At 47.5% G+C, this 143,241-nt stretch overlaps 5 protein-coding genes across 7 annotated transcripts; 3 read left to right on the forward strand and 2 right to left on the reverse strand.

The window, feature by feature from the left end:
* Window positions 1–10,358: 10,358 nt before the first annotated feature.
* On the forward strand, window positions 10,359–14,335 carry LOC144160101 (arylsulfatase I-like). Its single transcript, XM_077691707.1, has 3 exons — window positions 10,359–10,371; window positions 11,153–11,667; window positions 14,011–14,335. Exons 1-3 carry the CDS (start codon window positions 10,359–10,361, stop codon window positions 14,173–14,175), a joined length of 693 nt encoding a protein of 230 aa, XP_077547833.1. The 3' UTR covers window positions 14,176–14,335.
* Window positions 14,336–14,754: 419 nt separating this feature from the next.
* Window positions 14,755–20,106, reverse strand: Dcps (Decapping enzyme, scavenger). The gene is made up of 4 exons (XM_077690738.1): window positions 19,727–20,106; window positions 19,520–19,665; window positions 16,749–16,973; window positions 14,755–15,514 (listed from the first exon to the last, which is right to left on the reverse strand). The coding sequence occupies exons 1-4, from the start codon at window positions 20,079–20,081 to the stop codon at window positions 15,245–15,247; spliced, it is 996 nt and encodes a 331-aa protein (XP_077546864.1). The 5' UTR covers window positions 20,082–20,106; the 3' UTR covers window positions 14,755–15,244.
* Window positions 20,107–20,483: 377 nt separating this feature from the next.
* LOC144159328 (CCA tRNA nucleotidyltransferase 1, mitochondrial) lies at window positions 20,484–22,304 on the forward strand. The gene has a single exon (XM_077690741.1). The coding sequence runs from the start codon at window positions 20,668–20,670 to the stop codon at window positions 22,036–22,038; it is 1,371 nt and encodes a 456-aa protein (XP_077546867.1). The 5' UTR covers window positions 20,484–20,667; the 3' UTR covers window positions 22,039–22,304.
* LOC144159329 (E3 ubiquitin-protein ligase makorin-1-like) lies at window positions 22,084–39,117 on the reverse strand. 2 transcript variants are annotated; one of them, XM_077690742.1, is made up of 9 exons: window positions 38,981–39,117; window positions 34,492–34,620; window positions 33,291–33,484; window positions 32,183–32,296; window positions 30,189–30,442; window positions 28,740–28,954; window positions 26,082–26,192; window positions 24,611–24,770; window positions 22,084–23,554 (listed from the first exon to the last, which is right to left on the reverse strand). In XM_077690742.1, exons 1-9 carry the CDS (start codon window positions 39,013–39,015, stop codon window positions 23,414–23,416), a joined length of 1,353 nt encoding a protein of 450 aa, XP_077546868.1. In that variant the 5' UTR covers window positions 39,016–39,117; the 3' UTR covers window positions 22,084–23,413. The 2 variants fall into 2 exon arrangements, with proteins under 2 accessions (XP_077546868.1, XP_077546869.1); XM_077690743.1 differs by lacking the exon at window positions 32,183–32,296.
* A 157-nt stretch (window positions 39,118–39,274) lies between these two features.
* Window positions 39,275–83,899, forward strand: LOC144159327 (ATP-dependent RNA helicase DHX30-like). 2 transcript variants are annotated; one of them, XM_077690739.1, is made up of 18 exons: window positions 39,275–39,483; window positions 39,591–39,691; window positions 39,904–40,034; window positions 41,151–41,283; window positions 42,180–42,362; window positions 45,326–45,615; window positions 48,052–48,293; window positions 51,794–52,004; window positions 53,692–53,919; window positions 57,316–57,474; window positions 60,770–60,995; window positions 62,042–62,346; window positions 67,974–68,182; window positions 69,928–70,024; window positions 71,095–71,245; window positions 74,677–74,917; window positions 78,886–79,078; window positions 82,760–83,899. In XM_077690739.1, the coding sequence occupies exons 1-18, from the start codon at window positions 39,353–39,355 to the stop codon at window positions 83,072–83,074; spliced, it is 3,546 nt and encodes a 1,181-aa protein (XP_077546865.1). In that variant the 5' UTR covers window positions 39,275–39,352; the 3' UTR covers window positions 83,075–83,899. The 2 variants fall into 2 exon arrangements, with proteins under 2 accessions (XP_077546865.1, XP_077546866.1); XM_077690740.1 differs by having other exon boundaries at window positions 39,275–39,691.
* The last annotated feature ends 59,342 nt before the right edge of the window (window positions 83,900–143,241 follow it).

Below are 143,241 nucleotides of genomic sequence, written 5' to 3' on the forward strand. Positions count from 1 at the left end.
GCCGCCGCTGCTCCCACCATGAGCTGTGTGGCATTTTCAACTTTTCGTCAGTGAATTCAATACGAATTGTAAAACGACTGAAAATTGAATAAAATATTTTTGAATACGAATACTAACAACTGGCTGAGAATTGAGTATTTTCATGTCAGCCTATCTTTGTTTTCGTCTGTATACAATTTGTAAAACATGAGTACATAAAAAAGACAGCTTAGGCAATCAGGTCTCCGAAAAACGGATGTGTGGAGGACGGCTGACAATCGTCCGCTACGCTTCCACCGCGGCGAAGCGGACCACGTGTACCGCAGCTGCTCCCACCATGAGCTGTGTGGCATTTTCAACTTTTCGTCAGTGAATTCAATACGAATTGTAAAACGACTGAAAATTGAATAAAATATTTTTGAATACGAATACTAACAACTGGCTGAGAATTGAGTATTTTCATGTCAGCCTATCTTTGTTTTCGTCTGTATACAATTTGTAAAACATAACTACATAAAAAAGACAGCTTAGGCAATCAGGTCCCCGAAAAACGCATGTGTGGAGGACGCTTGACAATCGCCCGCTCTGCTTCCACTGTGGCGAAGCGGACCACATGTACCGCCGCTGCGCCTACCATTAACTGTGTGTGATTTAGAACTTATCGTCTGTGAATTCAATAAAAAAATGTGTTTGATCCGTTTTCTATAGGAACCGGTAAAACACGAAAGGGATATGTGCCTTCACTGGAGCAGTTGAATGTTTATTGTGCATCGATATGATCTTGCACATCGCTTTCAAGTGCAGAACACTTTAGGCGCTCGCCTTGTCGTCCTAGCTCGCTCGCTCGACCCAAGTATAGAAAAATTACGCCGTTCCACTCAATGTGAAAGCTGTCGGAAGGTCAGAGCAGTGATTCGCCATAATGGGCTGTACCGCCGTTATCCGCTTACTGCTTACCCCGGCGTTACCCCAGTGTTACCCCGGGACGCCGCCTTGGTGCTCCTATATACTTGGGTCGAGCGAGCGAGCTAGAACGACAAGGCGAGTGCCTAAAGTGTTCTGCCCTTAACAGAGCACCAAGGCGGCGTCCCGGGGTAACGCTGTTGTTCGCGGCCTACTCCAGAAGCTTCGAAAGCCAAGCTGTTTATAAAGTCATAAATAAGCGTTAGAAAACTCGTGAAGCGCTGGCGCCACTTGCCATACATCTCCCCGTTGTTTAGCGCAAAAAAAATATAGGTACATTTGATGGAAAATGTACCTCATGTACCTCAATGTACAAAATGTACCTCATTAACCATTAACTTTAGTTAAGGATGCCCGTTGGGTTGGTTTTTACGATAGTAATCGCAAATTGTGGCAGTGCAACGCCGGCACGTGCGGGGAGAAAAGCACAAAGAGTACAGAACTCCCGCTGGTGCAGTTTCTGAGAGGGGACGAGCGAGCAGTGCGAAAGCGGGAAATTTGATTTGCATGAGGTTGTAGCAGTAAGCGTATAACGGCGGTACATTCCATTATGACGAATCACAGCTCAGCACTTCCGACAGCTTTCACATTGAGTGAAACGGCTTTAAGTTTTTTTATATTTCGTCGGTATGGCGCCGTTATACACATCAGTGTTACACACTGGATTACGCGTGCTGGAGCATTGAGTAAATTCGACTGAAACCACAGGCGCTCCCAAACCGTCCGTGCGAAAGAAACCAAACGGGTTGTCAGCGAATCGTTCGGTGAACACAAGGTCCGCAGCCGCGAAAGGAGCAGCGGACCGTTCCACGAGCGCGACATTCGCCACTCGGCGTCGATCTTACACCGCGGTCGTTGCCTGGGCTTCTCCGCAGGTTACGATGCGTGTCCCCGTATACGTAGGCGCTGGCATCTAGTTTCCAACTGTTGATGCTCATTAGCATCATGATGAACTACTTCGCTTCGCCCCTCCTAGACGGCAGCACCATCTGAAGGAAAGGATATAAGGTGCCTTTGTCGCCCTGCCTACGCGTCCGTTCACACCACAGTCGCGAGCGCGTTTTGTACCTCCCGTTGCGGCAAAAGAGTTCATGGTTCAAATCCCGGCACAGCCACGTCAATAAAGTTTTTCTGGCGATGTCATTTACGTGACGGATATAACGCCAGTCAGATCTTGGTGGACCCCGGCATAAAGCACTTTCGTTTTAAAATTGTAAAACTTGAAAAACTTGACTTCGAATTGAATACAATATTTTAGAATATGAATAGTAAGAACTAGTTGAGAACTGAATATTTGCAAATCAGACTATCTTTGTTCTTGTGTGTATAGAGGGTATAAAACATGACTATATAAAACACAGCTTAGACAGTCAGAACTAGACACATCCATGTTCAGGTATTAGCGCTTGATGTGCAAAAAATTTAATGCAGCAAATAAAATATTAGTCAAGACGGGGCAAGCAGTGAAAGAAAAATTTTGCATGCATTGCGGTGGAGAAATACGAGTTCCTCAAAATGCTGTGAATGCAGTAAGTATTTTATGGTATATTTAATATGAGTGGAAGCAGTCCTCCCAATCACTGAAGCTAGGCTGGGCATGCTAGTCGCTGGAAAAACTTCACCAGTAAGCCAGCAATAACGCTTGATTTCTCACTCACGGCATACAATTCACAGGACGCCTATTTTCAGGTTATAAGTTTTACTCTAGTAGCGTTGCACTTGAGCTAACAGACACCACAGTTAGTGAACACTTTAGTGGTGCAAGTCTTTACGTGAAGCTTTTGGCACGGCTTCGGTGTCATGTGAAAAAACGAACCTGTAAGGTCTTCCCCTGGAGTGAAGCTTGAAAATTTCGAAGTCTTGAGGCAGAGCACACATTTGTTGTTCTATTACTTGTAAATTTCAAATATTTGAAACAGCGCTGCAAATCGAATGCGAAGAAGTACTCGCGAAGTATTCAAAGTTGCGAGTGTTCAAGTACCCTCAAACATAGTCTGGTCACTTCAGTATAAGCGTATCAAATTTATAAAAATAATTTCCGTAATGAAAGTTAAAAATTGTTTAAGGTGTTTGTTAGAGAAGTTTGATGCGTTGATTTAAAATCGTTGATAAGCGTTGGGTCGAGGATATTGGATGGTTAACCTCCCTGCCTTCTTTGTACTATCTCCTTCCTCCCTTTACGGGATGCGTATTCGAAGTGGCCCGCGTTTGGTGATGTGTTCTGTCGTGTTGTAGTATGGGTGTGTTTGTACACATCTGTACAACAGCTTGGGACTAAAAAGTGGGTGAGCGAATCCGCTGGGTCTTTGCTTTCTAGGAGATCCTGGGAAGTAAATTTGTTGGCAGCGGTGCGTGCCGGCTCATTCCCTTGTAGTTTAGTATGGCGTGATGTCCAGATGCTGTAGATGATCGGTAGCATCTGTGTGTATCGTAGTGTATTCGAGGTGTGATACACCCTTTTTGACAGCGGCGACATGCTTGCAAGCAGTCAGTGGTGGTTTTTTTGTTTTTTCTCAAACCTGTGCGACTTATTATCTCCAATTACGGTATTATAACGATTACAGGTGAAACTGTCCCGAAATATTCCTTATTGTGGAAATGCAGGGTGCCATTTTCCGTAATTATTTATGTTGTTCTTATTTTTGCAGTTTTTCAAAATTTTGTTCGAACGATTACCTCAATTAAGCTTTTATAACGATTACAGGTGGAACTTTTGCGAAATCTGCATCATTGTGGAAATGGCATGCAGTATACGTTTTGACATTTTCCGTATTTGTAAAATATCTTTCTTATTTTTTTTAGTTTTTCAAAATTTCGACCGATCGATTATCTCTATTTACGTCATTACAACCATTACATTTGAACTTACGCGAAATCTGCATTATTGTGGAAATGCAAGACGTTACACGTTTCGCCATATTCCTTTATTTTTATATATTTTTGTTATTTTTTAGTGTTTCATAATTTGGGACGACCCGTTATTTCTATTTACGCCGTTTAGCGATTAGAGGTGCAACTTCCGCGGTATCTGTCATTTTGGGGAAATGCAGGGTGTTACGCAGTTCTGCCTGTGTGCACCTGCCGCGGTGGCTCAGGTGCTAAGGCGTTGTGCTGCTGATCACGAGGTTGCGGCTTCGATTCCGGGTCGCGGCGGCCGCTTTTCTGTTGGAGGCGAAAGGCAAAACGCCCGTGCGTACCCGATTTCGGCGCACGTTAAAGATCCCCAGCTGGTCAAATTAATTCGGAGCCATCCACTACGGCGTGCTTTATTGCATGCGTTGCGTTGGCGCGTTAAACCCTACAATCAATCAATCCTGGCTGAGGGGGTCCTCGGCAAAGAATGCTACGCATTAAAAGCTAGCAGCTTACCATCATCCTCATCACCATCATCACCATCAAAATAAACAGCGTATGTAGGCCACTGCATGACGAAGGCCTCTCCCACTGCCCTCCACCCGCATATGACCTGGGCTGACAGAATGGGTTCTTTGCCTCCGAATTTCCTTATTTTGTCCCTCCATCGACTAATTGGCCTTTCCCTTCTAGTCCTGTGCCTCGGCATCCAGCTACTCTCGTATTCCTCCTGCTGTCTGTCTGCCTGACTACATGGCCAGCCCAAGTTCATTTCTTAATTATACCTATATCTTCTATTAGAGTTTGCTCCATGATCCAGGATGCTTGTTTCCTATCCTTAAGTGTTACTCTTACCATTATTTGCTCCATGGCTCGTTGCGTTGACCTCAGTTTGCGTTCCAGTGCTTCAGTAAGGTACCAAGTTTCAGCTCCGTATGTCATCACCAGTAGAACGAAACTAAAAAAGAGATACACACGGGTTTCAGGAATAATGCTAAAAAAAAATGGGCCCATCTCCCCACGAGGGGGGGACTCGAGTAAATGCGTCGCGTAGGGGGTGGGTGCATTGCGTTAACGTTAGTGTTTGGGGGGTGGTGGTGGTGGGGTGGTAGTGAATGTGTTAACTATTATTGCTTATTACTATTAATTATTATTATTTCTTTCATATATTATTTATTACTTTCGTGATTTTGCGACTCGAGTCCTCCCTCGTGGAGAGATGGGCCCAATTTTTCTTTTTTTTTTTGTGACGCAAGAAGTGAAGGCAAGGAGTAGGTTGTTGTAAGTCGTTATTTATTTATTTGTTGCTGTTGTTGTTGTATTGGACGCTGAGAACGACGGCTTCGTGGTCGCTAAAGTGTACTGTTAAGGGGTCTTTAAGCAGTGGTCGTGCGTTGCAGCAACTGGTGAAGACGAGATCGATGCAACTGCTGCCGTGTATCAGCAGCTTCTTGACGTAGTTTGAATGAGTCAAGGATATACACCATTTTCCATAAGCAGCCGGGAAAGGAGGAAAATACTCTCAAACCAGTTCTCTCGGCGGCCGACCAGTGTTGCCTGTGCGCGCTGGGCTGTTAACATCGCTCGGCGCGGGATGCTCCGCTGCGTATACAGGGGGTATTTCGCATCGCGTGCTTAGTTTTTGCGGAACTTTCAACTGTTTTAGCCAATGCTGCGATGCCGTTCAAGGCGCAAACGTCACTTGGTCAGCACTGCGCGGTGGTGGGTTATTGAACAACCAGAGAAAGCGAGAAACAGTCGCTGACAGCACGCATGTGCACGACACTGCCTGGAGAAAATGCAGTGCGGTTGCGGCGTGTTTTTGCTGCATCGCTTCCCAACACACACCGAGTTGAGATATTGGTGGATGCCGCTGATAAATCGCAACGACTTTGTACCAACGAGCAACTCCAGGGTTTGTTGGGTGCGACGGCAAGCAGGCGGAGCAAAATCCATTTATCACACGCAAAGCTGCGACAGGGAACGGAACCCCCTGAAATGTTAGAAGCAACTTTATCCTTTACCATACAGCATTGATTGATTAATTAATTGATTCATTATGGTGTTTAACGCCCCGACGCTTCTGGGTGATGAGGCGCGCCGTAGTGGAGGGCTCCGGGTTAATTTTGACCACCTGGGGATTTTTCACGAGCGCCGATACAATACAACATTACAATAACTTCTGGTCCCTTGTAGTCAATTTAAAATACCATATATTGTTTGGTCATTACAGCCGATTGGCATTAAACAATACCCTTTTCATCTCAGGGCCGTACCCAGAAATTTTTTTCGGGGGGGGTATTGTTTTTTGTGCTGCCTGGAAAAGATTTTGGGAGGGGTTTGAACCCCCAAACCCCCCCCTCTAGGTACGGCCCTGTTTCATCTAATCTAAAATCACGGCGTTTTGTTTACTTTTTTTTTTTGAGGCCAACGCATTACACTGCCAAACGATATGAAAGGATAACTTTTTTCATCGCACACTGCTGGTCGATAGCAGGATAAGCAGGCAGCCAAATGTGGAAACGCAGCTCGAGATACGCGTGAACGCTGCATTTGGAAAATAGCTCAACCTGTTCACAACGCGGTCAAAGGAAAAGCTTCTAATCCTTTTGCGTTGCCACGGAATCTAAAGTATTACAATTACAAAACAGTTACTGCTGGTCGCGTAAAGCATTCGCGGTGCAAGCAGCGGTTTCACAAAGGTGGGCTCCGAGCGACAGGCCACATGCGCTGCGCAGAGTTAGGTAAATCATGATCACGATCATGATCAACCAATATTAATTCGCCCGAACGTCGACCCTTCTGCTCAACCTTCGAATAGTAATTTTGTGCGGTCGTGTTATTTTTCCGCCCAGGTAATTTCGTTTCGTCAGTAACCGTCATAAGTCTAGTTAAGAAAGATTATATTGCATTGCAATGTCAACAGCGTAGCAATCGCCTCGTCGGAAGTCCATCGCGAGCACGGATCACCGTGACCCACATATGCTGTGCGCGCACCGAATTCGACGTCCACGCTTCCGTAGACATGACTAATCGGTGAACATAACAAGCACGGTGGCATTGAAAACACGTATTTACTCCCCGATATCGATTTCTATGTCAGTCGGTGCCATACCGGTACGTTTGCATCGCGGAACTGCGGAGCACCACCGGCACCACCACCACACTGCTACTGCTGCTCGCAACAGCCGGGGTCGGAATTCCCGCTCTGGCAGCAAATTAGGACCTAAAATCCGCCCGCATATGATGAAAACAAAACAGGACACACACACACAAGCACTGCAACCGCTAACTTAACGCCAAACCACTACGGTTCACTTGGTAATGCACGGGTACCGAGCAGACGCACGGAAAGAACGGAGCACTTAACAGCCCAGCGCGGAAGTTTCGGCGGTCGCTTCATAGACGGCGCTAGCGTCTGGTCAGAAAAAGCAAATGGCGGCGCCCATCTCTAGCAAGGAAAATGGTGTATAAGGCGCGTTCGTACCCTTCGATTCTGTGTCGCTTTTGTGGTGCAGTGGGAAGAGCACCATGAACCTTGCGTTCCGCCCGTAGGGTCGTGGGATCGAAACCAGGCGCCGGTAATTATTATTTTTTTATATAGTGTAGGGGGAGGGGTGCGGACCTGTTGTTGAGAGCGAGGAGGGTAGCGTGATGCGGGAGAGGAGGAGTGGGGGAGAGGGCGCGCCTGCGCGCTGAGCTGTTGCGGACGCACGGCGGACGCTACATGTGAGTTAAACAAATGCTCTGCATTTAAAAAATTCGGCTCTCACGAACGGGCCTGCGCGGACCGGTGGATGATGCGAACGAGCCGGCGAGGCGCCCGACTGCCGAACGAGCAAGCGACGGCGACGTACGGGCTTTTTCTCCCATCTGTGTCGCTCTTTCTCCAGGAACGGCCGGGCTGTTGTTTTCTGCTCGCGAAAACGCGCCGCGCACTCCACAGGCGCGCTAACGCCGCCGCGAAACCACCCGAACGCTGCGCCGCTGCGCGGCAGGCCGCGGCAACCAGGCGGCAGCTTCGGTCACGAAGTGGTGCGGTGCGCTCGAACCACCGCTTCTAACCGCTATTTAAAATGCCGCTCAAAGCGCACACGAAGTTTCTTGGGCGGTAAATGAGCTAATAATGTGGGCGAAAACGGTGTGCTCCCTCCCGTAGGGAGCATATACAGGAACTCTACATTGGCGCAAATTGTCAGGCGCGTCGCGCGTCATTTTCAGACCGAAGCACAGGCGACCGCGGGCGCGGAATCGCCGACGCGGGCGTGATACCGGGTAGGTACCATCCTTTAATGCTATTGGCCCGTCTGGGAAGGTGAAAATTCGTTCCGGTGGGGGGAATAGTTCCGCCGGCCGGCCTTCGCCATGCCCGCGCCTTCTCTCCACTGAGGGGCAACCTCCTCGCCCTCCCCGCGCGCGCATGCGCGGTCGGGTCCCGGTAACCCGCCACCTTAGCGTGAGCCTCCGCTAGCCGCTATCCGCGCGCAACGCCGACGCGCACGAATCGCGTGCAAAAAATCTCCTGTAGTGAGCTTGGGCACCGCGAGTGAGGATACGAAAGTCCAGAAATTACTGCTCGGCGACATGGAGGTTAAAAGTAAACAGAAAAACATCACGGATTTCTTCACGCGGAAGTAAAAGAAATAAACGAAAACTTTTTTTAGAGCTCAATTTTTTGGTCTGTGTTGTTTCATACGAATTTCGGATGATACGAATATTTTTAGCAGTCCCGCGAGATTCGTATCATCGAGATTTTACTGTAGAACTTTTTTATGAAGGTCCCGCCAGGACCGGAAGCTCAGTGTCTCAGTGACAGGAAGCCCAGTAACACATGATACCTATTCTAATTCGCTTCGAAAGTATTCGACCCCAAGGACTATTCGCTTCGAACTAAAATATTACGTATTCGCACAAGCCTACCGGTGTGTATGAGCACGGGCAGCGGCGTGTGCCACCTCGCTCCCTTCGAGGAACTGGTGGCCTGGTGACTGGATGATATGAAGTTTTGGTAATCTTTCTACTTGTCGAAGAAGGCACAGTGCAGGTTGAGAGATGCGGCCAATTAAAAAGTTTCTGCAGGCAGTCTGGGAATCAGTGATGATAAGGGTTTCCTGGCCCATTGTGGCAGCAAGAGCAATGGCAGCTTTGTTGGCATTGTCGATAGAAGTGGTGAGAATGGTCGCTGCTGCCAGTTCTGTGCCTTGCGTGTTAACGGCACACGCTGCATGTGCTTACTGATGGGCGTATCGAGTACATGCAGGATGAGTGCACGCAGTGATGTCAGCTAGTGATAGCATCACAAGTCTTGGTGCACTTTTCAGGGGTGGAACAGGGTCAGAGCAGCTCTGGGAGCAGGCAAAAGTGCCTTTTGTAGCAGGCTTGGAGCTGCCACAAAGGCATTTTAAACGGTTTCTTAGTCGCACGATGTCCCTCGACCGTCGGCGGCGGCGTCCACACGCTCACTGCGCATGCGCGTCGCGGCGAGGCGCAGGTGCGCGTCTCTCCCTCGTACCCTCCTCACTCTCAACAACAGGTGCAACGTTGTTGTCTGCCTGCACCCCTCCCCCTACATTATAAAAAAAAATAGTTATCGGCGCCTGGTTTCGATCCCACGACCCTGTGGGTGGAACGCGAGGTACATGGTGCTCTTCCCACTGCGCCACAAAAGCGACACAGAATCAAAGGCTACGAACGCGCCTTATATCCTTGACTCATTCAAACTACGTCAAGAAGCTGCTGATACACGGCAGCAGTTGCATCGATCTAGTCTTTGCTGCAACGCACGACCAGTTGCTGCAACGTACGACCACTGCTTAAAGACCCCTTAACAGTACACTTTAGCGACCACAAAGCCGTCGTTCTCAGCGTCCAATACAACGACAACAGCAAGAAATAAATAAATAACGACTTACAACCTACTCCTTTCCTTCACTTCTTGTGTCACAAAAAAAAAAAGAAAAATTGGGCCCATCTCTCCACGAGGGGGGACTCGAGTTGCAAAATCACGAAAGTAATAATTAATATATGAAAGAAATAATAATAATTAATAGTAATAAGCAATAATCGTTAACACATTCACTACCACCCCACCACCACCACCCCCCAAACACTAACGTTAACGCAATACACCCACCCCCTACGCGACGCATTTACGCGACACCGGCAAACACAACCGTGCAAATGCAACACACAGAAATTCAAACAGATGGCAGGTAGTGCCTGTGGCCTTACAGCTAACCAAAAGCCACGTTCCATAGCCGCTCATAGCATTATGAAACCGAAAACACCATAGAGATAATACGATGTTTCAGCCAAGTTTTCGGGCACTGGGCACCATGGCGGTCGTACCTCGCGCCTAACCTTTTCTTTCCTCCATGTCGCGCCTGAATTGCACTACAATTCAGGCTCTCCGGCGTAGGACGGCGCTGCTAAACAAGTTTGGCGCAACGGGGGCAGTTCGGCGCAGGATGGCGCAGGTAAATAAGTTTGGCGCTCAATGGTGCAAAAGGCACAGCTGTTCCACCCATGACTTTTGTACATATATGAAAATATATAAGGTCAATATGAACAACGCCAGTAAGCAGTGGAAATGGCGCCAGAACTGCATCAGCTAAATTAGGCAAACTATTCAACACATAAATTTGGGCCAGTTCATGAATTGACTTTGATATGGTAAAAAGTGCGATAAGACAAGGACACAAAAAGGGACACTCACACAGGATTAGCGCTAGACATTCTGTCGACACCTACGCAGGACCACCGCTCGTCCTGTGTAAGCGACCTTTGTGTCCCCATCTTGGGACGTGTTTTAAAAAACCATGTCGAAATTAGGCAATTATGTGAGTGAAAACATCCAGGCTTCTCCTGAAATTTGTTTGTGTGAATGTAGAACCGAAACTTTCATAGCTGATGCATGTTGAAATGGCGGTGGAATAGGTCATTTAAAATGAACAAAAGCACTAGACACAAGATGTCCAATGGCAGTACGAAGGGGCGTTTAAAAAAATAGGTGAAACATTCATTTACGTGTTCACTAATTGTTCACCAACTGCATGCACCACACAAAAAAGGACAATGACCTTTGCTTGACACTCACAAAATCATTCGCTCGTAAGAATGCACCCTGATTGGTTAGCATCTTTCCTGTCAACATGTTTGTTTTTTTATTGGCTGCCTTTTCACCGCCCAAGGCTTCGGCCAATGGTGAACCAGACTTGCTAAGTCCCAGGAACTTCGCAAGTCTCCCCTTGAACGGCGTACAATCACTTCCAGTTAAACTGATAAGCTATGCAAAATCTTCATTACTTATATTCACGAACATGTGGCACTCATCCTAATCAATTTCCTTCGCAACCAGGCGGCAATGTATCTCACTTGGGCACCATCGACGGCTTGGACCTGTGGCCCGCTCTGTCTGCACCCAAGCACAGCAGCCCAACGCCATGGCCCCGCAACGAGCTTCTAGTAAACGCCGACACCGTGACCGGTGTGTCAGCCTACCGATACGGTGACTACAAGCTTGTCTCGATCGACGAGAACGCTCAGAGCGCAGCCAAAGGGGCGCTCAGAAACCCTGATCTCCAAGGTCACATCCCAATACCAGGTGGGACGATGCCGGTTGGAAGCGCCACTGAAACTGTCGACCGCCTCGATACCCTGATGACAGCATCACTAGCCTGGAAGGTCCTGGAGAAGCTCAACGGAGGTGAACTTGCTGTACCTACGAGCTGGCGCCAGCGTGCTGCTGTGGAATGCAGGCTTGAGATCTCATCCCCTGTCCCGGGGCTTGCAGAACTACGTGGAGGCTACTACCTGTTCGACCTTTCCAGCGACCCATGCGAGCTGAACAACTTGGCGCAGAATCAACCGTTGGTGAGGAAACACGTTGAAAGAATGCGGGAAGAAATTTGTAGGCAACTATGGTATTGTGGAGAGTGGCGACGCCGCAAGATTTGCCAAAACGGTGCCAGTGTAGCATTGCAAAATGCATTGACTGCATGTCTGGGGCAATGTTTTTTGTCTGGGCGGTGGCTATAAGCCAATACTTACTTTTGTACACACGTAGACGCAGTGACCAGCTTGTCTAGGTCCCGATTGAGAATTCAGAGTGCAATTTATGGCAACAACAGGCCGTCATCTCGTTGGTTACAAACGTTAGAAATGATATTTCTTTGTACATGATTCCAGACAGAGGTTCAGCTTGAAACTGAGCATGCATTTGCTGCTATTTAAGCACAATAACATTTGGTTGGCTCGACCCATCCACCCCATATTCTTTAGTGAATTGGACACTACTGTGCATGAGGTTCAGAAGCAGTGCCATGTGATCTTTCCTTTATAGGGGCCATGTAGACAAAATACGTGTTTTATATGAATTATTTGTTGTTTTAAAGTGCCCGCAGCACTTGTCCGGCAGCGAGCGAAGGAATTATTCAATTTAAGTTCAAATTTTGATTCTCCCTCCAAATTGTCTGTTTCATGACGTTTTCAATGACGCAACACGAACAACTCTTCAAGCGAACGTTAGTACAGCGTTTAGTCTGCAGCGAACTAGGAACGTCTTGTTTACTACCAGTCCTCCTAGATGGCACCACCATACTGTGCGGGACTGCTGTCCGCCCTTGCTTTGTTTTTGCCGTATTTACACCTGCCTTGTTTTTGTTATGGTTGGAAGTAATCATTTCGCGAAACATTGGGTACACTCGATAAATGGGGTCACATAAGACAATGTCGCATGTGCTAATCGGCCAGTGTTGTGTGAGGCAACCCCGAACCACCGGACTAATATGCAGCTATAACATAGTGCATGCAGTACCAACAGCTGTACGCTCTAGTACTTCTATCTTTAAGTGTAGTTTCGTACCTTACGTTCTTTACCCCACCATACTAACTACTATAAAATGAATATGCATTGCATTTAACCGCAAATAGCTTCTTTGGCGAGCTTACAAGCCCTGCCTAACTTGCGTTTGCCAGTCTCAGCCAATCGAGCAGCTGGGCATATGACATCATAGGTTCTGTTGTGGGAAATGAGCTAGTGAGTCGCATGACCATTCCCTTTTTTTTCTAATTATATGGCTTATTTGAGCAAAGTTTACGTTTAAAGTGGTGTCAGTACGATTCTAACGAGGCAATCTTTCGAATTACCCAAACTTGTGTTTTGTCGGCATAGCCCCTTCAATCCCACTACTGAGAGACAGAATCATGTATGTCTCAATGCTGATCAAACTGCTAATGAGCAACATAACATGGGTGCCACCCCTCACGAACTCAACAGCTGCCATCCTTTTCATTTACAAAGAAAACGCCGGTAGCAAATGCTTGCTAAATGGCCATGGCGTGAAATATTATACGTGCCGTACTCAAGAACAGAAATTTGGTAGCACATGAATTAGAAAATCAATGCATGGTGTATGTAAGGTATATAGGGGTGAAATAAGAACGTTTGCAGGCAAGCAATATAAATGTGGCGGGTAGTGTGGAAAAGGAGCCCTTGCTAGGCGATGAAGGCCTCTGTGCTGTATTAGCTACTGCGGCCGACCATGACAACTGTAGAGAACTGCAATGATTTTAATTTGAAATAAACACGACCCTGAGTGCAATGCATTAGTATCTGCCCTGCCAATATTGCTGCAAAACTTTTAAAAAATTTGCCGTTTTTGTTGTCTGTAAAAAATCCCGGGCCATCACCACTAACGTGAAACATGGGCAGGGGTGAAGCATGTAGTGTATAAGTGTATTCTTGGTGACTCGGTGTTTTTGCCGACAGAGATAAAACTGTTGGGGGGTAAAGGTATACAGCTTTGCTGTAAAAGTTGTGCGTCTTCAAGCACAAACCGCTCCAGCGTGAGGTGTAAACGAGTGTCCCAGTGTTTTCTCAGTACACGTTACATTCTAGCGTGAGGTGTAAACCAGTGTCCCGGTGTTTTAGTACCTTGACTACATGAGACGACAGTTACGATGACGACGTTAGACACCAACAGCCTGAGCCACTAAGGGGTTTCGCCCCTAAAACTCAACAGGTTGTAGTAATCCCAATAATTTATTTCCATCCATATAAGTGATGGGGAAGAGGCAATAAAAGCGTAGATTGCTTGATGAGGCTTCCGCCTCTTGTACAGGAGGCAATGCCCTAAGGTGTAAAGGTCACGCACGTAGTCAGAAAAAAAAAAAAGGTACGTATTTAAGTCTCTGATGCAAATCTGTGCTTTTCAGGTGGTCGCTGAGATTTCGAGGAAGCTGGAATTCTACGAGGCTGCCGCACAACCTGCAGTGAAGCACCAAACCGACCCGAGAGGTCTGCCACAAGTCAACGATTGTGTTTGGGCGCGCTGGGAAGACACGGTGCAGACAGATGAACGTGTCTGTCTCTGTCCATGATGTCACCTACTGCTGCCGGGATTGTTGCATTTGCAATATATGGCATTGCTGAAGTTAGCAGAAAAGCTTATGTGCAGCCCAGTTGAGGTTTGCAGAAAAAAAACAACGAAAAGCCATACCTCAAGGGGAAGACGAGACAATGCGTGATAAAACGGGTGATTGAGCAACTGCGATTCACCAATCAATTTTAATTTAATAAACATTTATACAGATAGTTTGCACTGTATGTAAATATTACAGCTTGCATATGCCTTCTATATTACAGAGAGATACCTTGAATTAAAAAACAACAATATGCACAGCTAATGCCAGTCGTGGCCAGATCGATTGAGACCGCTGAGATTGAGCCAGTGCATGTTCAAGTGCTTTTTCATTTTATAGCTGAGCTTAAAAGCATTGCAGTAAAGCGCAAACTCTAGCTTTCAAACTTACACACTGTACCCTCTTTTAAATACATAAAAAAAAAACTTGGATGATGGCTTTTTTATACAAACATTATTACACACAAACTAAACAACTCCTGACAGGTATATGTCCCCCACATGAAAGGCTTACAAGAAACTGTGATACCATGAATAGGAACAATTTTTATATTTTTGCAGGACATAAAACTTTAAATCTACTAAGAGCATAAAAATTTTCGTTGTTTTTTCGTAAACTTAGAAGCTTGCCGACTTTCATAATCTTTGTCACATTTATTAACTCAGTACAGCTTAACATTCATCATAACACTCATCACAATACTTTGGCGGCACAGGGATATTCCTGCACAAAAGCAATGTAATGCAGGCTGCATACAGCAGCAGTGATAAAAATGACGAAAACTGGATTAAAAAATGAGTCAGCACGAAACTTACACCGAACTGCTCAGAGCAGGCACAGAGCAGTCTGAACAAATGTGAGCGTTGTTGAAAAAACGCTGCGTCAAAAAAGCAAAACCGAAAACAGAAGGGGAGTCTTGGCTCCCTAGTCAAAACAGCTGGCCTCCTTGTGCTTCGTGCAGAGGCCGTTGCCGCAACCATTAAGAAAAGAGAAGAAAGAAAGCCGAAAGAAGGGGAACTTATGCTCCCTAGTCAAAGTAGCCGGCTTCCTTGTACTTGGTGTAGAGACCGTCACCTTCCTTGACGGTGTACCCGACGGTCGCCCTCTGGTAGTAGTCCGGGTAGGCTTCCAGGTTTGAGATGACCGTCGAGAGGAGGTGTGCTCTCTCCACCTGGGTGCCGGGTGCCTCGAAGCCCAGCACTGAAAAATGCACGTGCAGGTGGTAGTACGAGGGCTGGTAGTGCAGGTATCCCCGGAGCCGGTGGGAGGGCGTGCCAAACTGGAGCGCCAGCGCCGCCTGATGTTGAAAGGGAGAAACGGCGGCGTTACCACTGTAGCAAGAGCTGTGCACTTGATGATACTTCGTTTGCGAGAATTACAGCGCCTGTAATGGCAGCGCCGAGTACCGAACTCTTATCTATGGTGACATTGTTTGGCTCATAAATGTAAATGCAAGTTTAGTTCATAAAAAAGGCTGTCTTGTCCACACAACAACAATGCCACTTTTATCAACATCAAACTAATAATCAAGATATCAAAGAAGCCTCCCCAGCCCCTTTCCCGCAATCTTTCATGAAGTCAGAGAATTTCATTTGCGATTAGTGGTGCGATTGTGGTGGGGCCTCTAGTTCCAATTGATCATGTCACTTGGATACCAATGTACATTGATAAATATGTTTTAGAGCTTGTCCACAATACGTCACAGCAGCCAGATTATGTCGTTGTGGCGCAAAATTTGAAGGTTTTAATCGTTTCTTGCGCTTTTGCAGCCAAAAAAACGTCTTTCGTGGCTGGATTGAAGCTGAGTGAGTTATCAAAGGCTAGTTTGTTTACATTGAACGGATTTGTATTTTGTCTTCATGACACCTTTATCCATTTTTTTTAATACATAGCAGAAGTCTATAAGCCTTGGTTTACATGTAGAGCTTTAAGCAAGGAAAACAACGGACAACCTTCACAGCCATGGCACAAACTACCACCAATGCCTGACAATGCTTCACAATGGGGTTTCACAACGCCCTAGTCCAATTGTCATGGTAAAAGTTTTAATTTTCACCAACTTGACAGTCAACAATGAATTTTCGCTGCCTTAATCAGAGTTTGTATGAAGTAAATGTGCCCAAAGCCTGCCAAATTTTACCCTGCAGACTTGCAAGTGTGTTGGCATAGCTGATGTTATCGAATTGGCAATGTAGGTGGTGTAAGGAAAACGGAACACTTTTCTTGAGAAAAAAATTATCGTACACTGGCCAAAAAAGCTCAGGACACAGCCAACAAGATTTAATTTCATGGAGTAAATAAGCTATGTCTACAACCCCCTTCGGTGTCTTATTAAACCTTGCTCCCCAACTTTCTCCTCTGAGACATCTTGACTTCAGCCACTGTACTGAAGAGAATGACCGATAAATTTGATGATGTGTCTTTGATGTTTGTTTTCTACCCTTAACACACAGTCGATGCACTGAAATAGATGCGAACCAACCAGCCCAAACTTTTCGTTCACGCCCAATCAAGAACCACGTGACACTTACGTTCACTTTCTCGTTGATGTTTCTGAGGAGGGGGAGGTGTTCCGACGTCAAGTCCCGGAGGGACCTCAGTCCGTGCTTGTGACAGATGGCAAGCACATACAGGTTTTCCGTCTGCTTGGTGTCCCACTTCATGTCTGGGAGCAGGATGAACCCAGTTTCGGGGTCAGGGTCTTCGTACAAAATGCGTTCCGACTCTTTCTTGTGCTCAAGGATGTTGTACACCCACTGGTAAAACAATGGAACAAACTGGTTTTACACACCAAAACTACAGCTTAGTGACGAGGCATGCCATAGTGCAGGGTTATATTTGCTGACATGCAGGCACACGTATTTAAACTCCTTAAAGGGGCCATGCAGACGAAACACAAGTTTGGTTCACTGGAAAGATTGCCTCGTTAGAATCATACTGACACCACTTTTAACACAAACTTCGCTCAAATAAGCAATACAATTAGGAAAAAAAAAAGAATAAACATGTGACCCACTAGCTCATTTCCGGCAACAGAACCTATGATGCCATATGTGCCCAGCTGTGCGATTGGCTGAGGCCGGCAAAAGCAAACGCAAATTAGGCAGGGCTTACGAGCTTGCCGAACGAGCTATTTGCGCTTAAATGTAATGCATATTCATTTTACAGCAGTAAGAATGGCGGGGCAAAGAATAAAAGTTGCGAAAACACATGTAAACATAGAAGACCGATGCACACTGCTATTGGTACTGGGCACACTATGCTTGTTTTATAGCTGCACAGCAGGGGCCGAATTCTCTAAAACGACGGGGCGTCGCTTTGAAACGACGGGGTAGCGCCATTGAAATGCATGTGTTCTGGGGTTGCGGCCGTTGCTTTGAGGAGTGTGCACCCACCAAAAAGCACTGTGGCAAGGGCGCGCAGCGACACCCGCTGCCCCCCATCGTTTCACTGTGTCGCTTCACGCCCTTGCCACAGTGCTTTTCGCTGGGTGCACACTTCTCAAAGCGACGGCCCCAACCCCAGAACACATGCATTTCAATGGCGCTACCCCGTCGTTTCAAAGCGACGCCCCGTCGTTTTAGAGAATTCGACCCCAGTACACCACCTTGGAGTTGTCTTACACGTGGCCGATTTCCGGAAGTGACGTTGCCTTACGTCACCCTGTTCCTTGAGCATACGCCATGTTTAACGAAACAATTACTTTCTAGCGTAACAAAAACAAGCCAGGTGCAAATACAGTCAAAAACAAAGCAACGGCGGACAACGGTATAACACACGATTTGGTGGGAGAATCAAAATTTTAACCTTAAATTGATTGATTTCTTGCATCGTTTGCTGCCCGACAAACCCTGGGGGCACTATAAAACACGAAATCTTCCGAATAAAACAAACTTGTATTTTGTCTGCATGGCCCCTTTAAGCGGCGCAAGGACCTCTTAAGGATGGCACAGCCTCTCTTGATCCATCTCAGAAGCGACAGGGACGTTTGTTTCATGGAAGAGGCAGGATGGCATGGCATGTCATTGAACTACAACCTAATTATCCAGCACCATCTCTTGCAATAAGTGGAATCCCATTTCAGCATGTCGTTACTGATGAGCGCACAGAATCCCTCACAAATATTTACAACGCAAGTCTTGGGCTAATGCAACACTGGGAGTAGAATTGAGCTGTAATGCAGGTCACAGCAACCACTCTTGTCACAAATTTTCATGCTAGTGGCGTAAGAAAGATTTGTTACATATAGAATGGATGGCAATATCGCGCCGATCAATCCCCATCAAAATGAATCTCGATGATGATGCAGGCATGCATCATGTTCCAAAATGAATTATTCGTCCCAAAGACTGCACATACTCATAGTATCAGCAAGATTTGCGAGGTGCTAGAGCAGCAGTGTAAGACATCAACGGTCTTTAATGTTTATTGGCTATCGCTGGTACACCACCACAAAGTGGAATGAAGCTATGGTGGTAAGACTCGGCCATGTGCAACGAAGCAGTATCATCAGGCATGTGTTATAAGCGCCTATGAAAACGATTGCGGGATGTGTTATTGTTGCATACTACTGTGGCCATGAAACTGTTCGATTGACCTTCCTGTTGGTGCATTCTTCATATTCAATGTTTCATCCTTTGACCGCTGCCTGCCTGGCCGCAGAGACTTCCAGTTTCAGCAACAAAGCTACTGATAACCGCATGGTAGAAATAATGTTACACAGCTTTAAGACAAGCACAAAACACAACTGTACACTGGGGACGGCTATACGGTTCACAATGCATTCGCGAAGAAATGAGTAATAACTTAGTGAGATTCTTATTGGAGCCCCTTCAAGGGTGCATGAATGCGTGTGTACCCAGTGGAAAAAGTATTGTACTTTACAGTGCATGCGCCGAAAAAAGGGATAAATTGAAACCGCTCCAATACACACTGTTAATGGGCAGTAGCTGTCAAAAAATTCACACGCGTTGGCAACCCGATAAAAAAATTGCGCAGCTAACTATGCCGCACTTCACAGAAATGAGAAGAAAAAATATATAGTCGTCAGTTCAGAGCAGTTCCGTTCGATTGGCGTGCACTAGTTCAGGCGGTTGGTTCAGAACTATGCCATTCGTTTCAGCAAAAAAAGCTACCCAGTTTTTGCTGTCCGTTATACTCACTGCCGAGGAGAGCAGACGAATTCCGTCGTTTCTGCCACACGGCGGCTCCAACACAAAGCTGCTGTGAACTAGTTGACAAGCAGCAGGCTCAGCCGAACGGACCTTAGCAATACCACCAATACTGGCCGACTGTGACAAACCTGCAAAGACAGCTGCTGGGAAGCGATGTACGGCTCCGTAACCTCCTTGTACAGCGTGGGAGTTTCGGTAATCATGTGCTGGGCCTTGTAGACATATTTGTCCACGTGTTTTTGGGTCGCCGGACATATCACGGTAGCCGTAAGACCTAGGAACGACGAAAGAGAGAATAAATAAACCGTCTCCCTACCAAGCGCGGGACTACGAACCGTTTAGTGCAGCCGGCAGTCTGCCGCCGTAAGAAGTGTACACGTCATTGTGGAATGTCTCCTTAAGCTTCGTGTCGGCGGTAAAGACGGATTCCAAGTTCTCCTTGCTGAAAGGCGTCTTTTCCAGGACTACGACAGCGGTCTCAGGAAAGTCAGCGAAGGCGCCTTCAACCGCTGTGAACTTCGTTCGCGCGTCCTCACTGAGTATTCGGCGAAGCTTGAAATCGTGGAAAGAAGACAGGTGCTGAAATTTATCGACGCTATCTAGCTTTGCTTTCTTCGTTTCGTCTTCATTTTCCAAATTACTAGCAACTCGCTTAATTGCTTTTACCGCGTCCGCGACGCATTCCGCCATGATCACCGTGAGAATGATGATGACAATTTGATGGCTGTTCCTCTGTTCCTTTGTAACGGGTACAATCCAGGGCGTCCTAACCACTAACCTCCTTGGTCCTAACGGTTCATTTATGGTTTTATTACAGCTTTTATTTTGCCGAAGCGCATATAGCACAGCCTTTTCTCATTTTAACGAGCGCGTCTTCGCCATGCCTTCAGTCCTTCAGTCTACGCTTCGTAATGTCAACCAAAGAAGATTAGGAGGCGCTAAAATACCCCTAAGAGCGAGCCCATTTGACGAAATTGCGTAAATTAGGACAAATAATTTTTTTATTGCAACCATTAAAATAAAGAAGAAAACATTTAAGAACTTTATCAATTCCCAAGTATTTGTCATTTACTTTCGTAGCCAAGGCAATCCAATTTAACAGAATCCGGCTTCGACGTGCAACAAGAACCGCGTGCTTTCCGAGTGTTGTTACCTGTGGTCCCGTGTAAATTTCTTACGTGCGGAGTCTTGCTGTTACGTCCTTCCTTAGTTAAAGATGCATCACTGTATTCTGTGAAAGAAGCCCTGCCGAGACTACCACGAGCAGCACAATCCCATGTTCCAGGCCTGGCACCGCAAGATCGTCGGTGCTGTTTTGCGGCGGTGCTGGGACTGTCGCGTGAACTTTCGCGGCTCCGCGTCGTCAGCTGGCGGCAGTTCTTCGCTGCGCACCATGAAGCTCGACAGCCCGCAGTTCCGCGCGCTGTTCACGCCCGAAGTGAAGGAACTCGTCGAAATCTTCAAGCGTCACGGCCATGAACTGCGCATCGCCGGCGGCGCGGTGAGGGACCTTCTGATGCACCTTCAGCCGCACGATCTAGACTTCGCGACAACCGCGACTCCGACAGAGATGAAAGAAATGTTCGACAACGAAAACGTGCGCATGATCAACGCCAGAGGAGAGAAGCACGGCACCATCACGGCGCGCATCAACGACAAGACAAACTTCGAAGTCACCACCCTGCGCGTCGACGTCGTGACGGATGGCCGTCACGCCGAGGTCGAGTTCACCACGGACTGGGAGACAGACGCTAACAGGCGGGACCTGACGATAAACGCTTTGTTTCTCGGCTTAGACGGGACGGTGTACGACTACTTCCACGGCATCGAAGACCTAGAGAAGCGACGGGTCGCCTTCGTCGGAGACCCCGCGCAACGGATTCAAGAGGACTACCTCAGAATCTTGCGCTACTTCCGCTTCTACGGACGGATCGCCGTCGAGCCGGACAGTCACGAACCGGAGATACTGTCGGCGATCCGTGAAAACGTGGGCGGACTTGCTCGCATCTCCGGCGAGCGAATTTGGACGGAACTGAAGAAAATCCTCGTCGGCAATTTTAACAAGGAGCTGATGTGTCGGATCGTCGACGTGGGCGCGGCCCCGTTCCTGGGCTTACCCGAGTCCCCCGACCTGCACGAGTTCTCCAAGGTCTGCGACGCTTCTAGGCCTCTCTCGCCGCAGCCAGTGACGCTGCTCGCGGCACTGACGCTGAACGAATCGGACGTGATGAACTTGCACGCGAGGCTAAAGTTGTCCGCGTACGAGCGCGACCTCGCGCTCTTTGTTGTCAAACACAGAGAGAATCAAAAGTCAATTGACGACAGGCTAAAGCCATATCAAGCTCTTCTGTTTACGACTAAGGGCAAAGTCGGTGATGTCCAAGAGTGGATTTGCGAGGTGCTCAAGTACAATGCGGAAGCGGAGCTCTTGGAACGCTTTAGGTGTTGGGACGTGCCCAAGTTTCCCGTCAACGGCAACATGCTTCTCGAACGAGGGCTTCGAAGTGGGCCGCGGTTTGCCACAGTTCTGGGCAAACTGAAAGAAATTTGGTTTGACAGCAATTTCCAGATGACGTCCGAAGAGCTTCTCAAGAAGCTCCCAGACATCCTGTCGGAGGTTAAAGGAAGCAAGGCAAAAAAAGCGTGACAACAGGCGAGTGCTTTAGTAAACGTACACAAGACGAAGGAAAAGGGCTGTTGGAGACGCTTTATTCGATGCCAGTTCACGAACACAACAGAACACATTCCTTCAAAAAGCAGCCAGATGTTGGTGCGTGCACTCTGGTTGTTGACCCAAAAACTTGCAAGTGAAGCAGCTACTCGCTGTGCTTTTTGTTTTCAACCCCCAAACAAAGAGATGCCGCTCACTAGTCCCAACAACAAACCATTTCAATAAACTATAGATTCCATAAACTCTGGTCGTTTGTCGATCACCCAGTCTGTACAAGCCAAGCCATATCCGCACATCTCCCAACAGCAGTCCCTGCCGACCCCGCCCACCCATTTCCGTGAAACATGGCGGTTAAATAAGCACGATTTTGCAACACTGCAACAACTCTCTCGTAAAGATAGGCACGCTATGTATTGTACTTCGAGATGGGGGAGGAAGAGTGGTTTCGCAAGCACACACACACACCAGAACTCGCGTGAGAACACCCATGGGGGAACATTATTATATCTGCACTGCAAGAGAGGTGCGCAGAATACTGCATGGTGCTGTGGTGAGGGGAAAGGAGGCAGGTGGGGTCTGGTAGGAACAAAACATGGTTTAGTGCTTATTGTCTCTCTCAATCGTGTTATAAATTTTTTTTCTTCAAAATCTAGTTTATCTTACTCTAGTACACTCTTTGCTGCCTTTGATGCAACTAAGCGAGGAAGGAAACAAATTACTCAACTCTGCTGGTAATAATGAATGATAATAATGACAAGGAAAAAAAAACCAACGCCCTGTAATGCATGACTTCAAGGCGAAGGAGACAAAACGAGATGACACTGACAAGTCAAACATTTACTAACTGGAAAGTAGCAAGAAAGCATAACTTTTTTTTTCCACAATAAGCTCTCTCTGACAATAAACTCTCAAACGACAAGAAAATGCAATAAACAAAAACCCACCCGAACTACAATTTTTTTTTCTTCTTCCGTTCTTCGCCGCTCTTGTGCAAAAAAAAAAGGAATAGCCGAGGGGGGTAAGGAAAGTGCCTCGGGGTTTTTTAACCGAGATGGAGTGTTCCACAATTTGCTCTAGCACGCCTAGAACGAGTGACAAAGCAAAAAAATCACAGTAGAGTTTCCGAACAAGGCCAGCTCTTGCGCGCTCGATTTTGACACCTGCCTTTTTACTCGCCCGATTTGAAGCTTAGTGAGAACTCAAAAGGGGGAGAGGAAAAGCATGAAGGAATTCTCGCTCGAAGAGCGCTTCTTCCTTTCCTTTTTCCTGGGTGGATGGGAAGAAGAGGGCGCAAGCATCAACAGGTAGATGCGTCGGCGGCTGGGAGGAGAAGACGTTCTGGAGCCGCTCTTCAGTTCAACAGGATGTCGATGTCGCTCCAGTCGGAGTCAGACTCCTCGGTCTCGGAGAGGATCTCGAACACGTCTTCCAGGTTGAACGGCGCGAACATGCGACCGTCGGCGACATCGAGGAAGTCCCAAAGGTACAGGCGCTGGAAAAGATAAACAAGTAAAAAATCAGTTCAATTCTTTTCTCTGAAGATTTGGTAAAGCCTGAAGAGATGCGACAGCATGATTGTAACGTGCGCGTTTGAAGAGAAAATGCGAGTTGAATTTTGCATGCATGTTACAATTGGATTCAAGAACAAACCAACTAGGAAACCTTGGTGCAACATTACCAGTTGCAGTGAGGGGAGTTCGTCAAATTGTCTTTTGGAAAGGCACCCACAGTGTATACAAGCATTAAAAAAGCAACAACGTAAAACCACAAAAGTACTACACGCAGTTTTGGCCTGATCGAAATGCCCTTATACGGCATTTGGCCATGTCATTCAGTATTCTCATGTAGTGCCGAACTAGTGGCATTCACACCTAATGTCATTAGATTTGCCACATGATGGGGGTATAAGGGGGGAAGACTAGGCACTAACTCTGAACATGAAGTTTAAACCAGATATTTTAAATTGTGGATAAAGCGTACTAATAAATGGCCCCAGATTTATATTCGAACTCTCGGTGCTTGCGACTGCTGCAAGAACAAGCCGGCTTTCTTCAATTTCGGCGGCACGCTTTCTCGCTACACATCAATGGAAAAATAAGGTTGTCTCAACGTGTCTTAGCACTTGGGGAATGTGGGAAAAGCCTTGAAAGGTTTCTTTCTTCCTCTTAAGCTTTGGGCCAATGCAACTCATTCCTCTCGGCATTTGCAGTTAGCTGACACGAATTTTTTCTCTGGGGAATTAATAGCAAAAAAACCAAACTCTCATGGAAAGCAACGGCATAAAGGAAAGGCAGTACGCGTCTCTCCAACATTTTGCACTTTGAAAGCTAACGCATCTGCAGTTGGCCCCGGTGTAACACGCACACACACACACACTCGTGCTTCGCGCAGAAAGAGTCTCGCATGCAACAAACAAACGGCAAAATACTTGCTGCTGAGTACCTCAGGCTGTAATCATGGAGAATGCAACAGTAGTGAATCACAAAATGGCTTTCACCCAGCACCGAAACGGGAGCAATCTCAGGAGCAGCCGCATCCGCAGCCTCACCTCCATGATCTCGAGCTCGCCGTTGAGGTTCACCCGGCGGCGCGGCCGCGGGGGCGGCATGACCGCCCGCCTGCCGTCGGGGTACATGTGCTTGTAGAAGCAGGCGCCCGCAAACGGGCACTTCCCCCGGCCCTCCTGGAAGTACCGGCACGGCTTCGCACTGCACAAAGTTGCAACAGCAACGGGCATACAATCACAAAATGCACCAGGGCCACGAACACAAGACACCAGCTTGTTCGATTTGAGAAAACGACTTGCATGTAACCCAGCTACTGTATTTACATGATTGTAACATGCCCCCGATTGTAACGAGCAGGTAAATTTGTTTGGGAAAATTCCATAAAGTAATTGACACGTATTTTACCAATCAGATGTCATGAATCAATGTAAATGTCACGAAACCAGGTACCTGGCAAAAGATATTTGACGCATGCAGCGGTAGCAGCAAAAATCTCTTGTGCAAAAAACTTGATTGATTGATTGATTGTAGGGTGAAGGAAAGTTTGACATCCACCTACTAAATGCAGCCATACGGCTACAAAGGAAAGCTAGCTTTCCTTTCCTTTGTAGCCGTATGGCTGCATTTAGGTGGATGTCAAACTTTCCTTCACAGAAACTTACTCCACCTTGGGGATTTCCCCTAAATCTGGTTGATTGATTGTAGGGTTTAACGTGCCAATGCAACGCAGGCGATGAGGTGCACCGTAGTGGAGGGCTCCGGATTAATTTTGACCACCTGGGGACTTTTAATGTGTGCCGAAATCTCATACACATGGGTGTTCTTGCTTTTCGCCGGCCGGGAATCGAACCCGGGTCTTCGTGCTCAGCAGCACAATGCCTTAGCCGTTGAGCCACCGCGGCAGTTCAAGTAATTTGACGCCTACTTTACCAATCACGTGTAAATGTCACGAAACCAGGTACCCAGAGGAAGATACTTTACTTGACGCACGCAGCTGTGGCAGCAAAAACCTCTTGTGCAAAAGTCCAGGTCTTTCTGTAGACGGGAACATTGAAAGCCTTTGCTATTTTAAGCACCTTCACCTTCATTATCCCCACTGAGGAACAAGCAGAATGGGTAGGCAAAAATTTACGCTTGTGATGTACACCGATTGTTTTAGACTGAACTGAGTTGGATTTTGGGATAGTGCCAGCCGCTTTGAAGTTGATTTCGGTTTTGAACCCTCTTGCAACGCGCACGCAAAGTTGAAGGCTAGTTTTAGTGAAAAAGGTGCACACTAGAATCGGGCAAATAAGGTACAGTCCAGCCACAAAAGATGATGTTTTTAACCAACAAAAGAAAAATGAAACGTCGATCAGTTGCTGAAACTTTGCAATAAAATTGGTATCACTCCTATGGGCACAAAGCGGTCTTTTCGATGATCTAAAGTGACTAACTTGTATTTCGTCCTCCACTATTATATCCCGCAGAGACGTCTACTCCCAGTCCCGGGAGACCAACCTCGCTCCTCACCTCATGGCCGTCTTGTAGTCCGCAATGAGCTTGTCCTTCTCAGTGCCCATGTCCACCCAGAATTTGCTCGGCGTGACAAAGTCCGACGGAACTCGACATTCGGGGCACGACCTGTGAGGGCAAACAAGAATGCGGGATGGTAAGGCTCTCAGAATCCTGTGAACGGGGAAACCTCTCAAGTAGGGACAGTGGGTTTATTTTGAACGGGAAAACAGCGGGTGCAAAAAAACGAGGACATCTTTTTTATTTGTGCGGTTTTCGTGTCCAGGCAAGATCTCCATGACATGAATACTTCAGTGCTGTAAAAAATACAAAACTGAAAATTTGCGTCACCAAGATGTCAAACACACATTTTTAAAAAAATGTCATCAAGTACGCCCACGTTCTGAGTTGTTCCCCCCGGATCTATTTTACACCGTACATTTCTCAGTCCAGTGAATATTTTATATCCTTACATTGATTTTGTTTTTTATGTGAATTATTTACTGCAGTTTGAGTGCATCAACCTTTTCTCGTTTTGCGTTATCCAACTGTGCTCATCGCTCTGCGATGCAAGTATTGTACCATGGGTTTTCACAAGCATTATTGCATTTTTTAGTGTACGTGTAACATTGATACTACAGTAGAATCTCGATGATACGATTCTGGGTGATACGAATTTCTGAAAAGTCCCGGCAAAATTGCATTGTTTGCAATGGGAAAAATTTCGGCTGTTACGAACGGACCTGCGCGGCCCGGCGGATGATACGAACGAGCTGGCAAGGTGCCCGACTGTCGAACAAGCGACGGCTCTCTCCCCCATTTGTCACTCTTCTTTCTCCAGAAACGGCCGGGCTGTTGTTTTCTGCTCGCGAAAACGCGCCCCGCACGCCCCATGCGCGCCACGAAACCTCTCGCACGCTGCGCGCGCCGCGGCCGGCGGCGGCAACATGGCGGCGGCTTCGGCCGCGAAGTGGCACGGCCGCTTGAGCGACTGCTTCTAGCCGCTCTTTAAAATGCCGCTCAAGGCAGACACGAAGTTTCTTGTGCAGTAAAGGAGCTGATAACGTTGGCGAAAACGGTACTATAAAACACCATCCGCACCGCTAGTGAAAGCGCCCATAAAATATCTGCCAGAGTGCTAAGCCTAAACATCTCGGGCGGAGCCAGCGGGCTGTCTCGAGCATTTCGCAAGTCGTCAGCGTCTTTTTCTGACCGAGGTAGGAGATACCGCGGGTGCGAAATCGTCAATGCGGCCTTGAAAATACAGCGCGCGCTAAGCCGAGGCGTGCGAATCGCGTGCAAAAACGCACAATGCGGTTCACGCTTGACTGTTGCGGCGTGTAGCGAGCTTGGACACCGGGAGTGAGGAGACAAGCGCGAAGCTAGGCGAAGCGTTACGCGCTCCAGAAAGGACTGCTTTGTGACGTGGGGGTTTTAAAAAAGCAGAAAAAATCATGGATTTGTTCACGCGAAAATAAGAAAAGAAATAAACGAAAACTTTTTTCAGCGCTCAATTTTTTGGTCTGTGTTGGTTCATATGAATTTCGGATGATACGAATATTTTTCACGGTCCCGCGAGATTCGTATCATCGAGATTCTACTGTATTGTCACGTGCACTTTGCCCTTTCTTTGTGCCCTGTAAGCACCCCCCCCCCCCCCCACCCCTGTTAATGCAGTATGCCCTGAAGATTAAATAAACGTATGCATAGCCAGTTATTGTTTCTACCATTCCCTGAACAAGTCCACTACCTGTATGAACTTGAGGTCACAAAGCATACATTTTGGAAGCTGCGAAAACCACGCATCTCTGCCTTCACTTTCCGTATTAGCCACACACTGATGCAGCTTGTTCTGCAAGATAGGTCTTCCCTTGCTCAGTTTTTGTGTTCCCAGCGTTGACTTCGCGCTCGCCCGCCCGAGTGCCGGGACTCGGTATTATGGCTGGCTGCAAACACTGTACTGCATAAAGACAGCAAAACAGTGCGAAGGATGAGACAAGGAAGAACAACAGGACGAAGTGCTGACTAACAACCAAATGCGTTATTTCTGTGAACGGTAAAGTTTGCAAGCTGCTGTTTGTGTCTCCCCCCCCCCCCCCCCCCCCCCCCCCCCACTCTTCATGCCTGTATAAACCGTTCACGGATATGAAGCATTTAGTTGTCAGTCACCGCTTCGTCCTGTAGTTTTTCCTTGTCACATCCTTTGTGCTGCTTTGCTGTCTTTGAATATGTACCAACCAGCCCAAATTTTTACCGTGTTGCTGTACAGTTGTCACATAAATGTCACTAACATACCAGGGATCTGTTGTGGGCGTGACAAAATGGGTGCAATAATAAGTTTATATGGTTATCTTCAAATGAGAAGATTTGACGACACAGTCAGAAGTTAGCACAGTGCAACTTTGTGGCTTTACAGTCTTTTCCTAGCAGACAAAACCTGCTGTAATGTTTTTAAAAGAAATTTGCATTGCACCCCGTTTGACAACCACTTCCTTGAAACCCTTCATCAGAGATCCATGACAATATTAGTCGTGTAATGTCACAAGTCTCCAAAGCTTCAATTTCCATCTTTGCAAACGATTGCGATAAAACTCGGCACGTCGGCAGAGCCTTCTTAGTACTCAGGTGCGACAAAGTGGGCTTCGAGGCATGGAAGGAGGACGGGGAGCGACTGACCGCACTATCTTGCTGTCAAGCTGCTTGGTGTTGCGCCACTTGCGGATGCACTTGAGGCAGAAGACGTGGCTGCACTTCTCGAGGATTCCAAAGCGCCGGTCAGACGGGGGTTCCTTGTCCATCACTATGTCCATGCAGATGCCGCAACTCTTGCCCGAACTGCGCTGCACCGCGAAGGACAGCTCCATGTCCTGCTCGTGCCGAAGGACACACTCCTGCAGCAAGGACACCACCACAGCGGGGGGCTCTGTTTAGACAAGGGCCGTGGAAGAATGGCTGCCTTGCACTGCCCCGTCATCACCATCATCCTGTTTGTGTCCTTTGCAGGACAATGGCCTCTCCCGAAAATTTCTGGCTGCCTCTGTCGTTAGGTTGTCACGCCTGTCTGTCTGGGTCAAGTCGTCTGTCGTTAGTTTGTCATGTCCATTCTTTGCGTCTGGATTTTCTTGGTTCAGCCCTCCATCAAATCTCTGGACTTCCCATATTTTGTTTTCCATCTCTTGGTAACCAAACCGTTAGGCGGTTGATTCACTTACTGTCCCTAAAACTGCATTACGTGACCTGCCCGATACCACTTCTTTCGCTTAATCGTAACCAGAATTTCTTCTACACGAGTTCGTTCATTCATGCACACCGTTGTTTTCCCATCTCATTTTCCACGGCTCATTGGGCCAATCTAAGCTTGCTTTCAAGGCGCTTACTGAGACCCCACGTTTCCGTCCTAAAGAGAAGATGCGATACTCTTTAGGACGTGAAGAACAGCGCAAGAAACAGGTCAATGGCAAAATAGGCACAGGCAAAGCGCTTGACAACCAACCATGCCTTTGTCTCCCTGCCACAAGAAACAACACCAAGAACCAAATTGCAAACATGCGGCGGGAGTTGTTTGCCAACGAGTGGAAACGTTGTTTTATTTCTGAAGCGGCATCAGATAACGAGGCATGCGCCACCTTTTCCATTTGCACCAAGCACTTTGCATTCACGGGTGCATTGTCAATTTTCCGGCATTTAATAGGACTAGAAAAGTGCTTCACACCGATAATGGGTGCCATGCTGATCGCACGGCTTCACGAGATCTGGAAAGTGATAAACGCCGAGTAGGAGACCCCTTCTACAGAACTTCGCTACCCGTAATTGACGATTTAACAAATGGAACTCGCAGCAGTTGACCTTAGATTGACATTTACATTAGCTAAACCGGCACACAAGAAAGAAAAGAGTCCCCCCCACATTTACAGCGAAAGCAGTAAGACGAATTGCCCGCTTTCTTGGTCCTCGAATTTCGTTATTTGCACATCATACCCGCACACTACGTTGATCCCAATCGTAACATTACATGTGGTAGTGCGGAAAACAGCAGGACACACGAACTAACCAGAAATTCGTTGCCCCTTTACCAACAAGTCTAAGTGAGCCTTATTCGCTCCCTTCGAAAGGACAGCCACCGACCTCCCGGTGCTGCATGCGCTGTGCCTCGTTGAAAGGGTGCAGGCAGGGCTTCTCGCAGAGATCGCACAGCTCCCCGTGCAGGTAGGTGCAGCAGTCCGCCATGGGGCAGCCGTTGTTGGACACCTCGTACGGGCACAGGGGCAGCAGGGCCTCCGCGCTGCTGCTGCCGCCGTCCGCCGTCCGCTCTCCGGCCTCGCCCTCCGGCCGCACGATGGCCGCGTACGACTTGGCTGAGGCCTTCACGGCTCCATTGCCTACAAAAATAGAGTGGGAGGAAGAAAAGGGCAAGCGACCATTGCTATCAGCAGTGAGGAAATGCAGACGTTGGCAGTCAGTTGCAGTGTAGTTGCGTCAAGACGCATTGATGCAGTCCTTACCATTGCCGGCATTCTTTTCCTCAAACTGCAATATCGACTCTGTTGTTCCCTCACTCACACGAAGATAATTTTGCAAACAGGATTCTTTTTTTTTTTTTTGTGAAATCCATCTAGTACTATACAAATTTATCGTTATATTACGCAAATTTTATTATCTCTTTTACATGGCAAGCTGCAAACTTAAACGACGTCGGTTCTTGACTCCTGTTCTTGTTGCGTCTAACAGCAACATAATCGCAACCCCCGGTGCGATTAACGGCAACATACAAGAAAGCTAACTCTGCCACACAGTCGTGCACTGATGTTCAAAGCACACGCACTTCACACTGGCTCGGGCGCGCAACACCTCAGTGTCGCTGAAAGATGTTGCAAATGTGCTTCCACAAATCTAATGCTTCAACACTCGCTCAAAACACCTGCCAGACTCTTGCAAAACAAGAAAACACCAACCAACCTTAAAACTTTTTAACTCAAAACAGAACAGGCTACCATGCATAGACTCACGAGAGGTGGAGTTCATAAAGCTCACTTGACACTGTAAATCCGCCTTGAAAATAATTTTCTGCGAAGTGAAAATCTTCCAATCTGACACAAATATCTACTTGCCATTATTGCCCTTTTGGAAGAGATGGACATTTTCAAAGTGGCGAAGTCTGATCCTGACAGCTCCCCCCCATAAAATAGAGTGACACTTAAAACTTGGAAGCTTGTTTCACTTTCACTGCGTCTAGAATGCCAACAGAATAAAAGACACATGTTGTGGTAAAAAGGAAACAACACAGAAAAAAGAACCTTATTTCGAGCGGCCGAAAGAGCTGACTTATCTTTGACAAAACCATGCATGACGTATCTTTATGAGCCCTCTAAAATCTGCGCTAGAACACAAAACATGACATGCAATGCGCGCGGTTAGGGCCAGCAAGCAAATCGCAGCTTCTGTGCGGGAGCATAATATACACTAGGAAAACAAGTGAAGAAGATAACGCAATGGCAATCCATCGCGTAACCCGAACAGAACCTGACCCCTCACCACCACCACAATGATAAGGGCTCAGAAGAAGTATCTACAGTATGTACTGATTAAAGAGGTAGTAGCGACACAAAATAGCGGATGCCAACCAGGCTGGTTGGTGGTTTGTTTCAGGCAGGCGCGATTGCCACCTCGTCGTCGTCTTCACTTGTCATCCCACTGCAAACCGTCGCAAAACCCAAAGGGAGTCTTCATAGTCTAATTTGCTCCGCGACACTTCCAACACCCTTTTCACAAGAACGCACGGCTAATTTTCATGCAGCCACCTACTGCAGTGCAAACATGCAAGACATGCATCAGGACCAGGTTACAGTCAGTTTTGTTTATAAACGAACCATGCAACGTATAGCTGAACCGAACGGCAAATCTTCACCCAAGCTTGTCTAGCCTCACCACACACTACGCCAGAGAACTGAACCCTTCCAACCCCGCGGGCTTCAACCAAACGAATCATCACAAACACCTATCCTTGGCGGAACTTTTTTTTCTGATGGGGGTGCACAAGCCCTAGGATGACATGCATGCAACTGAGGAGCGGAAAGCGGAGGAAGGGGACGAGGGCAAAAGAAGAAGCGAAGGGCACATACTTTTCGGGACAAACTCTGGCGCGTCGGCCCAACTCGAAGCACAGTTCGTCTTGCAAGTTGGATCGCCGTTCCAGGAAGACGCATTGCCGCTCTTTTTAAGAACCGTCAATGGCCCTTGGAAGGGGAGGGGAGAGGAGGAAAACAAACGCTCGGTGACGTGAGCCGACCACACCGCCACCCCAGCAGTGGCAGCAAAACAGTGCTAGAGTGAAGACCGGCGACCGCGGTGCGAGAAAAAAAAGAAAAGGAAACACGTAAAGGAAAGAGCGGCGACAATGTTATGAATTGTAAAAACAAACGCAAAAAAAAAAACACGTAAAAGAAAGAGCGGCGACAATTTTAGTAAGTGTAAAAACAAAACGCGTAAAGGAAAGAGCGGCAACAATGTTATTAAGTGTAAAAACAAACGCATAAAGGAAAGAGCGGCGACAATGTTATTAAGTGTGAGAGAGACCAACGCCCGCATGCCCCACAGACGCCGAGTGAGAATACGCAACGGGAGCTCGCGCAAATGACAATCGCGCAGCCCCATATGTGAACAACATTTCGCACGTGAAATGAAGTGGTAGAAAAGTCTGCTCTACTAAAAAAAAAAAGGTTGATGGGGCAAAATCTTTCACCAAATACGTGTGCAACCAGTGCAAACAAGCAGATCCATCCACCCTTGGTTCCGTTCGCCCGATGATTCCGTAGAATCACCACTACAGTGAAGCAAAAAGCTTTGCCCCATTACTGAAGGCGAACAAATGTAGAAGCATTATTTGACCAGTTTAGGGGAAAACCCTCCCGGGTAGAGCAGGTTTATGGTGGAAGTAAGCTCTGCCGAAGTATTAGTAGGAATGGGAAATGTTAATATGTACGCATACAAGGCCGTTTAAAATCCTCCTCACAATCCACCACCATAGTGCCGACAACTTTAGGCCAAATGCAAACACGGGAAATCATCAAACGAAGCGAACGAAAGGTAAAAAAGAGAGCTGTCAATAAGGGAGTCATTCCAAGCACCGTGGCCACGCGATGCTGAAAGCATTGCGCGAGCTTGATAAGGTGCGACAGTTCAAACGCAAAGACGCAACGCCACCACAAGTGGGAAACCAAGTCAATTCACCTGTCTGCTGCGTTGTGGCGGCGCGGCTCGCAGTCGAAGAGGACGACCCCGAACCTGCCGTGCTAGCGCCGCCGCCGTTGGTGGCGCCCTCCGCCGCACTGTTCGACCGGTTCTGACACAATCCTCGAAACCTGCTGCCGCCGCCCAACCGCACGGTGCCGTCGGCCCGGGGCTTCGTCCGCACATGGTCGTACCTAGCAGAGAAGGCAAGAGGCTATATTGCGTACTAGAAGAGTGAGGTGTGTCATCGTCCGGGGCAGGTTGGGGAAGTACATTTTGCGATGAAAATTTTTGCTGAAAAATTCTTACTACGAGTAGCACCCCTAGTGGCCGCTACTCTTATGTTTGATTTACAAGTTTTGCCTGTTGCAATCTAGCTCCCCTATAGCCGTAATTAGCCTTATTCCTCAAGTTCATAAAGCAATACTATTTTATAAAAAAACTTGAAATGACGCCGGGGTATATAACACAGTGGTTAAAAAAACTGAAGGTGGCGCTGGCTACAAGAGGACTTCGCCGGGGAACTTCTGCATGCCATAGAATTTTTAATCACGAAAAAAAAAAAAAAAAAACGAAAACCCGCACGCTCCAATGGTTTGCTTGCCGCACAACACACCTTTACCGCCTAGCACACTATACCAAGGCTGCACCATGTACCAACAGCAGACGCCCTTCGATGAAGAGAGCAAGAACTGATAACTCCTCCTCCCAGCTGCCAAGATGTCCCAGATGACGACGATACCATTCTACCTAGCATTCCCCAGGGCAGTTTCCCACCAGAGACCGATAATCTCCAGGTGAAATTCGATGAATTGCAAGTGTGTTTCACTAGTACAGACAGTGAGAGAAGAAACAAAATTTGATGTTAACCACAAAATACATGAAAAATCTGAATTTTCATGACTCCAATAGCATGAACAAGTTTGTAATTACTGAGGTAGTTTTGGCAGCTGCCTGTGAAGCACCAGTGCTTCGCTTTCTGAGAGGTTTACAAACTAATGCATTAAATTATCAGTAAATGGCAACACAAAGTATAAGCAACATATGAACGCCACCCACCTCACTAGTTAACATACGTTTACCACAACATGTTAAGTGCCATAAACAAGCAGTGGAAACATTAAAAGACTACACCCAACAGCGCTGAATGCGTTTAACCCCACTGTTCAGCTAGGAGAGAGAAATTTGAGCAACTCCTTACCTGCAGCGGCTACCGTAGATGCATTCTCCCTTAAGATAGTAACGGCAGACATTGTCGACCACACCAGTGTGCCGGTCGTGTGAAAAGACGCATCGCTGCCCATCCCTGCACATTCCACTAAGAAAATACCTGCACAGAGAAATGCGGCGATACACACTTGGTTAGCCAACACCACCTTGCATGCGCGCGGCAACAACGCATCGATGTATACTACGTATAAGCACTTGTTTGGACTGCATTTCTTCTCTCACAATATGACCTATACCTTTATGGTGTTTGTATGGTCACATGGAACAATGACCTTTTTATGGTGTTTTTGATCGCGCAAACTTCTTAAAGGAGCCATGAAGAGTATATACAACTTCGTTTCATTTGAAAGAACTAGGATTCAGTATCTCACCCAGCTCCATTACAGCCACAAAAGACGTTTTTCTAACGAAAAAAAAAAAAAAACGCAAGAAGTATTTAAAAATTTCAAATTTTGCACCGCAGTGACGTGTTATGAGCAAGAATGACGTCATACGGGCCAACAATAAAATAATTTTCAGTGCGTTAACTGCACATTAGCATTCTAACTGCACATTAGCATTCAAGTGATGCGGTTAAATGGAACTAGAGGCCCCATAACAGACGTCCAGTCATGTTTCGTCGCGACAGGTCAGTTAGGCAGCCGCCAATCGCACAAACAAGGTTCCGTGACGTCATAGAAAATCTGCGGGAAATTGGCTAGGGGGTCGCAACTGTTTCGCATGTTTCCTTCAATATCTCCATTATTTGTTCGAAGATTGCGATGATATTGGTATCATTGTTATCGGGACTAAGCAGTCTTTCTAATAAATCCAACTTGTATTTTGTCTTCATGGCTCCTTTAAGCCGTCAATTTATGTTTTGTATATTGCATCTTGTCTTGTGCATATTTTGTATCCAGTTGTGCCTCGTTGCTGTTTATTTCTTCCACTCGTATCTACTTGCTTCGTCTAAGGGTCCGATCATTTTGTTTGGTGTTTTGCGTGCAATTGGTGCAGTTTGTTATTCTCCCAAAGTTGATTCACTGAAATATCTAATGACTTTGTAAGAACTTTACAACATATGTGAGAAGGAATATCTGGCACACATAAATGGCATCAACTTATCTTTTCTAAAATAAATGACATTCATTCATATCTCGTTTATATAATCTTACTTAAATACACAAATTTAAAATAATAACTATTAAAGAACAATTGACTGCGAGCTTTGTTTCTCTTAAAATGGTTTACAGTAACAGCAGTGAAAAAAATTTGAAGCGAAAGCTTTTCTAGTGGAACCTGTGATGTCCTGTCAAAAAACTAATGCATTCCCCATAGACCGGTTGGTCAACCGAAAAACTAGTGTGAAACTGGGTTTACATCGGGTTAAAACGGTTACTTAAAAATTATGAAAAAGGAAAGGTTCTAGATAAGACAATACATGCATCGATCACGAAGAAAGAGTACAATAGTACATCTTTATCCCATAAACCATGCATCCGTATACATTTAGATAGTTCGTAGATGCGTCTACTTAGTGCGCGAAAAATCGTTGCAGGTTTTGGTCCTTGATGGTTTGATGATCGATTGGACACACTTTCAACGAAGGTTTTGACTCATTTTTGACGCAGTTTTATATTAGAAAGCTTTTGCGCTTCTCTCAACCTTCTTTAGGAAAGGATGGTAAAGCTTTTTAACACTTCCTAGCTAGTACCGCTTTTCCCCCATATTTGTGCACTTGACTAAACCTGAGAAATGACTGTTCTTATTTGATGCACTTGGTAGTGTACTGAATCTTAACAATTTTCAAAACCTTCCAGCTAGCCCAACTTTTTAGCCATATTTATAGTCTGTGATAATTCCGGCTGCTTGATGAAACTTAGGAATCGCTGTGCTTTGATTTGTGACGAGCATGCCATCGCTGACAAAATTTTTCCGCTGTGTGATACCCGCAGCAAAAACCAGAATCATGGCTACAGAGCTGGTTGACTAAGTGCATCAACCAGAACTTATTAGCCAAATTGTCCATTGGAAGCGTGAAGTCGAACAGGAGTCATACAAAAAGGGGAGCAACCTCGTGACACACAGCCGCATCATAGCTGAACAAAAATGTGAACAGACATTGTGTTCGACACCATTTTGTTGAAGGAAACGGTGAATCTTCAGAGCACAAGTATTAAGAGGGCCGACCACAATATATCTGCGTGCCTATCCGAAGCTATGAGGATTCCGCAGGAGCTAATAGAAAATATGCACTTGATTGACCCACCGTTTTTTCTTATCTCTGCAAATCATGCCCACATTCAAGTGCTTGCAGCAATGAAAAAGAAACTAATATCTTCAAAACTTGCTGAGGCAGCCCAGCCAACTCTGCCGTGCATTCCGGGTCACAACACTAATGCTGATAGTGCAGTCATGCGAGTTATATCTGCGCCGGAAGGTCACTTCAATAGTACTTCAAACCGGTCACCACTTGACTGAATGATCAGTTGCTGCCGCCTCTACTTTCAATGTCATACAACTGACATTGATGGTACTTTTCAAAATATCATTGGGTGATCTAGGATCATTGAGAACCTAAACTGAAAGTGTCATTTTCAGGGCACAACTACAAAATAAACAAGTAAAAGACAAACGTTAACGTAACTATAAAATAAAAGACTTTCGATTGTAGTTAGAGCACAGGCATACACGGCGTCACTTGATGCAGAAAGCATGTCGCACTGTTTCGCAATCGATTATCGTGGTATTTTACCCGATAAACAGATACAACACCCATAGAAACAGATTGCTATTAGTAGCAAGTTTTTGTTAAATTTTCAATTAGTCTATTAAATTAAAAAGTTGGTCATGTGAGAATGGCACATGCTGGTAAGATCCAATGGTCCTCAAAAATTCGATTGACATCAATTTCTGTGACCACTGCACAGGTATTTTTGAAAAGCTGTGCAGTCCCCTAATTTTAATTTCTTTAGTTTACTTGTTTTAGTTTAGGTACTACAAGCACCATTGGTGAAGACTGCAATTGTGGGTCAGGGGTGGTAACCGGTGTTTTGCAAACCTCCCAAGACGCACACGCCTCCACGCGGTAGCAACAAGTGAAAATCAAGCAGCAATAGCAACCGAACACAATATTTCATGATTACATTCGTGAAAAGTTAACTGGCGGGCAAGTTTACAATGGCAAGCCAGAGACCTTGAAAGTCACGTTCCATGATTCTTAGTTCGAAGTCTAAATTTATGACTGCGCTTTAAATACGCTATGGTTGCACTCCAAGCATAGAGAAACTCCAAACGATCACGGCGAAACAAATGAACGAAATACGTGACACCCTATCTGCTTCATTCCACAGTATTACCTACACGTGAATGCATGCTTCCTTCGTTCCTGGTCAAGATTTCTAATAACTCGATCCCCAAATATATACATAAAAAATAAAATCAGGCATGCACATTGCAAACCCTCCTCAAAACAAACACAGTCAGCATTTCAAGGCCACAAGGGTCGGTAGCCCGAGTCAGCGATTCGCGAACTTTGCCAAGATAACCTTGCTCGCGCGAGTGCACGCGCGCACTGCACGGCCTCCCTATGGTAGAATGCAGGAATACTTTCCGAACGCTACCTCACAGCGACCTCCGAGTGGGGCTACGCTACAAGCATTCGATATACACGCTGCTTAGCGCCGACAAGGCGCAGAAGAGGCGGAAGGAACTGAACGAATCCAAGAAAGCGGGCAGCAAAGAACGGGAAAGGGGGACGCGCTTTCAGAGAAGCCGACAACACAAACGCCGCGTTCGAAACGCGTGGCAAATAACGGAAGGACCAATACCGTTAACGCGAGCTGTTTTAAACAAGCACCGATAACCGAGCGCCCGCGCGCACAGGTAGATAACCGCCAAACCTCGTTTCGAATGGGAAGCAGTGCCGCGAACGAAAGTGAATGGGCCGAACTGTCGCCGTGGTCGCATCACGCGAACTGTCGACGAAAGCAAATTACTCCTGACAGATTTGACACTGTTCTCTTAGCGACAAACCGCCCCTACATGTGGTCACTCGCTTGTTCCGCCAGAGCTCGTAGCGGCTGCGGCTTCCAATGAACACAGGCGTCGGCCCTGCTAATACATTTTTTCCCCCTTGAAGTGGTGTTATGGAAAGGTATCGCCATTTGGTACGAACGCGTGCCTCAACTTACACTCGGTTAACGAAGGGTGTGCGACCACACACGAGAAACGAGACATGCCAGGACGTGGCGGAATCACCAGCCTCGGAATTGGACTAAACGGATTATGAAACGTTTCTTTTTTGCTCATACGGGTTCTGTCCTCGACGACTCGGTGCACTGCTGGAGGGTTTCAACAACAGTCGCCCCGACCCAGCAAACAACAGTTCTCAAGGCAACGGTTCAATGAGCAGTATTAAAACCGTTCTAAAATGACGCTGCAGCCTAAAAGGAAATACAAATTGAAATATGTTTACTTGCCTACATAAGACACCTTCCGAACCTCCCTCAGCCATCTTGCTTTCCTCAATGGACAATTTAGGAGGGGGCGCTGAGATCTCTGAATCAGCCGTCGACACTTGCCGCGCGTTACGCAATCAAGGTGAGAAAAAAAAAAAAGAAAGAAAGATGGGGTGGTTAGAAATTTGTTATGTATAATTTTGCCTAGTATGGCAGATATAAATAAAAATAAATGTATCACACAAGCGTCAAAATCGTTCCTCTGAACCTTTTAGGATTCACCGCGGTTGCGGACCGCGACAATGTTTTGATCACGTGACAAACCTCGACGCGCTCAACGTGGATTTGCCGATTGACGCATGGTTGATTGTGACTGACACCTCTGGTTCACATATGAGTGGTCCAATTGGTCTAATGCCGTTCCGTCATTTATTCCCAGCATTCTCGCATTTTAGTAGGCACCCTCATGTAGGCAAGCTCGTGCGCAGCTTTTGGAAGCGCTCGTGCCTGTACAATAGAACGCGGTTGAGTAGCAGCATTGATTCTCGCTAGCATGCCACCGCCGAAAACCGGCAATTCGAGATAACCAGAGTTATTAACTAGCGTTTGTGCCGTAACGATTCCCTTTCAGAGAGGCAATGGATCCTGCTGCAGTTTTGAATTCCCTTGACAGTATCATTGTCCAGAAGTGCGGTGAAGGCCATTCCATCACCGTTAACCGAGTCTGTCTAGGTAAGAACGCGAGATGTGACCGCGTGGTTTAGCTTTGTGATTTCTTTACTCAAATAAGCTTCTGAGCGCATGACATCCGAAAGCGCTTTTTTTGAAACTCCAGGCACGCTTCAAGTTTTCACGCCGCACCCTGCCAACATGTTTGGCAGTATTGTATATCGCGTACGGAAGTTGCGACATGTGGTTAATTTGGGTGTCTGTTTCTTTTTCAGAAAATGCGCAGGAGACGTGGAAGACTCAAATTTCGGTTAAGTGGCCACGAGAACTGACTGTGGCTGCACTGGCGCCGACAAAAAAAGAATCACTGTTGCAAGCGAGGAGCCTAATGTGCGCGGCTCTGAAAGTAAGTGTACTTTCCAAGCCCGCCAAAGACTAGAATTTTTCTGGCTCGAGCAGAATTGGCGGTGGATCGGAATGTTTAGCAATCGGCGTAGGGCGCGCTGGTCGGATAAGCAGACTGGCCTTTTGTTGATAACCCTGTCCGTCTACTTGGCGTTCACACAAATTTTGTCGGGAGACGTGGATTTCCTATTCGCCACATAATTTGCGTTTATGAAGCCCTTTCTCGCATTCTGGCATTATGGGTTCTGCCAGGACTTTATCATAGAGCAAGAATTTGGAGCGTGGAAATTGAAACTACATTTTTAATATGCACCGATTATAACCAAGTTTGGTGCGTAAATGCAGTTGGCTATGACCATGTCAAAACAGAAATCAGGTTGTAGCTTGTATAGTTTTACATGTTATGAATGCGTCATACTAATTAGTTCATCCCTTAAAGATTTCTGTGCGAAATGAAGCTGTTCATTTATTTTTGTTTTCTCGGTAAATATCCATACAAATCCATATGTGGCGGCAAAATAGAATGGAGCTTGCGAGCACATGGCAAAATGCATATCTCCACCATCTGACGCTGCACTTTTGGTGTCGAGACGTTGAATGTGTGCGTGTACGTCCAACGGCAGTAGTTACCGTGTCTGTTCCTTCCCATCAAACGCCGAAGCTGATCGCATTCAGAGTTTGGCACTAGGGGTCACGTTTATTTTTATGGGAAAGAGGTGAAGAAGTGAAAAGGACAGTATGTGAAGAGAGATTCTATGAAAGGGCCTGTGAAGAAGTGAAAGGGACGGTCAGATATGTCGGCCATGCTCTCTGCATGATCCTTTAAGGGATGGGTTAATTGCAAATGGTGGCGAATAATTACAGGCTGTTTTTGGCTAGTAAAGGGGATGGCCCTTTTATTGTTGGTTCGGTTTTTCGCGTATTCAGTCCAGGCATGTTGTCCTGAAAGGATTGTCTTTGTAAAGCCTTTTTGAACGTGTCATTGTTTCGCGATGCAGCTTATCCCGACTCGAGCATGGCAGTCGGGTGGCAATAGTGCTACAGTAACGTTGGTTTGCTACAAGCGGCTGCCTAAAGAGGATACCTGGGAGGATCTGATTGCAATCGTTTCTTTCAGGAGCTTCGGATATTTGACGACAAGGTGTTCGAGGCTCCACACAATTTGTCAAAGCAGCCAGCGACAGCACCCCAGGTGCCAACAACACATCCTTGTGGGAAGGATCTTGGGCTGCCTAGTGACTCTTGCCCAGGTAAGGAGCTACACCCTTCATGGCTCTTGTTTTCTCCTTAATTCTGGTCACATCAAACCTTTTTTTTTTTTTTTACAATGAAGCAGTATATGTATAACCTCCCAGCCCAGTTTCCATTCCAGTTAAGCCGCTTCACTCGGCGCCGCTGTGGCGCTCCTCCTCGCCAGCGCCGACCCCTCGTTCACAACTGTTATTCCCCTTGCCGCTGCCAATGCCTCTTTCACAAGCTGCGCAATTGGCTGATAATGGCGAAAAATCAACAGCACCGTGAACGAGCCTAAAAACGACAAAGCCACTGCCATTGCCGCCTCAAATTCCTCCTCATAGAGTAGCTGTGAACCCCTCCCTGATGAAAGGCAACTTGCCCACATTGGAATTCTAACACGAACCCATGATTCTTGTTCAGATTGAAAGGCCTTATTAGCGACGTTCTTGCTGTTGTATTTCCCGCCTCAGCACGCGCCCATCAGCTGTTGCCAGTTTGTGCACGGGTTAGGAGTGCAGTGAGGAAGGGGGGATGCACATGCAGCTTTAGGTTTTATGCCCTCACTGATGACATGTCCATTTTGCTGGCGAGAGGTTGTTTAAATGGACGTCAAGTGGTGCAGTGCGACCTGTCCTGTTTCCTCAGTGGTAGAGCGGATTGGGCATTGGTGTGTTACAGCAAACAGTAAGATGCCTGCGACGCGGGAGTGAAGTACAGCTCCATGTTTTTCCGCAGGATAAAGCTTGAAGATTAAAGAATAGATCTTCATGTTTGGAGATCTGTAATCTGCTAATAAAGGTCATAGGGGGGTTTTAAACAGCATGAAATTTGGCTTCCTTCATAAAGACATGACACTTTGAGAAGTCTGGTTACACCATTATTGACTGCACATGCTCACTTCTTCTTGCAGAAATCAATGGGAATGTGCGCGGTGCGGCTTCGACGCCAGTCTGTAACGAGGGGCCCACGTTCGTGCCAAGCTTGGTCGACATAAACCGGGCCAAATCTCTGCTCCACAACATCTACGCCTACATTAGCCAGCTGAAACTCGACGACACCCTAATGCCATCGTACGCTACATGTTTTGGCCAGTGTAAGTGTGCTGTTGACACACCTTGTGCCATGGTTTGTGGGAAACTGATTGCTTTGTGTTGATTGTTTGTTGTTCGTGTTTGTTTTCCCTTGTGTTGATTAGGGAGTGTAGCAGGGTTGACAAGTCTTGAGCATTTGTTGTGGCTCTCTCCTACTTTGATGCTCTAGACCAGGGGTCAGCAACCTGTGGATCGTGGGGAGGTATAATGCGGCTTCCAGCACGTCATCGGAATCCCCACCCCTCTCCCTGTCACTTCCTACCTGAAGGATGGCACGCCAGTTTTGACCTCATATGGGGTTAGGCGGGAGGCAAGAACAGAGAATGAATTGCTTCCAGTTGGCACTGTCCCCCATCTTCACACTTATCAAAAATGTTGTCAATTATTGTCAAATATTATTGTGAATTCGCTGATTTATTTCTCTTTGCCTGCAAAGCCCCCTTTTCCCACCCGATTAGCTGTCCAGCCCTTCACTGTGTCAGCTTCTTGAAACTTGGCCCTACACTTCAAAAGGTTGCTGACCCCTCCTCTAAACCATAGAACAGTGGTGTTGAAATCACTTGGTTACATTGGCAATGTTGCTGACCTGAGCTATTCCAGATGTGAAGGATTGGTGAGCTGTTGACTCATGCTGGGCTTTCTGTAGTTGGAATGGTGGCTCAAAAGGACTGCAGGCATTAATTGCAGGCTTTCTAAGGTGACAGCCTTAGTTTAGTTCCCCATTGTGCAAAAATCGTGCACCCCTTTGTCTTACGACGACGTTGGTTGAACGAGAAGCCTTCTCATTGTGGATTCTTCGGTTGGCTGATCCCACACTGCGAGTATGTGCACTCTGGAGGTACGCACCACTTTTGTACAACACCCACAGCCACTCTTTGGTGTGCACTCTGTAGGCCTAACGTTTGGGTTTGGGGTGTAAGGTGCGAATCGATACCCGCTGCTTGGCGCTCGCTTCGACTGTGTCAAACTGGAGCACTCCGATAGTCGCCGGCTTCATAACGCGAGGAACCCCGGTTCGATTTCGGCCACGGGAAGCGGTTTTTTTTCTCTCTCACTTCACCCACGATCATTCATCATCAATGTTGGAGAAAGTTGGCTTTTCTGCGGAGCATATTGGTGTACAACGGAATCAGCGAGGACACTGAGGCTTTGCTTTAAAAACCGTTGTTGTTGTGGCAGATGACTAGAAAGTAAAGTAGGGCGATCCCTGAAGTAGGACCCCTTCCTCAAGGATCCTAACCTTGCCTTAGAATTTCCATCTTTTTCAGAAAAAAAAAAAAAAAAAAAACTGCCCTTCGAGGTGGGCGGTGGGGGTGGTATATCCCCTTCAGGCGCGAAATAAATCTGACTTGGTGAAAAATATTTTCTGTTCATATTGTGCATATCTGAGACTCTTAAAACAACGAATCCAGAAGAAGTGCAAAAAATGTTTATTGGTTAAAATTTTTCTTAGCGTCCACATTTGTGGACATTGCGCGTCAAAGCAGTAATATGACTGAAAGCCGACGAAGAAGAAAACAGATGCTCCAATTTCTGAAACTCGCAGACGATCATTGCAGGAAAAGTACTTAGGTTGTCAATTTGGCACTAGTTCACAAAAAAAGTCCATTTAGAATTAAGTAGGTAGAGGCAGTTGCTCGGATACGTCAAACAAAGAAAAATGTCGCACTTCCTGCAGCGGACGTGCGTCTTGAACTAGCATTCCTCTTTCCTGCAGCGTTGCGCACTGGGTAGGATCATTTGCTGTGGCCAGTGATTTTCATTTGCTCTGGCCATTGGTTGTCTGAAACATCTCAAAGTTGCCATCTGAAACATCTCCATTGGCTATTTTCATCAAGACTTCTTCTGCTGTAGCATCACCGACTTCATGACATGTCGATGCATGATCTCAAAGTCGAGGAAACAAAACTTCTCCGCTTAAACATCATTTGCTGCAGGTGGAACCGAGAAACAGCGAAATAGAAGACATTTAAAAAAGAGGCACTGAGGCGCAACGTCCACGATTGTGGACGCAAAATTTTGCTATTCCTTTCAGACATTTTAAATAGTTGCCTATTGCCAAAATCTTGTTCTATAGCATGATAGATATCTTAGCTATTACTGACGAATGCAAAATTTTATGCCCGCTTGAAGGGTATGACGCAAGACTCAAAAATAAGAGTCACTTGCGTGTCCCATAATAAAATGTGGATGCGTGCTTTTTTTTTACTTTGGTTTAAGATTTTATTTTGAAGTAGTGCAACAAATGGCGCCGCGGGTTCTGGCCGGAACATGTAGATATCGAGGGAGCGCTGTTTGCGCGCAAGATTAAAAACTAATGTTGTAGATACAGAGGTGTGAACTTGGTGTCCACAAATGTGGACGTTGCGCCTGAAGGGGATATAGAATATTTAATTGGTGTTAAAAAAAAAGAAGTCACCATTATTTTTACATGCAGTGCCATTTATTATAGTGTTTTCTTAGAGAGAAATCAACATAACGTTTGTACTGTAGGTGATTGAGAGCTTGGTTATTGCTCTGTACGTGTTCACTGAAAAGTAACCGCGGTGGCAGCATTTCGTTGTTTCCTTCCTCCCTTAGGTCCCCCTCCATCTCGGGCAGCATGCTCGCCCACGTATTTTCTCTGCTCGTGTGTCTTTGCGCAGCTTGTCGACGCTTATTTATCGTCCTACTTGTTGAATTGACGCTTATAAAACGCCAAAATGGACATAATCATGGCACGAGCGCCAAAAAACTGGCCAATGACGGCCAGTTTTAAGTATGGACTGGCAACCGGCCCGCTGTTAAAAAAACCGGTCGGGCCGGGCCAAAACCGGGCAGGTGGCAACCCTACCTTGTCTCTTCTGAGGACTCGTGTATGCCTGCTCATTTTCCTGTGCATGGACATGCCCATCACTGTTCGTCATGTTCTTCGTCCATAGGAGGTGTACTGACTTTGAATGTCTTCCTTATTAATTGCGAGCAGCAAACAAGGCCATCTGGGAGACAGTGCTGAGGGTCAGGTGGCCATGCGAGCTGGCGTTTAAAGGCCAGGCGCCGACCAAGTCGCGCTCAGAGTCCCTGGCCGCCGCGGCCCTCGTTGAGTACCTGGTCCGGAACGGCCACGTAGACCGCACCCTGAGCCCCCGGTCGTGCTCGGACTCCCAGCTGAACCGGGAGGCGAAGCTGCTGAAGAGTCAGCGGAGTGCCCCTGTGCCAGTGGCTCTTCCCGCCGACTGTGTTCATGACATGCGTGACATCGTTGACCGCTTTGAGGTGAGCCTGGCTTCGGTTGAGGAGTTAGAATGAGGATTATGCGCAGGGTTACTCAATACACACCAGTTGCGAAACTCCCCATGGGCCTATTGAAAAATTAAAGCCATTCCTCTCAGCGTGAAAGCTGTCGTAATTGCAGAGCAGTGATTCGCCATAATGGGCTGTGGCGCTGTTATCGGCTCATTGCTACCACCCATCGCACTCTTCGCCACCCTGTTCTCACTCCTTGGGGGTTTGTCCAACGCATTTTAAAATTTCCCACCTTCGCAGTGCTTGTGTGACCCCCACCTGAAACAACGCAAACAAAAGTTGAGGTCATTTTTTTTTTTTTTTTTTGTGCTTGTGTGCTTGCTGTTTATTCCGCACGTGCCGCCGCCTTACTGCGCAGTTTAAAACCCGCCCGCCATTTTTTTCCCTTCTTGCCATCGCAAAAACCAACCCAACAAGTGGTTGTAACTGTTTGTAACTGTTTGTAAAGATCCCCAGGTGATCAAAATTAATCCGGAGCCCTCCACTACGGCGCGCCTCATCGCCTGCGTTGCGTCGGCGCGTTAAACCCCACAATCAATCGAGTTTCAAGCGGTTATGACTATATAAACCGCTTGGCTTTCGAAGCTTGTGTGGGACGCTGTGACGACGGTACGCCATGGAGCGAGCTACGACGACAAGGCGAGCCCCTAAAGTTCTCTGCAGTTAAAATAAGTCCGCACTTGGCCCCCCTGCACTGGAAGAAAATAGGGGGAAGCAAAGTTAAAATAGTGCTCAAGTGCTTGGGGCTGCTGCCGTAAGTCATAAATGAAAAAACTGTGGTAGCATAAGTGAACATTACTTAATGTTTTTTTTACTTTGGAAAGCAAGCTTTATTTTATTAAGTTGTGTTATTGAGTAAATGTTGAGCAAAGTGCAGTTTTTGTCCCCTACGTGCCGTGCCAGTACACTTGCACCCTCAGCTTCAACGAAGCAGGGGTGCTTGTGCCACCCGGATTGGGAAGGTTTCGCAACTGGGATGTATTGAAGAACTCTGGATTATGTGAGGGCCGAATGATAGGTCTACCATAACCGAGCTGTGGGGCAAATCCTACTAAGTTCTGGAAAACCTTTGGTGGCTTGATTTCTCGTGGGTCCTCGCGTGATTGGCTGCAGGCACAAAAACGTCACAAAAAAAAAATAGCCTGGGCAGCCAATCGTGTGAGTCCGCATGAGAAATCAACCCCGTTCGAAGACTGGGCAGCCAGTAGGATTTGCCCTCTGGTCCACACATCGAGGGGATTCGTTTTCGGTTACTTCGGGAGGTGCGGTAGGCAGTAAGGTGGCACACTTCCAATTGCATGTTAGATTAGTTTCTGTGCGTCCACGTCAGAGCTACTCTTATCGGAGGCTATCTCATTCATTGATTGGTTGTGGGGTTTAATTAACGCGCCGACGCAACGCAGGCGATGAGGCGCGCCGTAGCGGAGGGCTCCCGATTAATTTTGATCACCTGGGGATCTTTAACGTGCGTTGAAATCTTGTACACACGGGCGTTTTTGCTTTTCGCCTCCATCAGAAAAGCGGCCGCCGCGGCTGGGAATCGAACCTGCGACCTCATGCCCAGCAGCGCAACGCCTTAGCCACTGAGCCACCGCGGTGGGTAGGCTATCTCATTCAGGTCACTCATGTATTGGCAGGGGTTGCATTGTATGCACCACTTGTAACTGTCCCAGCAGAAAGGAACAGTGCTTTTTTGCTGAAAAGTTGTTTGTACCACTCCCTCTCACCATCTTTATGCGTCTTTCTTTCGCTAGATAACGTTACTCCCGCAATACATTATTTGCGCCTTTGAGTCTGCCGCGGACCAATATTTGGCCGTGCTATTGCACTTACAAAGCCTATGAGAACTTGTGCTTATGAGAAATGCAGTTTTGTGCTTTGTAAGTGCTTTATAGAATGCGCGTTTTAGTTGTGGGGGATAGCCAGAAAAAGATTCTTGGGACTAAGCCTCAAGATTTCTGGAAATTAACAATATTTTGAGCCGGACGTTTGCTTATCAAGCATGAATATTTCCTTGCGTTTTTTCTTACCTAAATTTACGGTGCATTAGCAGCCGAGCGAATGTAGCGCTTTGCCCGCCACAGTGGCTAAGGCGTTGTGCTGCTGAGCCCAAGGGCGTGGGTTCGATTCCCGGCTGCTGCAACTGCTTTCCGGATTGAGGGGAAAAGCGAAAATGCTCGTGTGTCAAAATTTCGGCGAATGTTAATAATCCCACTCCCTCATGGTGGTCTAAACTAATCCAGAGCCCCCCACTACAATGCACCTCATAGCGCATGTGTAGCTTCAGCACGTTAAACCCCACTATCAGTCAAATGTGGCTTCTGGCGATAGGGATGTGCCAACCAGCGTTGCTCATATTTATGCTTTAATTCCTTTCTTTTTTTTTTTTTTTTTATATCTTTACAGGCCATTGTATTGAATGCATCAAAGGGTCAGGAAGAGGAGGAATTTCTGGGGTGTGACACGGAAAACTGCATTGACGACACAAGTGGCAAGTCGCGCAACGTGCGTGACATCATGACTGGACGTTTCCTCACCTCCCGCAGCGAGCACCTTCAGATCTCGCGGGACCGGCAGCTGCTGGGATTGCAGAGGAACTCGGGCCATTTCGACGCGGTGAGGCGGGGACTACCCATTTTTGCACACAGGTGAGAACAGGGGGACAAAAATGCTGCTACAGCCCGAAAACAGCATTCTTAGCGCAACGTTTGTTTATGTGAAGAAGTACTTTTGATCGATGGCTTCCTCCACTAGGCAGTAGTTTAAGCAAGTGTTTCTCAACGCATTATGGCCTCAGTGAATCTAGGATGGGCAGTGATCACTAGAGACTAGATTTTAGGCGAATGCCTACTTTGTTCCTTGTGTTCCTATTGCCCCACTTATATGTGAGCATGAATTCAAGCTTAAGAATGGCTTTTACGGTGTTTTTATAGTGCCTACGAATGCCTATTTTGGCGTTTGGGCCTAGTGCCCTAAAATGCCTATGGCTATTCAATATCTATTTGTATTCGATATCTACCGTATTTACTCGCATAATCCTCGCACTTTTTTTTCGGAAAAGTCAATGCAAAGTTAGGGGTGCGAGAATTATGCGGGAAAAAAAAGTCCGGTGCACAGTGTTGCCAATTTGTCTTATGCCAATCCCACTAAATGTAGCGGTCGTTTTTGTATGTAAGCTCAGTGTTGCCAACAGCAGCTATTTCTTTTTATTATTATTTACAACGTAAACAGTCTCCCGTCGATCAGCGATCATGAAATTGCCGCCTTTGCTTTCTGGCGCACGCCCTATCTCGTCGTCCTATGAGCGTGCCCTACTCCAGTAACGCACGTTGAAGTCGGTGACGCCGAAGCGCCTGCCTGCGGCACGGTTGCCGTGTTCCATCGCGTACTCTTTCGCTTTCAATTTGAAAGCGGCAGTGTAGCTGGCGGTCTTCCCCATGGCGAAGCGGCACCAAGCACAAAACAATAGATCAAAAAGTTCTCAAAATGGCAGCGAGCTATCCACCACTGACGCGAGTGACTCACTGACTGCTGCCGCTTAACGACGGGACCACGATGGCGACACGACAGCGGGCTGCGCGAACACCGTCTTGTTGCGCGCACGCGAAACCGGCTCAAGGACAGTGTGAGTAGAGTGTTTGGGCGCCTGTTAGGGAGTAGCCATGCAGGTTGTTAGGGCGCCTGGATGGCCTTGGATACACAGCGCTCTCCGCCGAACGGAGAGGCGGCGGGGGAGGGCGCGCGTTGGAGAGCGCGTGCACCGTGCGGGCGGTGCGGGTTTCGCGAGCGCTGAGCAGGCAACTTTCGCCGCTGCAAAGTTGGGGGTGCGCGGATTATGCGAGGAACCAAAAAATCAAAGTTTTGGTGGCTCACATTAGGGGTGCGAGGATTACGCGAGTGCGAGGATTACGCGAGTAAATACGGTATTCAATCTATTCAATATCGATGGCTATTCAATGGCTATTTTCAATATCGGCGCCTATATGAACACTATTTAGCTTCAGGTTTCTCTTTCAAGTGCACTTTGAGATCGTTATTCGTGTTACTGGGCAACATTGATTGTTCTGAACTCTATGGGGTTAAACCTATTCCTCTGATTCAACCAAATCCTGGAAAACAACAGCTAGCGGCAGTGGAATGGGACGCTTATTCTCAGTGACAGCGGGCAGAATTTTGAATCCAAAAATGTGGACATGGTGGTAGTTTGCTATTGTTTCCGCAATTTTCGCAGTGATTCTTAGACTACAACCGCAGGCTCTCCAAACAGATTTCTTGAAACACGGGCAGTCCCATCCTTGTTTCTAAAAGCATACTTGAGTCCAACTCTTTTTCCAACACGATTGAGCATCGAACAGGCCTTCGTTTAATAATTTAATAATGGTTAATAATAAACACACCTTTAAGATAATAGAGATAATTAGCCATTTTTGGAGACAAGACAAGACAATAGACAAGGCAGTGTTTGTTAGCCGCAAAACTGTAATCTTCATAGTTTCTAACACTATGAACACTGATGAATGCACTGTAGGAAATGGTTTCTTTTTATGCATCGCTTGGAGCTAATTTTACAGCTCATTAAACCAGGTGGCACCAGTGGCAAGGAATGATTTTGAACGCCTATTTCAAACACTGAAGTTTAATGAGCTGTAAGACTAGTTCCATAGTGATGCATCGAAAAACTGTTTCTTATAGTTCATTCAGTGTTTTTTTATGTACTTTCTAGTACTATGAAGATTACAGTTTTATGGCTAACAGTGTGGTGTCTATTGTTCCTCCAAAAATGCCTAATTATCTCTAGTTATCTTAGGAACTGATTGACTGACTCAAAAAATAATGGCACATATTTTAAGTCAGTGGGGGAAAAAAGCAGCAAAACTGGCAAGTTTCACTGAGTTAGCTTAAAGGGGCCATGCAAACAAAACACAAGTTTAGTTCATTCGAAAGATTGCTTTGTTAGAATCATACTGACCACTTTTAACGCACACTTTGCTCAAATAAGCTATACAGATAGGAAAAAACGAAATGGCCACGCGACCAACTAGCTTATTCCCCGGAACAGAACCTAGGATGACACACGCCGAGCTGTGCGTTTGGCTGAGGCCGGCAAAAGCAAATGCAAATTAGGCAAGGCTTAGAAGCTTGCCGAACGAGCTATTTGCGCTTAAAACGAATGCGCATTCATTTTACAGCCATAAGAATGGGGAGGTAAACAATGAAAGTTACGAAAATACACGTAAAAATAGAAGTACTGATATGCACTGCTGTTGGTACTGTGCGCACTGTGCTTGTTTTAGCTGCACAGCAGTCTGCCGCTTTGGAGTTGTCTTACACGACACTGGCCGATTGGCGTAAGCGACGGTGTCTTATGTGACCCTGTTTGTCGAGCATACCCCATGTTTCACGAAACAATTACTTTCTATCGTAACAAAAACAAGCCACGTGCAAATACAGTAAAAAATGAAGCACTGATGGTAAATAAGGCTGGAGAGCCTGATGACGCACTGGAATTTCGTTTGAATACCCACCCTTGTGACTTCATGGCAGACGTCACGAAAACTTGCGATTTGACGGGAGAATCAAAATTTTAACGTAAATTTACACATTTCTCTGTGAGTACGGCATCACTTGCTGCTGGACAAGCGCTGGGGGCACTATGAAACACGAAATCTTTCAAATGAAACAAACTCGTATTTTGTCTGCAATTGCCCCTTTAAGATTTAGATCTTGTTTTAAGACCCATGTAACAAACAAGCTTGTATTTTGTCTGCATAGCCACTTTAAGGTTTAGAACTTGTTTTAATTAAGACCCATGTCCCCCTTAAGGAAAATAGTGCTCACTTTCCTGACAGCAAGCTTGTGTGGTGAGTTGGAGCTTTGGACTCGACTGTGTGGGCAGGGCTGGGCAAACCACGACGTCGCGGATTCGATTTCCGGCCGCGGCGGCCACTTTTCTGATGGAGGCGAAAAGCAAAAATGCCCGTGTGTACGAGATTTCGGCGCACGTTAAAGATCCCCAGGTGGTCAAAATTAATCCGGAGCCCTCCACTACGGCGTGCCTCATCGCCTGCGTTGCGTCGGCGCGTTAAACCCTACAATCAATCAATCAATCAAGGGCTGGGCAAACAGGCGTTTGATGCCATCGTCGCAGGGAGGAGATTGTGCGCATGGTTGAGGACAACCAGGTGGTGGTCCTCTGTGGCGAGACGGGCTCTGGAAAGACGACCCAGGTGCCGCAGTACATCTTTGAGGAGTACATCCAGAAAGGAGTGGGCTCGTCGTGCAACATCGTGGTGACCCAGCCCCGTCGCATAGCCACCATCAGCATGGCGAGGCGCGTTGCCTCAGAACGTGGAGAACAGGTGTGTGGCGGTAGGGCGGGCGACGCAATCAGTGATGTTCTATGCGGGGAATTTTCCCTTTTTTCGGGGAATTTTCAGCTGTAATTTTGGCCAAAAGGACGCAAGGAAGCTCGGAGACAGATATTTCTGAAGTTCAAGAGGTTTCTAAAACAGAGTTTCATGTTGCAGAAGTTTGAGCTTTATTAATTATTGGCAGCACTTGGTTTTGAAGATAGAAATATTTTACAGTGCTTTAGCCTACGGAAGTTAAAGCCTTGCTGGAACATGGAAAGCTGATTGTGCGGTAAGTGGCAAAAGAGCAGCAAGACTGACAAGTTTCACACAGTTCACTTGAAAAATTAAAATAACTTGTTTTTAAGAGCCACGATCCCTCATTAAGCTTTTTTTTTATCACACAATACAACATGTGTGGTCCAAGCAATAAGTGTGTCCGTCCACTTGTATCTATCTACATCACAACATCCACACTCTCATCATCATAGTGGCTAAAGAGAATGACCTAATCCTCACATTGGCAATCTGCGGAAGAACAAGTCGCGTCAACAATTCCACTTTTTTATGAGACATTGCTACCTTTCCCCTTGTGAAAAAATGCTGTTGGTGTAGAAAAATGCATACTCCTCCCTCATCCTGGCGGGACAGTGGTCACCCTTCCTCTTCAGCAGACTTGTTTTGCCTTTCTTGAAGGAGCGTTCACTAAACAACTAAGCTAAACAGAGCGTTAACTAAACATTTATAGGCTGCTCCCCGAACCCAAGCTGACCTAAAGGATGCCAAATCACCGTAATTAACAAAAACAATGCATAGAATCCATCCTAAAAAGCAGTTCTGAAGTAAAAAAAAATGCAGGAAGCTCACACTAACGTGTAAAACTTGAAGGTAGCAAAGCTGTATGCAACCTTCCTGACCATCATGATGGTTTAAGTCCACGATTGCGGCTGATTTGCTTCTTGTTTGCTGCCGCAATGACCTTTACTCCATCTTTGTTGCTATAATGACAAAGAAGAAGCAAACTGAAGAAGCAGAATGAACGAACGGAACGTGCACACTTAAACTAGGCGCCCGCAGGTGCAGTGTGCACCCTATCACGTGTTCTGTATCAAGCAGGTGGCGTGATTCTGCTCCCCATGGTCACAGCCGAGTGAGTAAGCTCTTGGACTGTCGGGTACTAACTCGCAGTTGTAGCCAAGTGGGTAGTACGTGTGCTACACGGTCGTTTGGCCTTTGAACCAATTGTTTACTAAGTGCCGCATTGTAGCTACATAGGACACACTTGACGGTGAGCGTTCAACTGTCAATTGAAAGTTGCCGTGTAGCACAAGCATAAGACGACTGACTCTAACTTTATTGAGCTACCAGACACAGGTTTGAATGCTGCCGGTGCTGGTGATTTCTTTTCTTTATACTGTAGTGCTGAGTTTTGTGCAAAATGTGGTTAGGCTAGTTGGGGCTCAAACCGGGGAATTCAGCGCCGGCACCCAGAACTCTACCTCGGGGCCACAGAGGCCGTGCGGTGGGCTTCTAGCTGCTCAGTAGAACAGTGTGCGGAGTGACTTTAGACATGTTATGGGGGGTGTGCTGGGCAGGATATACTGTTTTGTGGCCTTCACTGCCCGGTAACGTTACACAGCTGTCACCTTTCACAATTCTTATTGCTCATGAACACTCGCCCGCCCACCCTGCGCAGCTGGGTGAGACGGTGGGCTTCCAGGTGCGCCTGAACAAGCAGCTGCTGCCCACCCGGGGAGGGGTGCTCTTCTGCACGGTGGGCATCCTGCTGCGCCACCTGCAGGAGAACCCGTCCCTGCAGGGCCTCTCGCACGTCATCGTGGACGAGGTGCACGAGCGGGACGTCTGCACCGACTTCCTCCTCGTCCTGCTCCGCAAGGTGCTCGAGGGCAACAGCACCCTCAAGGCGAGTACTTCCGCTCCATTTGCAATGCGTTCTAGTGTTCCAGGTCACGGAGCCAGAACAAGACCGTCAGTCACGCTGCTTCCTTGGGCGGCCAGATGCTTAACGGGGAGACTCACTTGATCGCATTCCTATGGGACTTGCTATTGCAAGTTCATGACCCACGGGCTTGAAAACCATTGCCCACCGATACGAAAAGTTTTCAGTGAAAACGTCCCCAGTTTGCTTTTTAACACGAAAGTGTTTGGTTCCTGGATAGACAAAGATTTCACTGACGTCATATCTGTCACGGAAATGACGCCAGTACAACAAAGCAAGCGGCCAGTAAAGGCTGCACCCCTGCACACTGGGTCTTCTTGCGGGGAAGCAACCTTTAGTACTGAATATATTTAGGGTTGTTTGTTTTCGAGTTTCATATTTTAATGCTAAAGTGTTTTATGCCGCGACACACCAATATTTCACATACGTCATATCCGTCACGAAAATGACGCCAGTACACTTTTGCCGAAGCGACCCACCAGCAAGTCGTCACTCGCCAAGCACACCCACAAGACAGCCGCCGACCCGCAAATCATGCTCAGCTGCACATTTCACTGCACATTTCACTTTTGTGTTTAACCAATTCTACCAATTCCTGTGACAGAGGAATCAGCCACGGTTTTTTTTAGAAGCATGCCGTTTTTTTACTGAAATAGAAAGCAAACAAGAAACTCATGTTGGTTTATCTAGCTTTTACTAGATGGCACTAGCTGTCTAACAAGCGAGAGTTTTTTTGTACTTCAGTACAGATGGGACATATTTCCAAATAAGCAAACTAGGCCATTTGGAGCATTGTCATGGATCCGCAAAACTTTTCGTATTGGTGCACGGTGGTTTTCGAGCCGGTGGGTCATGGAGTACTAAGTCCCATAGGAATGTTAAGACGGGTTCCCCGTAAGCAAAAGGCATCTGTCACAGAAGATACTGCGTGGCCGCTACAGTCGGCATTTCACTGCGCAGCCCCGGAAGGTGTGGTGGCCGCCATCACTGCACCCATCAGAGGCTGTCACACTCTTTTTTGGCGTCGCAGCTACAGAGATTTGTTGTCTGCGTTGGTTTTCATTGTGACATTATTTGTTCGCTCGGCTGCACTTGCTGCAAGGGGCCGTTTCGCCTCCTGCATATGTTCTTGCTCCGTGCTCAAGGTACATACCCGCAAAACGGCCTGCTTTTCGTGACGTCAATCTGACCTTCGAGCTCGACCAAGGTCAGGCCAGCGCCCCATGCGGCTGTGCAGTGAAAGCATCTAACGCTTGTTTGTTCCAAGGGGAGGGTTGCAGAGAGGGAGAGGGGAAGAGTTCAGGGCACGTGCTGTTGGTGAATGATACGAGGAGGCGCTGGCTGCATCCACGTTCACTATGTGTTCACGCCGAACGCGCCAAGCAGCGGTCTGCGTTTTCGCTTCCATTTGCAGTTGTGTGCGCTTTCATTATATGCCAGACCAACTTTGTTTAATTGCGTTCAACCACGGCAAAGTGTTTTTTACCATATGTAGTATTAGGAGCCGATTGAGTAAAAAAGCTGGCATCAACATCTGTAACAACAAAACAGCTCTTGGACCGTGCGTCTTAGAAGTGTTCCATGGTACAAGGCGTTGTATAGCATGAGCTAAAATTTGCCCACAGTGAAAGATGGCTGTCCACACCATTACACCACGGATGAAGTGAGGTCTGAGGGAAAGAATACAGTCGAGTAAGCGAACGAACAGGTAGCGAAATTCACCGTGGTCATCGAATCTCGACCACATGGCAGCAAGCATAAGCAGCAACACAGTTTGTAAAAGACAGATTGAAGCCATTTGAGAGCGTCAAGTGGACACTGGTCGCAAAGCACAGTCTCCGGTGGCAAGATGATGGAGCCCTTTGATAATGCGGGGTAGAAGCAAGGCGTCTCATGCATTCAAATGGACACTAAAGCTTTTGCATTCAGAAGTGCAACGAAGTGCTTGGGTGTCCTCGGACATTTTGCTTTTACCTGTATATTTCACAGAGTGCAGGATTGGGCGAGTAGGTAACCCATAATCAACTACAGTGCGGAAAAAAATGCAGGGCCGAAAGAAAGGCATACAGAATAAAGCATACGCCGTTGGTCCTGTGTACTTCTTTCACCCGTGTGTTGCTTGCCGTGCGTAGTCGATCATGGATATTTCAATATTATGAGTGGGATAGGAATAAAATGCGGCGTTGCTGCAAGACAATGGTGTCTGTTTTGATACTCTTGATTTAGTCCGCCTGTTCCACTCAGCATCAGCACTGCGGGTTTGCAAAAAGGCTTAACAAATTGGCATATGTTTGTAGAAAAAAACAGAATGCTGCTTCACACGAAATTAAAAAATTGAAAAAAATCTGTCCCATTTTTTCTCTTTTTGTCAATAGTAGCAAGTGTGAGTAAGGGAGTTAACTCCTGTTTACTATCTTTTCAGAGATGGGGCCAGTTCATGCCAGCCACTAGCAGGCTAACGAGCATTGCAACCACTCAAAGATAAATATTTTCATAAAAATTATAGGCGTTATTGGGTGTTTCATATTGAGGGGGCAGACTGGTCTTACAGCTGTTTTTCTTTTATTTACAAACCAATTTTAATGAAACTTCACAGTTTTGTGGAGTTGTTTGTGCTGAATTGAAACCTGCAATTAGATTTTTTGTGAGTTGATTATTTTTTGAGATAACTAATGATTAATTGCCATTATTTTGGGTCACAAAACCAAATAACCACTGCATAAAGAATGGTGATTAGTACCCCATGGCTAGGCAGACAAATGACTAAAAAATACAACATTCCGGGAATTTTTTTTTATTTAGCTGTTTATGGTCATTTTACGGCACACTGAACTTCACTCCTCCCACGCTTTGCCAGAAGTGGCTCAGACGTGGTGTCAATTGAACACAATAATAAATTTTCCAAAGCCGCCATTCGAAAAGTTAGTTCCCAACATTGTATTCTCCACACATTTAGGTATCGAAAGCAAAACAAATTACAGTTGCACCTGCTCTGGGTGCCGAGATAGCCGAGTGCGAAATGCTAGCGTGGCGTTGCAAGAAAAGTGCCGTTTCACCATCGAATTCTGCGCGAACTTATCTGTAGAGTGCACTTTAAAATGCTATTTACAATAAAATATGGTGGCTTATGAGGAAATTTGCAGACTGGTAGAAAAATGGCTGTGGATGCTGCAAATACTATTTTCCAGAAAACTATTTTTTTGATCGTTTTTCGGCCCCAAAGACCCATCTGCCACCTTAACTGATTTAAAACTCCTGAGGTTCTGCTGCATTTCTCAACAAACTGTGTTTGTTCTTTCTTCTTTTATAATTAAAAGTTGAAGTTTAGTTGGCTTTGCGTCGCTGTCTCCTACTTGGCAGGTGGTCTTGATGAGCGCCACCATCGATGCGGGCAAGTTTTCAGAATACTTTGGGGGTGCGCCCATCATCGCTATTCCGGGCAAGATCCACCCCGTCACGCAGTACTTCTTGGAGGACCTGTCGGCAGCCAACGTGGTGTCTCTGAGCAGCCTGCCAAAGGTAATTCGCCGAAGAACACACAAAGCTAGTGTAAAGAAAGGGACGAGCGAATACAAGGTAGAGACCGGAGGCCACCGTTCCAAGCAAGCTGCTTCCTCTTTCTCTACTATGTACTACGTCATCATCTTTTTCTACAGCTAGTGTTTACAGAGTGTGAAAACATTTAGAAGTGCCATATCTCTGTGGTAATGAAAACCAGGCGACCCAGCCTGTGAACCAGCCTTCTAAACATAAGCGTGAAAAAGTCTGATCAATTCAAAAAGCTACACGAAGGAGACAGGACACAAGGAGTAGGAACGACGACACAGCGCTGGAAAAGTCTGCGGGGAAAAGTTATGCTTGTGCAGTAGGTGAAACCAATGATTATTCATTTTTGTTGGATTTGGGCATGTTTCCTGGTTTATCTCTTTAATTAGCTGTTTAGGAACCTTTTTGGTAATCGAGGATGTTAGCTTGGTGGAAAGACTGTCTCGACTTCACTGCATCTCTCGGCATGCTGCAAATGCATGCAGTATTTGGACAGGTTTGCAGCAATGTTGGGATTAACAACATTGCCTTGGTGCTGATCACATGTTAGAACTGTAGTCGCACAATTTAGGAGAGGGAGAGAACAAATTTTATTGCATCCAGCAACCTAGGTCTAGGTCCTAGTGAGTAGTCTTCAGCTCATTGCTCTGCGTAGCAACGTGCATAACGCAGAGGCACCTGAAAGAGGTGAGATGTGGGGTTTCCACCTTTGTTTGGTTTCTTGTGTACAATTTTGTGCATCTAGCAGCTTATTGAATTACCGATGGCATCGGGCTAAAGTAAAACCATGTTTTTTTTTTCTGTTTTTTTCACGCTGTTTTTACTAACGTCGTGTTGCAAAAGCTCGACCTCACTGTAACTTTTTTCTTAACTCTTTCGCTACCGCAGAAAATTGACCAATTTTGGGGGGTCCAAGAAAACATTTTTTTTCCTGCTAAAACATTATTTAGGCACTAATTGCAGGTGCACAAAATGTAGATTATTTAACGGCCTTTCCAATAACACCAGTTTTTTAAAGGTTTTCATATATCATAGTTGTAAAAAAAAATATCAAAATCAAAATTTTTGTCAAGTTGTAGAAAAAAAGAATAAAAAAGGAGTTGTGTATATCAAACCACCGGTAGTAGAAAAAAATAAGAATATACATTTTGTAGGGAAACATTTCAAAAACACAACCTAAAAAAAATGTTGACTTGCGCGGAACAGTTTTTTAGATATAAAAAAAAAATGTTAGCACGCACGGTGCTCGTGTCATGCGGTGAAGCCCAACCTCTAATTCAAAATGTGCAATTTCGGGTGGTTCCCTGGAATAAATCTGGCGGTTTGACGTTATCAGAGGCACCAATTTGCCCCCACATAACGTAAAAACATCTTGTCAATGGCTGACTTTGCATTTACAGCGACCACAATATTTGGGACAAGCACGCGATGCGGAAAAAAACATGCATGAAGTTGAAAACGGAACGCCGTGGCTGATGTTTGTTGTCGTTCACGGTCAGTTATCTCTCAAAACATAAAGCTGAACTTTATTATCATCTTCTTACTCGCAATTGTAGCCTTGCTCGCAAAAATGAGGTACGATGAGCTAGAATCGTCCCCTGCGATCTTTGGCCGAGTAGCAGTCGCGCGCTGAAAAAGATCAGCGCAACGAGCCTCCTCTATTGCAGCGCCACCTAACATTTTTCAAATGAAACAGTACAAAAACTTATCAGAGACTCCGTCCGAATAGACAGTTCAACTAAGCAGCAACATTAGACACCCGGATATACCCTCGTCGCATGAAAAGGAAACTGGAAGGCGAACAGCTGGCAGTGTAAGGCCGGTTTGAAGCGCTGTCCTCGGCGGAACAGATATCTGGCGACTGGGTGTGACCTTTTGACTTGCATCTGAAGTTCTTATCACAGAAATCGGGTTACGGTGGGGGGAAATGAGGAGCGGCGTGCTTTGTTCGAGGATCAGTCGCGGACGCTTCAGGCGCCATGGCAGTTAGCCTTGAAGTTGGGTAACTGCGTAGTAGCGCTAAATAAGAATTTCGCCATGCAGGAACGAAACCGAAACTGTTGTAAACTGTTTGCGAATGGTCCTGGGGCAAGTAGAACTACCACAGTACTTAGAACAACTTGTGCAAAGGCAATAAAACTGCCTAAAATCATAAAGTAGCTTTGCAACCAGGCACTGCTTGACATTTTCAGCCGATTTCTGGGATTATTACTGTCAGAGCGTGAACCTGACGATTGAAAATCGTTTGCTAGTTCCCCATTCACGCCCTGATAGCAAAAAACAAGCGCTGGTGCAGAGTAATTACGAGTTGCACGCATTCTTCGTTGGTAGCCTTGACGCGCGATGACCACGCCCCTTTTCCACACCCAGGTGATTCAAAAGCGTGTCAAAAATCACGTTTCCGTTGTAAAAATGAAAACAAAACTGATTTTGAAAGGCCATTTTCTGATCTAACTCCGAACAGCTTTACTTGTTCGAGAAACGCCTGGAACGCTATGAAAAGGCGCTCCCAAAAGTATCGATCAAATTGATCGATTTTGATAGGCGCGGTAGCGAAAGAGTTAAGTTCGGTGTGTATTCAGATAATGCATTTTCTGTGGTTGCACTTTTTTTTTTAATTCGCTGAATTGAGCTGCTGAGCCCAAAGACATGATAGAGATGAAAAGCGAAAACGCTCATGTGTCCAGATTTCATTTTCATGTTACGAATCCCGAGGTGGTCAAAATTAATCTGGAATCCATCCGCCACTGCAGCATGCCTCGTATGAGCCCTGGGCCCGTTTGCCCGTACGTATAAGTTCCCGATTAAGTTCCCGCTTAAGAATAAGACGCCAATAAGTCGAAGTCGGCCACGGAAAATAAGCTGGTTGCCAGAAAACCCGACGGAAACGCTACCTTAACCGAGCGTTTGTATCACTTTCGGGCAAACTTCTTATTACCTAGACAGCGCTAAAGTCGTAGTTGAGAACTTATTCCCGCACTTATCGTGTTCGGGCAAACGGGCCCAGGTGTTGCTTTTATTGCACTAAGCCTCAAAAAAAAAAAACTTTTTTTTTTAAATAACCCCAAAAATGTGTCACTGAGGTTATGGTGTAGAGGGAATGGGAGTGAGGTGTGCAAGGGGGATGTCAGGATGGAGCTTTCCTCTAGCCTACAAGTTTTGAAGGAGGTTGCAATGTGGGGCACATGTAAAGGCGCATTCGGGTGTGTGACACTTCTTCTCCATGAAGCCAGTCGGCTATCTTGCCCCCTCCTCACCCTCTTTGCAGAATCCAGCCGACACTGTGAGGCTGGTGCCGGATGTGGTGGTTTATCTCATGAGAATGAAGCCCCCGGGAGCGATCCTCTGCTTCCTGCCTGGCTGGAACGAGATCAACAAAGTGCGCTTGGCCCTGTGCAAGCTGGTTCCCCCCCAGCACCACGAATGGATCCTCCCTCTCCACTCCCGCCTGCACTACTCGGAGCAGCAGAGGATATTTGCAACTCCACCGCCTGGTTCGTTGCTTGGACGACAGTGTTGCCGTGCGAAACTGGCTGGGACAATACCTGCTGTCGGGCTGGTTGTAGAACAAGGAATTGGTTTACCAAACAAAACAACGCTGAAGTGGAGACAACAGGAAGAAATGATGGGGCCACATGACAGAAGCAAAAAGAGATCACGGGAACGATGGGGGTAGGCAAAGCCTGTCATGTGGTCCCATCGCTCGGGTCCCAGTGCTCCTGTCGTTTCGTCCCGTCACTTTGCCCTGCTGTCTCCTTGTGCATTTTCCTGGTTTCACTGACATATTTTTTAAAGGTGGGCTGCGCTATTCGCGAAAGCCCTGACAGTTAAAAAGGGCTACTTTGGGTCATCTTTCTCGCACCATTGAGAGGCCCGTGTAATCCTACTTGTGGGTGGGTGGCAGAGTAGATGATTATATTCCCCTAATGTTCCCCCCTCTTCTCATCTCCTCTTAAGGGGCAGTGTTTGTCAAATCTATAAGTGAACCTAATGCTCTTTAACAAACCATACTCAACAGTGGCTGAGCTACAATAATCATTGTAGCTCAGCCACTTTTTTTACTTGTGGTGTGCCACAAGGTTTGGTACTCTCTCCTATGCTCATCAATGCCACTTTCAAAGATGATAGTCATTATAGCTCACACACTTCCTTGACAACTTGTGGCATGCCACAAGCTTGGTTTGGTGCTCTCTCACATGATCATCAATGCCACTATAAAAGATGATAGTCATTGTAGCTCACCCACTTCCTTGACAACTTGTGGCATGCCACAAGGTTTGGTGCTCTCTCCTGTGCTCATCAATGCCACTTTCAAAAATGTTAGTCATTGTAGCTCACCCACTTCCTTGACAACTTGTGGCATGCCACAAGGTTTGGTGCTCTCTCACATGCTCATCAATGCCACTTTCAGCCATGGTAATCGTTGTAGCTCGCCCACTTCCTTGACATTTTGTGGCATGCACAAAGTTTGGTGCTCTCTCTTGTGCTCATTAATGGGCCACATTTTCTCCCCTCCCACTTGGTGCGGTGCCGCACGCAGGGGTGCGCAAAGTGATCCTGTCGACAAACCTGGCGGAGACGTCGATCACGGTGGACGACGTGGTGTATGTGGTGGATGCGGGCCTGCAGCGGGAGCAGCGCTTCAACCTGGCCACAGGGGTCACCCTGCTGGGAACCTTCCCCACCTCCCAGTCGAGCACCCGGCAGCGAGTGGGGCGTGCGGGGCGGCTGCGTTCGGGCGAGGCCTACCACCTGTACACCCGGGAGGACCTCGGGCAGCGCGACCTTCATGTGCTGCCCGAGATGCAGACCACCGGTCTGACCAGGGTGCTGCTCGACTGCAAGGTGGGCAAGGGGAAGCACTCTTTGTTGGGCATTAAAGGGGCCCCGAAGACAAAATGCAACTTTGTTTGGTTTGAAAGAGCTAGCGTTTGGTGACTCACCTAGCTGTTCCGCCACAGAAGATGCCCTGGTAAATGAAGAATGAAATGGGAGCAATAATAAAAGACCTTTGAATTTTTCACTACAGTGACTTAAATACAGGCAGGAGTGACGTAATGTAGACCATCACTGGAAACATTATAGTGTGTTAACTGCATGGTAGCGTTCAAGTGATGTGATCAGATGCAGCTATTGATTGGTTGATTGATTGTAGTGTTTAACGCAGCGATGCAACACGCACGGTGAGGCGTGCCGTATTGGAAGGCTGCGGATTTATTTTGACCATCTGGGGATCTTTTAACATGCGCCGAAATCTTGAACACGCAGGCATTTTTGCTTTTCGTCTCCATCAGAAAAGTGGCCCCCGTGGCCGGGAATCAAACCCACGTCCTCGTGCGATCAAATGGAACGTGAGGCCCCACTACAAAATGGCCCAGTCCTGTTTCTTGGTGGCTTAGGTCCGCAGCCACCAATCGCACAGATAAGAACCTTTGACGTCGTAGGGAAATCGCTGGCTGGGGGATCGCCACTGCTTCATCTGTTTTTTTTTTTTTTAATGTCGGGATTATTTGTTGTATCACTGAGATTGGACGAGTCGTTTTAATGAACCAAGCTTGCATTTGTCTTCCTGGCTTCTTTAATTTTCCATCGAGCAAAAGAACCAGCATTAATTGGGGTTGGCGGCGACATGTGTAACAGTGAAACGGCTCCTCGACCACGTGCCTTTGAAGCATTGCATTGTGCAAGGCGTCCCACAGATGAAGTGAAGGAGTGGATGAACATATACCCGGGTACAAGTTAGGAACGGCAATACAGTTAAACCTCGATGTAACGAAGTCGGTAAAATTCGTAATTTACTTCGTTACATTGAAATTTCGCTACATTGAAATTCGCGGGTTTAATGAAGTGTTTATCCCGTGAAGCATTTTCTGCAAAAGAAAACGTGGCGCACACACACGGCTGGCGCAATATTTCTGTTTCTATCAGAGCTTAATCGTCTATGCGGGCATCAGAGTGAACCGCATGGCGCGTTTTCTCCCCGCATAAGCGCGCCCCGCAAGCCACATTAGCGCTGACGGAGCCGCGGAGACAACCCGCGCGATGTGAGTAGCTCCAGCGACCGCTTCCGCTCGCTGAAACGCAACTCGAGGGGCAAACGAGAGGGGCATGCAAGAAAAAAAGCGGATAACGTGGGCGAAATTTTCACTGTGAAGCGTCATACGCGCCGCTTACGAAAGCGCCCATCAAATATCCCCGGCATGCCCGAGCGCTTCGAAGCTCCCGCCATAGGGTGCGCGCCTCCCCATTGGCGAAACTGGTCAGGCTCCTCCCACTGCCGCGTGCAGCGCGAGTCACTTCCTGGCGCAGAAGCCGCCGCCGGCGCGCAATCGCGGATGCGGGTGTGAAAAAAACGCGCGCACAGGGCTCATAAAGATTCACAAATGCTTGCTGGAACGATGAAACCCAACAAGCATGAGCGAACGAAGGGCAAAACTACAGTGAACTAGAATATTCTAGTTCACTCTAGCAAAACGGCGGCATGCGGCGGCGGCGGCCCCGCAAGAGGCGATTAGGCTTACCACCGCGGAGGATGTTTGATGGGTGCTTTCGTAAGCGGCGCGCATGACGTTTTACTGTGAAAATTTCGCCAACGTTACCCGCTTTTTTTTTTCTCGCGTGCCCCTCTCATTTGCCCCTCGAGTTGCGTTTCAGCGAGCGGTTGGAAGCGGTCGCTGGAGCTACCCACATAGTGCGGGTGGTCTCTGCGGCTGCGTCAGCGCGCCTGTGGCTTGCGGGGCGCGTTTTGAGTTTTTGCGGGGAGAAAACGCTCCATGCGGTTCACGCTGATGCCCGCGTAGACGATTAAGCTCCGACAGAAACAGAAACAGTGCGCCAGCCGTGTATGCACACCACGCAGTTTGTAGGCAAGGGGCTCGCTCACAGACCCGTGGCTCGCTGCATCCGCGGCATTGGGCGGCCCGTGTTGCCGTTCGAGTTTTATTGAGACCCCATTTCGGCGCTTGCGTCTCCCAAAATATACCTCTACAACTTAAATTTCGTGCCTAGTTCTCCATGAAACTTCGTTACATTGAAATCCCGGCAAACGGGACTTTGTTACACAGAGGGTGAAAATACATGGTGTGCATACACTTGAAGTTACGAAAAATTCTGTGGTTCGTTACATCGAGGGTTTCGTTACATTGAAGTTCGTTACATCGAGGTTTAACTGTAGCTCATGCAGTGTGTCACTCCGAGTGACGGCCATGGATGTCAGCGCGGGCACGCATTTCTGAAAGGGGATTGCGCCTGATGTGTGACGGCGCCTGCTTCTTCCCACGTAGTTTGTTTGTCGTCGCTGCAGTAATTTATAAGCTGGTTAAGTCTGAAAAATGGCTGAAACGAATTGCGTCGTGTTCAAAATACTCACATTGAAGCGCACTTTGTGCCTCGCTGAGGAACACCCAGCTGTGGTGAAGAAGCACAGTGGCAACTTCCATTGTTGTTCTTAACTTGTACCCAAGCATAGCAAAGTAAGCCAGTGGACAGGCAGTGAAATCGGCCATTGTTGTCATCTTCCAAGTGCCTGGCAGCCAGAACGAGCAGTGGCACAGGTGTAGGAGACAAAACGAAGCCATTCGAAAGCTTTTCAGGTGGAAGTGAATCAGAAAGCAAATTGTCTTATCAAGTGACAAGAGGATTAATGAAGCCCTTGGAGAATGCCGGGCGGAAGCAAGGCATCCTAGACATAAAAATGGATGTTAACGCTTTTGCTTTCAGAACCCTAATTAGGAAGAGCTTAGCTTTCCTTGGGCTTCTTGCTCAGGTGTGTGGGGCTGCATTTTGGGATCTCAACTTTGGGAAGGATGGGCTGGGTGGTATGTTGATGTTTGCATCCACCCGAAGCGCCGCACAGTAGCTGCCTTTGTTCTGTACAAGAATATAGCTTATAAATGAGAATATAGGCTGACCCTAGACCTCGGGTAAAAGAAACGAATCTCTAAACTTCATGTAAAAAAAAAAACTGATAAACTTGCTGGCCAAGAGCTCACTGAAACCATCACTTCATTTACCTGTGGCCCTCGTTCATCATAGGCTTCGAAATCCAAGCAGTTTATATATAGTCATAAGCGTTTTGAAACTCGTGAACCGCTGGCGCTTGCTATACATCTCCCCCTTGTTTAGCGCAAAGAAAACTGCAGGTACATTTGAGGCAAACTATACTTAACTAACCGACAGCGTTCTGTAAAGGTGGGAAATTTGATTTGCATTGGGTGGTAGCAGTGAGCAGATAACGGTGCTACAGCCCATTATGGTGAATCACTGCTCTGCATTTCTGACAGCTTTCACATTGAATGGAACAGCTTTAATTTTTTTTTATCATATGGCGCACCCAAGGCCTGGAACCCCTAAATTATCTGCCTTTGCGTAGGAGGCCCTATCCTGTTTTTCGCATGCAAGCTCAGTTGCTGTTGCAGCAAATGGCTTCCTACATGACCGGTAGCGATCCTGCGTGAATCTTGGGAAATGAATTCTGCCACCTTATTCTCAAGTTTTGGGTGCACTTTGCGATATTCTTAAAATAAACAGGTCTCTAAAATCACCGATGCAGTCAGTCTTCAGAGTGTTGCCTATGAGCTGTTTCAGCTGTATTTTCTAACATAAATCGAAACCAACGTTTGCTATGCTTAGCACTTGGGTGAAATTACAGTGGTTTGGTGTTTTGCTCCAGTGCCGTTGAATATGGCCGCAGCAATTGATGTATTCATCAGTAATGCCGACTAGCCATGTTGTTTCTGAACTGTGTTGCAGGCTTGCCAGGTTCAAGCAGTTTGTGTTCGTGTGAATCTAATCCAGTTGTTTTGCATTCATGAGCAAGTGCAATCGCAAAGCAGAGAACATTTGATTACACAAAGCACTTCAGTATATGCCCTGTTCAGTGAAATGCTTAGAAATGCGTTTCCGTGACTCTCAAACTAGCTTCTAACCCCTTGCAACTCAGTTCTCTCAATATGTAAGCATACTCTAAAAACTCAGTCACCTGAAACACAGTACCAGTTATGAGGGGATTTCTTGGAGGGCCCACTGATCCTTTCACCATCGCAGACAGGGGGAATCTGCCATCTGGCACGTTTCATGCTACGCCGTCTTTTCTAATGTGACCACGGAAAAGAAAAACGTTACTGCAAGGTTCCAAGCAAGCGACCCCTCCTGGAGGTGGCGATTAATAACAAAGTTGCTCAGACATGCTGAAAAAATCAAGATGGCAGCCGGAAGCATCGTGTGGCCGATTGATCACATTGAAGCGTAATGAACAAACGGCAGCTTACTTGATGTTCACGCTAGCTGAGCCTAATGGCTGGAATTGGGGAGGGGGTGCCACTGTTGTGTAAGAGCGCTTGCTCGGAAAAAGGCAGCAATTTTGAGTTGCAAAAACTTGGGCGAGAATGGTTGCATGACAGGGAGCGCTTGCTTTGAGTTTTGTGGTTGGTGGTGCCCTTCTGTTCACATAATCCGTTTAAGTCACATGATAACCATAGCTGCATTATTCCTTGGAGCACACCTCTGGAGAAAGTGGCATTGCTTGAAACATCAGGTTTCCTTTGCGGGTTCCAATTCAAGCACCATTGCTCAGACAGTTGGGTTTAGTTTGCGTGCTTCGACTCGGGCACGGTGCCTGTTACAGTGCAAATTATTGTGGTCGCCGTGACATCCATTATAAGCCGTCAGCACGATACGAATTAGTGGAGAGCTGACAATGCGAGGCCAATGCTTGTGCACTAACACGAGTGCACTAGAAAAGGGGAGCAGTTGCAGAGAACTCTGCTCACTGACACATAAGCTCACTGATTGAGAGGATTAAGAATAAATGCTGGGAAAAGGGTGGCAAACTTTGCAGTGTAGCTGTGAGCTTTCCACTGCTTGTCAAAAAGCGACATTCAACTTAGTTGTTCTCAAGCACGCGAACTGCAGATTGCTGCCAGCTTGTCTGACCATTTCTTCATCTTTTTATGGAATGTGAAAAGCTTTAAGCTCCCATTCTGCAAAAAAGCATCGTTGCTGTTGTTGTTGTCTGGTCAAGAAAATGGCCGCTGTTGCAAAGAGTATAATAAAAAAAAAACGCTTGCCCAGCAGTGGCCCTGTGCTCTACCAACTGTGCTATGTCCACGTTGCAAGCAGAACAAAATTCGTCGTCATTCCTTTCTTTGTGGTACATAACCTCTTGGGGGATAGGCCAGGATTAGGGAGCTTTGAGGTGCTAAAGTGCTTGCATAACGACACTTACGAAACCATGAATTAAAAGCGTAAAATTTGTGGAATAGTGCGTGATGCCACATTAGTGGAAGAAAAGAAGCTGATCGAAATAATATGCGCCAACAAAGGAAAGCAAACAAAGTGACGGAAATACAATGCAGCTGTAATTGAGTCTTCAATAGATATCACCAGGCGCTCACCTTTAAGGCACAGAAGTAGACATCAGTGCCCCGAGGAATTTTTGTTTTATTTAGGTGCTTTTGTTTCTTCGCTCGCAGCTCTTCTGTCCCAACATGAAGGTGGAAGACGTGCTCTCGCTGGCCCCGGATCCTCCCTCTCCAAAGATGATTGCCAAAGCTGGCCAGGACCTGCAGGCAATGGGCATGATGGATGCCTCTGGGGAGCTGACTGACCTCGGTCACTACGTCGTCCACTTTGGCACTGCACCCCAGCTTGCCAAGGCCGTCATCTACGCCGCTATGTTCGGGTCAGTCCCTTAATGGCTGCGTGCTCTTCTGAAGCATCACCATTTTACCGGTTCCCTGCACGTGCTTTATGGGCTAGCGTACGGGATCATTTTTTGGTGACTACCATGCATTATGGGACAGCCTAGGGGGGGAACCAGAGGCTGCCTGCTTTCATTGCATGTGCATTGCATGCATGCAGTGGGGAGTGGCATGCCGGATGCGGGCAAAAGGGCAGAACCAGTGTTAGGCCTAACCACAGGCATCGTGCATATCTCCAGTGCATATCGTGCATTCATCAAGCATATCTTCAGTGCAGCCTGAAACTGCTTCTGTGGTGTTCTGTACATGACGACTCGTTCATAAGTGCCCGATTTTTCGACCTTTGGGGTATTTGTGAAGTTTATCTCTTTGGCATACGTGCTTTATGAAGTTTAACGTTAGTGTCTCCGCACAGCTGCCTCAGCTCGTGTGTTGTGTGCTTTCGAGTTTTATTGTCTGGGAAGTTCAGAAAAAACTTGTTCCCTCGTGGTTTTCAACGAGCTTAGCAAATACGACTGAATTTATTGAAGCGTTTGGTGGCTGAAACTCTTGAACTGTGTTTTCGGTTCCAGAGTTGAGTCTTCTGATTTGTGAATCTTTACTTTGGGTGGGCAACTCATACCGTACATTCAGTGTTTTGGTCTTTTTGGCATCCTAGCGTGTTTTCTAGCCATTCATCCCTCACCCTTACCAAAGAAGGTATGTTTAGCTGCACATTTCCAGTTGCTCAACAAATCTCCTACGTATTGAAAAGTGTGTTTGAGCCCAACCGTCTTTTGGAGCAAAGTTTGACCCGTTATAGAAAGTCTGAAACTCCCAGCAATGTGGACAAAGTCTAAGGTTACGTCTCACAACTTTGAGGAAGTTCGCAAGTCTGTCTTAGACTGCTGGTCGTGTGAGCATTCCTGTTTCGCTAATCCAAATGTATGGTTGACTTTTGATATTTTCGTATCACCTTGGAATGAAGGTTTTTTGGTTGTTTGTTTTTGCTGTTTTTTTTTTTTTTTTTTTTTGTAGTAAAAGACTGGTCTGACAAGACCGTAATGTGTGGCTGTAATGTAATGTAATGATATTCTTCCCTGCAGTCTTGCCAAGGTGCTTCCACAATGTACTCGCAATCTGGGGGGGCTCCACCATGCTACGTTTAGTGAAGACAATGGTAATTTCAGGGAAAATCTTAAGCCGACCAGAACGTACCGAAATTGTTTTTTCCCATTGTAGGTTCTTGTGGGATGACATGCTTGCGCCCATTAATACTGGCCCAGCCACCCCCGGCACCCAAATTTGATCTCTGCCATTGCGTCAGTCGGAAATCTGAAATCGCAAGAGCGGACTTAGCGGGGTAGAGAGGTGTGTTTTGCCGTGGATGACGCTTCTCCGAATGTGCACGCTTTATTTTAGCACTTGATTGATTGATTGATTGTGGGGTTTAACGCGCCGACGCTACGCAGGCGATGAGGCGCGCCGTAGTGGAGGGCTCCGGATTAATTTTGACCACCTGGGGATCTTTATCGTGCGCCGAAATCTCGTACACACGGGCGTTTTTGCTTTTCGCCTCCATCAGAAAAGCGGCCGCCGCGGCCGAGAATCGAACCCGCGACCTCGTGCTCAGCAGCGCAACGCCTTAGCCACTGAGTATTTTAGCGCTTGCTCCACCGACAAGTTGTACTATTTCGATGCTGCACGATGTACCAACTAACCCAGACTAGGCCTCTCTTTGTTACAGGTGCCTGGATCCGGTTGTGTCCATTGCTGCACTGCTGTCTGAGTCGGCCAACCTTTTCACCGGCGTTAGTTGTGATGGCGTCAACAGGGGAAAGCAGGTAACCTTATTTGCTCTTCCCCTTTCTCATATCGAAAGGCAGCAGAATGGGTTGTGAAGGTTGCGGGTTCAATAATCGACAAGCCTAGTCTCCAAAGTATGCTTTAGAAATTTTAAATTTCAATTCTAATATCGTGGGATCTCGATGATACGATTCTGGGATATACGAATTTCAGGATGAGATGAATGAATTTCTGAGAAGTCCTGGCGAAATTGCATTGACTGCAGTGGGAAAAATTTCGGCTGTTCGAACGGACCTGCGCAACCCGGCGGATGATACGAACGAGCCGGCGAGGCGTCCGACTGTTGCGCGAGCAAGTGACGGCATTGTATGGGCTCTCTCCCTCTCTTTGTCGCTCTTTCTCCAGGAGTGGCCGGGCTGTTGTTTTCTGCTGGCGAAAATGCGGCGTACACGCCACAGGGGCGCTGACCCTGCCACGAAACCACCCACACGCTGCGCGTGGCGCGAGCGGCGGCAGCTGCGGCCGCGAAGTGGTGCAACGCTTCTTACCGCTTTTCTAACCGCTTTTTAAGGTGCCACTCAAGGCACATACGAAGTTGCTAGTGCGGTAAAGGAACTGATAATGTGGGTGAAAACGGTACTATAAAACATCCACGCCGTTGGTGAAAGCGCCCATGAAATATCTGCCGGGGGGGTAAGCCTAAACATCTCCGGTGGAGTTAGCCGGCTGTCTCGAGCGCTTTGAAACTGCCACCATGAGACGTGTGCCTCCTCATTGGCGCAAGTCATCAGGCTTCTCCCACTCCCGCGCACGCGCGGAATCATCGACATAGGTGGGAAAAAAATCGCTCGTGAGACGCTGCACGCGTGAATCGCGTGCAAAGACGTGCCATGCGGTTCACGCCTTGACTATTTGACTATGGCGGCATGTAGTGAGCTTGGGCACCGCGAGTGAAAAAAACAAGAGAGAGGTCGACATGGATGGTAAAAAAAAAAAAGCAGAAAAACATGGATTTTTTTTTTCGCGCGTAAACGAAAACTTTTTTTAGTGTTCCTTTTTTTTTTTTCCCCTTTGTGTTAATTCGTACGAATTTCGGACGATTTTGCAGGTGAAGCTGAACTACGAGTCGACGCGAACCAGCGACCACGCTGCACTCTCGCAGATCTACGTCAACTGGCTCGAGCTCGAGCATGCAGATGACCAGGCCCACTTTTGCAGGACGAACGCCCTGAATCCGTTCTGCCTGGAACTCAGCAAGGGTGCGATGATGAGGATGATGATGATAGTGCACTCCTTTTCTTGCCTCCTCGGTAGCTGTTTGAAACCTTGTGCGTTTTCTCGTTTAACCTACCCTTTGAATAGAAGGCATGTATGGACTAGGAACCTTCACGACGAAAAGCAGCAGAGAATTGAAGCATGAACCCAGGCAGGTCATCGTTTGCGTATCTTTTCATTTGTAAATGTTGCTGGGGAATGGAATTCCGTCTAGGAGAGGAGCTGAACGCACTACTGAATTACTTGTCGGGAAGAGTCGCACTAAATGCGATTCTTCCATCCTAGTGAATGACGCTTGGGAATCTCCGAAATGCATTGCCAACCACTCATCGGGAAAGTATAAGCACCAATTGGAGATAGGTTTGTGAGGACAAGATGCATCGATCAAAACAACTTGTGTTATCATGTACACATGGCCTGATTACTTGCACAAGTAGATGGGGACATGCCCAGGACATTTTCAAGGAGTGTTCAGAGCAAGCCTGCATAAACAGATTTAGGGTTGCTGTCGTAACAAGTATTGGATGACCGCTTTTTTTGCAGCAGCCCGGTGTACGCAGTTTTTACTCGCAGTATTGGCTCTTTTGCCACATGTGGAAACACTCGCAATTTTCAGCTGCATTCCAGCTTCAGTGGCTGCTTTTCAGATAGAGTCAAAAAGCTAAACTGCTGGTGTAATGTTGGCACACATTACAAATCCCCAGGGGGTCTAAATTAATCCGGAGTCCTCCACTATGGCACACCTCAAAGCCCAGGTATAGCTTCAGTGCATTAAATTCCCAAAATTTTTTAAATTTTCAGCTGCAAAAAGGACTTTATTGTTTCGAGGTTTGACCGTATAGTTAATTGTCAGTTTCCAGAAGTCTACGTGCAATTTCACAGAGCCAGTCTATCTCGAGCAATGCAACTCGATGCTGCACTGAACCTTGCAGCCTGCTTGTACACCATGCACCCAAATTTTTTCCTTCACCTTTCAAACTGTCCTTGTGAATGTGTGTTTGTGTGGAAAAAGTGTCTCCTCCATCAAGGAGGCCTCCTCAAGTCATAAGCCGTAGTTTCATGCGAATATACACTAGAGAAAAATCTGGCGTTTTTAGTCTAGGCGAGACGAGCTTCAGCAAACGTGCCGTCTTGTGTGAGGTAGGAATGTTCCACTTGTCCCTGGCATGGCTTACCAACTAACTCAAAAGTTGACTAAGCGCTGAAAAACACGATATTATAGTATAGAAGGTTTTTTAAAGTTATTTTATTCCCAAAAAAGTGGAGCTCCGAAAGAATTAGTTCTCAGGGGCTACTAGAAACTTCATACAAGACAAGAAAAGAAATGTTACCTGTTTTCGTTGATTAGGGCTTCAAGAGCGGAAGAAAGCTATGTGGTTAGCCAAGGCATGTAAGGAAGGAATGTTGCTGGCCACACTAAGGTGGTGCCTTGAGGGCACGCCAATGCAGCGAAAAATTTCCCTCTAGTGTAGTGTATACCTACACTACACTACACTACACTACACTACCTGTGTAGTGTATTGTACGCTACACTACACTACACAGGTTGCACTTATGATTACACAGTATGAAACTGTGTGATCGTAAGTGTAAGCTGTGGCGGTAGCTCATTGAATAAGGCGTTTTGCTGCTGGGCCTAAGGACGCACGTCTGATCCGGGCCGCAGTGTCTGCTTTTGAAATGGAGGTGAAAAGGAAAAACCCTTGTGTGTCGAGATTTTGGCGCATGCTAAAGGTGTCCAGGTGGTGGAAATTAGTCCAAAGGTCTACACTACGTGCGCCTGATAGCCCAGGTGTAGCTTCAGTGCATTAAAGGCCAACTATACTCAAAACTTCAACCTTTTGAAAATGTTATTTCTATATAGTCTTCTTAAAAAAATTGGCTTCAATCCACGCTGTGAAGGTGGTTGGAAAGCAAAGCATTAAATGACACCTGCAACAATGGCCCATGCTACGTCACTTGAATTCACACACGTGGCTCTACAAAGAGTGAAACCAGAGATTCTTCCAGCCGTTACCTGGAATTCGTGGGGGCGGTGTCCCAAATGCAGCAGCAGCGTCGCCCACGACCGGGCTGGAGCGGCGGACGCCACAGCTGTAGCCCGGCCGTGCATCAGCAGAAAGAAAACTGAGAGGAGCGCTTTTTGAAGAGTGAGACAGCGGAACCTAGCCATCCTGATGTGCTAGCTTGAAGCTACACTACCACGCGACACAAGCGCAGACACCGAAACAAATTGGAATGTGAGCTTAGTGATTCCCATTTATACCGATTTAAACTAGTCAGTTTAGTAAGTTTGAGAATTACGAAAAAGCTGATGGAACTCTTATAATCGCTATTTATCAGGACAAGTTGCTCCTTCCGCCTTTTGTAATACCTCTTAAAACACAACCAAACTTGTATTCATCAATTTAGAAAATGGAGTCCCATTCGTTGGCAAGCAGTGCGCAAAAGGTAGCGTTTCTCTAGCGGCCAGATGTCTGTATGTGGTTTCTACATTTTATTTTCCAACCCTTCAAACCAATCCTTAGCGTATCTTCGCCGTACGACCACTTAATTCCGCCGGGTACGGGTTACTCAGGAGGTACTGTCGAGCAAGTTAATCAAGCCATGCGAAGGCAGCGCAGAATGGACGCGAAGCTGCGCCAAAACAGGCCCAAAATAACCATCTCTATAGCAGACGACAAAGCTGTACCGCCGACGCCACCGCCAGCGAGCAGGCACTTCCGTACGAGGAACGCTGGGTAAATTCACCGCGCCATCTACAGTGCTGCCTCCGCGGCGTTGGGTGCTTGTTGTCCCACACGCCACGAAAGAACCGTTGGCTGGTAGAGCTAGAAAGCTTTGATTTAAAAGATTGCATGACAGAAAATGGGGCAGCTGAAATACATGGAGGTGCGTAAATAGGCGCAAACAACCATAAAAAATCGTAGACTTTGAAGCCAAAATTAAAGAGCGCGGCCATTACGGCCAAGATGAAGTGACGTTCCTGCCGACCCAGCCGGCAAAAGAGCGGCTGGCAGGCCAGCCAGGGCAAACCTGCACACTACATTTCGCCCTTGCCACAGCCCTACAAGAAGTGCACCCAGCTGAGCTGGGCAAGTTCCCCTGGCTGGCCGTAGGGAAAAAAGTGCAGGGCCGGCCGCAATGTCGCTTCCACTTCATGGCTGTTGGCGCGATCTGCTGGCGGGTGCAGCATCGCCTGCAATGGGGCTATTTTAAACTTTTATAACTAATTAACAACACATTTCACGGGGCTACCAGTCACGTCCCAGTTGGTTTGGTGGTTCAGTGGTTTGTACTGTGCGTTCAGAGTAAATTTGGCCGAGGCGAAGTTTGAGTGCAGTTGCCCTTTCAACCCCACAACCAATCAATCGTATGAATGACCACGAGTGCACCTCTCCGTTGGCTGTTTCAGGCCTGGGCGAGGAGCTTGTGGCCAGCCTGATGCGAGGCCTGCTAGAGGACAGCGGGTGGTGCGACGGCAACTCACCACCGGGCCGGAGGAAGTGGGGGCTGGAGCTGAACAGCCGCTTGGACAGCGACGAGCTGGTGTATGGCGTGCTCGCTGCCAGCCTCTACCCACACGTTCTTCGCATCATGCAGGGCAAGCTCAAGAACAAGGTCATCGTACCCAACGGCGTCGAGTTTGTCTGCCTGTGAGTTTGTCAGCAGCTGTGGGTAGCAGGAGTAACGGGTGTCACGGAGGTTTCCGTAATGTGGTGAACGCTGACAGTCTGATGATGGTTGGGAGAACAGAAGATGTTAAGGGGCTACGAAGACAAAATACAAGTTTGGTTTGTTAAACGGACTGCTTAACCTATTTCATGGCAAGCTTCTAGCAATGATTGAGATATTTGGGAAAACATAAAGCAGTGGAAAGTCCCTAACTTTCTGGAAATTTCTCTGAAATCACAGAATCTTGTTTATGTGAGTGGCTGCTGCCGACTTAAATCACCGCCAAGAAGCGTGACTGGGCTGTTGTAATGGGGCCCCTTGTTTTTTTTTTCTGTTTTTTATTATTATTATTATTTATTGTATCACTCAAATGCTAAAGTCAATAATGAGAGTTAGCTGAAGAGTGATGCACAATTTTGATACAGGAGGAGGAGGATAAACATCTTTATTGTGGGAAAAAGTTGCGTGAACTCTTCGGGAGGTGAAGTCCTCAGTCCAGCACCCCATATGCCTTGCCAGCCACTACAGCCCGCTCCACCAGCTGAAGCTGGTTGGACAGGCATGAGTTGGACAGGGCATGCCTCCAGAGCTCGGGATAGTTGTAAGGAAATATGCAATTCTGTTCTCTTGTACTAGGCTGCATCAAAAGCATGAAAATTGCGAAAATTGCACCAAACTGCTCCAAAAGCAGGCCAAGTGGCACTGCTTTTTGCGGGTGATCTGATCTTGGTATCGCTAGGTCAGCTAAACCTTCATCTTCTGCTGTCACCTCTCTTATCGTAGGTCACTTGCAAACACATAAACGACAGAAAAAAAAAAGAAAACTGGGAATTGACACAAACTATATCTTCTAAAGTGTGATTGGCTCCCCAGCTGCATTAACTGAAACGGCCTTTTTAATTGGGTGCTGCTATGGCAACAAAAAGCGGGGCCTCTGGGCGAGGCGGCTGCTCTGTGCAGTTCAAGCACTCAGTGCGCTCTACCGATCTTTTCCCTGATTTAGTTTATGCAGTCAGTGTGATTCCCTTTTGATGATTTTATCTGTTGTGGTACTGAACAGTGATGCTAATATGGGGATAATGCCTGATAACGTGGGCCAGATTACGGGAAGTTGCACAGCTGTAAAGACGGAGTCCTTTACCGCTCTTCCCACCTGATCTCTGCTTATCAGCGTCTTTCAAAGCCCGTCGTCACCTCGTTCCTTTCCTTCCCACCTTTTCTTCCATCACCGCCTCGCACTACCATTCGTTTCACTTCCCCTTCTGTCACCAACTCCACACCACACCCTCGACACCCTCCAGAAACTCCACTCAAACTCCACTCAAGCTCCATCGACAAACTCCACACCCTCATCTTTCCCCCCTCAATTTAGCTTGGCTGCATCGGCCTTCCCAGCTTATCTCGCGCGCTCGAGGCACAGGGCTGGGAGGGCTGGCCGAAAAGGTTTGAAAAACTGCGGTTGATTCCTCTGTCATAGGAATCGGTAAAACACGAAAGTGAAATGTGCAGCGAAATCTGCAGCTGAGCATGATTTGCGGGTCGGCGGCTGTCTTTTGGGTGTGCTTGGGCAGCGATGTCCTGTTGGTGGGTCGCTTTGGCAAAAGTGTACTGGCGTCATTTCCATGACGAATATGACGTCAGTGAAATCTTGGGGAATCGCGGCATAAAACACTTTTGTGTTAAAATATAAAACCCGAAAACAAACAACCCTAAGTACAACGTACCCTCTAGTAATAAAGGTTGCTTTCCCGCAAGAAGACCCTGTGTGCAGGGGTGCACCCTTTACAGGCCACTTGCTTCGTTGTACTGCATCACTTCCATGATGGATATGACGTCAGCGAAATCTTCGTGTATCCGAAAATAAAACACTTTTGTGTTAGAAAAACTTTTGGAGTGGAAGTGGCACCCTGCTGTTGGATCCGGCAGCCACCATATAGCTCCAGGCAGGAAACGTGAGGGTGCACACACAGCACTTGCGGTGTTTCTCCGATACTCTTGGTGAAATGCTTCTGAACGCTATGGTGAGCCCGCATGTCACCTTCGGCTGCATGAATCGTGCCAAGCAGAAGGCAAGAATCATTTTTGATGAGTAAGTTTGTGCGAAACAGCCTTCAATCGCTTCTTCCCTTCTGTGCTCTGTCTCACTCAAGGGGTGCAGTTGCAGATGAAAACGCTCTCTGCCAACTAGCGAAGCTGTTGTTGCTGGCCGTAATGTGTGCGGCGTCATCAGAAGACCCCAGGTCATAGTGACTCTTGCCATTTACAGCAAACCTAAGCACGCGTTCTACGAGGAGCGCCCAGCTTCAGTTATAAGAGGACTTTGCTGTACAGGAGTTCTTGTTCATTTGTTGCACTCACAAACCAACTCGTCTTCCTGGCAAATTTTTGCTGTAAAGAAGTTTGTTGTTGCATCTTTTTAGGGCAAATGAATAATGGCTCTTTTTCATGCCTTTAAATTAACACATGTTGCTGGTGAATGTGCAGCGGGAGTTTTGAACTGCAAAGTATGGTTACAGCCATATTGCCCGCATATTTCCAAACAAAAATTATCATTGTATCCTGGAGTGGGCCAATTGGGCTTTAGTTTAAGCAAGGCGTTGAATTGCATATGCTTGGACCGGAACTTTCAAAAGGAATCAGGATTTCATTCTCTTTCATCCGTTTTGTTACGGTCCGTCTCGTTCTAATGAGGTTTAACTGTACAGCGATTGCTTCATGAAGCAAAATACTTGTTGTATCATGTTTCTTGGTAGACAAATGTAGACGGATGTGCATGCATTGGTCCTGTCACCAAAGCACTCTGGTGTGCCCGTTTTGGATCAGCTGCGTATGGTTGATGATTGCATGTGTTACGTAGTTCTCGCCCCCTCCGGTGGTTTTCTTAGTGGAATTCTAGGTACACTTTAGTCTGAGCTATACAAGCAGTGCGTTGCACGTTAGGAAACGAGTGTGTTCAGTGATGTTCCACACTGGGGAGAAAAATTCCAATTTCTAGGTACAAAAATTCCCTATTTTTAGCATTTTTCCCCCCGCAGGTTTCTCAAGAATTTCCTGCAAAATTCCCTGCGTTCTCTTTCTGCAGCTGATAGATCTTTACGTGGATTACTGTACGGTTTTGGTTGTCAGCCAGCACCACCTATGTTTACTTTACGAAGCCTTCCAGACGCAGACGTCGTTCAGAGAATCATAGTTTCAGTGTTAACTGAATTCCACTAGATCTGTCGTTTAGTAGCATTTGGCTATGCATTTTGCGTTTTGAACCGAACAGCGTGCTTACTTTACATGCTAAAGTTCAAAGTTAAAACTGCCCGTAAGCAAAAGAACAAGGCATTGTTGGGTGATTGCGGTAATTTTAGCTCAGCGCCGGAACTGCTGGCGCCTTCTGCTGATGTTGACAGCATGCAGACTAAGGCGCGCCCGAAATGCTTATTTGTATATTGCGCAGGAATACACGGGAGCAGGCTTCAAGCCTTCAGCCGCTGCCGCTTCAGGCATTGCTAGGTTGTTCTCATGGAGTATTCTTTCCTCTATGCTGCCTTCTGTTTTATGAATGCGAGCGGTCGTGGATGCTTGTGGTTTGCAGGAACATGACTGCCGATTATTGAACATAAATGTGACAAGGTGTTCAGGTAACATTCTAAAAGAAAAAAGGTAATAAATAATGCGAGGTCCGGTGATGCTTGTGGTTTGCGGGAACATGACTGCCGATATTTGAACATAAATGTGACAAGGTGTTCAGGTAACATTTTAAAAGAAAACGAGGTAATAAATAATGCGAGGTCCGGTTTACTGACATTATTTTTCCGCTTTACTCTACGACTCCTAAAATTCCCTGTATCTATTGAAGATTCTCCTTTTCCCTTATGGCGAATATTACAGCCAAAAATTTCCCCAAAAAGGGAAAATTCCCTGCATGGAATGTCACCGAGTGTGTTCTTTCCCGACTTAGGGACAACAAGCGGGCAGCTATCTCCGAGGACTCGTTGCTGCACCGGGTGCCGCCGACGTACGAGCATCCCTGGCTGGTGTACTTCAGTGCCCTGCAGCCCTCGGAATACCAGCTCACCACGGTGTACGACTCCACCATGGTCACCTCGCTGCACCTGCTCTTCTTTGCCGGCCGCGAAGTCGACATGATTGAGGTGCGCACTGTTTTTAAGTGCAGAGCACTTTAGGAGCTCACCTTGTCGTCGTAGCGAGCTCGCAGGACCCAATTAGAACCGCGTGGCGTTCCATCGTTGCAGCGTATTCCAGAGGCTTCGAAAGCCAAGTGGTTTATGTGGTCATAAGCGTTCGAAACTCGTGAACCACTGGCGCTTGTCATGCATCTCCTCGTTGTTTAGCGCAAAGAGGACTGCAGGTACATTTGAGGCAAAATGTACGTAATTAGCTGACAGCACCCACGTTCATTTTGTTAGGAACGCTCGTTGGGTTGGTCTTTGATAGTAAGATTAATTGATTGATTGATTGGCTGTTTATTGGAGGAGGTCATAAGACCCTGAAGGGGGTGGAGGAGAGTGGGAAAAGGGGAAAAGTTATCAAACTAAAAGTCTTCAATACACATTTGTTCTTGTCACATTGGAAAGTCAGTTCGCACTCACAGAACAGTTCGCACTCACAGAATCACTGACCCATACAGGGCTTAGTCAATCACGAATCAAACTGCTTTATAGAGACCATTCTGGAGGGAGAAGTGGCAGTGCAATGCCGGCTCGTGCGGGAGGAAAAGCAAGCACAAAAAGAACAGAACTCCCGCTGGCGCAGTTTCAGGCAGGGGGCCCGTGAGCACTGCGAAGGCGGGAAATTTGAATTGCATGGGGTAGTAGCAGTGAGCGGATAACGGTGCTACAGCCCATTATGGCGAATCACTGCTCTGCATTTCCGACAGCTTTCACATTGAGTGGAACGACTTGAATTTTTTGTTTTTCTTGGTTAGGTAAGGTTGCCTCACACATCTACCGTATTTACTCGCGTAATGAACCCACTTTTTGTTTCGCTAAAGTTGGCATGAACTTGAAGGGGGGTTCATTATGCGGAAAAAAAAGTTGCAACAGATTTCTAAAAGTTGAAATTTTAGGCAATACACATAAGCACTATCAAAACCGTACGTTTTCTTTTCGAAACAGGTACGAAATTAAGTAACCCAATTTCTTTTTAATTAAAACATGCTAGTGCCCCCCAACCCCTGCTGGCGAGTCTGTTCATCCCCCTATTCGTCATCAGAACTGTCTTCCTCACTGAAGTCGCTTGCAGCTTCCCGGACATCATCGGCCCACAGCGCATCATCTTCTGTGCCGTCAAGGCTTCTCGAAATTCCGGTCTTTTTGAAGCTATGGACGATGCGCTCAAAGGGCATTGCTTTTCATGCCTTCAATATACATCCGCAAACTGTCGACTCCACCATCTCCAGTTTAAAGCTGGCGGGGGTGGACTTTCCCTGCTGCGTAACTCGCATACTGGCCCATCATACCATCATACCGTTAGCACAAAAGACGTCGGAGCACAAAAACGTGAAGAAAATGGTGAGGTCACATATCAGCACATCTATGAGTACGAGAGGTGTTGGCATGAAGCAGGGAAGAAATGCGGAGTGCGGAGTACATTTGTTGTTTTGTTCGCATGTCGCTGCTCTTCTATGGCGCCATACACAAGAAGGTTTGGTTTGGGTTCGGCAGATGGTGCTCCACAAGCGGGCAAATTTTTAAGTTGTGAGCCGCGGCATTCCTGCTCACGTTGCCGGCTAGTTTCCAGATTTCTGTCTGTCTGTCTGTCCGTCTCTCTTTTTTTTTTTTTTTTTTTTTTTTAAGAATGCTGTTAGCGCCTCTGCCTACTAGTACTGTGGCGTGGTATTCGGTTTCTGCAATCGTCGACGGCTTCAGCAATCCCGTAGAAATAAAATATTGAACAGTGCCTGTTCTATTCGCGCCGCATTTTTTATGAAAGGTAACACAAAAGTGATTTTTCGAAACAAAAGTTGTTCGTGGGTTCATTACGCGAGTAAATGCACTACTTTATTTTGTTGCAAAATCGTGCTTGCTGTGAAGTTGGGCTGCCTTTAAAAAGGTCGCAACTTTGTTTAACTTGAAAGAACCAGCCTTTGACTCTCCGCAGCTCCATTTCAGCCAAGCGCAAGAAATATCGAAAAAAGTTAAAGCTGTTCCACTCAATGTGCAGGCTGTCGGTGGAAGTGCAGAGCAGTGATTTCGCCATAATGGGCTGTAGCGCCGTTATCCACTCACTGGTACCACCCAATGCAATTCAATTTTCCCACCTTCGCAGTGCTCACGCGCCCCCTGCCTGAAACTGCACCAGCGGGAGTTCTTTCCTTTTTTAGCGTGAGGTGCACTGGCCGAGGTTGAGCAGGTTTGCGTGGCTCATGGAGAGCCGTGCTGCGCAAGCGTGGCACGGGATGGCCCGGTCCACTGGATGATCATGCGAGGGGTGGCCGGGTGTGGAACCGATAGCTCGTGCGTCGCAGCAATACAGCGGGGTGTCTGCCAGCGTGGTATAGCCATGGAGAAAGAGAGTGAAATGGCGCACAGCTGGCGCGCCTGAGCCGCCATCACGACTGGACTGGACTGGATTGGATTGGATTGGATTGGATTGGATTGGAAATAGTTTTTGCAGCAGTAAGCATGATAATCAGCTAATCCTACACAACCAGGAACCCTAAAAATAACCAGCTCAACCTTAGCTCACGCTACGTATATCCTGGCATAGCCAAGCTAATTCACTGCTAATTTTTTGTGCTTGCTTTTTCTCCTGCACGTGCCAACGTTTCACTACTGTCCATTCTTTTTTCGCGTAATCGTAAAAACCAACTCATTGAGCGTCTCTAACTAAATGAACGCAGGCGCTGCCAGTTAATTACGTATATTTTGCCTCAAATGTACCTACAGTTTTCTTTGCGCTAAACAACAGGGCGATGTATGGCAAACACCAGCAGTTTACGAGCTTCAAACGCTTATGACTGTATAAACTGCTTGGCTTATACATATATATAAAAAAGTACGTATATATCCGTATACATATATAAAAAGTACGTATATATTCTCGTTTCATTGAGGCTACAACCATTTTTTTGTGTAAGGTTACCCATTGGAGCCATCTGAAATCTTGTTGGGCAACCGCCTTTGTCTGGCTGTCTCCCACACAGCAAGTCGTCCTTGGTGCAGTCCGGCAAGACCATGTTGTCAGTGAGCGAGCGCCAAGCACGCGACACCCACTGCAGACCGCCGCAAGATACCGGCTTGCGCAGGCGGCCAGCAAACACCTTGGTGTTGTAGTCGGCCATCGATTCATAAAGGCGTCGCAGAATTCTCGCTGTCAAAAGTGGCTACCTTTTCCCTGAGTGCCAGGTGCATCACCCACAAAACGATGTCTTACAAGCGTTGCATAACAAGCAACGTAGCTGCGCCCTTCAGCTTACGCCAGTTGTGTGCACTCTCTCCGGTGACACCGAACTGGCGCTCGTCAAACACATTGTCATTGGCTTGGGCATGCTATACGTTTCTTTTTAAATGCTGTTGTGAACCGGCTCAAAGTGCCTTCCCGCACACGCTCACTGACAGTGAGAGAAGCAAAAAAAAAAAAAAAAATGCCGGTGACTCTGGTTGATGTCAGTGGCAATGGTGCCTCTGCGGTTTGGATTGGCCCGATGGGCTGCCTGGTTGCCAGATCACGACCAACATTATGCCAGTGACAGGTATATAGGTCGAGGGGTGGCTTTTCGGCAAATTTTTTGGTAAAAAATCTGGGCCTATATTCCGACTTATACGGTACCTACAATGTTTTTCTTCTTATTTTCCCCTTTCTTTGCTCAGGATTACGTGTACCTCGCTGATACGCAGCAGGCCAAGGCTTCAGGTCAGGCCTGCCTGCTGATTGACAGGCAGTCAGTTTTGGCCTTCCGCTGCTCGATGGAGGACGCTGACCTCATCTGCCGTTGGCGCCGGATGGTGGACTACATGTTGGCGCTGCACCTTTCGCTCCACCGATCCGAGTACTGCAGCCCGGAGGAGACCGTTTTGCGGCAGGAGATCTGGCCCAAGGTTGTGGACGCCACCGCCCGGGTTCTGTCTCGGCACCGAGCGATGGCGGCCAGCTCTGGGAATTGCCCGAATGGCAGGGTGGAGTAGTTGATGCACGTTGTGCACTTAATTAATTTCAACCCCCTATTTATTATTTAGAGTTGTGTGAATAAAAAAAAAATTATTTTCATACTTGTGCAAGAGGACACACCAAGATAGGATCACTAAGTCAAAGTCGTATCGGTAAGTTCAGATCAAAGATCTTTTGTTTGTTGCTGTGGCAGTGTTCATGTGCCTTATTTACGGGGCCAAAGTGGTGTTTGTGGCCATATTTTTTGGTGTTGTGCATTTTCACTCTTTAGCTCTTAGAGAGAGAGAGAGAGCTTTATTTTTGTCCGGTTTGTAAGGACTAGTCCTTCTTTCTAAATGGCAGCCAGCAGTGTCTGCTGCAGCTAGGGACATATTATTAGGCCATGTATTGAGAATTTTCAAACTTTTTCATATGGATTGTGTTCCAGGTGCGTATTTCTGCGTAACGGAGGTGTTTTCACAGATTTGTGTTTTCCCGAGGAATGTCGATTTTGGTACCTTGTGAGGTGTAGTTAACTCCTGGTGAGTCAAGTATGTCTGAAAGAGTGGTATGTTCACTAGATGTGAGGCTGTTCACCACTAAAAGAACTTTTTCTTTTTGGGAAATCTTGCCTTTCCTTTTATTAAGCCAGTGTGCCTGCGGATGATGTGCAATGTATATTGCTAAGCGATCAATCAGTTTGTTCCGAGCCATGCGTCATGATTCCATAAACTGAAGCTGTGATAATGTAAAGCTAAGTCACAATGTTCCTACAATAAGTTCACTATACGATACGTTTTTGTGTACAGCAGATGTTATTTTGCTTGGAGCAGTCAAATAAAAGCTCGATCAATATCTAGAAACTGCGTTACCTTTCCTGGGCAACAGTGTGGGCCTTGCTTTGCTTTGCATGGGTAGTGGGAAGCATTAACATTTGACTCTGCATCAATCATCTGGTGCTGCAAGCACACTCTGTATGCCTTCACAGCCTTAGCGCCGATAAGCGCAACTGAGTTTTAGCCCACCAGGGTAACGTGCAGAAATGTACGGAACAATCTTTCGGGTGCTAATATTTGGGGAGCTTTGCATTACAATCGCCCTTGCCTGGCCCACAAAGCTGCAGCGTTGCTCTAACTGGCCTTGAATAGTAAGTTAGTGGTAGTAAAATGTTTTATTGAGCTGTTTGAAGTGGGAGTGGTTTCCTGTAAGAGTTGACTAGATAACGCTGGTTATCAGGTCCTCCCACAGCTAGGAGAAGGGGAACGGAGGTATAGAACAGGCGGAAGGTTGGGGTGATGTTCACCCTCTGTTATGTGTGCAGTATAGTGCCAGGTTGGGAACAAAATTCACTTTCAGCATGAAACTGAGTGGAGAGCCAGGTTTTTAGTCTGCAGAGTAGTGGTTCTTCTACTTTGGAGAGTTTGGGAGGGGGTGGGGGGAAGTGTTGTGAGAACGATGATACTGAGTGATGACTTCTAAAAGTGACAAATAGGTGAATAATTTAACTCTAATAGAGTGCATTGGCACCAAACACTAGAGTTAGGAGAGCACAAATTACTGAATTGAGCTGTCCAGAGGCATGCAATTCTAAGGGAGCTGAGGCAAGTATTGAGGCCTTGTATGCCTTATCATTCAGTAGATTGAACGGAAACAGTGCAACGTGAAGGGTACCAAAATTCTTCCATACACAAAAGGAAATTGGCTATGTTGTAGTTGGAATTGAACCTGAATTGGAATTGTCTGGAATTGGAATTGCCTGGAACCTAAGTTGGAATTGCCTGCTGACGAGAAAGTTTGCCTAATATGTGGGCTAAGCTGCTGGTTGCAACACACCTAGGTGGATGTCTAGGTGAGTTAAAGTACATCCAAGTGAACTGAGAGAAATTAAAGTAACAAAGAAAAGGTGCATGACTAAATTATATAGGGTGAATGAAAGCGAATCAAATAATTTAAAATGGATGACTAAGCAGTAGAAGTGGACAGTTCAGTGAATTAAGGTGGATGCTTAAATAAGTTGAATGACTTAGTAAAGAGGTTAATGAAGCAAAATATGGATAATAACTGGTAATTAGCCAGCTAATAAAGGAAATTCATTTAATGGCTGCTAATTAATTATGAATCAAGAAACCTTGGGGTCAAAGAATGGTTTCGGCGAGGTCATGAATGCAACAGCTAGAAACCTTTTGAAGAAGCCTTTGTCCTGCACTGACTGATGAGGACAATTATAGTAATGATGAATCAGTGTGGCTAATTAAACTCGCCTATTAAAGTGAGTAAACTAGGACCACAAAGGAAATCTGTGTAGAGGTCAGTATAACAATTGTTGGTAGAGACTAGTCACAACAAAAAAGATGCAAGATATATCGACGGTAAATGTGAAAAACTGTGGTTGATTCCTCTGCCATAGGAATCGGTAAAACACGAAAGTGAAATGTGCAGCGAAATCTGCAGCTGAGCATGATTTGCAGGTCGGCGGCTGTGTTGTGCTTGGCAAGCAACGTCCTGGTGGCAGGTCACTTCGGCAAAGGTGTACTGCCGTCATTTTCGTGATGTATATGACGTCAGTGAAATCTTGGTGTATTCCGGTATAATAAACGTTCGTGTTAAACTATAAAAACCGAAAACGAACATCCCTAAATATAACGTTCTCTTTAGTACTAAAGGTTGCTTCCCCGCAAGAAGACCCTGTGTGCAGGGGTGCACCCTTTACAGGCCGCTAGCTTCGTCGAACTGGTGTCACTTCCGTGAGAGATATGACGTCAGCGAAATCTTCGTGAATCCCAGAATAAAACTTTCGTGTTAAAATAGCGCCGCCGTAGGGAGTACACATGTACAAACGCGCTAACGTGTCAATTTGCGCGCCTCGAGGATATACTCATCGCATGTGTCTGTCTTTGATGGATATCGTTACTTTAGCCTTTGCCTTGAAGTCGCCATATGCGACCCTGCGATTTTTTTGTAGCGTGAGCTACACTGGCCGAGGTTGAGCAGCTTCGCGTGGCTCCTGGAGAGCCGTGCTGCGCATGCGCGGGGAGCAGTGACGTCACACGGTTCACAGTTGGCGGGCCGGAGCCGCCGCCGCCGCCACGACTAGGTTGGATTGGATTGGACTTGAAATCGATCGTTTTTGCAGCAGTAAGCATGATAATCAGCTAATCCTAGACAACCAGGAAAGCTAAGAATAACCAGCTGAACCTTAGCTCACGCTACGTATATCCTAGCATAGCCGAGCTTAGCGCTTTTTTTTCTTACTGTTACCGGATCCGCCCCTGCGGGACCAGGGTTGCGCATTTTGATTTCCCCGAACCTCCGCGGTTTTATGGCGGGAACTTCCTCTTTCAGTGGTGCACAGAAAACTAGCGCGGTATTATTAGGCTCATTGAGCGTTTTTCCGTGAACTATTTTTCGCAGCCCTCGTATTCATCGCTAATCAAAAGTGTCGAAATACGTCATTACCGTCTACCGGAAACAAAGACGACGTCTGCCGGAAGTGAGGGCCCGCCTGAACCTGGAATCGGCCGCAGCGACAACTGAGCTGTGGAAATCGCTGTGCAACACCATCGCTGCGCAACACCACCCTGTTGCAAAGGCGAAGTCGCTAAGGATCGTCGTGATCATCTTGATCATCATCATCCGCAGGAACACCGCGACAGAGCATTGCACGGGCCCGCTTTCCAAGCGGGCCTGGGCTGGGATCGGGCTTGACCATGGGCCCGGGCTGTGTTCGGACTTGATGTTAGGCCTGGCCATTAATATTTCCGACGTGACGTGTAGAAAAGAGCATTAAAAGGAAGGTTCTGCGTATTTTCATGTGTCTGTTGATGTAGTGCTATGCATTGTTTTAAAAATGTGTTTTTCTAGCTCTCATAGTCACTGTGATGTAATTTTAATGGTGTTTCACGTACTGCATCAACATTTTGTGTTTTGGGGTATAACATACCAAAGATACGATTACAAGGAATGCCGTAGCGGGGAAGTAACACCTGGACACCTGGAACTGTGCACTTATGTCTATGTACAGGTGTGTTTTACACGTCGCAACTAGGCGCGTAGCCAGGAATTGTGAAAGGACACTACCTTTGGCTAATTAGGAGGAGCTTGGGTGGAGCAATTGCCGGCATATCCAGCCAGGCTAACGCCGCCTGATCCCACAACAACAACCACCACCACCACAGGAATTTTTGTCGGGGAAAGGGGGGGGGGGGGGGGGGGCGGTCGACCAAAGATGGGACTGGGAAATATGTAGGCAAGGCTTCTTGTGCGTTGTTTTTCAAACGAGGCTTGGAATAACTGACTTTAACATGCGATTTGTGTATGATGATAATGATGATGGACTAAATTTCCGTTCGCTGGTCTATGGGTAGACCACGGGTGATTCGTTCGTCCGTAGAGCAGGCGGTTATGCGGGCACGCGCTCGTGAGTGGCGCGCGGTCCCCGAAGTTCGTCAGGTGGAAGTGGAGGCCAACACTGGGTGTTTACTACCAAGATTCGCGTGTTTTAGATTTTCCTTTAGGAAAGGGACTAATAAGTTTTCTTATCAGCGATGAAGTACAGTCGAGCACGATTTGAAGGTCATCGCACCAGGATCGAGCGGCCACGCGTGCCACCGTCCTACGGTTTCGTTTCGGAACCATGAAAATCAAGATTTCGCACTCTTCGCTGCGTTGTTGGCTGTTCCATGCTACAACAATGGCCCGCACAACTGACTTGCCACCCTTTGGGTTTCGAGCTTAAGTCACATTCGTTGTTATCAAGCACAGACTTGGTTGCCTTTTATCTACGCCGACGATAACGAAACTGACATGGAAGATATGCTAAAGCTGGTGTTCTGTCACCTTTATTTGAAAGAGTAGCTTTCCCGCGATAACCTTCGAATCGCAGTGAACTGTTGATTGATTGATTGATTTATTGTGGGTTTTAACGCGCCGACGCAGCGCGGGCGATGAGGCGCGCCGTAGTGGAGGGCTCCGGGGGGCTCCGGAAAAACGCCCGTACACACGGGCGTTTTTGCGTGTCGCCTCCATTAGAAAAGCGGCCGCCGCGGCCGGGGAATCGAACCCGCGACCTCGGGCTCAGCAGCGCAACGCCTTAGCCACTAAACCACCGCGGTGGGTCGCAGTGAACTGTACGTGCGGCACATTCGTATATTATGGCCATGAAGCTAGCAAACGTGCGTCTTCGTCTTTAAGTAATCGCCTTTTTTGTTAATAGTAAACTTACGCTTAGCGGAACACCTTATTGCACTGCTGTTGAAAGTTGAGCTTGATGCACGTTTCTTAAATTTTATTCTATTTCTATCCGTTAAATCAAATGGACATGGCTTCAGTAAAATTCCGGTTAAGCAAATACATAATGCTGATTCTAGCCAAGAGGGAGGTCAATAAAACAATGGAATAGTGCCAAAAAGGCAAAGCTTTACAATAAAGAGAATTGTACAGTTTTGTTGATGTGGAGGAAATACAAGATGGGCAGAGCAATGCTTTTCATACAGCAGAAATTATGGAACTGCAATAGTCAATGAAATGTGATGTCGGGCCCGCGGTGGAAAGGAGTAATGGTTCCGGGTCTCACATTTGCGAATGCTGTACTCTGCTTAAAATCAGACGTTCTATCAGGCCTTGAAGTGAACCAGAGAACGGTAGGACGTTTGGCCTTAGGCGCGCATGAAAAAACAACTAACGAAGCAGTTCAGGGAGATATGGGCTGGGCATCGTTTGAAGTTAGAGAAGCTCAGAGTAAAATATACTTTGAGATGAGGTTGAGGGCAATGGATCAACGAAGGTGGGCAGCTAAGGCTTTTAGGTACCTATAATACTTGAAAAGCGTGGACACGCAGTGGTTAAGAAAGACTAGAAGGCTAACGATGAAATACGGAAAGAACAGTGGAGAATCCAAAACAGCCAAGGTAACCAAAAAAGAGGCAAGGCAGATTGAAACGGATAAATGGAGGGGAAAAAAATGGAAGCTAAAACGTCGTTAGAGATGTACAGGGCTGAGAAATTGAACGTCAGAAGGGAAAATTTCTACGATAATTCCCAGGGCAGTGCTTTGCTTTTTGAGGCTAGAGCAGGTTGCCTGCGAACTAAGAGTTTTGTGGGGAAATATTCACAAAATGATGGGGTATATATGCCTGGTCTGTGGGAAAGAAACAGAAACTATGCGGTACATAGTATTAGAATGTGAGGTTATCCATCCAAATCTACATGAAGGGAATATTGGGCTTTCAGAATCCCCAGGATTTAAGGGTATCACCGAGGAAGTAAACTTCAAGGCTGTCGAGGGGATGAAAAGAAGATTAGAATGCTGGTGGACGTAAAGCAGAGAGGGGTATATTGCCTAGGACAGTTACCACCTGTAACAGGAAGAAAAAAGTATTTCGTGCCTAATAAGCTTTAGTGCCTGCCCTAAGCAGCGCTAGTATTAAACCAAGAGTGTAAAACATGGTTTGGTAAGATGACATGTCATCACCCCGCTTCAAAGGAGAAACCAATAGCAATCATCATCATCATCATCAACTAACGTGAAACCTGGGGAGGGCGAAGCATTGGCGCCTTGGCGTTTTTTCCCACGGAGATGAAACCGTTTGGGGGTAGAGGTATAGAGCTTTGCAGTAAAAAGTCTCGTGTCTTTGAAGCACGAGGCGTTGAAAAACGAGTGTCCCGGTGTGCTCTTTTACTGCGCGTTTTTGCCCACGGAGATGAAACTTTCTAGCATTGGAATACGAGTGTCCTGGTGTTTTAGTACCGTGACGACATGAAACGACGACGACAGGAGACGTCGACAGTCCGATCCCCTAAATGGTTTCGCCGCTAATATGATTAATTTCCTTCAGCGTCTAAGCCCGGGCCTGGTCACGTACACGTGGGCACTGCTTAGGCTTAAAATAAATTACCGGGCCTGGGCTTGAGACGACAATCCAGGCTCGGGCCCGGGCCAGGCTTACTTATAATTGCCCAGGGCCGAGTCGGACTAGAGCTTCATAAAGCAGGCCCGGGCCCTGAAATCAGGCCCGCGCAGGGCTGTACACGGCGACAGAGAATCTCCCCACGTCGGTGCTCCCGGCGATGAGTCATTGATTTCGCGAGCAGCGGAGCTGCTTGTCTTGCTCTCTCAACTGTCTTTCAGCAGTTCGAGGACATGGATGGCGAATGCAGCGTCTCCGTCCTAAGACCATCCCTCGACGTGGAAGTAATCTTGCCTAACATGTTAAGCCTAAATTCAGGTGCCTAAACGTAAATACGTGGCGGCAGAAAGAATGAAACGGATTATGGAAGATGTGAACGATCTATTTTTAGTATCTGCAAGGCAGCCATAACAGAGCTCACGGAGTCTACGCCCGCTCACAGCTTGTTCTTCGTCAGAGGGTATACGCCGGCCCACATGCTGAACTTCCCTCTTTACCGTCATCTCTTGAAGATATTTCTTTTTCAAGGGAAAGGGTAGAGGGAGAGGAGAGTGGGTGTTGGCTTCAGCCTCCAGGGTGCATTCAGACCCCCCAGCAGCCCACTCCCGGGAGATCAGTGTCTCCTGGTCCTCGAGCTGGGTGTCAGCCTATGCTCCCACTGCTCCAATCTGGGCGAAAGGATTGGATTGGTATGCTTGACGTACTCCCACACGAGCTGTTCGGTGGTGTACGTACGTGTATCGCACGCTGCGCAGTTGTAACAGCTAGTTGGTGAAATGTGATGTAGAACTGCCATGTTGTAGTAAGTCTGTGTTTGAATTCGGCGCCAGATTCGTGAGTCTTGTGCGTTGAGTGATGGGTGAAGGACATCTATGCGAGTTGAGCGGATATAAATCGCAGTTGAATGGATACGGCCGTTGCGGGTGGCATGTGAACGCGCCGACTCCACCCGCCGCTGCCAGCGGCGCCGCGGCTACGACATGCGTGACGGGTGGTTTTCCCGCACAAATTTGGACTCAAGATGGCGGATGGAATTGACGCACAACTCTGCTCGCCTGGGGGCGCTATATACAGTAGCTTCCTAGCGGGTAATTATGGCGGTCATCTACTGCCTGGAAGCTGTTCATTCACCACGCCGATCGACCTTGTACGTGTGGACCCAGGGACACTCCTTACTAATGGGCAATAAATTTGCCCATCAGCAAGCCTGTGCATTTTCCTTCCAGGCTTCTGAGGACACTTCGAGTTTCATACCCCTGGTCACCTCTTAAAGGAGCACTGACACCAATTTTCGGCGTTAATATTATTGCACAGTTCGCTTCCTTCACTCAACAGAATACCCTGGCTGAAATATGAGCGGCCTGCGACGCAAAGAACATAGTTCAATTGGATCGCATTTATCGCGCCGACGGAGCAGCGCGCGGAGCGGCACTCAGCAAATGGACATCAGCGCGACATCACTCCAGGAGAGGAAAAAGAAGTGACGCGACAGCGCTCGCCAAAAACTCGTGACGTCACTTCACGCGCGCGGCCGCACGAGCGGCGAGCGGGCGCAACACCCTCTCAAGCGGGCGCCGGTGACGTCCGCACAAAGCGGTGAGGTCAAACCGGGAGGCTGTCATATGCGCCGTTCGGGATAAAAGCGCGGGAATTTGAAACAAACGATTTTCAGGCCGTTCAATGTAATTAACTATCGCGCGCTGAAGTATTTGAAGTGCTGTTTCAGGTTCGCCAGACCATTAAGCATCGATAAAAGCAATAAAAGTGTAACATAAAATTTTCGTGTCAGTGCTCCTTTAAGGTGTCACCCAACAATACCGCTCTTGTAGAATTCAGTGTTCCTCCTCACCCCAAGCTCACCAAAAGCGATAAGTTACAGTCAGGAAACTTCGAATCAATATGTTCCCTCACCAAACTTTGCCGGCGTATTGGGAGCAAATACTGCCCTTACCCGGAGTTCATATGATCTTGGGATTCGCCTTTAAAGGGGCACTGAAACAAAAATTTTCTATCTTTTTTTTTGCGATAAGTAGCTATAATGACGTGTTTATCACGCGTGGAAACCGCATTTGCTTCAGCGCACGACGGTTGTTTGATTAGCGATGTTGTTAATGCGGCCAGTCGCAGTTTCGGTTTCAGCGGGTGCCGCGAAAGGTGGGATTTTGTATAAACAAATCGGTCTGGTCGATTTCGCGTCAGTGGCAGTTTCTGCCAATACCCGTTCGTACTGATCTGGTCAGCCGCTTAATTAAAAAGCGACCGTTGACGTGATGCAAGCGCTGCGAGTGCAAATCGCTACCGCGGCTGACAGCGACGCGCGGCGCTCGAGGCAGTGGGCGGGGAGCAGCCGACTGGTCTGCCTACAGCATAGATTTTCTTATGTCCTACAGGTCTGCCTACAGCCGGCGCTGGGAGCAGCCGGCTGGTGTGCCTACAGGTGCGCCTACAGATGTTAGGCTTAACACTGCGGCGGGTATTCGATTGCCGCTCTCATAAGCGGTGCAGATGACGATTTTTAAGGCAATTTTCCAACATGTAATTACCTCTTTCCTCGTGTGTGCAACTCTGTTTGCGCCATGAGTCCCATTTCGGGGAGCGGTAGCAAACTGTCACTCGAGCTGCCCGCACCTGCCCGCGCCACTTCACGGCCGCGGCCGCCGCCCGCACAGCGACCGGGCTGATGGTATAGATGGTATTCGTTGAAAAGTTTAGCGGTCAATTTCTTCGCTTGGCAACACTGGAAACGGCCTCAGACATGGCCGATGCGCCGCGTACATGGACAAGTACCGCCATCCCGCGGAGCCCGACGTAACGAGTGACGGCGCACTCACACGGTTGCATGGAGGAGAAGAGGGGTGCCTGATCTGGGGGCCGTGCGCACAACGTCGCCTAGCAACAGACGCTTGGCCACAGATATGGCGGCGCACTCGCATGGTTGCCTGCATGCATTCCACGCCATTGAATACCGGCCATACACGACTCCCTCAGTGCGCCTGTCGTGTGCCCGGCGCGTTTTGGTGTCCAATGTAATAAAAAGCAACAAAAATAGAGGGCCTGAAATCGCCGTCGAACTTAGGTCGCGGCCAGCTGCCCGATGAGCAAATTGAAAATCCCGGTGCCTCCACCGCCAACGATCGGATCGTTTGTAGCTCGAGAGCAAAAGCACCGAACTCCGATAGAAGCGACGAGCCGGCGAGAAACGCCGACAGTGCGAAAGCGGACAACAGAAACTCGTGACGTATTTGGATGCTGTTTATTTACTCCACATCCAAGTAGATGTCGATCTCGCGGGAACCTGCGGTGGCTGCGCGGTTGCGTTACGCACATTCTCAAATTGATTTTAAATATGTTCTAGGCTGTAATTGCGGCTGATATTTTGCAGATGATGTATGTGTATTCACACCAATCTATCTCCAAAGTTATCTCGGCTTCAAAATTTTGTGTCAGTACTCCTTTAAAGCGCTTAAACTCCGATTCGAATATTTTCAGAAGGCATACAAACAGGCTGGATTTCTTTTTGTTGTCGTTGTTGTTAAGGAGTTCCCAGAGTCATAGAGCACAAAACCAAATAGTATACATGGCTTCACAACAATAACCAAGTATTTTTGAAGAATTCTCCAGAGCAATCCGCTTCTCCGCTCACGCTCAAATTTCGCACGAAGGTCGCATTTTGTGGTCTCATTTAGCAATACTGAGAGCGTCAATGGTATAAGTATTGCCGTTCTAAATAAGTAGGTACACGTACTTATTTATAAAACGCATAAAAACTGTTCTCGCCATTGGAAAAGCCGGAGATGTTATTGAACAACATGGCGTGACTGACCAAACAAACTTGGCTGAAGAAAAAGGAAGAAAGGGAAAGAGTAAAATGTATTTATTCTTATTTATTTATTTATTTGTTTGTTTGTTTATTTGTTTATTTATTCATACTGCTAGCCCATGAGGGCCGATGCAGGATGAAAAAAAAAACGACGCTGGGATATGCAGCTGACAAAATAAGTCACACTTCAAAAACAGACTTTTCGAAAACAGATATACATAGAAGAAAAAAAGCACACATCGACATTTGGAAACACATAGTTCTTCACGCGCGAAACACTCTTTAACAATACTCATAATAATGTGAGATATAGTCCCTATGCCGAGGAACACTATTTCAAGTGCTCCTGTCTTCAAGGCCTTCACCAGGTTAAGTTGATCCTGTAGAGATGTGCTTTCCAGGGCCGCCTCCCGTGTATCCAATTGGGTAGGCTGCGTTTTGGGGAATTGTTACTGCTTGCCTGCTCCCCATATGTTTGGTCAGGACCACTTGGCGTAGAACAGCGTGGCTGTCCTGCCGCATTGCTTGCCTAGTTCGTCGAGGTCTTGCCGTTGGGGTTGCAGCATCTTAAACCATCTGAAATTGTGTACGCATGTGCCGGTTTGGATTTCTGGTAAGATTTGGGCTTCGGAAGCCGTGAAGTCCTTATGTAGAGTTCGAGTATTCAGTTCCGATCTGACGGGCTCTGTGTAGGGTTTCACCATATTCTGGCGCTGTTTATGGGCGCGATATGGTATCGTTGGATGCGTGGAATGTCAGTTCATACGCAGCCGCACCTTTAAGGTGCCTGGATGAGCTCCGGGACGAGGAGGAACATCCAGGCACCCTAACCACCTTGCAAGTAGGGTGCCGCCTGGATTATCTAGAAAAAGAAACACACAGTGCCGCGAGAACCGGCATTGTTATGAGGTTTACCATAAGTCACTCTGAAAGTGAGAAAGCAGAGCGGTAAAGAAAGCCGAGCTATCGGTTGCTCAACAGAAAAACAATCACAGATAGCCTTGAGCTAAATATAAAATACACCGGAAATAGTTCGTGCCAAGAATAACCTTTGTTTGAGTCAGTAATTTTTCTTTTTCTCCTGAGCAAATCTTCAGTGGGGACCACTTTTTCTTTTTCCTTTAAAAATCATTCCTTCTTGGGAATGAAACGTATATAAACGACTTCATAATCAAATGGTTACACTGTAAGCGGCTCATATTACTAATCATGGGTATAAACAGCTGCAATATAACGAACTATTTCTTGTAACCGCGTAGAGTCAGGTAGTGGCCACACAACGCTCGTGGGTGGTGCTTCTGCTACGCTTTTACCATGTCATCAACTATAGCTGGTATGGTTGCATACTTCGAACAGAGCTAAGAGGATGGCGACAAAGAAATGGCAACGCCTGTTTCGTCCCTCTTTCTTTGTACCGTCGTCTTAGCGCTTTTCGAAGTCAGCAGAGCGACCTCTACGCTACAGCCGGTGTCTCGAGCAATATGCCTCCACGAAACAAGCAGTCGAGCAGACGCGGGGAGACCAGCCTTGCGTATACACGCTCTCCCAGTCCAAGCGCGCTGAAAGTGCCTCGCCTCTGGGCGACCACTGCTCCGCGACCGTTAGTTCTGCGACAGTTGCGCACGACGACACAATGCCGCGACGAGCGGAAAACGTTTCAAGCGCGCCCCACCCCCTCTTTTCCGGGCCTGCGTTCGAATTCCTCAACGTCGCGCGGTAGCCTCGGACGAGCGCTATAAAACGCGGTTTGCCTCGCTATTGCGCATTCCCCGCGGAGCGTCCACTTCATCATCCCTTATGTGTCTCGTCGCAAGCGCGGCAAACTGATTACGGCCCCCTCTAGAGCATCTTCCAGTAGGCTGCTCGTTACGCTTAGAGCCCCCCATTTCGCTTCGCCGTGGAGCGAGCGCGTTCTTCAGCGTCGCAGCGAGTGGTGAATTATTTTACGTGCACGGCCTGCCATCAACAATTTAGAGGCGGACGTGCACGGCAGAGGGCGCGCGTCGCGCAGAAAGTGCGGGCGACGTTCGCGGGGCCAATTTGCATGCAGTTACCACTCGCTGATGACCGTCTGCGAAGCAGCGGCTTGCAGGAGCGGAACCAAGAGATCCCGTGCCTCCGTTGCCATGGCGACCGGCCGGGAGTTCGGGCTCGGGAAGAGGCAGGGGGAGAGGGGGAGGCGCTGGAGGGAACCACGGCTCACGTCTTTCTATCGACCAGCCATGGCTGTTTTTGTGTGTGTGTGTCTTCTCGGCATCCTTAGGGCTGTGCGGAGTCTTGCATGCCCTTTTCCTCCCCCCATGTCCCCCCTTTCTCTTTCAAACCCCCATCACTCCGTCCATTCTGCCGGCTTTCCTTTGTTCCTGCCGACTCTGCTTGTACGGTATACCGTCGGCGGTGGTTCCTCCGCCCATTCTGGAAGACGCAGACGAAAAAAAAAAAAATAAAACTCGAAGAGGGACGCAGCGCTGTAACCCTGACGAGTCGGGCAACACCCATCATGTAACGGCAATCCTGGACAGCGGTCCGCACCTCTTTGCTGGTACGAATGGCCGAGTTTAAAGTACGTCAGAGCGCGAGAGCCAAAGCAGGGCGTGTCGTGGCCAATTACTTGACGGTTATGAGGCGGCGGGCGTCTGTGACGCGAGGGCTTTCAGCCGAGGCTGTGTCGGTCTTGGTGCCCTGTCATCGGCCGCTCCAATGTCACCGCTTCAGTGTCTCACCATGCGCGGCCGCTGTTGTTTTGACAGGCTGCCAGCGTCCCTCTTATATGGTTTCCGCTTGGCGGGCATACATGACGCGACAGAGGAGAATGTGCCGTAGTTTCTCCTTTTCTCAAGCTTCGTGTGACGTCGAGCATCGCTGTAAACAGATGCCCGAGAAAAGTTCGCGACGATGCGGATGAATAATTCACATAGCCGACGCGCCGGCGCGGGTGGCAGCCACATCTGGGTGTGCGGTTTGTTTTAGCCGCAGTGTGTGGTGGTTCGAGTTTAGTGTTCGGAGAACGTAGATGTCTCGCATTATTATGATAATATGAGAAGATTCTCCTAAAAAATCTGGAACTTGAAAGCGTATCAGTTGCTTTTACTAGACTATTTTTATGTGCTGACATGCTACACTAACACCTGGAGATTATTCATATTCTGACGGCAACCTCGCTTGGTTCAGCCTGTCATAACACTAAGTACTAGAAAGAGACACTAAGTTTCTGGGCGACACACCATGGTTCTGCAAAGTTATCGTGTTATATGAGAAGCTCCAACTCTAAATAGCTGTCTTGTTATTATGCATATGAACAAATAGAGATATCTGACCAAACGCTTTAACGTAACATTGGTGGTATATACCCCTTAGTGGATGTTCTACGTCATCGAAATTCACTTTCACGCGTTCACCAGTCTCCAAAATGCTTCCCTTGTCGCCCATACGGTGACGGCTACAACGGTTAGCTATAAAATGCGGTTCGATATAGGTGAAATCCGAAAAAGGCTGCGGGTACGACACTTCGGCGCACGTTAGAGATGAATTCGTGGCCTAATTATTTTTTAGCTATCCACTGTGGTGACCCTGGTGCATAGCTGGTGTAGCTTCGGCGCTTTAAATGCCTCCTAATTTCGTTCTGCGTTTCTTTTTTTCTTCTTTTTATTGCTGTATTATACCGGGATGCTGAATTACGAAAATGAGTTGCAACTTATTCGGCCGTGCAGTACATTGCCCAGATGGCCCACGACAAAGGCTCCGAGGAGTTAGACATCTTTACAGATGCAGCTATTAGCGGCATGAGCGCAGCAATAGCCTGGACTTGCCCCGAAGACCCAACCCTGAATGGATCTCGGCAGATCAGCAACACGTTAGTGACGATGTCGAGCTATTTGCCATTCTTGGAGCACTCCAACAAATTCAGACCTCCCAGCAACCCGAATGTCACCATTACCGCATCATTACGGATTCACACGTTGCCCTCCAGGAACTCAACAAAGCTTATACCCATAAGCTCACCGCCAACCACATTATAAGCACTATTCAATCCTTGCGCGGACAAGGCATTCATATTCTTCTGGCTTGGACACCTGTTCACACAGCTGGAACGAATGGAAACCAGCAAGCACACAACGGAGTGCCTCCTTTCGACTCTTCCCCTGGCTACCACGCCGGCTGACGAAACTTCACCTACATCTTTAGCCTGGTATCAAAAAAGACAACTGCGGCAACAAAGTCAACGGTGCCTCCAATAACCCAAAACAGCGCTGTAGCTAAGAGAACAGCGCGAAATACAGCCATTCAACTTTTTAGCAGTGTCACGCGTGCGTTGATCGGTACGCATGATGATAATGATTAGTGGCTCTCCATTTGAATCAGGCCGTCGGTTGTCGGCGATCGATTTGCCAGTTTTATTCCGCTTACTTGCCCTACTCCTAGCTAACCTAATGCAATCGCCTCGTCGCGACACCCGGCGGCGAAATCGACGAGAATGAGCGCATGCGCAGATTGCGCTCAAGCAGACGGCAGTCGCACTGCCACCACAAATACTCCCATCCTGCTTATTCCTGTCGATTTATCCTCTAGGTGACACATGTGGCACCAAAAATGCATGCTGGCCATCATGATCGCGAGATTCTACTGAGGAATTGGACGGCTGTATAGGCGCGACCGTCGAGCAAGTGGATTGGTCTAGCGGCTCTGTGATTGGCTCAATCGGTGCCGCTAGCACAGTCCACTGTTTACCGGGACACATAAATTGAAAAGGTCTAGATCTGTGAGTAAATGTTTCCTAACGTTGTGCTGCTGCTATCTACAATATTTCGTTTTCGAGGTGAGGAATTAAAACGTAAACTCAAACTTTTTTACCAAAGGGAGGTGGCTTCAGACAGGTAGTTTATACCAGTGCTGACACCCCTATGCAACAACAAACTTTCTTGTCAACATATCAACAAGCCACAAGCTTGTCTGTTGCTTAGGGCTCACCCACCAAAAGCTAAAGACAGAAGGGATGTGGCCCTTAACAGAACACCATCTCTTATTCTGCAATCCTTTTCAGTTGCTGTATGCACCCAGTGACCAACATTCTTTCCCTTTTCTTACAGCCAGAATAGTTATAAATGGTGCAAGCACACACGTGAACACACATAGACACCTACCCACTGACGCACGCACGCACGATAGACGATACAAAAAAAAAAGAAAAAAGATAAAATACGAGGTTCGCCTGAAAGGGTGCTTCAAGGCAGGTACAGTTGTACTGCGGAGAAGCTAGCAAAGCGGTGTTACAAGCAAAAGGTTGGGCCCGAACCGAGGCGGGAAACGTATGGACCCTAAGGCAACGGTATGAAAAGAAGAGAGACCAAAGGAGGGCGTCGTAAGTGCTTCGATAGAAAAGGAACGTTTCCACTCCTACTACCTCTATGGAGACTTTACGCGCGCCAGCGGCGGTCTCGAACTGCAGTAGGTTTCACGAAAGCTTTCGAGGATTTTTTGCAAATTTTGTTGTCACTCCTGCGCGGAAGGTCGCGCGAAGTCTCACATTTCTTTTTTCGTTTAATTCCAGGTACGATTTCGGGAGATTCACTAATTCTTTACAGACCAAAAGGAAGGGTGGGGGGGGGGGCATGTAATGCTGTTGTGACGCATACGCGTTCTAAATGTGTGGAATGCACGCTCAATCAACTGGATTCGTTCACTTCTTTCATCGTCACTCTGACGATAAATACTTTATTACGAGCCGCTGGGTGCGAGGTTTTGCGTTTTGTCGACAGGATCCTCCTTCTCAACAACAGGCCTTGGGACTACCGCGGTTTACCTGCCATTGAGTTCGAATAAATGTTCTTATTTACCGCGAAAACTCGGCCTGGTTAATCGGCCATGAGCTATTTGAAGGAGTACCTGGAATGAATTCTCAGGTCCTAATATTTCGTACAGCCCATTTTTGGAAGTCTATGCTCTTTTTTCCTTTTTTTCCTTTCATGGTTGCTAATTTCACTCTTGCCGACTCCAACAGACTACAGACAAAACGTCATCATGAAACTGCGTGCAACCACGAAAAATCCGTACATGCATGCTTTCAAGAACTTCTGAAGCTTTATGTTCAGCTACAAAATAAGACTGGCAGACAGACAGACAGACAACGGAAGGGTGGATGCACGGACAGATGCACAGACAGACAGACAGACAGACAGACAGACAGACAGACAGACAGACAGACAGACAGACAGACAGACAGACAGACAGACAGACAGACAGACAGATGGACGGACGGTCGGACGGACGGATGGACGGACGGACGGACGGATGGATGGATGGATGGATGGATGGATGGATGGATGGATGGATGGATGGATGGATGGATGGATGGATGGATGGATGGATGGATGGACTGACGGAAAGACCAATTGAACAAGGAGCACAGGGGCAAAAGAAAAATGGAGGCTGGAGAATAGTATTCGGAAAATTTGGAGTAAAAAAAAAGGACTAGGGTGTGGAGCCTCATTCTTAAATAAGCGTTTGCGGACCCCAACGGTTCTGAGAGGGCATCTTAGGGGTCCGCAAAGCCTTTTCTCAAACTCTCTCCAGGCATTCATTTCTCTTTTTTTCCGGACCTTGTTTCCAGTGCAGAAATGTGGCTTCACTGCCTGACATGTACGTCTCCGAGTACATTGTTTTTCTCCGCGTAGCACATCTTATAAAGTCGGCTTTTTGCACAAACACAAAAGCTGTGCAAATAGCCAGACACACAGAAACAGCATATAAGAAAGAAATCCCGAGCCATCTCCACTAACGTGAAACTTGGGGAGGGGCGAAGCATGCAGTGTATAAGTGTATTCTTGGCACCTTGGCGTTTTTGCCCACGGAGATGAAACCGTTGGGGTGTAGAGGTACACAGCTTTGCTGTAAAAGTCTCTTGTCTTTGAAGCACGAAGCTCTCTAGCGCGAGGCGTAAACGAGTGTCCCGGTGTTTTGTTTTTTTTTAGTATGCGTTACGAAGAGCTCCAGCGCGAGGCGTAAACGAGAGTCCCGGCGTTTTTTTAGCACGTGTTACGTTCTAGCGTGAGGTGTAAACGAGTTTTCTGGTGTTTTAGTGACGTGACTACATTAGACGACGAATATGACGATGACAAGAGACGCCAGGAGCCCCAGGGCTTAAGTGGCTTCGCCCCTAAAAGGTTGGGTGATGTTCAGCTGCAAGAGCAAATCGCTTGATAACATGAAATGCATCAGCATAAAAAAGGCAGCCTCAAAAGGCGGACATTGAATGTGTGTGGGTGGCGTTAGCTGCATGTACGAATTGTTTGACACTTTGACACGGATCAATGTAGGTCATCGTGAGGTCCTCCATGACTTTTGCAAGCCCGAAAGAGGTATACGTCCCCGGCGCACTTATGGTTGAGAATAAGTGGACTAGAGCATCGTAAGGTAGGAACGGCTGGGAAAACATGGAATAGGCCTTCGTCCTTCAGTGAACACAGACAAGAAGAAGAAGAAGAAGAAGAAGAAGAAGAAGAAGAAGAAGAAGAAGAAGAAGAAGAAGAAGAAGAAGAAGAAGAAGAAGAAGAAGAAGAAGAAGAAGAAGAAGAAGAAGAAGAAGAAGAAGAAGAAGAAGGAGAAAAAGGAGAAGAAGAAGAAGAAGAAGAAGAAGAAGAAGAAGAAGAAGAAGAAGAAGAAGAAGAAAATCAAGGTGGTGGTGATGATGATGATCACGTTGATGTTGGTGATGATCACGATGCTAGAAAGTGAAAGGAGATGATGACGACGATGACAATGATCATGATGCAAGAAAGAAGAAGGAGATCACGATGCCAGCAAGAAAAAGAAGACTTAGATGATGATGATGATTATTATCTAGATGCTTTTTTCAAGATTACGTACGGCGACGTACCCAGCATTGCGGAGTGAACCTGCTCAGCCAGGTGAAAATGATGGCCTGTTGTTTTTATATAACGCTGAGAGCATCACTGAGCGGCTTACGACCCACAGCTAATGCCTGAGGGATTGCCTGAGTTCGCACACGCATGCGCATGTGCCTCTTCTCTCCCCAAACAGCTTGATCAAGATCCCATTCGCCATCTAGTTTCTCCCGTCGTATTTAATAAATGTCACTGTCCAAGATTATTTGTCAGTATACTGTACAAATTGTTGCCTCGGGGGTAGAGGATGACGTAGCAGAGTGAATGGAAGTTGTTGGCGCAAAGGCGTAAAAACATTTCAATCATACTCCGAGAGCGAAAAATTGCTGTGTCCTATTCCCTTTTATTTCCTTCTGCGGGTGAGAATAAGGGAGTCAAATAAAAACCACCGGAGCGTTGCATCATATTTACAGTGCGCCCAGCTAGTCGCTCGCCGAAAGAAAAAGAATACTTTTTGCTGTTTTTGCAGGTCCGTACTGGAAACCTTTCTCGGTCGTGTGTTTACTACGAGAAGGTCGTAAAAATCGAGAGCCTCCCCATGAAGAAACACGAGAAAGATTGGGGGCTTCCGTCGGCTCGCCTCGGAAATCGCGAACAAAATAAAACGCTGAGAGAAACCGACATCGCACTATACAACCACTAGACGCAAAAGTGGTGGCGAGAAAATAAAATAAGGTGCGTGTCGGCCTGTTCTCCGAGGCCACAAGAACACCAGACGCGCGCACCATTCGTATATACGAGACAGGGGCGCTGGCAGCCTGCATGGACCGTAAGCATCATTCCGCTACAGCAGAAACCTCGCGCACCGGCATCCGCGATGCGTGAATATTGCGTGGTAGGAGGCCGACCCTGGCTGCCTCGCAATATTGCAGCACCGGATTTGGCGACAGTGTGCCGTATGCGCTTGTCTGTAACGGGCGGGCACTTTCTCGTAGACGCCAGCTACGTCGGAGTTTCCGTGTTTGAGGTTTTCCGTGTTTTAACACGAAAGTGCTTTATTCCCGGATACACAAAGATTTCACCGATGTCATATCCGCCACGGAAGTGACGCCAGTACAACGGAGAAAGCGGACTGTAAGGGTGCACCCCTGCACGCAGGGTCAACTTTCGGGGAAGTAACATTTAGTAATAAAGAGTACGTTATACTTAAAGTTCGTTTTCGGGTTTTATATTTTAACACGACAGTGCTTTATGCCGGTACACACCAAGATTTCGCTGACATCATATCCGTCACGGAAATGACGCCAGCAGGACGTTGCTCGCCAAGCACACCCACAAGACAGCTGCCGACCCGCAAATTAAGCTCAGCTTCATATTTCGCTGAACATTTGCCTTTCGTGTTTTACCGATTCCTATGACAGAGAAATCAACCAAAGTTTTTAATGACAAATAAATAAATAAATAAATAAATAAATAAATAAATAAATAAATAAATAAATAAATAAATAAATAAATAAATAAATAAATAAATGGACTGTTACAACAATAAGTTGTTGTATTTACAAATAAATACAACAATAAATTGTATTTATTTATTTGTTTATTTATTTATTTATTTTTTATTTATTGCTTTATTTATTAACATACTTTAGAACTTTCAAAGGTACAAGCAGGACAGGCGTTTTACAACAGGAACACACAAACAAACAAAAATACACAATGAACATGAGAAAAGCATCTAAGGGAGTTAACACTGCGGGATTGAATATCAGCGTTCAAATCACTTATCATCTGGAAAAAAAAAAATAAAACTTCAACAGGCCTGTGCGAGCGATACATGGCGTAAAAATTATGGGTGTTCATGGCGTGTAGATCTTCTTAGGAGGGGAGCTTGTCAATAGCTTGGGTCCAGCCGAAGCTGGATTGATGAGACGGGTAAGGAAATCTAAACGGAGTGTCCTCTGACGTTTATGAAGTAAATGAACCGTATTATCGCGCAGTAAACCTGAAGGAGAGTCATAAGGTGAAAACTTGGAATATATAAATCTGATGCCCTTCCTTTGGATTTTTCCTACTTACTGAGGTTTGAAGAGGTAAGCGGATCCCAAATTATGTACGCGTACTCGAGCTTTGGTCTAACTAAATAATAACTCAACAGCTTAACATTAGAGGGAGCGGCTATAAGTGTATGTCTTAAAAATAAAAACGCAGCTTTTGAAATGCAGATGAACATTGTCAATGTGATCGTTCCATGATAAAGTCTTTGTTAATGCAAAAGCCAAATATTTAACAGAAGTGACCTCTTTTAAGACTGATGATCCCAGCATGTATAGTTATAGCTCAAGGGTGGGTGTGATACGCATCAGGAAACTTTTGTCTGTGTTAAAACCATTCCCCAGAGGGAACATTTCTAGAGAGGTTTTCCTGGTCATTTGGAAAGCTGATACTACAAAAGAAAACACAGTCGTCAACAAATTATCGCATTTCCACACCGAGGCAAGCTTCATACACAATGTCATTAGCAAAAAGTAAAAAAAAGCAATGGTCCCAAGACACTTCCTTGGGGAACGCCAGAGCGAACTGGAAGAACGTCCGATTTTGCGTTCCCTAGTGGGAGAAATTGCTTACGATTAATTAGGAAGTCCGCAATTCGTGAAAAAAATAACAATAAAAAGTACAATATCCGTTAATTGCAGGATTAAACTGTGATAGAGGACCTTGTCGAAGGTTTTACTGAAATTCAAAAATATCGCATCAATTTGGCCATTACTGTCTCTAGTACGGAAACGAAGGAGGGTGTAACAAAAACTAATTGTGTGATATACTAATTTTGTGATATATAAGTTGCTCTTAGACACATTTTGCGTGACGATACCACGACTGTAGGCACTGAGAACAGATTAAGCTCGCCACCACCAGGTCATTCAGTAAGAAGCGAAACATGGAGAGGTAGTTTAACCCCTCTCGCACTAGATGCAGCGGTGTATGCGTAGGCAGTAGAGCGGAATGATGCAAATGAGACCACGGTCCTTCTCTTCTTTAGTGACTTTTTTTTTTATTCCTGTTAATTCGACAAAGGAGGCGAGTTGGTATTTTATCTGCGCAGAAACTGAAGCGCTACCGTGTAGGAAGCAAGACGGGATTACAAAACGACCCGTACAGTACAAAGCGCTATTGTTGCCCCGTTGCCCCGTATTTGGTAGCGCTTCAGTTTCTGCAACGATTCTTTCATTCATTCATTCATTCATTCATTCATTCATTCATTCATTCATTCATTCATTCATTCATAATATTTAGAGGAGCAGGATGAGTTGCAGAATCGGAATCCTCCTCCGCCAAATTGTCAATGGTACCATTGACAATGGGGCGGAGGAGGATTCCGATTCCAACCTAACGTAACCTAACCTAACCTAACCTAACCCAACCCAACTTAACCCAACCCAACCTAAACTAACCTAACCTAACCTGGCCAGCCTAACCTAATCTAACCTAACCTAACCAACGTGTGTTACCAGATTTCCGAGTTAGAGGGGGAAGAATTAAGGAAGAATGTGGTGCGTTCTTGGGCGTTCTTGGGCGCCTATCCTTCGCCTGTCACCGTAACCAATGCTGTTATCATGTTCTTTGGAATGAATGAATGAATGAATGAATGAATGAATGAATGAATGAATGAATGAATGAATGAATGAATGAATTTATTCAGAAGGGAGAGGTGGAAATTAAACCCATTTTTTTTATATCTCCTTATATAGTATGATAAGGTACGCCGAAAGAAGCCATTGGACGCTGTTGACTCCACCCATGTGAAATGAGCTCTGGTGTCCAATACGCTTCGCTGTAGGATTGAATTCATTTTAATTTTAGCATGCGAGCCTAAAATAATGTCGTAACAAGTCTTGTATTCACTCTCTTATATAACACGAGCAGCCTTACGTAGTTTACTCTGCACAAACGATAAAAAAACAGGTTGAAGAGCCTTAGAATGCTTACAGCGTTAAACAAATGCCTTGTACGACTGCTCGTAAACGCACGGTTCGCATAAAGCTTTAGGACCTGCACCTGGAAGCACGTTCGGCTTCTTACAAATAGTTCTAGAGGCAGGTTATTTGACATCTCACTAAAAAATAATACGGAAAACCTGATATTTTTTTCCGCTAAGAATAAAAGGGGTGAGGTGGTAGTGCCATGGTACTGCCCTGAAAAAACGTATTCTTCAAATTCGAAGAGGTATTCGTAATTATTTTCCGCACTGAAGGGGGTGCTGTAAATTCAAAACGTTTCGCAAGGATTGCACTTTTTTACGTCTGGACTGCCCAATTCGTCCGGCTGTGTGCTTGCGCAATCAAACTCATAAGCCCACGTCGTTACTCGTTGCGAAATGCTCCTGTCAGACTCCGTGCTATAGATTCTGCGGGTGACTGGCACATAATAGCCGGGCCAACACGGTACACCGTAGCGCTCGGGAGCAGCGTGGCGTGGACTGCCAGCAGGAGCGCCAGGAGCGCGCAAGCCAGGAGCCGTCCCAGCATCCAGCGAGGGAAGAACGGGAGGAGGATGTGCCGGCTGCCGTGGCTCCCGGCCCTGGAAATTGAACCCGTTACAGTCGCGCACAGTATCGATTCCGAGGCGCGGCTGCTGCTGCTGCAATCCGCCCGCGTTGCCAGGGGCAACCGCACCCGGCCGCGTTCCATCGCGCTGCTCCCGCTGCCGCCGCCGCTGATCCTCGGCCGGCCCGGGCCGACAGCAATGTCCCGGAGCGCGCGTCTCGAGCGAGCAATGGCGCGTCGCCCGGATTCCGAAATCCTCTGCCGGGCGTTGCGGCGTTTCAGCGAACCAAATGTGTCACATTCAGTCCAAAGTTATTTGTTGTTGAGGTCCTCCTCAGGAATCACTCTTTAGAATTTCTGTCTTCTCAAATTAGAGATGAAATGAGAAAGCTCGACGGCAAAAAAATAACCAGGGCATTCCAAGACAGGCTGGAGGAACATGGGAAAAGGAGGAGGAGGTGCAGGAGGAGGTAGCCTTTATTGAGGCAGGAAGACTCTAATTCAAGTGAAAGAAGTGGGAGTAGAAGGTGTGGTGTTGATAGCTTGGGACATCTTAGAGGCAGACAGTCCGACTCAAAACAGGCGGCGTCTTTGAGAAGGCTGGAGAGGCTGCCCTGTAGTGAACAGAAGCGGGTCTTGGAGCCATATCGTGATGATGATGATGATGATGTGTATGATAATGATATACCTAGACTTATGATTGGTGGATTTGGATAATGGGATCTTGTCCTTCTTGTTACTTTCTCCATCTGATTTGTCAATGACATTGATGTTAATCGTGTTTGAACCGAAATACAGTGTCATCCGCCCATGCACACACCGAGGGAGAAAGGGAGTCGACGCCTCCACCCCATTTAGGACCTGGTGACCTTCATCCCTGTAGCGTTCTTATCCCCATCCTCTAGCGCCGCCAATCTCCCCCATCTTCCATTCTCCCAACTCCATCTCACCCCGCGTTTCTTGCAACCAGCTGTGCTCGGTTACACGAATGCATTAGCTTATGAAATCGAGGGAACGTGGGCGCCAGGTGGAAAACGCAATGCTTGTATCGAACGAAGCCCGTGGTTCTATCCGTCTGTCAGACTTCGTGCCCGCTCGGAATACCGGTCCAGATTTCGACTGACTGCCATCCCCAAAGGACGGGTACAAACGAACCGAGCAGAAGGAAGAAAAACACCGACTCCCTGCCAAAGCGGAGTGGTTACACCCGCAGCTTTTGTGTCCTCGCCCTCGTATATAGGCCCCTAAAACCTCTCCCTACGTCCCTTTTAAACCCGTACTCCCTTCACCTTTTATCGCCACGTATAAAGCTTTAATGCATGCGCGAGACACATGCCTTTATCGAACAGTATGACATACGCCTGGCCCCGGGCATAATTTTGCCTGTAGGTAGGTGCGAACTTTTAAGAAACCCTGCAACACTTTCGATAAACGTTTTCGCTCTTTCCTTCGCGTCTGGAAGCACTGCGAAAGCTTAAGTTATCGTCATCATGGAGCGGAACTGCGTGATTTGCTCGTTGCACCAGATACGCCTTCCGTTTCTTCTTCGTTTTTGTGGCTTGATTTTTAAAGTTGCTGTCGAAAAGCGTTAATTGCTGCAACTGAAGGAAAACCGGCCAACAGCCGCTGCATGACCTCGGTGACCGGGATAGAGAGAAACATCTTTTGAGCGAGTTTCCAAGTTATCTTGTGATCATAGAGCAGTAATTTTTGGCTGAGGTACTTTGCAACCCCCTAATCTAAGTACTGGGTATGTTGGGTGACTACGTTCTGCAAGCATTTAAGAGTTCAAAAAAAGTTAAAAGAAAGTGTTGCAGGGTCCCTTTAAAAGGACAGACAACCGATTTTTGTCGAGTACATTTTCTCTATCCCAAATGAAAGGGCATCACTTAAAACACGTTAACCGGAAACGGTTTTGCTGATAGCCCACTAGAACTTTTTAAATCTCAATTTTTAGATCTACCAGCCATACGTGTCCCGCCCAAAAGGAATGCTGGCAACCATGATGGTGCGCCGTGCTCCAACCTACTTTTAAACGCACGTGAGATTAAAAGAGGTGCTCAAAAACTTATCCCCGGCTAAAACAATCATTTGCAACCTTTCCTATTCCTTTATGTAGCTTCTGAATCACGCGTTGAAATCGACAGAGTTGTTTCGACACGTGCGGTAGTGCCATGTTTAGACACTACATGGCGCCACCTTTCATACTTCAGAAATTTTAGTGCGAAATTAAAATTATTTGTGTCTGTTTGTTTACAAATTGCTTGCGCTTACTTCAGTATATAAAACGCTGGCTTTCATATGAGCCAGAGGACATGCACTCCACGAAATTCGGTTGTCTGTCCCTTTAAGACACATCATCGTCATCAATGACCTGCCTAATTGTGTTTACTACTCTGAACCCTTCTTGTACGCCGACGATACTACAATATTAGCTACTGACAAATGCCTTCATTCTCTGTCAGAAAAACTTACCTCGGACATTAACAACATTTTGCTGTGGTGTCGCCAAAACTGTTTGTATATCAACGCATCTAAAACAAAGTTCATGATCTTCCATTCGAGTCAGCGTCACCTTACACATGAACCAATATAAGTATTAACAATCATGCCATTCAAGTAGTTAACCAATGCATGTTTCTTGGGGTTGTTCTTGACAGTCATTTAAAATATACTCAGCACATTTCATATTTAAGGACAAAAGCTGCTCATGGCATCAGGATATTACTCAAAGCACGGCATTTCTTTAGTGTGTCAACTTTACTTTCTCTTTACTATGCTTTTATTCATGACCATTTTACGTACTGCTTATCTTCATGGGGTAACACGTACCCCACTCATTTGATGCCATTGCAACATATCCAAAATCAGGCCATTCGCATATTAACTTTCAGTCCATTCCGCTCCCATGCTTCTTCACTGCTGCAGCAGTTGAGTATATTATCTATCAATGAATTATTCAAATATAACGTAGCAATCCTGTTGTTTAAGTCATTACATAACATGGTACTTCTGAATGTTTTCACCCGGTCAAGTCTTGTTAACGTAAATTCCACTAGGTTTGCCTCTAATCATAATTTGCTGTTACCTAATGCACACTCTAATTATGGAAAACAAACTGCCAACTTTGCCGCTTTCGTGTTTTGGAATTCCCTGCCAACTAACGTTAAACTCTCTTCGTCGTTGCATGTATTTAAAAGAGGTCTTCTTGAATTTTTTCTACAGCCGTAACCACATTGTCTCTTTTAATTGTCAATATGCAACTACCTGTCTTCTGTTACCCTTGACTATGTGTTAATTTTGTTGATTTATTTGATCTACTGCCAATATTTCATGTACCATTGACTATGCGCTCACTCACAGGAGGTCCCCTTTCAGCCCTTGGCTCTGGGACCTCCTTCTGTATTGTCACTCATGTATACATAATCAACGAACAAATAAACTCTTTTTTCTGATCCTGATTCTGAACATCAACTGCTTGATAACAGGTACCCCAATCCCCAAACTCTATGAATCACCCATCTGGCCAGAGGCAGCGGCGGATGATCGAACGGCATACAGCCCACTCTCGTTTATACGAAGTCCACGGGAACCCGGAAAGACTTCGAATTCACCGAAATTTTCTTTAAACAAAAAGCACAAAAGCAGCATAGTTATTAGTCTCCAACACGTCTTCCTTCTTGGTTTCGTTCAGAAACCTGGCTTTTGTTGCCTACTCGAGCGCACGACACTGGCTGCCATGATAGTTGAGGCTCAAGGCTAAAATCGGAGCCTGAAGCGTCACCGCACAAACTGATCACACGGCGCTGTGCTCAACAAAGAAGGTTGAAGACCTCAAAACAGAGATTCGTACGCAGCCGCCGATCTCAACTGGCTTGTCACTTCGTCATCTGTGCACTGACTCAGTTACGATGGTGCCGACATCAGTACAGAACACAGGGCTGTTTTTCCGCTTGAAAGTGTTGAATTTTATCCAAAAAGGACGGTCACTTCAAGGCTGTTTATTCAAAATAACTTCCAATTACTTCCAATTAACCGAGATAATTGGTTCTGGCTTCATATTATACAGCAATGTTTTCGTTGAATTTCATGTAAAGTTTCCAATACCAGCAAACCACATCTTAATGAAGCGACTTCGAATTTTCGAGAGTCGACTGTGATGTAGAATGACGTCCCACTGACCATGTCGGTGAGTGGGGGATTCGGGAGTGCGCTAGCGTGAGTATAAATGACACACGCATCACGTGTCATACCTATGATCTTGTCCTTGCCAATTGCTCGAAGAGAATATAGCCCTTGAATTCTCTTTTTTTTTACCCTAAGGGCAAATGTATTTATCTTAGCTGCCCAGAAGAGCGCGAAGAATGACATTTTCTTCAAACTGGTGACGTAGCAAACCCTAATGAATATGTTTGGTAGAGCTCATGCCAGCAAGAGAAAGGCAGCGCCAGTCGTCTTGCCGCAACGGGTGCCTGATTTATTCTGTGCGCGTGGCTCGGTTTCTTCGTCGCTAGACCAGCGTTGTAAATAATGATGATGAAGGAGCGCACGCGCAGGGGGAGAGCCTGTAGTGGCATCACCATCATCGCCTGTGCTTCTCCATCATCATTTTCCACCACGCTGGTCTTGCAATGGAAGAAGTCAAGCCACGCGCACAGAATAAATCACGCACGCGTTGCTGCAAGACGCCTGGTGCCGTCTGGCTTTTGACTGGCATGCGCTCTACAAGTGGTGACTCGGACGTGATGATGATGCCGATACAGTTTTTTAACAGCAGAGCTGTTTAATAAGGTAGAGCTTGCTCCGTTAGGGTTAGCAAAAAAATACTAAGAAAAAAACATCCCCCGCGCGAGGCGCCCGGCACGACCTTCTTGCAGTGGCTGTAGAAAACAAATAGCGGTGGCTTAGCACGGCTATGCCAGGGTATACGTAGCGTGAGCTAAGGTTCAGCTGGTTATTCTTAGGTTTCCTGGTTGTCTAGGATTAGCTCATTATGCTTACTGCTGCTAAAACGATTTCCAATTCAATCCAATCCAATTAAATTCAATCCAGTTCAGTCCAGTTCAGTCCAATCCAATCCAATCCAATCCAGTCCAGTCCAGTCCAGTCCAGTCCAGTCCAGCCCAGTCCAGTCCAGTCCAGTCCAGTCCAGTCCAATTCAATCCAATCCAATCCAGTTTAGGCCAGTCCAGACCAGTCACTGCTCCTCGCACATGCGCAGCACGGCTCCCCAGGAGCCACGCGAAATGGATATCAAGCGGTTCCTGCGCAGCGTCAGACTTAGCTACTGCGCAACGGAGACGCACAGCTATAGGCACGCGCCGGCGCCAGTGCGTCTGCCGCGGCTATGACGTCACTACTCTGGAATGCGCAGACCCAATTCTCTACACACCCGTACTCCAATTGGATTGGATTTCAATCCAACACAATCCAATTAAATCCAAGCCAAGCCAAGCCAAACCAATCCGATCCGATCCGAACCGATCCGATCCAAACCAATCCAATGCTCCTCGCGCTTGCACAGAACGGCCCTTCACGGCCTACGCGAAACTGCTCAACCTCGGCCAGTGTAGCTTACGCTACAAAACTAATACGAGCGCACGCGAGCTTGCGCCTCTGGAGGGGCTTCCGCCTTCGTCGTTGTCGTGTTCGGCGCGGCGGGCCCGTGGCGCGCTGGTCGCTACAGCGCTTCCCCCCCCTTCCTCCCTCCCATAGAGCCGGAGGCTGTTGTATTGCCCAGGTGACGTTTTTGGTGGGTTGAGCTTGGTGATTCCGGGTGGAATCGTTGAAACGGGGAAGCCCTGGGTGGGTTGGAGGGAAGCGGTGGAAGCGGGCTTGACTCGGTCGGCGACGACGACGTCTTGGCGGCTATTAATGTTGAGGGTGACAGTCTTGAATTGGCTAGCTTGGCTAGCAGTCTTGAATTGGACTTCGCTAGCTTGCGAATGATTGGCATGCCTCTCGCGGTCTACTGTAGCGACCACAAGGATGTCTTGGTTGAGGTTAGCAGGAGTCCGGAATGGAAGAAGAATGAGTATCTGGCAGACACGTATATGAGTATCTGAGCAATTGCAGAGTCGGGCACGAATCTGTCAAACCATCCCTTCACAATCAACACGTGGAATCGATCACAGGACCAGCTGACGAAGTGGATGTTTATTGAGGCGAGGACGCGCTACAAGAGAATTTGCCCTACGCGGCTGTGCCGTCAGACGGCAACGACGACGAAAGGGATGACGACGATTGCTACTGCACAAAACACTGTGTAAATACTTTAATGGTATTCGCTTTACATCGCCATCCAAAACATCTTTGCAGTTCTGTGGACCGGCTGATCTCTCTCTCGTGGGATCCGCTGTCAGTGTGGGGAGAAGCTAGGTAGACCTTTAGCTCTGCTATTTCTCCAGCCTTGCACCACAAGTGCAAGCTGCGCCATTTTTGTTTCTCTCTGCAGTCCATGGGGTTACATTTTTATTCGTGAGAGCAATTAAACCTCGCAACTCAAAAAATTACGCCCACCTCCCCTCGCGGGAACCCTGGTGTGATGCGACGCTGAGGGGGGGTTCAAGCGCAAGCGGAGAGCAACCGTCGACCGAAAGGCCGCCGGAGAGCGGCACACCGGTTATATGCGCAGCGCGCCCGAGGGAGAGGAGACCGCGGAGAGAGAGAGTACTGCACATGCGCAGCACCGCGCGCAGCGTCGCCCACCGGCGGAGTGAGAACGCGCTGGGCCGCACACCCGCAGATGTTGAGAGAGAGTGTTCGCTCTCACCTGGACACGCGCCGGCGCCAGTGCATCTGCCACGGCTATGACGCAACATAATCCAACACAATCCACTTTAATCCAATTCAATCCAATCCAACTCCAATCCAATCCAAGCCAAGCCAAGCCAATCGAATCCAATCCAATGCCCCTCGCGAGAGAGTGTTCGCTATCGGAGAAGAGAGGGGGTGAGCGGAGGAGAGTGCGGACGCCGCCGACGACGGACGCACGCAGGAAGGACAGGGCCGCCGACAAGAGATGCTCTCAGCGTCGCATCTAATAGGATTTACCCGGAAGTGCGACCGAGGGCTTCGGTGGAGCGTGGTCGTTTTGTGAGCGACATCGCAACCGGTTAGAACCAGATTGAGCACCGGGGTCGTGGCACTAACAGCAGAGGAGGTGTAGCGAGTGACGTAAGAGGGGTCCAATGGGAGGCACACCCTGTGGCACGTCCCCCACCCATCGAGGCGGCGGGAATCAAGAGGAGGAGCCCCACCGCGTGATTGTATGAGGAGGGAGAGCACCGGTTCTGCACCAACCTTTTCTATCTGGTATTAAAAAATTATGCCTCAAAATACATTTGCGAGGTTGCATACCCAGGGCCCTCAGCGGCTGCCTGGACCGAAGCGGCTGATTCGTCCCCACCATCTCATTACCAATAAGGAAAGAAGGAAGGATGTAGAAGTAAGGCCATTACCAATAAAGTTTATATCTACAGTAAAGCCCGCTTATATCAAACACGGATATATAGAATTATTGCCTATATCGAACGTTTGTGTAATTCTGGTAAACATTACATGCATTTAAAACTTTTTATACCGAACGCGATTTTGCTCACAATGGATATATCTCCCGCGCGGGATTTTTCGCTCTCCTTAGGCATGCGGCGGGCTTTTCCGCAATACATCGGCGCGCAGCGGTGGCGCCGGTGTCGCTTGCGACTCCCGCGCGAGCTCGGGCGCGTCCACACCGGCCGTGGCAGAGTGAACCAGCTCCACGCATGCATGTCGTTGGAGCAGAAAGCGCCACATTGGGCGCTTGTATTCATGCTTGTCTCCGCTCTGTCGAAGACGCCGAGGACTCCGTACCGCTTCCGAGCACGAGCGAAGCCGTTGCTGCCATGGCCCTGCTACGGCGATACTGCAGTGCCATTGAGGGCAGCGGTCTTGTGCTTGTCGACTGTTTAGATACCGTGGAGCAAGCAGTCACCAGCAACGCGTTGTGCTCCAAGAAGCAGGCTACACTCACGCAGTACTTCCGCACCAATAAATTAAAGTTTTCTTTCTGAGAAAGTGTCGTATCACTAGTGAATTGCAGGGTGGCACGAGCTCAGCGTTAGCTCGTGACTCCCTCGGCAAGGTTGCTCTCATATAAGTTTTTTTTGCTTCACTTTCTATATCGAATTTTTGCTATATAGAAATATTTTACAATCCTCACGCTGTTCGATATAAGCGGGCTTTACTGTATATATCTACCACCTCCCAAAGACGTTAGCGACCCAATTTCCCAAAAGAGGTAGCGACGTACGTAACGTTGATTGTATTATGCATTGTGACAACATCCGCACAGGTTTGGTCGAAGAGTGAAGTAAACATTTATGACCTCATTGAATTTTTTATGTCTATATGATCCGATTAACGTACATAATGAGGACTAGAGAGAGAGAGAGAGAGAGAGAGAGAGAGAGAGAGAGACGAAACGCATTTCACTTGCAGTCCAGGTATTCTAATGTAAGCGAGGTAAAGACGATGTCACCCGTAAAAGACATCAATCCTCATTCGGAGTAAGTTGTTTGAGATATTAATTTGGGATTAAATATTGCAGACCGGGACGGGGTTTTATTCTGGTTCTATCCGTCTCAGACAAGCTGCCGGGCACGTAACACAGGCGACTTCCTTTGGCTTCCAAGCTTCTTTGGCTTATAACACACGTGACTTCTGGTTACCCGTACGATGTCCCAGCCACCGACCTACTAAAGGCCTTCGATAATGTCAGTCAATTAAGCAGCCATTCTAGCTGTATTGGCTGCTGTATATCCGAGCCAACGTGCTCAAAATTAGATTAAATCCGTATTCGACAATATGCCTATTTAGCATAGTAACACACACTCGTGATTGCGCCCCAGAATATATTTGTTTGGCTAGGGGCATTCCCCAGGGTTCCATCCTCGGGCCCGTGCTCTTTATTTTGTCCATGGCTTGAAATCACTCGTCAGCTAAAAACCTTTAGCCGATTTCGTTTCACAATCTACGCTGATGTCCTTACAGTGGAACGCAGCTGACTATATACAGGAGTCGAGAGTATGCGAGTATGGAACTTCAAGAAGCTGCATCTTGCCCAAAGTCTCCCTTTACATGGCTCCTGGGAAGACAGCGTTTTTACTTTTTCGTGGTCACCTCATTATCAGCGGGTGATTTATATAGCCGAAATTCCGATCCAATTTTGGTGCGACCAGATCCGTATCTCGGAAATTCCATTGGGTATCCACGGGTAGACGCTGGATAAATTGACTAAAACACTACTGGAAACCTGTGCTCCATCGGGCCTCTAGAATGTATAAGCCAGTTGGTGCTGGCCAGGCTGCTTGCCCCTTACTCACACGAGCAGGCACCTTAGGTAGAACCATCCATGGCACCCTTTCATCTGACTTTACTCCGGCTCACATACGGCGGAAGCTTCCGCTATAAAAAAAGCTTCATTTACTTCGGGACCAAGAAAAAAAAATTCTGTGAATTCTACACCTTGTGTTCCCCCAAATAATCTAAACAAGCCTTCCACGCCACATTGGAATTTTCCCTTTAAAGCAAGCTACGCCTCTTCACCCTCTGTCAGATATTCCTTACGGGACCAGGGAACCGCATCAACTTCGTCGAATGCTCACAAAATGTTTACTCTCTCTCTCTTTCTCTCTCACTATCCAGGGTGCCGCTGTACTTCTCCCTGGAAATCTCAATTGCGCCCAATCGGACATTCCCCATCTCCTACGCTGCCGCCTTTGTATCGAAAGACTGCTTTCCGGACAGTTCTGCTATCCTCCGAGCTTGCGCTGTATCCCCCCCCCCCCCCCCCATTACCATCCCTCCAGCGTTCTCTACGTTAATGCATGACACATAGACTACCGAGCGAGTTTGATATACTTACGGACACCACCATGCAAAATAACTCCATCGGCTTGGAGTGGCACTACAAACTCCCTAGTATTAGCGGAACCGCTGCAGACACCCTTGCACCTCTCTCCAAACTGAGCTGCTTGGTTTCCTAGAATCCCGGGATTACAAGACCATATTGCTCATGGACCCCCGCCCCTCCCTTCCCCCCCTCCCCTTCCCCCCCAACCAGAGTCCGCCTCCTCACCGACTTCACGCCGCCGTCAGAGAATTCAATAGGGATTGCTCTGATCACCCCACCGTTCATCACATTCAAGCAATGGTCAGCTCACTGGAGCGGAACGGAACGCAGATACGCGTCGTTTGGATTCCAGGGCGCATGAACGAGGAAGTCGGCAATCAAGCTGCTCATAATGCAGCGCGCGAGGGCCTTCAATCTACTGCTCCCTTGATTGCTCCCGATCTTGCGCCCGCTGCCGGCGTCTCTCCGGATCATGCTAGGCATTGTCGCCGAAAGCGGCTCGCCTAAAAGACCTCGAATGGTTACCTGTTTGCTATACCCACTATAATTGTCGCAGCAGAAGTCTTTGTTAACTAGATCATCGCTGATGCGGTCCTGAAAGGTACACTGAAGTGAATTTGTCAAGCTCCTGTTTTTGCTTGCATTGCGTAGACTGGCTCAAAGAAACGCAGTATTCATCATTTATCCGGTCGGTAAGGCGATATTTTTTTTTGTAAAGCCTGGAAGAAGAAGTACAGTCAAACCCGTTTATAGCGAATTGGAATATGCACCGCGATTATTTCGATATATCCAATAGTTCGATATAGCCGAACCCACCTATAACGAACTTATCGTTACAAGTTCGCAATCCGCGGGAGCACACCTCCTCCTCCTCAACTCCACCATCCCCGCATGCAAAAACGAACACAGTAAAGTATCCGTTACCATACCCAAAATCCATTTATTGTAAGTATTAAAGCTACTTTCCGCCTGAACTGCCTACTTTGCAAAGAAAAAAGCGGTGATTTTTGTTTTCAGTTTCGTTTTGGCGGCTTCAAATAGCATAGCATTCTCTACACGAAATATTATTTGCACCAGTTCGAGTCCGCGTCCTCCAAAATCTAAGAAGCATTGGCGGAGCACATTGACTGCCGAAAGCGCTTCATTATAAGCGTCGGACGGCTTTCACTCGCGACATCATCGGGAATGTGGGGAGCTCTACCGATGCTGCTGTCTTGGTCCGGAGTCGCTGACTGCGCGGGTTTCGTCGTGAGTACCGCGCGTCGGAAACAGTTACGGAAAGTGTCGGGCGTCATGTCGCTCCGTGCGAGGCGCAATGTCTAAGTCGCAACTCTTGCTCCGTGGTCGCGGCCAATCCACATCTCAATCGCCGCTCCGAGACCATGAGTTTCGGCGGCCATTCTAGGCGCCCAGAGTTCGATATATCGGATGTGAACTTCGTTATAAGGAATATTTTTCCCATGTATTTCCGTAACTGAATTATTTTTGTTCGATATAGAGCATAATTCGCTCAATCCGGGTTCGTTATAGCCGGGTTTGACTGTAATACCATTCGCGGTCTTCGGCGGCTGCACCAACTAAAGCAGTGACGTCCATACGAGGTGTTACAGTGGTTGGACGACGTCCAAGGTTAGAATTCAAACCAGTTGTGGTTTCCGTATCGTAAGAGGTGTGTTCGCACCAGGTCGAGAGTCGGCTGTGCCCGCAAGCAGTCGGTGCTTATGGCAACACCACGCCAACAAGAACTCGCCAACGCGTCAGTGTCAGTCTGCGCGCGTTCTGCGAACTCGCCTGTGGGCCAATAAACGTTACAGCGCGAAAGTGGTGAATTCGGTATAGGAAACATTATCCCAAAACAAATAAATCAACTTAAAAAAATTCCCCCGCATTTCCCCGAGGGGGAGAATGTGAAAGTGCGAATGCACGGTTGTCGGCCCGCTTGCGGCGCTTGCGCTCGGCCCCCGCAGCCCACCCCCTCGCCGCCTTCTCTTCCATCTCTTCCATCGGGTTTGTAGTATCACGTGTACACCACGCAGTTATCAAGCCGCTATAACGCCGCTGAGTCGTCAACGCACGCCGCTGACGACGTAGTTTGAATGCGTTAAAGATATAAGGCGCGTCTAACACTGATATCACCGTCGCGTCTGTGGCTTGGTCGGTAGCGCGTCGCGCTGCGGCCCGCAAAGTCCTCGGATCGAAACCTGGCGCCGGGTGCTGTTTCTTTTTTAAATATAGAGGAGCACTGCGGACGCCGCCGACGCCGCCGCCGACGCCGCCGCCGCCGGCGGTGGATGGTTTGGGGTCGCTTATAAAGAGCATTCGCTCTTAAAAAATGCCCTTTCGAGAAAGACAGCGCATCATCCGGTTGCCCTTTCTTGTCCCGTTCATTGCGCTGTTTCTGCTGTGTCTGAAAAATGTACCGACCAGCCCATATTTCTACCCTGTTGAAAACGTTTTAGCCCCACCGTACTCCTCCCATTGTCACCAAATGTTGCCTCAGACCTCAAACACCTAGCTTGGCACCGTGCAGTTTTCGCATCTTCCCGTAACACTTTGCTTTGTTCTCTGCTTCCTGACTAATTTCCTGATTTCCCACCCCTTCGTGAAGACCCAATTTTTTTTTTCATTCTATAAACGTATTGTTTTAATGAGAGTGGCCTGGCGAGAAAAGGGTCAGGTGGGATCTACAATCCCTCTTCCAAGATACCACGCACCATTCCAGATAGCCATTACCTGAACCTGCCGGCGTACACATGACTGACTGATCACCAACTTTACCCTCCGCGGTGGCTCAGTGGCTAAGGCGTTTCGCTGCTGAGTACGAAGTAGCGGGTTCGATTCCCGGCCGCGGCGGCCGCTTTTCTGATGGAGGCGGAAAGCAAAAACGCCCGTGTGTAAGAGATTTCGGCGCACGTTAAAGATTCCCAGGTGGTCGAAATTAATCCGGAGCACTCCACTACGGCACGCCTCATCGCCTGCGTTGCGTCGGCGGGTTAAACCCTTCAATCAATCAATCAATCATGATAACCAACTTCTTTTCCCTCCTTCCTTGTTTTTTGTTTTCCTTATTCGATGACTAATAACTAAATAAACGACCTCATCATCATCAGCATCATCATCACGGTGGCCTAATCTATAAATAAAAGTTATCCAATTCAACTCCTGTTCCTCCCTTTCCGTTATTACTGTCAGTGATCGCAATTCCATCCCCACATTTGTCAAAAAAGAAAAAAAAACGGAGGAACACATGTATCATCAACCGCTGAAAAAAATTAATATATCATAGTCGCATTAAGAAATATAATATAAGGTTACTAAATAATGGACTCGAGTAAAACCGGTGATGGTTTCTATGTTGAATTTGTCACATTACCGTGAGGGTCGTAGTATTTGCTTGTTTTTTACTGCGCATCGTGCCTTTTCTGATCGTGCCTATGTTGTCTTACTTCCGAGTTATGCGTGCACGCGCCACAGGCAAGACGATATTACATTCGGCTTAACTTTCAATATGTCAAAAATTCAATTTATCACGAACTCTATATTTAAGGCGCAGTTCAATGCACAGGTAAAAAAAAACGTTATGGGGCAAGTTCTGTGGCCTTAGTCTCGGCGTTAGTTATGCAAACGCGGCAAGAGAAGCGCTCCTTTAATCTCGTCGACCAAAAATATCTTATGTAGAAGGCCCTGCGAAACAGCCATTCTCATTTTCTTTTGACAAGGGAGAATCGCTGTTTCGCAGGGCCTTCTACATACGATATTTTTGGTCGATGAAATTAAAGGAGCGCTTCTCTTGCCGCGTTTGCATAACTAACGCCGAGACACCTCAACAAACCCTCACGCGGCGCCAGAGCATTCAGAACTCGACAGCTGGCGTGACGATTCTCAACGACCCGAGACGCCATTCAATGGGCTGCCCAGACAACTTGCGTGCCCGCGTTATGCACCACATCATTTTCCCTAATACCGTGCACATCCCAAAAACGTAAATCCAGGCCGTCACAATATAGTGCAGTGCGGCAGACGGCGTTACGCTGTGGGGTTCATGCATTTTGACTCTTCTCACAAATCCTGCCTTACCACCGGTGCTGCACCGTACAATCCTAAACTTTGATTTCGAGACCGGCTTTCTCAGTGAACCGCCGCCACACTTCAGGTGCTCGAGCACGGCTGTAACCTCCAGGACTGCTGCACGTAATTACCGTGGAGGACCGAGTAAGTAACAGTGGTTCGCAGAATAAGCAGGAGCCGTCGTCAAAGGAACGACCAGCGAGTTGCGTCGCCTAACGGCGCTCCGAGGTCTTTCAAAGGGCCTCGGTAAATGGGGAGCACGCGCACAGCTCGGCCGCCGTATTCTTAAAGGTGCTCCCTATACCTGCGACTCTTAGTGAAGCACGGCTCCATCTACGTCCGGCGTTACCGAGCGCAGCGGGCCCTCGGAGTTACGACCTCATAATAGGGACCTCACTAACGTCGCCCCGGCGTGCGCACCTGCGTGAGACCGGCGTTAAGGAACGCAGCTCCCCCCACGCAAGAGATGAGCTCGTATAAAGGGATGAGGGAGGAAGAGGATGTGGATTTGGGGAGGAGAGGCTCCGGGATGAAGGGAGAACGATCTGGGGAGACGCGCGAGAGCAGGGACTCCTTTCTTGAAAGACGTGAGGTGGAAAGCTCGTGTGAGGTATCGGAGCGCCTGCTGCTGCAGTACTAGACGCCAAGACGTTGGCAAACAAGCCTTTCTTGAAAAAAAAAAGAAGGTGAGAGTGAATAGAACTGGAGAGTGACAACTGTGGGAAAGAAAAACAACGGAATTCTATCGGAAACAGCGGAGGAGAATAAACACGCCCGAAAGAACTAAGGGTAAATTACGCGGCATTATTCTGGCTTAGCGAATGAAAATAAAAGCTAAGCGAGCTCTTATGAGGGCCAGTGAGGGAGACTAAACGGGACTTTGGTAAGAGGGAGAACAGAAGCGTTCACGGGTTCCTCGGGGGAAAAAGGGGGAAAAAGAGAACACTCTTCTGTTTCTTCTGCTGGAGAAAACGGGAGAGATGGGAAGGAAGGCGAACGGAGCTGATGCAGCACATGGAAGCGGCCATGAGGGGGTCGGCACTCGTGCGGTAAGGAGGTTGTCGCTGCCCTTCTGGTTTCCTTTTTCCCCTAGACAGGGAATGAGAAAGGGAAAGCAGCTCTAGCCTCCGTGCGGGAGCCGCAGCTCCATCTATTGATCCAGGGCGTATTGATCGAAAGCGCCACGTGCGCCGTGCCATTGCTAGCGTTGGGTCGCCGGCGCTGGCTGGATAATGTGGACGAGGGGGAGGAGGGGGATGTAGTGGAAAGAGGATCGCTCTGCTGAAAAGACAAACAGGAGAGATACGTCATCCCGTGAGCGCGCATGCGCAGTGCTCTGCCTCCACATATCCTCCGCGCTCCCCACTCTCTTCCCCTCACAGCTCCCGAATCGATAGGTAAGAGGCGGGGTACGGGGGGCTTTTTTTTTTTCGACTGCTGCCAGCTCAAAAGTTTCGGCGCAACAACGCTCGGCAACGGCCGGCGGCAACTAGCTGGGACGGGAGCCGCCAGACGGCGCGGCGAGCGAATCGAGGGTGGAGGGGAGAGGCAGACGACAGGAGAGTAATGTGACAGACGGTGAAAAAGGGGCGCCCGGAGGACAACGGACTAGGACGTGCGTGTGCGTGCGTCCTCCCTGTCTCTCCCCCTCCCTTTTTCTCGCTAAGACCGTGGTTTTGCCTCGCGAGGCCCTGCCTCGTACGCGTTCCCTCACCTCCCTTAATTCTTTCCCCCGTCTGCGCTGCCCCTAGATTACGCTTTAAGAAAGAAACACCGGCCCCTTCGTTCGTTCCCTCGTTTCCGCCCTCCCGCTCTTTCACGTCTCGTCGGAGCTCGAGGCCGCAGTTTCTGTTTCTCCCGTTAACCCTTCGTTTCTCCCGAATCTCCCCTGCTAGTTTCGTTCTCTCGACCTCTCTCCCACGACAGCGCCCCGAGGAAGTGTTTCCGCGGCTGGTGCGGATCTGCGCATGCGCCGCCGAGCACAGCTCCCTCTGGCTTCCAGCGTCGCGTCATCGCGCCCGGGACTCCAAGGTGCGTTAGGCGCTCCGAAGCCGTACTCGCTGCGTCACGAAGGCTGGGCTTGTATTCTTCGGGAAGCGGGGAGTCCCCCTCTTCGCGTCCACCCCGGAGGTACAACCTAGCCGAAAGTGGTTGCGCTGTAGTGACCAGCCATTAGATATTCCGTGTGCCGCGGCGAATGGTCACCGCGCCAGTGGATCGTGGCCTGTTCCGAAGGACAATGACGGAGACGCCGCCGCTGTATTGACCAAGCAGCTATGGCTCTTAAACCATCGACGTTAAGTTGGCTGGTGCATCGGTGTACAGCCGACCTCACTTGCTGCCCTTTCCACTCGTCTTGCGGCAGCTAGGATCGAAAAAGGCCGAGGTAATGCGACTGACCCGCCTTGCGACGCCGACCAGAGACTGAGGACGGGAGGCGCGCCGCCTGGGTCTCAAGTCCGGTATACCGTGAGTACCTTAGTTCGTACATTAGTTCGTAACTTCGTGACTGTAAGCCGCACCCCAGCACTCCCCCCATTAGCATCCATCATTGTCGCATGCGACGCAGAACATTGACCCCTCGACATCGTAGTGTGAGAGACGGTGTTCCTATTCGTGTCTCCCTGCATGGAGATCTAATCTGTAGACAAAATATTTAGCAGTGGATACGCTACTGCATTTTGTGCGTTGTACTTAGATGTGGAAAGTTTTACGCTAAGTACATGGCGCTACTAGTTCTCGGTCAGGGCAAAGGCCTAAGCGTTTTCGATCTCTTCAGCATTTGTTTGTCAAGTGTCTGAGCAGGCCATAGGATTGTGTGAAGGAGGCGAAACAGGAGCGCTAAACGTATCGCTTTTAGAGTTTTGATTTCTACTTTTCGCTGGTGCACATTTTCGATCTCGGCCTAGCGCACGTTTAGCAATGTGTAAGTACAACAAAACCGAGAGCGAACAGCTGTATTGATGTGCAAACTTAAATTTAGCATCCATTGTAACGAAACAGCTTGGATGGGTATAACAGCTTTCCTGAACTTGAAGTATGCATTGCGCCGCGGGCGCCGCAAAACACGCCCAGTAAGTGCGGGAAGCATTCGTGACAGGTGCTACTCCCAGAGGGCGCCACTATCCTTTCTCGCCGCCATTATGTCTGTAATCCCCGCAGCCTGAACGTTGTGCCTTGTTTGGCGAAGCAATCACTACCGAGAAACGATCCGCAACCGATATTTTTTATTCGGGTCAAAATTCCTTGCTTTTACTGTACAAAAAAAGAAGAAGAAAACCCCTTAAGGGTTAGCTTTGTGTCCATCTGTCTAAATAAAGGCTACAACATCTGTGGCCTCTGAACCGTGCACGTTCAATGAAAGGTGTCTCGTGGGGCGGGAAATCGGGCATTGTGTCGGGGCGAATGGTGCAAAGCGAAGAATAAGTAGGTATGGCTACAAAACAAGTATCACAGGTAGAAACTGAGATATCGACCGATTGTAAAGATAACAAACAAAAAAGAATAATTTCCTCTTGTGGCTCAATGAGCCGTGCCAGAAAGGAATAAAGTGAAAGGCGGAACGCTATGAGACGAGTAAAGCGTAACTTAGGTTAGAAAGCAAACAGTGAAAGACGTGGGCCTCAAATTGTGGACTTGTCTGCGTCGAAACTGCGCCCCGTCAATGATTCTCGCCCAGCTTAGCGCACGCCTGTGGATCGTTTAAACCAGACGGGGTTATTTAAGAGTGAGCCGAAGGCTCGTACACACGGACGTTTGCCCGGTTGACCTTGATCAGGTACACAGCTTCCGGGAGTCGAACCCATAGCTTCATACTCAGCAGCGCCGTCACGGTACCGTGACGGATTAAGCAGCTTTGGAGACTATAACCTGGGGCGAGGTCCGGTAGGCCTAGCTGTATCGGTGTGAATGCCGAGGCTCGAACAGACATGCGGAATATTAAGTGGACATGCTATAAGAGATGCGCCGTGTAGCAAGGAAGGGGGCTGACACTCATGACACAGGACCAGCGTAGGAATTCTGGAAGAAGACCTTGTCCTGCGGGAGAACAAACACAAGATGATGATGATGATGATGATATTGTGGAGTCTGTGGGGCCGGAAACAAACAACGCAGTGTGCCTTACCTGCGGCACTAACGAACGTGATTGTGGTGTTGAGGGAAAATGAAGACGAAATCCGTGCGTGATCGCATAGAACTTTCAGTATTTTGGTTCGTGTACATAAGCGTCAACTTCATCAGGGACCGCAAGCTCGCTTCATGGCTCTAAATTCTGGTTCCTCAGCAGGCTTTTAGGAATTGCGTGGCTACCTAATGAACGCAGGTACAGGGACATCTATGGACGTCATAAAAGGACGCGGCTTTGATTCATGCCTACGGTTACAAAATAGTTCATTATCAGGAACTAGCCAAGCCATTGTTCCGCTCATATGAGCGTTCATCATCGAAATTTGCGCGCAGATGTTTACTGTATTTTTTTTTTTACGTATCTATGCTGCAGCTGTTGTTCCACACACTGTTTTGTGCCATTTTTTGAATGGGGTCATTGTTTTTTATGGCTGCCCTTCACACGGTCTTATTATGGACCCGGCCTGTCTTGCGACCTTTGGTCTTGAGGTCATCCTAGGGGTTGTCCTGCCAGCTCTCCTTCAGTCGGCCTCCAGCCTTCCCTGTGACTGCGTATCAATTTTAAACTCTCTTTAGTTGATGCGCAGTTGTCGTTCCTCATTATGATGCTAAACATCTTAATCTTGGTACTTCGACTTTCCTGTCAATTTCCGCGGCCTGCACAGTCCTTGGACGCGGGTTGCGACCAACGTTATATTTCCTTGACAGTCCTGATGTCCGCCTTAGCTTTTCTTATTTCGACTGTTGTTAATGTTTAGCAGGCAGCCTTATACGGGGAATTGCATGCCGCATCAATAGACGCACCACTGCCAATTAAACTTTACATTATATAGATGTACCGAAGCCTTCCCATGTTCTTAACTTGCCCAGATTCTGCTGATGGCAGTTTTGTTTCACGGATCCTGTTTTGTGGGCCGTTGGTGCCAAGTATTCGACGTGTGTTGTCGTTTTTCCCGGGGAAATCACCCAGTTTTGGGTCTTCGCGTTCTCGGTCACTTCTGCAGTTTATGCCATGCAGTCAGTTTTGTTTCAACTTGATCCTAAACTCTGTTTTCTAAGGCTGACCTCCTATCTTTACTCTTTATTGTGAGATATTTTTAATCACTATTTGTCTGTGCGCTGTGCTGTGGTACACCAATGTTTTATAAACGAGTGGACCAAACACTGAGCCTTGGTAGAGAATTACTGCCGCATCAAGCCTTACTGTTCCACCAAGACAACCGCGAACATTTGTCACCGCGTTTCTCTACATTTTTTGCATTAGTGGGAAACGCTTCCCGCGTGCATTTTTATCAAAATTTTCTTCAAATTCTACCAGTTTCGTGGGATTAAACAGAATTATTGCGTTTTTTGAACAGCTTCATTTTTAAAGACTGCATCTGTAGTGGACTTTGCGGGCACAAACTCAGACTATTGGGATTTAATGCTTAGGCCTTTGCTCTCACCGTTCCATCCAAGGTGTTTTCAAAACTCCTCGGGGTGTTTGCCATAAGCCACATCCCCTCTAGTTCTGGAAGTCCATATCACCATCTTTTTGGGCGTAGACATGATTATGCCTTATTCCACTTATGAGGACCTTTTCTTATATTTGTGTTGCCCAGTAGTCATGCTGCCCAGCAAAGGATGAACTCTCCCTTCTCTTAGTGCCTTTTAAGCTACCTCTAATAATGTTCCGTCTGACTCTACTGCTTTTTCCTCTCATGTTTTCTTGAGTAAAACTGAAATTTACCATCTCACAAATTCCCGTGAGATTCCTGGTTATGTAGTTCACTCTCAATGCTTGCCTCACAGAGTAGGCCCACAAAGTATTTCTTCCAACGTGCAAATTTTGGCTAGCTGGTGTTCCGTACCGTGCTTCTCTCTGTACGCTCCCAGTGTGTTTAAGGCTTTGTGTGTACGTTCCTCCTGCTTCGTTCGCGTCGAAAATCTGCGCCAAGGAATCCAAATATTTGTTCCACCTGTTATCAACTGTGAAATTTTCAGTAGTCAACCTTCGGCAACTATTGACTTGCTTGCCTTGGATCTTGCCCTTTGTTGCGTGACACCAGCATCTAGGATTCCGGTAAAATTCCCTTCTCCCTTTTTGCGTGCGCCAGATCGTTGTAGGTTGCTTCTCACGCTCGGCTTTCACCTGCGCCAACTTTTTTTCCCGCTGCGTCCTCTATCAGTACCCAGTTAACCGAGAGTCGACCGTCGTTCGTTGTCGCGATATATAATCGCCGTTCACTGTGAGATAAAAAGACTCCGAAGGTTTTCGCCTTTGCATAAAAAGCGATCAAAAAATTGAAATAATCTCCATCCACATGTGAAATCTGCTTGAAAAGCGGATTTATGTTTCTACTGTGTCGGCTCAAACGTAAACGGCCGGCCGCACGAGAACGGCCATGCGGTCGCTGCACAAATCCTACAGTTTGCGCAGATAAATCGGCAGCTAAACGACAGTGGCGCAGGGCTTCCTCCACTTACCCTGCCCCAGCGGGTAGGAGAGCAACCCGCCCTTGAGAGACCACTGCGCCCTCTATGGGTGGCTTTGGGAAACGCCGGAGAAGCGCTTCACAGACCCGCCGATAGAGGTCGCCGGTGGGTCGGGGAACCCACCGGCCAAAGCAGATAGAAACGAATAATTGGAGAGAAAAAAATGGAAGCAAAAACGTCGTTGAAGATGTACAGGGCTGAGAAATTGCACATCAGAAAGGAAAATTTCTACAATAATTCCCAAGGCAGTGCTTTGCTTTTTGAGGCTAGAGCAGGTTGCTTGCGAACTAAGAGCTTTGTGGGGAAGTATTCACAAAATGATGGGGTATGCGTGGTCAGCGGAAAAGATACAGAAAGTATGCCGCACCTAGCGTTGGAATGTGAGTGTATCCATCCAACCTACATAAGGGAAATATTCGTCTTCTAGAAGCCCTAGGATCTAAGGGTAGCACAGAGGAAGTTAACTTCAAGGCTGTTGAGGCGACTAAAAGATTAGAATGCTGGTGGACGAAAAGCAGAGAGGGGAATATTGCCGTCGGACAGCTACGACCTGTAACAGAAAAAAAGAGTATTTTGAGCCTGCCCTAAGAGCAGCATTACAATTATACGAAGAGTATAAAACATAGGCATATTAGTTTATTTGGTAAGATGAAACGTGATCAACCCCTTACAAAGGGGACACCATTAATTATCGTCATCATCAACCTGCCCCTATCCCTGCGTGAAGAACGACCTACACCATACGGACGGAAAGCATCGACTTTCAACAACTCCGCTGCTAGACTTCTCTTCGCACGGTATTATCCAAGTTAACTTGGGATTAACCAGGGATCGTTTATTCCACAAGAGTTAGCACCCACTTCGCGATTACGTTAGAGTCGCCACAGTATGAGCCGTGTTGTGCAGTTACACCTTCTTCACCGCACACTGGCCAAGAAAACCCAAATAATAATTTATATAAAGAGTAACGGGCACTCGCCCAGGAATGCATGGCCACTAAGTTAGGAGTGGTTAATTTACGTCGGAGGTGGCTTTTCATCGCAGGACGGACATTGTCTTGCGATGGCGTTAACAATGCACGAACAGGCAATGAACGCATGGTCGCCAGTCTGCATAATCACCCAATACTATGCACGTGAATGTATCATGCGGGAACCTTGAACTATTTGTGAAATCAATCTTCGGATGCTGGAATTTGCGGCTCCTGCCTGCGGTCATTCGTAAGTTTTTAATGCGAAAGCATTAAGTTGCCCATACACTAGAAAATCTTCTGTGGTATAAACGTGGCCCCTAAATTCCCACCTTCTGCGACCTGGCACGTGATGCCATAGACTCAGTCTAAAAAAAAGTTAAAGCAGTTCCACTCAAGGTCAAAGGTGTTGAAGAGGCAGGAGCAGTAATTGGGCAGAGGGACTGTGGTGCCCTCTCTTGAATAATTTCAGTATCATCCTGCCGTTGATACCGAAAGTAGTCAAGAGAGGACGCCGCGGCCCCTAAAAACAATTGTAAAGAGGCACTGGATTAAGTTTTCATTATTTTGGGTTTAATACAAGGGTTCATTTATGATGTTCTCGTTATTTTTATTATATTGTGTACTTACTTGCGGCGTGGCAACGGCAACTTCCATGGCAACGACGCAGCGCAAAGATCATCCCCAACATTTTGCATATGAGTAACGTGTGGCCGTGTGGCGCAATGGGATTGATATCGACTTCGTAACGCGAAGGACCCAGGGGTGGTATTTTCGTAACTGTCCCTTTTGAAAACGTCCCTTTTGCGTCCCTTTCATCGTGACGTACTTCCGGCTAAGCAGTGGGCCTTTGATTCAAATACCGTAACTGTTCTTGCAAACGCATTTTAAAGAACTGAAACCGTATCAGAGTATCTTTTATGAGTTTATTGTTCCGCGAGCGAACCAACAATAAGGCGACGAAAGATCGTCTGCTCTAAATCGTCTGCTCCGAGTAGCCACGGCTCATAGCTCCGCCGTGCTTGCGTGGCGTCACATCCGGGTGTTCGCTTTTAGCCAATCAGGGCTCGCTCAAAAAGGTACAAAACACGGGAATACCGCCCCAGGTTCGATCCCGACCAGGGAAAGTAATGATCTTTTCGAGGCGCCTGTTTCGGTGCGTAACGCGACGTTACGCGTTAGCTACGACGACAGGCAGGGCCCCTAAAGTGGTCCGTACTTAAAAGAACACCGTGGCTTTGCCGGTAATCGAACGAAGGGACACACGATGACAGGCAAGCGACGTAACCTTACCTCCACGCCTACGCCACGTGTAACACAGCGTTCAAGATACTCTGTCCCGTGTCTTGCTGCCGCGTAACAGTGTAAATGAAAGGGCGTCGGAAGGAGAACTGGTGGCTGTGAAGGGATTTTCCGTTCCGGGATATGTTCAAGCCAGGCTCTTCCAGTGGGATGCAGAACGTTAATTAAGCGTATTCATATTCCGTCCCCGCCCCCGTAGCAGCTTTAAAGATACCTAACCATCCTTTCTTACGAGAGGAATGCGTAGAAGTCAGCCAGAGGAAACATTTTGCTGGAACAAAAGCACGTAGTTTTCACAAGTTTTTGCGCTGCTGTGGAACGAACCCAGGTCCTTCGCGTCATAACCCCGTGGTTCTACCCATTAGGCTACGGATGCCAAACAGCGCGTTTATTCTAGCATATGCTCAAAACAATGGAAGGAGGGTTGGAAGTGAACCAGTAAGTGGCACTGGAAACGGGTACGCTGGGTGCAAGGGAAACGAATCTCGCTCCTGTGAACGCGGGTAATGAGCCTGGCTAGCATCGTCTTTACCTGTAACGCGTCAGGACACTTCGTAGCAACGGCAGCTCCGTTGCTAAGCAGTCCAGCAGGAGAAGCTGGGGTCGCGGTTAGCGCTGACGTCACCCAGCGGCGCACCAGTCACTAGCGATTCGCGGTGCTCTGTGCGTAGCACCACCACACTCACTGGCGACAATGATCCACCTTCAGCTCCATGGCGGCGCTCAGAAATCGGCCTATCCGTTTGGTGTCAGGTCATCCCCGAAACGTTCAATTGGACATCAACTTTTTCTCCTTCACAAATAATCAGAAATCCTCAGGTGCGCCTGGAGATTTTCTTAAATATAGTTTTCTCAGAGGGTTCAAAGTCGACGGGCATGTGCGTTGAATCCCAGTATTTCTTTTGTTGTTGTTGTCAACATATATCCCTGCTTGAACCTCATCATTCCCGCAAATTTCTTCACTACCCGGAAACTTTTCCAAGGCTGCGCCCGTGATCTCCGCCTGACTGCTCCTCTTGGCTTGTTGCTTATTTACGTCTTCACAATAGGTACCGGTTGTAATTTTGACGATTACAACCAGACGGCGTCAGCGGCCGACATTCTTTTAAACGGAGAGAGCAAAGCTAAACTGTGTTGAAGAGCACCTCTCCTGAAAAAAAAAAAGAACATCAGCTACTACGTCTCGTCTTCTCGTTACCACTGATTACTAGGAATGCGGATCACTGACCATCGTTGAATGAGTGCAAAAACAACGCTTCCCAGTTGCTTCCGAGTATCGCCTTATCGCTCATCTTTACCTTCCAATTTAAAATTTCATGGATTTTAATAACCCGTACGGCTAATAAATAAACATTGTAGTTGGAATTTAAAGCTTCGACAGAACACCGGTCTATGAGACTTGCCGTATAATTCAGGCAAACTTGGGGCTTTGCAACGTGAGCCGAAACGTCGCATTCGTGTCCAGTTCCGCATTTTGCATCTATTGGAAGCGCAGCCTCCTCAACGGCCGGAAATCGAACGGTCGAATTCTTTTGTTGCAGCATGTGCGCAAGACACTGCAGGTGTCGGCTGGATTGACAGCTGGTGCAGAAAGGCTGAAGAGAATTTCTGACTTCGAAATCATTTTTAATTCCATAGCTGGATTCGTGCATTTCCATGAGCATGATATTGTACATCATCATCGCCGTCGTCGTTTTCATCACCGTTATCATTATCATCTTTATTGCCTACTACTTGAGACAAGTTGCTTAGTCGATTAAAATCGTGACATAATTCTTTCCCCTGTTGCGTTCTTTCTAATTTAGGCTTTACGCGCCAAAGCTAAGCCTGGACTATGAGGTGTTTCGTGGTAAAGGGCAACGGATTAAAATCTTCCCCTGCCATCTGGCAACCACGGGTGCATCGTAATGACTTATGCTTCACCGCTAAGGAATTAAAGGTTGACTGCTCCAGCAGTGGAGTTCAAACAAGTTAGGATAAACTATAAGCTTTTAAGGGGGTGCTTAGATGAAGCACACTGGGGTCCTGAACTCGAAAACATCGCAGCTGTACGGCAACTCAGCAAATCTAAAAAAAATTACGCCCACCTCCCCTTGCGGGAATCCTGGTGTGGTGCGACGCTGAGGGGGGTTCAAGCGCAAGCGCAGAGCAACCGTCGACCGAAAGGCCGCCGGAGAGCGGCACACCGGTTATATGCGCAGCGCGCCCGAAGGAGAGGAGAGCCCGGAGAGAGAGAGTACTGCACATGCGCCGGCGCCAGTGTGTCTGCCGCGGCTATGACGCAACACAATCCAACACAATCCACTTTAATCCAATCCAATCCAATCCAAATCCAAACCCAATCCAAGCCAAGCCAAGCCAAGCCAATTCATTCGAATCTAATCCAATGCCCCTTGCGAGAGAGGGGCATCGGAGAAGAGAGGGGGTGAGCGGCGGAGAGCGCAGCTGACGCGGCGAGGAGAATGGGGGAGGGGCGGACGACAACAACGCCGACGACGCTGCATAGACAAGGCGAGTGAATGAGGTGCAGTCGCATCCAAAACCTTCTGAATACTTCGAGGTCGCAGGAAACTTTGCCTCGGTTCGTGGCTTGAATCCGGAACTAACTTCAAGCCAGTCATTCTAAGAATAAAACTGCGAGGAGCTAAAGTAGCGTGGGCGCAAATTAACCATCAAGTCGAGGCGAGCAACAGTTGCTAGTTGAGCATTGAAGGAAAGCTCAAATCATTCCCATCTCATGACTGGGCAGGGGTCCAAGAGCGAGAAATTTAGCTCAATCTCTGCAGATGTTGTTGTTTAATCTTCCATATGAGGCAACTACTTCGTGAAAATTCTAATTAAATGTAATTGGTTTGCAAGTCATATTTATGTCTTGCGACGTCATTATGAAGGAAGGAAGGAATAAAGGTAAAGGAGAGGCAGTAATGTCAACCAGACTGTGGCCTAGTTAGCTATCCTAAACGTGGGGAAGGGCAACAATGAGAAAAAAAGATGAAAACAGTAAAAGAAGGGGAACGTAAGGACTGAACGTAAAGAGGTACAGACGATAGAGTTCATTGACTTTGTTAGTTGTGTAGTCTTTTGTGCTACAGTCTTCTGTGCAAGTTCGTTGTTTTGGGGAAGCACAGGAGCGCTTTTGTCGCCCTGTGCGTTGATGACGGTGAAGGCCAGTGGCCCAGGGTTTTCCCCTCAGAGAACGGCCGCCCAGATTCGAGCTTCCGTAAAGTTGAGGAGAGTTACCTTCCTGCCGATGAAAAACGTGGACACTCGCATAGAAGATGGCGTATGGTCTCCGGTGTGTCAGACTTCACACACCTCACTGCCTGTCATTCTAACCAAATAGGAGTAAGCATTATGAATAAAGGTATACAGCTGCCGTCAAATATCCTTAGTAGAGGGACTTGCGAATTAAGGCGAATTTTCTTTCTCTTGGGTTGCCTGGCTCCCAGTACGCGCACTTAGCGGCGCAGTGAATCCCAAAGCTCTCAATACCCGCCGACCTAGCTCAGTGGTTAAGGGGTTGTGCTAGTGAGCCCAAGGACGCCGGTTCGGTACCGGCCGCAGTGGCTGCTTTTCAGATAGAGGCGGAAAGCGAAAACGCCGGGTGTCTGAGATTTCGGCGCACGTTAAAGATCTCCAGGTGTTAAAAATTAATCGGGAGACCTCCACTACAGAATGCCTCATAGCCCAAGTGTAGTAGCTTTATTAGTAGTAATTTAGTAGTAGCTTTATTAGTAGCTTTATAATATTAGTAGTAATAACTTTATTCTGCACAAAAGTTGTAGTGATTGCACCACTGAGTTACCCACTCAGTCATCTAGACAGCAGGCTTTCCCGATGTTTCGGGAGCTCGGTGTCTTCAGCCAAGTTGGCGAGGCTTCTTGCACGAGGGGAGCTGGCCTAGAAATGGTATCATTCCACTCTGGGAAGGTTGATATGTCATGAAGGACGGGATGATTGCTTCTACGTGATGCCGGTATGTCCGGGCATGACCAAACGATGTGGTGAATATAGACTTGTTCCACAGAACAGAAGGGGCAAGCGTCTTTATACTTCGCGGGATATATGATGGACACAAGGTGTGGAGTGGAGAGTGATAGTGTTTGAAGCTTCCTGGGAAGGATTGCATGCCTGCGACTGAGCCGATGGATGCAGCTTCGGCGCGTCAAACCCCTTAATTTGAACATCTCTGAAGGCTTGCAATCGCCGCTGCTACAGCGGTCACTTCGCTCGAAAGTTCGCCAAAATTCAAGAGAATCGGCGCTGATTCCTCTCGAAGGCACCTGTACGACGCACTCCTTCCGTCGTGTGTGACCAGGGGCGAACCCTTCGTTCGAATTCAGGCTGCGCGCGCGGACGGCCGCGCCCGTCGTCCAGCTATGATCTCAGAGGCGCCAGCCCGGAGCCGCGCCACGCTGCCGTGCGGGTTTCCCGTCCGAGCCTCGCACGACGTACGCATTCGCTGGCGGCCCCGCCGGGCACGCCGTTGGGTGCGGCGCTACAACCCGCCCTTTTCCGTGGCTGGCCCGAGGTCTTTGGCGTCGGCAGCTTGAATAATGCACGCTCTCGCCCTCCTCTGGCGGGCGCGACAAGCGGCCGGGAACCGTTGAATCGATGCGGAATACGTGACCCCCCGCCACTGCAGCTTCCCAGGCTCGGCAACGACGTAGCGACGACGTATACACCCCGTCCGTGCTTGTCGCTTTCGCCGGCTGTCGACGCGCGCTCGGGGCTCCTGTTTATGCATATAAACGTGTTCAACTACTTCAGCCGAAGAGCAGCGCTGTTAGCGATGCAGTGTGCTAGCGAAGTATAAGTAACGCAGTCGACAAGACGGCGCATTCTATATGCGGATTGATTGATTGTGGGGTTAAAAGGGACCTGCAACACCTTTTTTCAACTTTTCTGGAAATCTTAAAGGCTTGCAGAACGCAGTCAACCAACACATACAGTACTTAGATTAGGGGGTCACAATGTACCCCACCCCAAAATTACTGCTCTTACTGCTCTGTGCCCACCAGATAACTTGCTCAAAAGAGTTTTCTCTCTTTCCCGGTCTTGGCGTTATTCGACCGCTGAAATTACACCGTTACAGTGGTGTAGCGGCTATTGGTCGGCCTTCTTTCAGTCGCAGCAATGAACAAATTCGATAACCACCTTAAAAAGAAAGCCACAAAAGCGAACCAGGAACGGAGGGCGTATCTGCTGCGACGAGCAAATAACGCAGTGCCGCTCCATGCTGTCGATAACTATAGCTTTCGCAGTTCTTCCAGACGCGAAAGGAAGAGTGAAATCGTTTATCGGAAGTGTTGCAGAGTCCCTTTAATGCACCGAAGCAATTCGGCACACCTTAGGGAAAGGTTCCGGATGAATTTTGTCTACTTGTGGATCTTTAACGTGCGCCGGAATATCGACACATGGTGTTTTCGCTTTTCGCCTTCATCAGAAAAGCAGCCATTGCGGCGGGTAGCGAACACGCGTCCTTGGGCTCAACAGCACAACGCCTTAGCGACTGAGTTACCGCGGTGGATCAACGTACAAGTTAACCACACTGTTAAATTTCAGAACGAGTTACAGTCTTATCCTTATCAATGGTTCCAGAAGAAAAAAAAATGCTAAAGCATGTAGCGTGGTCCAGGATGATCGGTGAAAGATTTGTGACGATAGCACTGTGAATGCGGTGCTTATGGGCTTTCAAATATTGGCGCTTGATTTTGAAGTGCGCAAAGTAGCGTATATGTTAAAGGTAACTAACTCCCTGCTAATGCAACCTCTACAGTGGCGCATGGACTGTTGACTCGGGCGTGGCGTTGTTATACACAAGGCCGCGAGTTCGATTCTCGGCTGAGCGGCGGAATTTCTGATGGATGCGTAATACACAAAACGTTCTTGTGCACGACGGTTCAGCCCTGTTGCAGTACACGTACGGAGTGCTTCATAGAACGTCTCGGTCGGTGAAGTCCCGAAGTTGACTTGGTCTGTAACTTGGTCTATTCACAGGTCTTGATACAAACAGGCAAGTTCCGTTTTGTACCATCGGCAAGAAAACATACTGAAACGTACTCAAAAAATTTTACTTTGCTGACTAGATCCGGAGGCAGTTAAATGACCGCTAAAATTGGCTGAGTGTGTTTTCTTGCAAATGGTACAAAATATAACTTGCCTGTTTTGTACTATTTGCAAGAAAACATACCCAGAAAATTTGAGCGTCCGCGTAACTCCCTTCGAATGTAGTCAGCGCAAAGGGCAGCGGTCGTTTGTCTTCGAGGACACAAAAATGGATTAAGTGCTGTACGCAGGTCGCGATAAGACGCGTGGTTATTAACAAAGCATATTCGTTTGTAAGGCCTTTCCGCGTTCCCATAATCCTCCCCGAGAAACGTTCGGGACGCATAACACCAAATCTCGCGCGTAATTGCTGGTTACGCCACTGTACTCCACCAACGGACGGCCAACATCACTGGAGACGGCCTGTTTGACAGTAAGCTGCGGCTGTAAAACAGCTATGCCTGTGTTTTGCCATATCTTTCTTTCCTGGAAGCTTGTACTAAATATACCTAAGCCTAGTGTCACTAGATAAGGTTGCAAAGTATCCTCACTCTTTTCTCCAATTGTTCCGGGCCGCCGCCGTGATGATTGGTCAGTTCGCATCACGTGACATTTGTTTACACTGCGACGGTCCATGGGCGCCGCCATTTTGTTATTTGAGCTTTGAAAGCAGATGTTTAAAGGGGCCATGAAGCCGAAATACAAGTTTGGCTCATTAGAGAGACTGCTCTGTCCCGATAACAACGATAACACTTTTATCGCAAACTTAAAACAAATGACGGAGATATCGAAGGAAACAGATGCAGCAGTGGCGCCTCCCGGATCACTTTCCGGCAACTCTTCTATGACGTCACAGCATGTTTTTTGTGCGACTGGCGGCGGCCGACCTTAAAGCATCGCTAAGACTTGGCGATTGTAGTGGGGTATCTAGTTACGTTTGATTGTATCACTTGAATTCTAATGTGCAGTTAACACACGGAAAATTATGTTTTTTAGTGCTCGCACATATGACGTCACTTGCTCAGATGACGTCACTGAAGCGCGAAATATGAAAGTTTTTTAATACTTCTTCGGTTCTGTCGGTTAAGAAACGTTTTTTCGTGGCTGTAAAGGAGCCAAGGGGTACGTACCAAATCTCTCTCTTTTTTTTTTTTTTCAAATTAAACAAAGTTATATTTTGTCTTCGTTGCCCCTTTAAGCACACCCACTGTACTTCTAAAGGTCATCTACACTTGGTGCAAGACCTTTTTAAAGTAAAAAACAAATCCAGGCTAATGCTTGAAAAACGCAGCAAAGCTAGAGTTGATTTGCAGCACTGTTTTGATTATTATAGTGCTGTGTTTGGTAGCCGTTCTACCCCCTCTTAGGGGGACTCCGGTTGCATGACATTTGCTTCTCGAAGTCAACGTTGCTCGATGACTGCGGCTTTTTTAGAACTAGCAGTATTCATCATTATTTCCAACGTTCAAGCCGCCCTGGTTCCAAGCCATTGCCGACAATAATTCCTAGCGACAGTTCCAAGCCGTAGCCAACTGACAGCAGCAATTTGTTAGGGGGTTGATTCTGTGGCTCACCACTGCGTAAACATTTCGCGCCGTCTGCCGACGTCGTTTCGCCACATACAGGGTTGCTTGACAAATGGTAATGCAGCCTGTCTGCGCCCACTGCAGGGCAAACGCCTCTCTCATAGATCTCCAATTATCCCGGTCCTGGCTAACTGTGACCAATTTATTCCCCAAAGCTTCTTGATCTCATCTGCCCACCTAACTTTCTTCCTCCCGCTGCCACGCTTGCTATTCTTTAGGGATCCACTCTATTCCCCCTTCTTCTCTTTTATTACACACAAAAAAAATAGGAGGTTCACGCCATATATGAGCGCCGGCTACTCCTTCTCGTGTAAGATAAATTCTCGTATGAAGACACTGCAACGCGGCCTTAGACATTGCGCAGTTCTGTAAAGGTGAATGCTTCTCATAAAGTATTTGAAAAGTTCAACGATCTTTCAACAGCCTTAGAGAGGAGAACAGGCTCCCCCAAAGCGGACACAATACACTGAAGACACCAATTTGTCCCTTAATGGTAATGTAAGGATGCTTAACTGTTAACCGCGTTCCTGATCATCCGCGCATAAAATGTGCGGTTGTTTAGAAAATCTGCAGCAAACTGTTGAATCAAAGTTATGGATAGCAGTTCAATCGGCATTAGTAGAGAGATTGAATGCCCTCACTATATAACGCTATAAACATAAACTGAAACGTGATCAAAAAACGATAAGCAACAGACACTGCGAAGAAACGAACTAACAGATAGAATAACTCATCTTTACAAGCACAGTCTCGCTCAACGCAGTGTGCATCTGTCCGCGCACGCCCTGAGCGCTTACAGCCGACGCACCGGTCTGGGTTCGTCGACCAGTGGTCAATGTGCGAATAACAGCACGTGCCCACGGCAAAGCTCCGCTTGAACCAGTGTAGGGTTTCTTCACCTTTATTTCTTATATATATATATATATATATATATATATATATATATATATATATATATATATATATATATATATATACCTTGTTCTCCTCGTCACCCTCCGTCTGGTAGCCCCCAGAAAGACCACCGTGGGCCTCCAGCCATTCGCCGCTCGGCGAACATCTGTTCGCGCCGGAAACTTCCGGCAGGCAGCCGCGGGGAGCAAACAGGCCTGCGTCGGAAGAAGGAACCGGCAAAGGGGGAGGGGGACGGGGGAAGCGGAGGGGAGAGGGTGATATCAAGAAAAAATGAATAAAATTGGCGGGAAGGGGGGTTTATAGCAGAGCACGGCGCGGGGTTAGAATACGAGGAGTGGAATAAGGGCGCGGACCGATTCGAAAAAATTCGCCAACCGTTGTGTGCCGGATCACGAACACGTCTGCTGTGCGTAGACTCACGGCCGTTTGTACGGGCGTCCCGGGCGAGGCACTCCTTCTGTGGTGCGCGTTCTTATGCACGCTCCCGCTTTTTTTTTTTTTAATGCGGTGAGTCCCTGTGGAAGAACCTCGACGAAACGTTACCCCAGGATGCCCCTTACGGTATTGCACTGAGAGCTGTAATGGTGTCCACAGCTATGAGCTGGAAATTATAATGCAAATTTTCGTCCTTGGAGAATAAAACGCATTTGTTAGGGCTGGGAATAGAACCAGTGATCCCACTGCCTCCCAAGCGGGAACTGTGTGTGTAACCGCTGGGCCCCATCTTGTGCTGGCATAAATATACGACTGCGGTTATTAATATACAAGTATTATTGTCTTTTATCGAGTCCGTGATAGCGGAGTCATTTCTCGTCGTTTGTTGGCCGTGTCACAGCTACACAACATCAAGCCCACCGGCCGCGTCTCTTGTCATCAAGAGACCAAAGCTTCCCCAGGCTCAAACCACATATCCATACATGTCACGTTAGCCTGTGCATGGTTGTGGGCTGGGCCAAGGCTGCAAAAATAAATTCGTTCCTGGATACACCTGGAGAGTAATCAATGTTGGGAAGGCAGAAGTACCCCTAGCCCGTGCCTAAAATACAATACCGGGCCATCTCTACTATCGTGAAACCTGGGGAGGGGCGAAGTATAAAGTGCATAAGTGTATTCTTGGCGCCTTGGCATGTTTGTCCACGGAGATGAAACCGTCGGGGGGTAGAGGCATGCAGCTTTGCTGTAAGTCTCGTGTCTTTAAAGCCCGAAGCGTGTTAGCGCGAGGCGTTGGGAAACGTGTGTCCCGGGGAGTTCTTTTAGTCGACGTTTTTCCCAAGGAGATAAAACGTTCTAGCCCGAGGCGTTGGAAAACGAGTGTCCTGGTGTTTTTTTGTACCGTGACTACATGAGACGAATGACGACGACGACGACAGAAGACGTCGACAGCACGAGCCCGTAAGGGGTTTCGCCTCTAATAGCCAAACGCAGCACACACCGACGCGGAACGATTTGGCAGAAGCATGGGCGTGGCCTGTGCCCCACGTTTAATGGACTAAATTGGAAAACACTTCGCAAACACGGACGAAGGACAGCGAGACACGAGATGTACGCATACGAAAGCGGAACTATCAACTGGCTTTATTTTCTGACCCTTTCAAAAAAACATGGAAGCGAGCTCCGAGCGCGACCCCGAGAGAACGAGGTGACGACTAGAATATTAGAATTATGAAGAATTGAAGACAGACCAGGCTTTTTTGTGCGGTAGTTTTGAGTGTTTTATCTTTGTTTCTCTACGTTTCCACGTCTTCCGAAATGCTAATACTTGCGCCTTTGTATATGCGTACATCTCGTGTCTCGCCTTCCTTCGTCCGTGTTAACTTAGCGCAGTGTTTTCTGATTAACAATGTACCAATTAGCCTAGAAACAAGCTCTCGATGCCTCACGAATGAATGCCAGCTTGTCCGCTGTATTGTAACATTCAGGTTCACATTTCACGCATCGCGATGAATTTTATCAAGGATAGGTAAATTCTTCTTTTGTGCCCTTCCGTACCTGCGAACACGAGTTGAGCTCATCATTTTCTTTCTCTCTCTCTCAATCATATTGCTTTGCTCAAGAACACCCGCTATAAGTATACTCTCGTTATAACGAATTCCTCGGGATCGGATACTGGCTTCGCTACAAGCGGTATTTTGTTGAAAGGGGCATGATTGGCTCTCAGCGCACTGCAGCGGGACCACGCGAAGCGCTTCGAATACGAAGCGAGATTTCGAATAAAGCGATTTCTCTAAACAAGGGTTTACTATGAACGCAAACGAACTATAGAACTCTAAATGAGGAAATCCTCTCCGTTCGCGCTTCGGTCACCGCGAGTAGAGCTCACATTAGACGCCCTTGCGTATACATAATGGAAAAGTTGGCTCGCGTGGTGATTTTCCCACGGTCGATAAGAACAGAAGTGCTTCGGCAAACAACGCTCTCGACCATTGGTTGGGTGAGCGCGGTTCCGATGCATGTCGTCGCTGATATATATATATATACCCGATCAAGAAGTGGTTCTGACAAGTCGCCTGCCATTTTTTGCGCTATTATACAGGGATCGCATGAAAGCGAAAACAGAAGTTCGAATAAGCATTCCACAGTAGGATTGTTAGAGATGGTTGTTGCACGGCTTGCCTGTTTTTTTTTTGCCACTATTTTTAAGAGGTAAATGTTTGACGATGTGTATTTCATGTTCAGCGTGCAACTACGGTCGTGTCGGCTTCTGTACGGTCGTGTCGGCTTCTGTGTTTCCTTCGGATAAACAGCTAATTTCCTACAAAACCCTTAAGAATAAAAATTTTAGTAAGCTTAACAGAGAATTGTCCTAAAATGCATTTGGACATGGTAAGAATAAAAAAAAACGTACTTACGAATAAACTAAGATACCATTTTCTATGCGTTTCTTTGTCGATCTTACCAAGTGTCGCTCAGCGGCTTCGCATTGGCGCTTTACGTTAGCGAGGCATTTACTTTGATTGAGAGGCTTACAGCGGAAACTGAATTTTATTTAACTATAGTTTAATCACAAACGTTAATAAAAGTACTGATCAGAATTCTGTCATAACACCGAAAATCGATGCAAGATGCTTGCTTTGCTTAGTCTTGGTAGGCGTAATAGGCCCTAAGGTTTGTTTGCTGTGCCGATCACTGATCCGGGATTTTACGTGAGGTGTGTTGACTTGGATTTTTCCCAGAAAAGTTTGATATTTCCGATGTTTCGATATTCTTGGCCAGACGGCATCTTCAAGCTTGTGAGTGCTTCTCCTCCGAAGAAATGGGCTTTCTTAACGTGGGAACGCCCAAATAGAACAAGAGTGTTGCTCTCTCATCATTTATCTCCCGCGGAAAACGTATGTGCGAGTTCGGCTCAGAGTCCAAGCGTAGTTAGATGTGAAGAGCTAAACCAATTCAGTAAATGGACTCGATTCCAGGCCGCTAATTTAATGAAAAAATTAGCCACCGTTCTTATGATGACCCCTTCGGAATTGCGTTTACATTTAACGCAACGCAAGCACTATGCCGCTATTTCATTATTTTCCCACGGAAATGTGGGCGTACCGATAAATTATTAAGCTAAAATGACATTTAACTATGTCGTGGAACAGGGTTACGGCGCGTCGCAAATAAGGAGTATGGCATCGTTGCTTCCTGCGTATACCTGCGATCGTAAAAGCCGTATACCTAAAATATGGCACGTGAGATAGCACCTTGTGGATGTTCTTGGTAAGAGACCGCAAACAAGCTCCTCAAAGTCATCTTTGCGGTTTGTGACGTCACAAAACCCACAGGAGAAAATTATCCGGGGTGTGGCGATACCCGTCTATACTTTTTCATTATTTTATGCCAGAATAGCTGCTGCGAAATAAAGTTAGCGTGCAAACCATTGGCACGTTACTCCATCCATACCAATTACTGTTAATTGTTTTCTGATATCAGTATCTCATTAATTTCTGACCAAAATACGCATACGTAGCAGACCCGCATGGGTGAAGGGAAAGTGCCCCTAAACATGCGAATACAAGTCACAGTGACATCACGGGGTAGAGATATCAGACGACCCCACATCGGCACTTCACTCAGGATCAGGCGCCTCTCTTGGTCGGCAGGCTATTTTACAGCTAATTCAAACATGTGACGTGCGCTTTTGATTCATACATATACAAGGTATCTTCAAAGATTCAGGCCAATCGCGGAGCCAACGTGACAGGCCCACGGGCGGGAAAATTTGAACTACCTGCCGCCGTCCCAAAAGAGACTGCGCGCGATGCCAGCTGATCTCATAAAGCATAACGCGCCGACCCAAACCCGCATCTTCCCGCCATTCAGAATCACCCGGCGGTAGAAGAAAAAGAACGGAGGGGGGGGGGGGGGGGGGGGGTGATGTACTAAATCCCGAAACCAGTAAGGCCGCTTCGAGCCCATAGATTACGTATACAGTCCCCGTCGTCGCGTGAATGAAAACCTTGAAAGTCGGCTTCCGAGAGGCAGCGCTGTCGCGTGTAACGTTGGCGGCTTTGTAAACGATGACAGCCGTGGCCCCCCACCGTACGCGGGCTTGGGTGGAGGAGCTTTTCGGTACCAACGGCGCGGGACAATTCAAAAGGACGTCGTTTTCAATGGGAAGCCGGCCCTGCTCTGCGGACGCTGTGGGAAAGGGAATAAAGACGAAAAAAAGAAGGTGGCGTAAAGAAACGGAGGCGACGGCTGCTTCGAAAGAATGTTGGCGGGAAACGGAAGGCAGGCAAATAAAGCTGCGCGGGAGAAATTAAAAAGAGAATATGAAAGCAGACGACAAGGTTGGAGAGGGAAGGAGGAGACGGAGAGTACACTGGAAGGGGAGAGGGGGACGCATATGAAACTAGGACCGCTTCTATAAACGGCTTTTTCGCAGCTGCCATCATAAGCGACGGGGAGAGAGGGTGGGGGTAAGGGGGAGGGCACGTAAGCGCACGCAAATTTTAGGGGGAGGGGACGCTTTCATTTTATTGTTTTCTGATACGCACACCTTGTTTTGCGCTCCCGTAGCTTTCATTTGGCGGTAGCTCCGACCTTTGTGTGAATGTAACAGTAATTCTGTTGGTTCGGTGGGCTCTTGAAGATCATGCGTAAAGAATTGCAGAGCACGAGGGCGCGGCGATTCCCGGCTGCGGCGTCCGTTTTTCTGACGGAAGCGAAAAGCAAAAACGCCCGTGTGTACGAGATTTCGGCGCATGTTAAAGATCCCCACGTGGTCAAAATTATCCGCTACGGCGTGCCTCTTTGCCTGCGTTGCGTCGGCGCGTTAAACCCTACAATCAATCAAGAATAAAAGAGCGGTATAACAAAATAGACGTTTACAAGAGAACCGCTTATCTATGCTCGTTTTTTGCGATGCTCTTGTCGTCTTCTTTTATTTTCTCTTTTGAACATGTCTTCAGGGTATTGCCGTACCAACTTTCCCGACTACCGTTACAGCTTCGATTAATTTTGTTGTTGCGAGAGTGAGGTAATAAGAAAGCACGAAAACAGAAAAAAGGAGGAAAAACTTTACGGGGCAAAACGGTCTCGTGGCCGAAAGGTTACGTTTCGTCCTGTGTTTTCTAAACTGGTAATATCGTGCTTAGCAATCGAGAAGAGTTGACCCAAAACTTGCCGTCAATTATCAGCGATCCGGTTTGCGCAAGGGTGAGAAAGGGCGAATATTCTGCACGCACCGTCTAAAAAAGTGGAGGGAACCTTCACTACCCAGT

Source organism: Haemaphysalis longicornis, unplaced genomic scaffold (genome assembly GCF_048455015.1).
Source record: "Haemaphysalis longicornis isolate Haplotype H1 unplaced genomic scaffold, Haemaphysalis longicornis Haplotype H1 scaffold_10, whole genome shotgun sequence".
Classification (NCBI taxonomy): Eukaryota; Metazoa; Arthropoda; class Arachnida; order Ixodida; family Ixodidae; genus Haemaphysalis; species Haemaphysalis longicornis.

Bases quoted from the DNA above. Each gene is read 5' to 3' on its own strand.
- LOC144160101 (XM_077691707.1), top strand. The intron at 11,668-14,010 runs GTGAGGAAACAC...TGTGCTTTTCAG, and splicing joins TGGCGCAGAATCAACCGTTG to GTGGTCGCTGAGATTTCGAG.
- Dcps (XM_077690738.1), bottom strand. From the start codon at position 20,081: ATGGCGGAATGCGTCGCGGACGCGGTAAAAGCAATTAAGCGAGTTGCT. The intron at 19,666-19,726 runs GTTCGTAGTCCC...CGTCGTTCCTAG, and splicing joins ACTGCCGGCTGCACTAAACG to GTCTTACGGCTACCGTGATA. The intron at 16,974-19,519 runs GTTTGTCACAGT...TTGTTTTACCAG, and splicing joins CCCAGCAGCTGTCTTTGCAG to TGGGTGTACAACATCCTTGA.
- LOC144159328 (XM_077690741.1), top strand. From the start codon at position 20,668: ATGTTCCAGGCCTGGCACCGCAAGATCGTCGGTGCTGTTTTGCGGCGG.
- LOC144159329 (XM_077690742.1), bottom strand. From the start codon at position 39,015: ATGGCTGAGGGAGGTTCGGAAGGTGTCTTATGTAG. The intron at 34,621-38,980 runs GCAAGTAAACAT...TTCTCTGTGCAG, and splicing joins TCGGAAGGTGTCTTATGTAG to GTATTTTCTTAGTGGAATGT. The intron at 26,193-28,739 runs GTCAGTCGCTCC...TTGCCCTCACAG, and splicing joins CTTGACAGCAAGATAGTGCG to GTCGTGCCCCGAATGTCGAG.
- LOC144159327 (XM_077690739.1), top strand. From the start codon at position 39,353: ATGAGTGGTCCAATTGGTCTAATGCCGTTCCGTCATTTATTCCCAGCA. The intron at 39,692-39,903 runs GTAAGAACGCGA...TTTCTTTTTCAG, and splicing joins CGTTAACCGAGTCTGTCTAG to AAAATGCGCAGGAGACGTGG. The intron at 53,920-57,315 runs GCGAGTACTTCC...CCTACTTGGCAG, and splicing joins AGGGCAACAGCACCCTCAAG to GTGGTCTTGATGAGCGCCAC.